This window comes from Pongo pygmaeus, chromosome 1 (genome assembly GCF_028885625.2).
Source record: "Pongo pygmaeus isolate AG05252 chromosome 1, NHGRI_mPonPyg2-v2.0_pri, whole genome shotgun sequence".
Lineage (NCBI taxonomy): Eukaryota > Metazoa > Chordata > Mammalia > Primates > Hominidae > Pongo > Pongo pygmaeus.
In genome coordinates this window covers 113,624,511-113,768,689 of record NC_072373.2, presented here as the reverse complement: position 1 = coordinate 113,768,689, position 144,179 = coordinate 113,624,511, and the positions used below count along the sequence as shown (strand labels likewise).

The window sequence follows — 144,179 nt, the reverse complement described above, 5'->3', positions numbered from 1 at the left end:
CCCTCTGCCTCCCAGGCTCAAGCATCCTCCCACTTCGGCCTCCCAACTAGCTAGGACTACAGGTGTGCACCATCATGTCTGGCTAATTTTTGTATATTTTTTGGTATAAGCAAGGTTTCACCATGTTGCCCAGGCTGGTCTCAAACTAACAGGCTCAAGCCATATACCCGCCTCAGTCTCCCAAAGTGCTGGGATTACAGGTGTGAGCCACTGAGCCTGGCCTAAGTGTGTCTTGACCAAAGTTATTCAGCTCCACTAGTGGAGCTGGACTGTGAACCTCAGCAGTATGAAATCAGAGTGTTTTCACCTGCCATGCCTTATTGCCTCCTGTCTCCTGGTAGTGATGATATTGAAGGAAAAACCTTGACTCTGCTTTAATTTATGGACAAAGTAATTTGTTTGCATATTTAAAAGCTGTATAAGTAACAAAGTACCTATGGCACTCCCCCACAATTGATTCTGCCCATGAGTGAGCCACCACACCACTCTTGAGAACCACTCACACAGAGACTAACGAGTACAAATAGAGGGAAAGAATGTGTAGGTAAGAAAAGCTATGGTATGAAGCTGGTTGTGGTGGCTCACGCCTGTAATCCCAGCACTTTGGGAGGCTGAGGTGGGCAGATCACTTGAGGCCAGGAGTTGGAGACCAGCCCGGCCAACATGGTGAAACCCCCTCTCTACTAAAAATAAAACCAGGCGTGGTGGCATGCACCTATAGTCCCAGCTATTCTGAAGGTTGAGGTACGAGAATCACTTGAGCCCAGGAAGTGGAGGTTGTAGTGAGCCAAGATCGTGCCACTGCACTCCAGCCTGGGCAACAGAGCAAAACTCTGTCTCAAAAAGAAAAAGAAAAAAAGAAAAGCTGTGGTATGGACACACACTCCCCTTTTTCTCATTTCGTGTGTGTGTGTGTGTGTGTGTGAAGACCATAACAACCTTTTTAATTAATTTGTTTATTTTTAAGCTACTTCTGAATAACATAACAACCTTTATTATTTTCTTGCCAAAGCCACAGAATTTCTGATCCTATTTCTATTAGGGTGGCAGTGATATGGGAGACCATTTTATATTTCCCTTTTAAACATAACTTTTGATGTTATATAGACATTAGTTTATAATTTATGGATTTTTTTTGGAAAAAAAAATATAGCCCTTTTAAAATCTGAATCAATCTTATAAGTGAGCTAGATGCCTATTAGATTTAATAAGAAAAAAATTATAAATCTAAGCAATTAATTATTAAGCACCTAACAGCCAAATACAGCACCTGTGAGCAGAGAGGCCCTCTCCTTTGAGGAGATGAAAACTAATTGCAAAAGCAGAGATGCTGAGAAGTCACACCGGGAGGCATGGAGTGCCCGTAGCAGTTGTCATTTTCCATTTGCTGAGCCACATTAAAAGGAAAGGTAGAGATCTAAGGAAAAAGTATTTAAAACACCTTGGGAAATTTATTTAATAACCAAGCATGAAAAAAAGATGGGTAATAATGAAAGCCAGTAAGAAAAGTGGTAAGAGGATGTTTAATCTGGGTTTCAGGAACTCTGTGAGCCTTGAGGCTTTTAATCTCTGAAAGGTCACAGGTGTAGCACACAGTAGGTGCTCAAACATCATTAAAATAACCAGCTAATGGATGAATGGATGGATGGCTTTTTCCCCTAAGTTTGAGAAAAGAGGAAGTTTGATATTTGTAAATATTATTGAAGATAGTACCTGTTATAGACTAAATGTTTATGTTACCCCAAAACTCAGATGTTGAATCCCTAGCCCTCAATGTGATGGTCTTTGAAGATGGGGCCTGTGGAAGGTATTTAGGATTAGATGAGGTTATGAGGGTGGGGCCCTGCTCCGATGGAAGTAAGGCCATTATTAGAAGAGGCACAAGAGTGTTTGTTCTGTCTCTTACTCTACACATACAAACTGAGGAAGAGCCATGTGAGGACACAGCAAGTCAGATGGAAGGCCCATGCCAGGAACTGAATGGGCCAGCACCTTGATCTTGTACTTCCCAGTCTCCAGAACTGTTAGAAATTAATTTCGCAGCCTGGCCAACATGGCAAAACCCCATCTCCACTAAAAGTACAAAAATTAGCCCAGCATGGTGGTGGGCGCCTGTAATCCCAGCTACTCAGGAGGCAGAGGCAGGAGAATTGCTTGAACCCAGGAGGTGGAGGTTGCAGTGACCTGAGATTGCACCACTGCACTCCAGCCTGGGCAACAAGAGTGAGACTCTGTCTCAAAAGAAAAAAAATTAATTTCTGTTGTTTAAACCACTCAGTCTGTGGTATTTTGTTATAGCAGCCCGCACAGGCTCAGATCACACCTATACCTAAGTCCTAATATATCTTTAAAGCTTGTGCTACTTGGGTACACATATAATTATAGACTACTACATAGATTATACATTGTAAATATATGTACATACAAATATTAGTCATTTTAATTTCTAAAAATAAGTTACTTTTGAATGTAAAATAACTTCCCAATTGAATGAAATTGTACTATTTCCTATGACTCAGAGGACTACATCCAAGAAGAAGCTGGTATTCAAATCATGGGGCCATACCTAGGGCCCCTCAGTTAATGCGGTGCTATAATATCCAACCTGTAAGCAGCATATCAAGGGAGGAATTCAGGTCTCTTGAGTATAGGCGAGGCACAAACTCATACTTCATAGTTCACTTTCATTTGTCTCTCTCTTTATTTCTCCCTTGGGACACATAATGATAGAAAACTAATCAGAGGCTAGTGGCCACAACCTGGGGTGTGCTGGATGCAATATCAGGGAGCCGTAAGGGCTTTCAGTGGAGATTCAAAGCCCTCGGGGACTGTTTCTGGGGACAGGGCCTTGCTGGCAACTTCAGAGCTGGATATCTCTCTCATAGTAAATACAAATCAACCCTAAGCATTGGGTAGACAGAGTGCTAATTAAGTCCCTAGTTATGAGAGCTCTTGCTTTATGTGTGGGAGCAGTTCTTTCCTTGGGTTTACATAGTCAAAAGCTGATAGCTTTTTAAAAATTTGTCATGAAGGTGAGTATCTCCCTGAGAGCATGGTATGATAAAAGTACCAAAATCCTGGAGACAAGGGTTAGAGCTCATCTCCATTTCTTATTAACTATGATCTTTAGAGCTTTGTTATAGTTTACTGAGACTTTTTGCTTCTCTGCAAAATGGGGCTAATAATGGGGCTAATAATTTCTGCCCTACCTGCCTCAGCAGGTTAATCTCAGAAACAAGTGAGGAACATTTGGGCATGAGAAAACCTTTCAGGAATATAATTATAATTTTTTACACCAGCAGTTGGCAAACTCTGGCCCACAGGTCAAATCTATCTCACTGAATGTTTTTGTATGGTCTACAAGCTAAGAATAGTTTTTACATTTTTAAATGGTTGAGAAGAAGGATATATTATGATGTGAAAATTATATAAAATTCAAATTTCAGTGTCCAAATGAATGAGTATAAATGTTCACTTGTTTACATATTATCTATAGCTTATCTTATATCTTTACACTACCATGTTAAAGTTGAGTATGGCCCATAAAATATTTTCAGTCTGGCCCTTTACAGAAAATATTTGTCAACCCCTGCTCTACACAAGTGTGTAAGTCAAGGTTTTCTAGAGAAATAGAACCAGCAGGAGATATACGTTAGGCTGTTCTTGCATTGCTATAAAAAATACCTGAGGCTGGATAATTTATAAAGAAAAGAGGTTTAATTGGGTCACGGTTCTGCAGGCTTTACAGGAAGCATGGTGCTGACGTCTGCTCAGCTTCTTGTGAAGCCTCAGGGAGCTTTCAATCATGGAAGAAGGCGAAGGGGGAACAGGCACACCACATGGCAAAGGCAGGAGCAAGTGAGAGGGTGGGAGGAGGTGCCACACACTTTTAAATGACCAGGTCTTGTGAGAACTCACTTTCTCGAAGGCAGCACCAAAACACGAGGGATCCACCCTGATGACCCAAACACCTTCCACCAGGCCCCACCTCCAGCACTGGGGAATCACAGTTCAACATGAGATTTGAGTGGGGACAAATGCCCAAACTATATCAAGGTATATCTCTATATATCCTAGTATAGAATATACATATATATATATACACATATATATAATATATATATACACATATATATAATATATATATTATATAATATATACATACACACACGCACACGAGGAGAGACAGAGATTATGGGAACTGGTTCATGCTATTATGGAGGCCAAGAAGTTCCATGATCTGCCATTTATAAGCTGGTAGTATAATTTAGTCCAGGGCTGAAGGCCCAAGAACCAAGAGTGCAGATGTCCAAGGGCAGAAGATAGATGTACCAGTTCAGAAAGAGAGAGAATCAATCCTTCCTCCACCTTTTTGTGCTATTTGGGCCCTCAGTGAATTGGGTGATGCCTACTCATATTGGTGAGGACAGATCTTCTTTACTCAGTCATCTGAGTAAATGTTTCTCTCTCCCAAGGCTTGTTCAATAGGCTCATGAATAACCATCACAGGCCCCAGTGATAGAGCAAGTATATTCATAGGCTTACCATCATGGACTTTGCTTCTGTCCTTGGGAAAGAGGTGCTATTGTCACTGGCTATCGCCACTTCTAAGCGACCAACTTGTTCTCATTGTTAACTAATCCTGGGGTTCAAATATGCAACAATATTCCTTAGGCACCCAGCTAGTCCTCAGTAACACTGGACTTCTATTGCAAGTGGGAAGGCAGCAGTCCATCCTCTCTGGAACAAATCTATACCCTGGGCTCAGAGTTGCTGTCCCTGCCCACCATGCTTCATGGTTCTGCCCTCATGATCTGTAGAAGCAATGGATGCCGAGGACACCTACAGGTGTCCCACCAGCCTGGTTCTGACCAAAGAACTGACTGCTCTCTGAAAGAAGTAAGGCAATAAATGGAATTTACAGGACTTGTTCCTCCTCACTTGAAGCCACTGGTCTTACAGAACAGTAATGACAACTCACATTTACATGCTAGGCACTCCTCTAAGAACCTCCCATATGAAAACTTATTTAACCCTTAAAACAGCCTTTTGAGATAATTACCATAATTATATTAATTTCTAAGAAGAGGACACTAAAGCAAGTATGGTTAATAGACTGACTCTTGTCACTCAGTAAGTGGGGTCTGAGACTTGAACCCAGACAGTCCAGCTCCAGAGCTTGTGCTTGTAACTGCTACTACTCATAACCGCTACTACCCATAACCACACTGCCTACAACAGAGGAATGGAACTGCCCTTCAAAGGCCCCATTACGGTGTCTTATTAGAAAGAAAGGCAGGTGAGGTTACAGTGTGGTTCTAGGGGGTGAAGTTTATTTTTTGAACAAGTGGGCAATCTCTGGTGCCATTTCTGCCACAGCAAGAATATACTCATATGCGAATCAAGAGGGTGGAAGCTGGAGTTATGCCCACTTCCACGTGGGAAGTTTTGCTTATGTTCTCCATAACTCAGGGCTCCATTGATATAGAGGATCTAGAATCAAAGGAGGAATCATCAAGGGGAATAAAGTAATGGCTCCACTGAATTAGCAGCTGAATTATTGGCCCATTTTAGGCTTCTCATGACAGTGGTGAAAAAGGGGAGCTCTGGAATAGATCAGGCTGCTTGAGCTCAACTATTTCAAGGGAATATATCAGTTAGGTTGCAACCGGCTTTGAGTAACAATGACAGTAATACATTTAAAAATGACCCAATCATACCAACCTAAATCGTAGAGGTCTGGAGGAAGGCAGTCCACAGGTGGATTCAGTGGCTCAAAGATATCATCCAGGCCGGGTGCGGTGGCTCATGCCTGTAGTCCCAGTACTTTGGGAGGCCGAGGCAGGTGGATCACAAGGTCAGGAGTTCAAGACCAGCCTGGCCAATATGGTGAAACCCCATCTCTACTAAAGAATACAAAAATTAGCCAGGCGTGGTGGTGTGCACCTGTAGTCCTAGCTACTCGGGAGGCTGAGGTAGGAGAATCACTTGAACCTGGGAGGCAGAGGTTGTGGTGAGCTGAGACTGCACTACTGTACTCCAGCCTCGGTGACAGAGTGAGACTCCATCTCAAAAAAAAAAAAAAAAAAAAAAATCATCCAAGAACCAGGTTCTTCCCAGCACCCTCCTTCCTTGGCTGCTTTGTGATGCCTTCCCTAACAGTGCCAAGATGGCTGCCACAGAACCTGAAATGAGTGAGTGTGTGAGTGAAGCAAAGGACTAGGGACAGTGGGGAATCTATTTCTGTGACTGGCTCCTGCAGTTTCCAGGCCAACAGTTCCCTGTGGCAGCATCAACCATCCAGTGCTGGTGGTGGTGCCGCCAGGATATCCACGACTCAGCTGTGCAGCAGTCTTCTCACCAGGTAGTCCCATTGGTGTGATTTTGGTTGTGGCTCTCACTTCCTTGCCTCCATTTGTTCCTAGTCATTTTCTGACCCTGATTCTCTAAGCCTTCCCAGTGAGTCAGTGAGCTACCTGATATCTCTTTGGTTCTCTTTTCCCTACTTATATCAGCAAGAATCAATTTCTGATGTTGTAGCTAAGAAATCTGATTGATAACATGGCTATTTAATTGATGTGTTGAAAGTGAGGTTTTCTTTCTTTTTCATGTTTTAAAAATTTAAAAAAATTATTTATTCATGTATTTTGTTTAATAGATGGGGGTCTTGCTATGTTGGCCAGGTTGGTCTTCAACTCCTGGCCTCAAGTGATCCTCCCACTTTGGCCTCCCAAAGTGCTGGGATTACAGGCATGAACCACCATACTCTGCCTCTTTTTGGTGTTTTCAGTGGGTTTCAAATATTGCCAGAGGGCAAATACATCTTTACTAGAATGTAGGCTTTACCAAGTCTCTAGTTTATTTTAACGGCTTCCTATCAGTGAAATTCAGGCCACACAAGTCCTGAAAAATATTCTGGGAAAGAGGCATAGCTGCACACAAATACCATTTATTTAGGACTTACTTAGAGCCGGGTACTACAAAAAGTAATTTAATATGGATTTAATTCTCATTGTGTTATCTACGTTTTACAGACAAGGAAGCTGGTATGTAGATCAGTCACACAGGGTACAATAGCAAATGACCCCGTGCTACCCGACTGCAAAGGCCTGGGATCTTTCCAGTGTACTAGGTCATTATTTTCATTTACTTACGTTGTCAGAAATTAAAGCAATAGATTGTGCCCTTCCAAAGTCTCCATAATACTGCTCAGCCAACTGAAGTTGAAGTTGATATCAAAGGCATCTATTTTGGAATCTATCTGCAGGATTTTATCTATCCAAAGGACCATAAAGAGACTGATCACTTTTTAATGTACAGTAAGGTCAGTGGCACAAACCCTGAGGTTACGTTTAAAGTGTGGCTCAGCGTTACCTAAGCTGGACCTGCCTTGCACTGGACTTGTTTATCATGCTGGATCACCCATATACTCCTCTAAGAGAAACTTCACACCTCCATCCAGTCCCTGTAGCTGAAGCAGGCATGTTTTATACTAATTTCCATAATTAATGAGCAAGGAACTACTTGCCTGAAGGTCATCAATTTATAGACTGGCCTGTGGCTTATGCAGCCTGTCTTAGAAAGATGGGTCATTCAGATAGGTCTTATCTAAGTTAGGAATTGGGAAACTGAGAAAGAGAGGGTGTTGGCAGTAGGGGTGAAGGTAAAAGCATGTTTTGATGTAAAATTGATTCAAAAGTCACATGAAAGCTAATGTTAGGAGGAGGTAAAGTTTATGTTCTCTGATACAGAAGATAAGGAAGCCATTTGGTGGAGAGAAGAGGGTGCAAAAAATGGGCAGAGATAAATAGTGATATTCTGAGAGAGGAAGGAAAAACAGGAAGAGCAGGGAGAGAAGGGCCTGGGGCTTCCTGGATTTTCTGAATTTTCCAGGAAACTTTCGTGGATCCCTGTTCCTTAAACTCACTATACTTTTTGAAACTCTCTTTCTCATCAACCTTTAAAAAGGAAACTTGTGAACTAATTTGTCTTTCATCTTTTTAGTTTTCCCCCATTCTTCCTCCTGTGGCCTAACTAATCCAATAGCTAGAACCAAGAGAAAAGTGAAATAGAAAGCAAGCCTGGATAATCCACAAACATAAAGATCAGACACTGAAGGGTAGAACTTGATATTTTGTGCTAAACCCTAGGCTTTTATAACCCCTCTGATCCCCTCTGTGGATAGAGGCAGAATTGAGAGGATTTTTCATTGTATAAAATCCAAAAGCAGAAGCAAAATTAAATTCTTTTCTATGACTTTTTTTTTCATGACTATGAAGTGAAAACATCAGTGTACTTCCTTATAAAAAATGTGCTTTTATTTTCCCTGATTCAACAACCTCCCCCACTTAAGTCTAAGGTGTTCTAAACACATACCTGGATCTTACCTCCAAAATGCCAGGCAGATGGTTTGAGTGGGAAAAGCCAGAGGGGGCAGTCGTTTTTGCTATAGGTTAGCTAAAAGACTAACACCGCTCGTCCACATGAATCTACTTCACGCCAAAGCAAAGAAAGGGAGGGCCTCTCTCCCTTTGTGACCCAATGATAATAATCCCCTATAGCAGCTGAAGAGTTGATGGAGGCTCTGAGAATAGTTTCATCTCAGGCCGTTTGGCTTTCAAAGCTCCTTCCACCAACCTGCAGAGAAGGGTCTCCTGGGCTCCTCTGTTTTTATCTCCTCCTATTTGCTATTGTTTTCCCTTGCTCAGCATTGCACAGAATATAGGTTAGTAACGAAGAAATTGTGGTGCAAAGCTTAAGCCTCTGGACTCTAGAGATAAACCTCTAGTGTTCAAACCTTGCCTGTGCCACTTAAAAATAGATTGATCTCTCTGAGCTTCAGTTTCCTCATCTGTAAAAACGCAGATGATATTATTACTTTCTACCTGCAGGACTAAGTGAGGTACTATTTGTAGGGGTCTAGGATAATGTCTAGTACATAGTGCACCATAATAAGTGCTTGCTAAGTCAACAGACTTGCTCCAAGGAAAGGAGACTCCTCCACAAAAGAAAGACAGGCTGGTGGAAATAGAGCTTTCTTTGAAAAGAAATGAATTGTGCTTCTTGCTATAGTGATTTGTTTTCTTTGCAGGAAATTTCCATTTCATAATTAATCTCTACTATGCCACTGAATATTCTAAAGTAAGAGGGTATTTCAAATAATAGGTATGTGCTTTTGGAAAAAAGAAAAATTACAAACAGAAATGTACTGTTTAAATATAGTTTAATTTACTGGCAATTTTGGGCATGGAAATCAGCAAAAATAAAAAAGAATGAAAGAGTTCGAGGTAGTTGTGCCAAAAGACCTGGGCTGAATTCCAGCTCTGCAGGCTTTTAACTATTTTACTTCTGGCAAGGCCCTTACCCCACCCCCCCAGCTTCAGTATCTGCAAAATGGGGACACTTGTACCTGTCTCCCAAGGAGGTCCTGAGGATGAAGTAAGATAATGTGGCACAGTGGAGGCTACAGGCTATGCACTTAATGACTCAACAAGTGTTAGAATTTACATTTGAAAACAGTTTCCACCAAGCTCATACACAGAGTCCTTCAGAGTTTGGCTGAGGACCCAACAACCTCTTTAGGCACACTTCTTCTACCAAGCTGGGTCATCTGGTTTCCCACAACTGGCTGAGATGATGGGCAGTTCAAGAACACTGCAAGGAAAAACACACTGACTAGCAAGTGATAAAGGGGACAGGACTAAAAGAGACAATAATCACGTAAAGAAAGAAAAGGTAGAACATTTTGTAAAAATAAGACAAAACAGGCTGGGCGCAGTGGCTCATGCCTGTAATCCCAGCACTTTGGGAGGCTGAGGCAGGAGGATCACCTGAGGTCAGTAGTTCGAGACCAGCCTCAACATGGAGAAACCCTGTCTCTACTGAAAATACAAAATTAGCCAGGTGTGGTGGTGCATGCCTGTAATCCCAGCTACTCGGGAGGCTGAGGCAGGAGAATTGCTTGAACCTGGGAGGTGGAGGTTGCAGTGAGCCGAGATCATGCCATTGCACTCCAGCCTGGGCAACAAGAGTGAAACTCCGTCTCAAAAACAAACAAACAAACAAACAAAAATCCAAAGTTTAATAGTTTGGGGTCTTTTAGTGTAGACCATGCTCTCCTCTGAAGGACTACTACATCACAGCCCAGTGCAATGATTGGCATTCACATGATCCCAAGCCTGTTGGGCACCAAGAGATCATTCAGACTCAAGTCTGAAAGATCCTGGTAGGGTGGAATGTGCTTGCACCCCAGGAGAAAGGGACTTGGAGGAGGAAAGCACCAGATTATCTCAGGTTATTTGGAAAAGAACTTCAGGAAGACTAGGAGAGAAAGAAAGGCTGCTTGAGGTCCCAGCTTCTCACAAGATCTTCAGAGATTTGGAGGGCCTGGAAGGATAACCTTATACTGACTATACAGAGGAAGAAACATTTGGAACCTAGTTGAGGTGTGCTTCTAGCTACTGGAGGACAGATTGAAACTGTTTCCCTTTGAAGAGGAAAAGAAGGTAAGTAATAGAAAGGGCTAGGTAGAAACATTTTTATTAATAATGTTTAGATTTTATTTGTTGAACAGATGCATTGTGGTGCACTGAAGGTACTAAACTCAGCTCAACTCCTGAACAGATCAGACCACCTTCTTGTAGGGACATGCAGTACAGAAGGTAGGCAGCCATTCAGCATGGGGGATTCAGAGCTTGCGTGTGGAAGCCAGGTGCCTGGGTTCACACTCAACTCTGACTCTTACTGTTTGCATGACCCCCAGCTTAATCTAACTTAATCTCTTCTGTCTAAAAGAAACACCTTATAGCATTGTTGTGAGCATAATTGTGTTAATACACGTGAGGCACTTAGAAGACTGCCTGGCACACTGCAATATTTCCACCAATGTTAGCTATTGTCAAATACATTCCTCACATCTGTTTTATCTTCTTGTGCTTCTAGTAATAGACGATTGGGTTGCCTCAAGTCCACTCACTGCAAACAATGCTGTGATGAATATTTTCATGCACTTGTTTAATATGCATTTTATACAGGCTAGGCACAGTAGCTTACACCTGTAATCCCAGCACTTTGGGAGGCTGAGGAGGGTGGATTACTTGAGGTCAGGAGTTTGAGATCAGCCTGGCCAACATGGTGAAACCCTGCCTCTACTAAAAAGACAAAAATCAGCTGGGTATGGTGGTGGGTGCCTGTAATCCCAGCTACTTGGGAGGCTGAGGCAGAAGAACTGCTTGAACCTGGGAGGCAGAGGTTGCAGTGAGCTGAGATGGCGCCATTGCACTCCAGCCTGAGCAACAGAGTGAGACTCTGTCTCAACAACAAAAAAAAGCATTTTATTCAGTGCTTAATATTTGCTGGGCAATGTTTCTTTCAGTCCTGTGCAAGAGTTTACCCAAGGCTTATGCCCAGGAATGGATTACTTACTCACCATAGGCCGGCTATCTGCTCACAAATTTACATGTGTGCTAGCAGCTCTTGTTTCCCCAAATGTTTAGCAACACTCAGTGTTATCAGACTTAAAATTTTTGCCAATCTAGGCTGGGCATGGTAGCTCATGCCTATAATCCTAGCACTTTGGAAGGCTGAGGAAGACTTGATTTCAGGAGTTTGAGACCAGCGTCACCAACATGGAGAAACACCATCTCTACTAAAAATACAAAAATTAGCTGGGCATGGTGGTGCAGAAGGCTGAGGCACAAGAATCGCTTGAGCCTGGGAGGCGGAGATTGCAGGGAGCCAAGATTGCACCACCGTACTCTAGCCTGGGCGACAGAGCAAGACTCTGTCTCAAAAAAAAAAAAAAAAAAATTGCAAATCTGATTCGTGAAAAGTGGTATCTTAATTCTCAAGTCTGTTGAAAGATTGAGCATGTCTTCATATCATTAGTTATTCCAATATCCTCATCTAAGAATTGTCAATATGTCTATTTTATTGCCTATATGTTATTTTTCTATGGAATTTCCTGACTTCGTGTTGTTGATTTAAAGTTGTTTTGTATATATCTTAGATATGTAGCACTTGCTAGTGTTAGATATTGGGATATTGAGAGTATCTTCTCCCAATTTGCCACCTTTTTATTTTATTTTAATTAATTAATTTATTTTCCGTTTGTGACTTTGGAGATGCCACAAGAGCCTTTTTGTTTTGTTTTGTTTTTTGGTACAGATAGAGTCTTGCCATATTGCCCAGGCTCATCTCAAACTCCTGGCCTCAAGCAATCCTCCCACCTTGGCCTCCCAAAGCACTGGGCACAGGCATGAGCCACCATGTCCAGCCCACTTTATCACTTTTTATTACCAATGTTCAGATTTTCTTTATTGAACAGAAATCCTGTGGTGCACTGAAGTTACCAAACTCAGCTAAACACCTGACCAGATTGACTGAACTGTCCTTATTGATAAAAAGAAGCATACATATTTTTGGACATATATATTATTTATCTCTGTCTCCACTGCTCTTCTACATACAATGTCTAGCATTCTTTCAAAAATCATAAGACAGAAAAATGAGGGGGAAGACATAAAACAATCAAAGATCTGATTCAGATATGACTCAGCCATTTAAACTATCAGGCAGGAACTTTAAATAACTATGAGTAGCATGCTAAAAGATCTGCTTGGAAGGAGAGCAAGAGGCATTGAGGGATTTCAGCAGAGAGATGGAAACCATAATTAAGAGTCAAAAATTGGCCGGACACAGTGGCTCACACCTGTAATCCCAGCACTGTGGGAGGCTGAGGTAGATGGATCACCTGAGGTCAGGAGTTCGAGACCAGCCTGGCCAACATGGTGAAACCCCATCTCTACTAAAAATACAAAAAATTAGCCGGGCGTGGTGGCACACACCTGTAATCCCAGCTACTCAGGAGGCTGAGGCAGGAGAGTCGCTTGAACCTGGGAGGCAGAGGTTGTAGTGAGCTGAGATTGCGTTGTTGCACTCCAGCCTGGGCAACAAGAATGAGGCTCCATCTCAAAAAAAAAAAAAAAAATTACACACTCTATTTTCATTCTTCTGGTTATTTTCCTAAATCCTTAAGACCTTTGCTTGTGTTTGTTTTTTTCTGTCTTGAGTTTTGTTGTTGTTGTCTGTTTGGTTTGATAGTTTGGGCAATTCATCACTCTCTTTCCCCTTTTGGCATCTCCGGGGCTGAGATTGAGGTGAAGAAATAAAGTTTACCACCTCATCAGATATAGGAAAACTTGCCTCCCATGTCTTACCTGTAATCTTCGGGTAAGGAATGCTTTGAAGAAAACAGCCTTCAGTGAAAACCTCAGGGAATTACCACAAGGCTTAATTAAATGGAGAATCTACATGGTTTTAGGAAAAGGATTATTTGGGTTTTTGTTCAAGTAGAATACTTCATTCTCTGTTAGTGCTACAAAGTGAAATATTGCCTAAATTTATAATAATATTATCAGGCAGCAGATTAGGAAAAAAAAAAACAAGAAAGGTTTATCTTCTAATGATTGTTATTTGTCCTACAATTAGACATATTTTTTCTTAGTAGTATCAAAGTCATATATTATTTATTATGTCAACAGCCACATATCCTAAGATATCCAGGTTCAGATCAGATATTTTTGTATTTACTGAGCTTTGGTTCCACTGCAATTTTTATACAACACATATATCCCTTTGCTCATTCACTCATGGTTTTGATATCCTAGATTAGTTATCTTTATATTCTAGCTGTAAGATAGGAATTACTTAAAGAAGAGTTGCAAAAAGTAGCTGGGAACAGTGGCTCATACCTGTAGTCCCAGCACTTTGGGAGGTAATCCCAGCACTTTGGGAGGCTGAGGCAGGAGGATCGCTTAAGCCAGGAGTTGGAGGCCAGTCTGGGCAACATAGGGATACCTCGTCTCTACAAAAAATTTAAAAATTAGCTGGGGATGGTGGCAAGTGCCGGTAGTTCCAGCTTCTAGGGAGGATTGCTTGAGCCCAGGAGTGGAGGCTGCAATGAGCCATGATGGAGCCACTGCACTGTGTTCTGGGTGATAGACTGAGACCCTGTCTCAAAAAAAAAGTGGCAAAAAGGAAACTGAGGATTTTGCACATTAGCCCATGGGTTTTTTAAGGACTTTTACAAATACTTGAGACCTGAAAAAAAAAGTCTCTAAAACAACAAAAGAAAATTATGTATTTGATATGCTGTGGGGTAGGGTAGTGGGGCTCCAAAGAAAATGTGCTTAGAACCTATGCAAGTCTCCTGCGGAAATGATCTCCTATCTACTTTGTTCTTAGTCTACAACTTGAGCTATTCGGGAGTATTGGCTGATACAGCACAATGGAGAATGGCAGATAATTAGAATGCTTAATGCTGAAAGCTACAGTGGAGACCATCTATCCACGTTTTCAAACTGTGCCTCAGATGCAAAAGGAAGACAGAGGCAGTAGATCGCTGGTCCAACCCCTATAACTTCTTGTCATTACTGGTATCAGAGCCGCTCTACTTGGATCTATTCGAAGTATTGGGATTCTCTGTAGTTTTGTTTGAAAAATGAGTTCACAGCTTAATGTTAGAAAACCACTGATCTATTCTAACTTCATCATTTTAGTAAAGAGTGCTCTGAGGTTCAAATAATTTAAATAAATTACCCAAGGTCTCCCAACTAGCTAGTAAAGCCAGATTTCCAGAATCCCATCCCAGTTCAAGACTATTTCTTCATGCAGAGACTGAGCTGTCCCGATCTCATGTTGACAGGTGTTGTTCCTATCTTGGGAGGCATTTGGGTTTTGCTAGAGCAGTTGAAGTATAGTTTCATCACCTGTTCCCATGTGATGTTTTTCGGGCCAAGGCCACATTCTGGAACTTGGAGGATATCTTTTTGAAGGGCTCAGAGGGCATCTGTGAAGCTAACTAGGGGAACAAAAATCATTTAATCTCATTTTTAGTACATGGATTACCCTCCAACTTCCACCCCTTAACAGAAAGGAGTGTTCTCTTCTCTTAAGGGGTGGAACTTCCTGTTTCAACTTCCTGTTTCCCAATGAGGAAAATAAAAACAGCTAAAAAGAAACCTAATAAGCAAAAAATACAACAAAACCAGAAAGTATATAAAGGAGTAAAAGAGTTTATTTATGATGGCAGAAGAATAACTAATGACCAAACATAGTTTTATTAATCAACCATAAAGGCTATAACTGTACTGTCTGATATGGTGGCCACTATCCACTTGGGGCTACTGCACACATGAAAGATGGCTGGTCCAAATTGAGATGTCACAGAAGTATAAAATACACACCAGAATTATGACTTAATATGAAAAAATAAAATAATATAAACTCTCTCAATAATTATTCTTTTTGTTTGTTTTTTGAGACGGAGTCTTGCTCTTGTTGCCCAGGCTCGAGTGCAATGACACCATCTCGGTGCTCTGCAACCTCTGCCTCCTGGGTTCAAGCGATTCTCCTGCCTCAGCCTCCTGAGTAGCTGGGATTACAGGCACCTGCCACCACGCCTGGCTAATTTTTTGTATTTTTAGTAGAGATGGGGTTTCACCATGTTGGCCAGGCTGGTCTCGAACTCCCGACCTCAGGTGATCCACCCACCTCAGCCTCAAAGTGCTAGCATTATAGGTGTGAGCCACTGTGCCCAGCCTCAATAGTTATTCATTTTATTGATTCATGTTGAAATGACAGTATTTTGAACATATTGAATTAAATAAGCCATATTACTAAAATTAATTTCACTTGCTTTTTTGCTTTTACTAGAAAAATTTCAATTACATGCTTAAATATAATGTTCACATTACATTTTTATTGGACAGCACTGGTCTGAGAGTAACTAATACATGTCCATAACAACTGAGCTGAGAAGGCCAGGGCTCATTACAGAAATAGTTTCCTACATGCATGGCCACAGACTAAGGTCTTCTTCAAAGAGCAGCTCCAGACTCTGCACTCAGGCTTTCAGTGAAGGCCAGACATTTATGTACCTTCAGGGAGTGGTCATTACAGTTCTTTCCTTAAGTGTAACTTGACTTTTACCTGGGGTTATGTACTTTGGCTGGTTTTCAGGGTTATTAAATAACAGCTTAATGAGCAAACACCATTCAAATAGATTTCAAGTTCCAATTCTGTGGAGTGGAAGCAGAAAAACACAACAGTCCCTGCAGTGAATTTCTACTGCCTCCAGATAAATAGGACTAGATCTGATAAGACAAGACCCCAAACAAATTAAAGGGTGTTGCTCAGAACTTTGCCAAATAGAAATCTCTGTAAGTTTTATTTTCTGACATCTCTAAAACAGATCTTTAATCAGGTAAAGACTTATTTACGTTTAGTTTCACTGGAGACCCCTTTTGAAAGAGATGCTGATATGGTTTGTTGTGTGTTACCACTCAAATCTCATGTTGAATTGTGATCTCTACATGTTGAAGGTGGGGCCTAGTAGGAGGTGACTGGATCATGGGGGTGGTTTTTAACAGTTCAATACCATCCCCCTAGTGCTCTCAGGATAGAATTCTCATGAGATATGGTGGCATTTAAAAGTGTGTGGCCCCTCCCCATTTGCTCTTTCTCTCTCTCCTGATTCACCGTGGGAAAATGTGCCTCATTCCCCTCTGCCTTCCACCACAATTGTTCGTTTCCTGAGGCCTCCTAGTTATATTTCCTGTTAAGCCTGCAGAACTATGAGTCAATTAAACCTGTTTTCTTTATAAATTACCCAGTCTCAGGTAGTTCTTTACAGGTGCCTGAGAGGAAACAAAGTTGAAATTGTTTTGTTGGCTTACAGTATACTTTCTCTCCCTTCTAAAAACCAAGTTTTGGGTCTAGGAGAAATATGAGGCATTAAACCTAGAGTTGAAGTTTGATTAGCATGGAAAATTGCTAGAGCTCTGAAGGAAAAAAAAAATAAAGAAGTTGTTAGAATTCTAAAAAACAAACAAATAAACAAAGCCAATACCCCAAACAAACAAAGCACATGTTGGTTTGAGGAGGCAGTGAGACAGAAATTCACATTTGAAATAGACCTGCAGTAGGCTCAGTAATGGGCCTCGAAGCTATACATATCCTAATCCCTGGAACCTCTGAGTACACAGCCACAAAAGGGACCTTGCAGATGTGTTAAATTAAGGATCCTGATAGCAGGAGATGAGCATGGCTTATCCAGGTGGGCCCTAAATGTAATTGTGTAATCAAAAGGCAGCAGAAAGAGATTTGACCACACAAGTGGAGAAGGCACACACAGAGAAGGTAATGGGACTGCAGAAGCAGCGAGTGGAGTGAAGTAACGTAAGCCAGGAAATGCTGGCAGCCCCAGAAGCTGGAAGAGGCAGGGAAGAATTCTCCCCTGGAGCTTCCAGGAGGAACCAGCCCTGCAGACCCCTTGATTTTTGCCCTGTAAGACTAATTTTGAACTTCTGACTTCTAGAACTGTAAGAAGAGTAAACTTCTGTTGTTTTTAGCCACAACATTTGTGGTGACTTGTTACATATAGCAGCAATAGGAAATGAATACAGGAGCCCAATGACTTACCTGGCAAAATTAATCTACAGGCTGAATATTTTTTTCCTTCACATTAATTCGTATAGGCTTAAAGCATAGAAGAAAGAAATCTCTAAGACAAAGTTCTTGGGAGAACACATCAGAGTAAATGTTCGAATCTGCATTTGCTCCCTTACTTTTCCTTATCTTTTATCCCATTCGCTAAACTTCCCATTCCTTTCTTTCCTCTTTCCTTCCCTTTCCCAACACCCTCCACCTTCAGCTAAGTAACCTTTCAGATGCAACTTTAGATTTACTTTTATGTCTGGCTTGCCAAACCTCCATAATGTTAATAAAAACATTCCAGTTTCCCTTTAAGATACGTATAGTGTGATAGTCAATAAATTTATCAGCTCTGCTTTATTGTAAATATTCATTTATTCAATAAGTAGTTAGTATTTACCAACTATGTCCTAGGCCCTGTGCTAGATTCTGGGCAAACAACAGTGAACAAAGTAGATGTTGTCCCTGCCTTTATTTACAAATAAATACATGAAATTACCAACTGTGGTTAAATGCACTGACAGGCACAAAGAGAGTGCAACAATAGGGAACAACAGAGCTGGCCTCTCTTGGGCAGTGGCATTTGTGTTGTAAAGGTGCTCACCTTGTAAAGAGCAAGATGGGGGTGGAGAGAGCATCCCACACAGAGGGACCCGTAGGGAGAGAACTTACCAGTCAAGGAACTGAAACAAATCCTATCTGGGCAGAGCACAGGAGAGGGGAGGAGCAGTGGGACAAGATGAAGTGAGAGAGGCAGGCAGGGGACAGATGACATAGGGATTTAAGGTACATCTCTGTTCCCTTCTCTCCTAGTGAACAGACTGAAATGTCAGGAACTAAGAAGCCTCTAGCAAGAAATATGCTAATAATTGAATCTTTGCCAGTAAAGATTTCCTTAAAGTTTGCAAAGTTTATCTGGATATTCTCTACCCTCTAAGAAGTACTTTAAACCACTATCATTTAACACTTTGGTGAGAATTAGTTTTCTGGACTCCTTTTATTCATTCAACATTTATTGCATGCCCAATTTGTGCCAGACAACTCTGTTTGGGGTGCTGTATGTGTTCTGGGTGTTGAGGATTGGCATGCCCCATCTCTCCTCTCATGGAGCCCAGGTATGGTAAAGTGCTATGAGGTAAAATGACAGGGAGCCAATGAGAGTGTGTCACAGGTTCTGGCCTGACCTGAGCAAAGGAAGAAGGCTTCAAGCCAGAAGTAGCACTTAAGCAGGGAAGCGAATGATGCCAGGTTGATTAACAGGTTGGTGTGGGTATAGAGGGAGAGAGAAGAGGAGTATTCCAGGAAGAAAGGGTCCTATAGATTCAGCATACCAGAGAAGCTTCAAGAAGTCCAGTGCACTACCCCTGAAGTGGGGAGAGTGAAGGAGAGAATGGAGGAAAGGGAATCAGAGAGGTAACTGCAGTTGAGCACAGGGTTTTGGAGGTGCTGGTAAATGCATTTGGACTCTAGGAACAGAGAAAGTGTTAACAGGTTATAAGCAGAGGAGTGATAGGATCAAGTTCACATTAAAAAAAAAAAAAATCATAGGCCAGGCACGGTGGCTCACGCCTGTAATCCCAGCACTTTGGGAGGCCGAGGCGGGAGGATCATGCAGTCAGGAGATCGAGACTATCATGGCTAACACGGTGAAACCCCACCTCTACTAAAAATACAGAAAATTAGCCAGGCGTGGTGGCATGTGCCTGTAGTCCCAGCTACTTGGGAGGCTGAAACAGGAGAATTGCTTGAACCCGGGAGGTGGAGGTTGCAGTGAGCCGAGACCATGCCACTGCACTCCAGACTGGGCAACAGAGTGAGTCTCCATCTCAAAAAAAAAAAAAAAAAAAAATTAATTACATGTTGGTGTGGAGAAGGGGACTGGAGGTAAAGAAGAGTGAACTCGAGAGAACATTCAGGAGATGATTACTGGCATCTAGGCAGGAGATGACGGTGGCTTAGAAGAGAATGATGGCAGTGGAGATTCCTAATTGCAGAACCTACTTGATCTTTGCATCTATGCTTATTCACAATTCAGGTTAAATATAAAGTCTTTAATAATGGTATTTGGTATTGTTCATATATTGGGTATGATTTTTATTCCTTTTCAAGAAGCAGTATTTTATTTTTTATATAAGTGAAGCTAATTTCAACTTCAAGCCCCCATTCTTCTGGAAGCTGAATATTTGATTTTAGTCAATTTGAGGTCTCTCCATTCCTTCCTCAGTATTACAGCTTAATTTGAAGGGGGAGGTCTGTTTGGTTCTTGTACAAGGTGGGTGTGGGTGGATACTCTGGTCTCCTTGCTCATGCATCTACTCTGGAATCCACTGACACACCCTTGGTCCCATGAAGCCTATGGCTTACTCAGACTTCTGCTGTACCCTTTTTGTCCCATCTTGATACTTTCTCAGGCCCACTGATCCCTACACCATGTCTAAACTATTCTCTAAATGCTTAGAAAATGTCCTACTTCTTCTAAAACAATCTGGCTGTGGACAACATCTGAGGCTGTCTCAGCCCTGCTACATCAACATGTCAAGTATACCTCTTCTTCTCTAGAACCCGGCTGGTGTGCAGGACCAATAGTTTCTTACTGGATCTCGGGAACAGATTCAAGAGATATTTAGAAGGAAAAATGATTATCTTTGATGATTCACATACATCAGAGATGAAGTTTCAGGAATGAGTCCCCCCCACCCCACCTTTTTTTTGTATGGGGAACAGGATGATGCCTTTTAATGAGACAGGAACCTTGGAAGAGGAGCAGATGTAGTGCATGGGCTGGAATCATGAGGTCACTTTTGAACACAGTATGTGTGAGATATCCAAAAAGAGAGACTGAGGAAGTAGTTGGGATTGAGGGCAGGGATATGAAGCTTAGATGAGAGGTCTGGGGTTGAGAATATCAGGGGTTTTTTTTTTTCAGTGTAAAATAGGGGGTAATGGAAGCCATGGGATAGACATTGTGGGATTCCCTGGAGAAAGAGAATATAGAACAAAATGAGAAAAGGGATTGAGGAAATAGCTCTAAGTAATGTTTAAGGATTGGCTAGGAGATGGAAAACGTGCAAAATAATCATGGAGGTAAGAGGAAAACAAGGAGAATGTCATGAAACAAAAGCTACAGAAGCGAGTGCTTCCAGAGCATAGGAGTGGTTAACAATGTTAAATGCCACTGCCAAGAGGTCAAGTAAGATGAAAACTGAAAAGTGTCCTTTGGATTTAGAAGTTATTGGTTATCTCAGAAAAAGCAGCTCCAAGGTATGAAAGAGGCAAAAGTTAAGTTGAAGAGTCTACTTTGAGCATGTGGGGCATTCACAGAAACTTCAGAAATCATGCCTTTCTAGGAGAAGTAAACTGGCCCTGTAGTAAAGGTTACTGTAAATTCACTCCAACAAAGCTTAAGAACAAGTTTCAAAAGACTCAAGCTAATGCACAAGTAAATTAGCTGCCTGCTAGAACGAAGTCTACCACTCCTTAAGAAAACAAATTCCAATGCTCAATACAAAATTTTCAGTATCCTATAAGAAACTTGCAGTATCCAATAAGAAATTACTATATATGAGAAGAAGTAGGAAATTGAGACCTATAACCAGGAGAAAAATTAGTCAATAGAAACAAACCCAGAAATGAAGAGATGATAGAACAGCAGATTAGGGGACAAGGACTTAAAGTTAGTTATTGTAAATATGTTCATGTATTTAAAGGAAAATGAATATAATGAGCAGGAGAAGATAATAAAAAAATACTACAAGCAATCATATCAAAGTTCTTTTTCCATAAGACTCCCCCCCAACCAATGCAATAACCAGCCCCATAGCTTCTTATCTGTAAAGTATTTTATTTCATGTAACTTTGTACTTTTGGTTCTCTGTATGCAAGTATTTTAAAATTTTCTTGGAGAACATATCATATGTATTCCTAAAGAAAGAATATATATTCTCCTGAAAGCTGCCAGAGAAGTAGGGAGGTGGGTATGACTGTGATAGAATTCTAGATACCCCTCTGCCCTAAACAGCCATTGTTTGTAGGAAGTTTGAGACTTCCTGGTCTCCCAAAGAGTAGCTGGCTAGGGCTCAAGGGATACACCTTGGTGTTTCAGGTCCATTTGTCTGATTGGCCCATCTGACCCTGAGGTGTAATAATCCTGAGTCTCACTTAAGTAGGTTCTCATAACTCTTTTTTTCCTCTTTTAAACCCTACCTTGGGGGCTTTGAGGGCACCTTTTAAGGTACCCTTAAAATTAAAGGAGAAATATTAATGAAAAGGAAAACATTAAAGTTCAAGAACTCATATGAAATATTTGTGAAAATCTTTATCACAGATAAGTTGGGCTTAAGTCAAATCAAGCAATTTAAGATTAAAGGAGAAGGGCTGAATCTTCTCTCCTTGCTGTGTATCCCCATCAAGGAGGTATAAGTTTTACCTAAAGATATTCATCCGATTAACATTGATCTCAAAGATGAATTTGCAAATTTGAAATCTCTCATATTATCAGCTTTTCTAAATATGTTCATATGGTAGAGAACTCATGAGGCTCACATTACTTTAGTCCATGGATCACTTTGTAAACACTACTAAGCTTAAACTTTAAAATTATAAATTATTGGACACATTTTTATTTAGAATCATTAACTGGAAATTCATTTATTTCTGCCCTGTTCCATGCCAGTAAGGGAATTAGAGATCATGTTTTTAGCTACTCCCTGGATGAAGGAAAATAGAAACGTGTGTCTCAGTTGAGTGCACCAAGCTGTCATGCTCATATTTGGTGCCAGCTGGTCACCTGTTGGCAGTGCCAGTAGAGAGCCATGGGACTAAATTCCTCCTGCCTTCTACATCCAACATCAATAGACCATCTCTGTCAGAATGTCTATTCCCCGTGCAAACCACTTCATTAAATAGAAAACCTCTCTGTTTAAGTGATGTCTAGTTATCAGCTTGCATTTTAATATCTAACAAATTAAAAACTACGTTAACTTTGAGGCAATATTTTTCCATTCTATGTTATTTTAAGAGACACCCATCTTCTTGCAACAGAGCACAATTTTGTCTCACAAACACACAGCTAAAAAGGGCAGTGACAAAAATAAGAATACAAAAATGAAACAACTCACTTCAAATATCTTTATTAGTTATTATTTCTATTAGTGCATTTTATGCCATAGATATTTTGTTCCTAAAATCTCATCTTCTTTATTTTTCCTTCACCTACCTTAGTTCTTTATTTTATCCTCAATGGGCATGTCTCCACCATGGAAGATGAAGAAATAGAAAACTGGTCACCAGGACACTATAAAAAGCAAATGACACATCATTAGGAACACAATCATTTAACAGATCAGGCTGAGAATATATCATTAACAACCCAGACAGAAGATCATCATCTTCCATCATCATTTGAAATTAAAAAGTACCTCCAAAGGAATTGTTTACTGCTTTGCCTGCAAAAAGTGCTACAAACAGTAAACCAAAGAGACAAAACAGCCTTTAGTGGATTGTTAGAGCACTTAAGGAGGTGTAAATTGTAATTAGCCATATGCTAGACTTTCACAGCCCAATAAGAAATATGCCTGATGGTACAGCATCTCCCTGGCCCAGTTTTTCAGGTCAAAAGCAGAATGGCTGTTGAGTAAGGAATAAGCCACAAAGGAGAGCTACAAAACTATTCCATTCTCTGGCTTCCAACACAACAGGTCAGAACTCTTTCTGCACATGTTTGTGATGGCAGTCATGTTGTTGAGTTACTCTGGATGCCCAACGAGAGTTTCTGCGTTGGAAGATGGGAGGAAAGGCCCTGTTCAGCTCAAGTGGCAACCCTAAAATCATTGTGGGTCAGAGGACACATTAACTCTGTTCACAAAGGAATCAGAGTGCAAATGTGTTACCAAGATAATGTTTTTCTATATTAATATTGACAAGGTGGTTCAGAGCTGGGGACCTATATATCTGAGAATGGTCTCAGGTACTGGCAGAACAAAGCAAACTTTTGAGAACTTGGTTTCATGTACTTCTCTGTTGACTGTTTGACTTTCAGTATGTCTCTTAACCATCTTTAGCATATTTTTTAACTTCCCATAGCCTTAATTTATCATTTTTATCATATAGGGGTTGGACTTGGTGATTTTTTAAAAAGCGGCATTCAAAATATGTTTGTGCATGAGTGCACATTTTCCTGTACCCTCATATTTCTGAGAAATCCTATAACTTTCATTAGCTTTGCAAAAGGTTCAAGGACTAAAAAAAGGTGAAGGAATAATCTTGGCTCTGGCAGATTAACTGTAGGAGTAGAAAAGGACACAGAATATTCAAAGTCTTGTGCTGGAACAAATAACTTTCAGGATTTGATTTGCTCTGTTTGGCTGAGAATAAGATGCTTCTTATGCAAATGAAGACTGATAAAGCATGAGTTTATATTGTTTAAAATGCAATATGATCTTTCGGCTGAAATAGTTGTATGCCAGTAATTAGGGATTAATTTGGTTCTGAAAATCATGCAAATTCTCTTTGCGAATTTGTGCATTAATGTAACTTTCTATCAAGTGATTTTCACTAGAGGGAGATAAGATTTGGCTACATTCTTAAGGCAAATAAACACAGGGACAAGAGCCATGAGAATGAAGAAGACTTAATGGATATCATCCTCCTTTATAATCTGTTTGGTTCACATTGCTATGGGTTTTTTTGTTTGTTTGTTTATTATTTTATTATTTTTGAGATAGGGTCTTGCTTTGTGGCTCAGGCTGGAGTGCAGTGGTGTGGTCAGGGCTCACTGCAATGTTGACCTCCCTGGCTCAAGAGATCCTCCCACCTCAGCCTCCCAAGTAGCTGGGATTACAGGTGCATGCCACCGTGCCCAGCTAATTTTTAAAAATATTTTGTACAGATGAGGTCTCATTATGTTGCCCAGGCTAGTCTTGAATGCCTGGACTCAAATAATCCTTCCACCTTAGCCTCCCAAAGTGTTGAGATTACAGGCATGAGTCATAAGGCCTGGACATCACATTGCTTATGTTTTTATTTCATGATCAGATAATAGAGCAAGCGTGCAATTTCCACAATCTACAACTTCATTCTCTTTCTCCTTGCCGTCACCCCACCCATCCCATGTGGAACTACTGCCAAGAAGGAAAAGTCTTCCCTGGAATGCAAGCTCCAAAAGCTAGAATTTTTGTCTGGTTTAAACACTGTGTTATCTCTAGAACAGTGGTCAGTACAAAGCAGGTCCTCAGCAACCATGTGTTGAATGCATTCTAATACTGATGATTTTCAGAATGGTTTAGGATTTGTGACCTCTCCTTTCTGAGCCTGAGTAGATTAAGTGTATCAAACTTGATTCTCTGTAATCTACTCTGGTTTCCTATTTTCTAAAAGCAATGGAGAAGGAGAGAGATCATTATGGCAGACCAGACGGGAGGCAGAACTAGCTGATTCAGATGGACAGAGCAGTGTGCAGAGGCTTGCATTGTGAATTTTAGCTCCAGATCGACTGCAAGAACAAGCCAGCAATCCTGAGAGGATCCACAGACCCTCTGAAGGAAGCTGACTGTTCCTGCAGGACCCAGGAGACACCCCAAATACTCAGCCACAGCAAGCCCCCTCAAGGAGAGTCTGAACTCAGACAGGTCTAGCCCTGACCCCACCTGATGGTCCTCCCCTACACACCCCGGTAGCTGAAAACAAAGGGCATATAATCTTGGGAGTTCTAGGGCCCCACTCACCATCAGTTCCTCTCTGTAATACCATAGCTGATGCTCTCTGGAAAGCACCACCTCCTGGCAGGAGGCCAACCAGCACAAAAATAGAGCATTAAACCAGCAAAGCTAAGAACCTTCATGGAGTCCATTGCACCCCCCTGCCACCTCCACTGGAACAGGCACTGGTATCCGTGGCTGAGAGACGCAGAGACAGTTTACATCACAGGACTCTGTGCAGACAACCCCCAGTACCAGCCCGGAGTCAGGTAGACTCTCTGAGTGGCTAGACCTGGAAGAGAGACAACTATCACTGCAGTTTGGCTCACAGGAAGCTACATCCATAGGAAAAAGGGGAGAGTACTACATCAAGGGAACACATTGTGGGACAAAAGAATCTGAACAACAGCCTTCAGCCCTAGACCTTCCCTCTGACAGAGCCTACCCAAATGAGAAGGAACCAGAAAACCAAATCTGGTTACAAAGCTCTTTAACACCCCCCAAAAATCACACTAGTTCACCAGCAATGAATCCAAACCAAGAAGAAATCCTTGATTTACCTGAAAAAGAATTCAGGAGGTCAGTTATTAAGCTAATTAGGGAGGCACCAGGGAAAGACAAAGCCTAATGCAAGGAAATCCAAAAAACGATACAAGAAGTGAAGGGAAAAATATTCAAGGAAGTAAATAGCTTAAAGAAAAAACAATTAAAAATTCAGGAAAGATTGGAGACACTTATAGAAAAGCAAAATGCTCTGGAAAGTCTCAGCAATAGAATTGAACAAGTAGAAGAAGGAAATTCAGAGCTCGAAGACAAGGTCTTCGAATTAACCCAATCCAACAAACACAAAAAAGAATAAGAAAATATGAACAAAGCTTCCAAGAAGTCTGGGATTATGTTAAATAACCAAACCTAAGAATAATTGGTGTTCCTGAGGAAGAAGAGAATTCTAGAAGCTTGGAAAACATTTTGGGGAAATAATCGAGGAAAACTTCCCCCACCTTGCTAGAGACCTAGACATCCAAATACAAGAAGCACAAAAAACACCTGGGAAATTCGTCACAAACAGCTCATTGCCTAGGCACATTGTCATCAGGTTATCTAAAGTTAAGACAAAGAAAAGAATCTTAAGAGTGGTGAAAGAGAAGCACCAGGTAACTTATAAAGGAAAATCTATCAGATTAACAGCAGATTTCTCAGCAGAAACCCTATAAGCTAGAAGAGACTGGGGCCCTATCTTCAGCCTCCTCAAACAAAACGATTAACAGCCAAGAATTTTGTATCCAGTGAAACTAAGCATCATATATGAAGGAAAGATACAGTCTTTTTCAGACAAACAATTGGTGAGAGACGTCGATACTACCAAGCCACCACTACAAGAACTGCTAAAAGAAGCTCTAAATCTTCAAACAAATCCTGGAAACACATCAAAACAGAAACTCTTTAAAGCATAAATCACACAGGACCTATAAAACAAAAAAAACAAGTTAAAAGGCAAAAACATAAAACAAAAAATCCAAGGTACACAGGCAAAAAATAGCACAATGAATGCAATAGTACCTCACATCTCAATACTAACATTGAATGTAAATGGCCTAAATGCTCCACATAAAAGATACAGAACCTCAGAATGGATAAGAACTCACCAGCCAACTACCTGCTGCTTTCAGGAGACTAACCTAACACATAAGGACTCATGTTAAAGTAAAGAGCATGGGGAAAAGCATTTCATGCAAACAGACATCAAATATGAGCAGGGTAGCTATTCTTATATCTGACAAAACAAACTTTAAAGCAACAGCAGTTAAAAGAGACAAAGAGGGACATTACATAACAGTAAAAGGCCTTGTGCAAGAGGAAAATATCACAATCCTAAACATATATGTGCCTAACACTGGAGCTCCCAAATTTATAAAACAATTACTAATAGACCTAAGAAATGAGATAGCAACACAATAATAGTGGGGGACTTCAATACTCCACTGACAGCACTTGACAGGTCATCAAGAAAGACAGTCAACAAAGAAATAATGGATTTAAACGATACCTTGAAACAAATGGACTTAATAGATATATAAAGAACATTTCATCCAACAACCACAGAATACACATTCTATTCAATAACTCATGGAACTTTCTCCAAGATAGACCATATGATAGGCCATAAGAGTCTCAATACATTTAAGAAAATTGAAATTATATCAAACACCTTGAAACAAATGGACTTAATAGATATATACAGAACATTTCATCCAACAACCACAGAATACACATTCTATTCAATAACTCATGGAACTTTCTCCAAGATAGACCATATGATAGGCCATAAGAGTCTCAATACATTTAAGAAAATTGAAATTATGTCAAACACTCTCTCAGACCACAGTGGAATAAAACTGGAAATCAACTCCAAAAGGAACCTTCAAAACCATACAAATACATGGAAATTAAATAACTTGTTTCTGAATGAGCATTGGGTCAAAAACAAAATCAAGATGGAAATTAAAAAATTGTTCAAACTGAACGACAGTAATGACACAACCTATCAAAACCTCTGGGATACAGCAAAGGTGGTGCTAAGAGGAAAGATCATAACACCAAATGCCTATATCAAAAAGACTGAAAGAGCACTAACTGACATTCTAAGGTCACACCTCAAGGAACTAAAGAAACAAGAACAAACCAAACCCAAATCCAGCAGAAGAAAACAAAAATAACCAAGATCAGAGCAGAACTAAATGAAACTGAAACACACAAAAAAATATAAAAGGTAAATGAAACAAAAAGCTGGTTCTTTGAAAAGATAAATAAAAGTAATAGACCATTAGCAAGATTAACCAAGAAAAGAAGAAAGAAAATCCAAATAACCTCATTAAGAAATGATACAGGAGATATTATAACTGACACCACTGAAACAGAAAAGATCATTCAAGGCTACTATGAACACCTTTACGAACATAAACTAAAAAACCTAGAAGAGATGGATAAATTCCTGGAAAAATACAACCCTCCTAGCTTAAATCAGGAAAAATTAGATACTCTGAACAGACCAATAACAAGCAGTGAGATTGATATGGTAATTAAAAAATTACTGTTCATGACTACCCTGACCAACATGGTGAAACCCCATCTCTACTAAAAATACAAATTTAGCTGAGTGTGGTGGTGCATGCCTGTAATCCCAGCTACTTGGGAGGCTGAGGCAGGAGAATCGCTTGAACCCAGGAAATGGAGGTTGCAGTGAGCTGAGTTCGCACCATTGCTCTCCAGCCTGGGCAAAAAGAGCGAAACTCTGTCTCAAAAAAAAAAAAAAAAAAGTTACCAACAAAAAGTGCCTGGGACCAGATGGATTCACAGCAGAATTCTACCAGACATTCAAGGAAGAATCGGTACCAATCCTTTTGACGCTATTCCACAAGATAGGGAAAGAAGGAACCCTCCCTAATTCATTCTATGAAGCTAGCATTACCCTAATACCAAAACCAGAAAGGACAAAACCAAAAAAGAAAACTACAGACCAATATCCTTGATGAACATAGATGCTAAAATCCTTAACAAAATACTAGCTAACCAAATCCAACAACATATCAAAAAGATAATCCACCACGATCGAGTGGGTTTCATACCAGGGATGCAGCGATGGTTTAACATATGCAAGTCAGTAAATGTGGTACACCACATAAACAGAATTAAAAACAAAAATCACACTATCATCTCAATAGATGCAGAAAAAGCATTTGACAAAATCCAGCATCCCTTTATGATTAAAACTCTCGGCAAAACTGGCATATGAGGTACATACCTCAATGTAACAAAAGCCATCTACGACAAGCCCACAGCCAACATAATACCAAATGGGGAAAAGTTGAAAGCATTTTCTCTGAGAACTGGAACAAGGTAACAACGCCCACTCTCACCACTCCTCTACAACATAGTACTGGAAGTCCTAGCCAGAGCAGTCAGACAAGAGAAAGAAATAAGGGGCATCCAAATCCAAAAAGTAAAGAGGAAGTCAGACTGTCACTGTTTGCTGGCCATATGATCATTTACCTTGAAAACCCTAAAGATTCCTCCAGAAAGCTCCTAGAACTAATAAAATAACTCAGCAACATTTCCGGATACAAGATTAATGTACACAAATCTGTAGCTCTTCTATACAACAGCGACCAAGCTGAGAATCAAATCAAGAACTCAGCCCCTTTTTCAAAGGCTGCCAAAAAAATAAAATATTTAGGAATATACCTAACCAAGGAGTCAAAAAACCTCTACAAGGAAAACTACAAAACACTGCTGAAAGAGATCATAGATGATACAAACAAATGAAAACATATCCCATGCTCATGGATAGGTAGAATCAATATTGTGAAAATGACCACACTGCCAAAAGCAATCTACAAATTCAATGCAATCCCCATCAAAATACCACCATCATTCTTCACAAAATTAGAAAAAACAATTCTAAAATTCATATGGAACTGAAAAAGAGCCCACATATCCAAAGCAAGTCTGAGCAAAAAGAACAAATCTGGAAGCATCACACCACCTGATTACAAACTATACTGTAGGGCCATAGTCAACAAGCCAGCATGGTACCGGTATAAAAATAGGTACATAGACCAATGGAACAGAACAGAGAACCCAGAAACAAAGCCAAATACTTACAGCAAACTGATCTTCAAGAAAGCACACAAAAACATAAAGTGGGGAAAGGACACACTTTTCAACAAATGGTGCTGGGATAATTGGCTAGCCACATGTAGGGGAATGAAACTGGATCCTCATCTCTCACCTTACACAAAAATCAACTCAAGATGGATTAAGGACTTAAATCTAATGCCTGAAACTATAAAAATTCTAGAAGACAACATTGGAAAAACCCTTCTAGACATTAGCTTAGGCAAGGATTTCATGACCAAGAATCCAAAAGCAAATGAATAAAAACAAAGATAAGTAGTTGAGACTTAATTAAACTAAAGAGCTTTTGCACAGCAAAAGGAACAGTCAGCAGAGTAGACAGACAATCTACAGAGTGGGAGAAAATCTCCACAGTCTGTACATCTGACAAAGGACTAATATCCAGAATCAAACAAATATCCAACTAATATCCAACTCAAACAAATCAGTAAGAAAAAACAATTGCATCAAAAAGTGGGCTAAGGACATGAATAGACAATTCTCAAAAGAAGAACAAACAAATGGCCAACAAACATGAAAAAATGCCCCCAGCACTTTGGGAGGCCGAGGTGGGCGGATCATGAGGTCAGGAGATCAAGACCATCCTGGCTAACATGGTGAAACCCTGTCTCTACTAAAAATACAAAAAAATTAGCTGGGCGTCGTGGTGGGTACCTACAGTCCCAGCTACTCGGGAGGCTGAGGCAGGAGAATGGCGTGAATCCGGGAGGTGGAGTTTGCAGTGAGCGGAGATCGTGCCACTGCACTCCAACCTGGGCAACAGGGCAACAGAGCAAGACTCTGTCTCAAAAAAAAAAAAAAAAATGCTCAATATCACTAATGATCAGGGAAATGCAAATCAAAACCGCAATGTGATACCACCTTACTCCTGCAAGAATGGCCATAATAAAAAAATCAAAAAACAGTAGATGTTGGCGTGGGTGCAGTGATCAAGGAACACTTCTACACTGCTAGTGGGGATGTACTAGTTTACATCCCCACCTACATATGGAAAACAGTGTGGAGATTCCTTAAAGAACTAAAAGTAGAACTACCATTTGATCCAGCAATCCCACTACTGGGTATCTATTCAGTGGAAAAGGAGTCATTATACGAAAAAGATACTTGTACACGCAGATTTATAGCAGCACAATTCACAATTGCAAAATCATGGAACCAATGCAAATGCCCATCAATCAATGAGTGAATAAAGAAATTGTGGTGTATATATTTGATGTAATACTACTCAGCCATGAAAAGAAATGAATTAACGGCATTTGCAGTGACCTGGATGAGATTGGAGACTATTATTCTAAGTGAAGAAACTCAAGAATGGAAAACCAAACATCATATGTTCTCACTGATATGTGGGAGCTAAGCTATGAGGATGCAAAGGCATAAGAATGGTACAATGGACTTTGGGGACTTGGGGTGAAAGAGTGGGAGTGGGTTGAGGGATAGAAGACTACAAATGGGGTGCAGTGTATACTGCCTGGGTGATGGGTGCACCAAAATCTCACAAATCACTGCTGAAGAACTTACTCATGTAACCAAATATCACCTGTACCCCAATATCTTATGGAAAAATAAAAAACAGAAATAAAAATAAATAAAAATGGAAAAAAATAAAAGTAATGCAAATTGCTGTTTTTAATTTAGAAAGCCCAGTTGGCTTTGAGACTCTTGATATACATCATTGTCATTCTTGTGCAATACTCAACAATAGAAGTGGTTCTGGAAGTTCTAATAAGCATCTATATTTTAATCCTGGGAAACTGTGAGGCATTTGTGCCTGCATAGGCCAGGTTTTTCATCCATTCTGCTAAATCACTCTATTTATTGACTCCATGAATATAGCAAATTCATCATGTCACTCAGTATTCCCTAGTTATATAACTCTCCCATGTAAGAAATAGCATCAGCAACAGCAACAAAAACAGTAACAACACTGACATTTTCATTAAATATGGGCACTCAGGAATGAATCTGTTGAACTAAATGAATGCACTATTATCTAAGCTTAGTGCCTCTTGGACAACATGTAAAATTGGACTCTTAGCAAGCAATATACTCTACTATCTAAATTCAAATATAATTAACGGTTAATTTTCCTCATATTTCATATCTCTCTACCTTAACTTCCTGAATTTTATACCTAACTCTATTTATACTCTTTTGTTTTATTGCTAAGGTTTGAGACATGGAAATGGCCGATTTCTCCAAATTAAATGTAGATCTTTTTTAATATGTTTTTCACCCACTTAACAATCTTTTTGAATGACTGTTGTTGGTTTGGAAGACCTGATAATGTCCACCTCACTGCTAACTCCATTTTCTTTTTACTTCTCTTCCCTTCGTCTTTTGCTCCTTCTTCCCAGGCATCTACCAACAAAATCTCCTGACTCCCTTGTTATTTGCTTCTTCCCATCATATTTGCTATGTTTATATCAACTTAATGTTGACAGAGGTATATGTACTTTAGCTATCTTTATTAAGGTATGGTGCTGTGACATTCTAACTATAAAGTGTTATCTCAGCATGAATGAAGGCTTATGATGAGGGAGAAATGTTCTTCAGATTTTTCTTTAAAAGGCAGTGCATTTAGGCTGGGATAGAACACTGATTTCCAAGGATTTCTAACAATATGTGACATCCAGAAAGTCTATTATCTTACACACCAAATTTCAGTAGCCATCTGGGACACCAAATTACCAATGAAACAAAAGACACGACACAGTAGTAAGGTGCACAGGTTTTGTAATTAAAAAAAAAGAACACGATCATGATTGATTATATTTGCTCCCAAGATTTATGTAACTGACCAAATAAAGTTAATTTTTTTCTCTCATGGATCAAACAGTATCTTTGATAGATGCTATATTGAAAACATTATTTTAATTTTTTATAATTAAAAGAAAAAAACCCAGATGTTAATTATTCTTGAGTGATAAAAAAGATAGAGATAATATAAAGTTATGGAAGAAAAAGATTTAAAAAGAAAAATGAGAAAAAATGGTCAGCTGGAGAAAATATGTTCTTAAAAATGGAACTCTTTGCTAAGAGCCACAGATGCCATACCTTGAACCTCAGGAGAGCTTTAATTAGTCCAGCTCTTCCTTGAGCGCATGCTCAGAAGCTTTGGTGCTGACTGTAAATTAGGGCAAGGAAATCCAGCAGGGGCCTGGGTGGGTTAAGGGGGAAGGGCAGAATCTTAAAGGGGCAATGACCATTTAAAGGAGCAATGCCGGTAAGCCCCACCATTCTTATTGTAGGCTCCTCAACCTGCCACCGCAAACCTAATCCAACTTCTGTGTTCCCTGTCTCAGTTAATAGCACCTCCACTCCCCAAGTCTGGCTACAATGACTAAACATGGGAGTTGTTCATGATTTCTCCCTTTTTTGCACCTGCAAAATGTCAATTTTGTTGATTTTTACCTTAAATTTGACTTCATTTTTCCATTCCTGTTATCATTGTTCTGTTTTAAGCCCTCATTGGGTCCTGTTTGGGCCATTACAATAACGTCTTAACTGGTGTTATATGCATTTTCCGCTGCTGCCAAATCATCTTTTAAAACTCACATCACTCCGACTTAAAACACTTTAGTGGTTCCCATCACCTGTAGGAAAAAGTTCCAGCCCTTTCCTGGTCTCTGTCAATTCATCAGACGTCATTTCAGATTGCACTTTCTGTTCTCACAATCATCAATTACATCTGGCATATAGATCCCAATACAAGGTAAATAAATACTGAATATGTAGAAAAGTTTTTGACCCACTTAAAAACATATATTTTTAGGGAGTAAGATGAACTAATCTAATATCTAATTAACACTTAATTTGTTAATTGTATGTCATATAAAATATTAATTTATATAGTTTTTCACTCAAACACATAATGATGTCAAAGAAAAATCCTCAAAAGTTAAAAACATGACTCTCTTACCAATATAGAATGAATCTATGTCAAAGCTTTTATTCCATTCAGTAATTATGAGGGAACCAGCAGGATGATAAACTGGTTCTAAGAGCATTTGAAGAAAGTATTATTTACACACAAAAAAGAATGCTAGAATAGGATTGCTAGATTAGATACAAAACCCGTTAATATCCTACAGGGTAATGAAATCATAGATTATCCTTCTTACTGAACATAATCACTTACATCTCTACCACACACTAAAAAAATCTGTAAGTTGACAACTCACTGCACAGTGCCTGAGCTCTTATTAATATAGTAAATAGTAAAGTCAAATGCAGGAACATTCTCCTACAGAATTAAATAATCCTGGGGGCAGACCTGTTAAACAATGCTCCATTACTGCATTAAAAAACACACCCATGGCTGGGCACAGCGGCTCACACCTGTAATCCCAGCACTTTGGGAGGCCGAGGCAGGCACATCACCTAAGGTCAGGAGTTCGAGACCAGCCTGGTCAACATGGTCTTTACTAAAAATAAAAAATTAGCCAGGCGTGGTGGCATGTGCCTGTAATCCCAGCTACTTGGGAGGTTGAGGCATGAGAATCACTTGAACCTGGGAGGCGGAGGTTGCAGTGAGCCAGGATGGCACCACTGCACTCCAGCCTGGGTGACAGACCGAGACTGCATCTCAAGAAAACAAACAAACAAACAAACAAACAAACAAAAAACCACACCCACCTCTTCTTGCTGTCTTATTATTTCCAAGTTTAGGATAATTTTGCTTAACAATGAAAGTAAAACTTCACATGAATCTTCTACATCAGTGTTTTTGGCATCATGATCCTCTCTTCTTGGGTCAACTAACAAAGATTTCCAGAACACAACATCTTTAGGTCCTTCTAAGTTTTCTCAGATACAGTACCCTTGTAATCTTGTGTAGGTTTTTATCCAGTTTGAAAAGGAGAGAGATATATTATATAATTATAAACACTGTGGAAAAGTGCATAGTTCTGTGGATGTTAAAAATGTGGGAATAGCTATCAAAATAATAATAATAATCTGTAGCTCTTCAAAAAAGCAAAGGAGAGAAAGGCAGTATAAAAATAACTTTAACAATCTAACAGATGGCCAGAAAGGAAAAAGAAGATGATAAACAGAAAACAAAATAAGTTGGTAGAAATAATTTCTGATATACCGCTCCCAATAAATATAAATGGATTTAACTCATCTATTACAAGACAGAGATGGCCGGGCGCGGTGGCTCACACCTCTAATCCCAGCACTTTGGGAGGCCAAGGCAAGTGGATCATGAGGTCAGGAGATCGAGACCATCCTGGCCAACATGGTGAAATCCCGTCTCTATTAAAAATACAAAAATTAGCTGAGCGTGGTGGCGTGTGCTAGTAATTCCAGCTACTCAGGAGGCTGAGGCAGGAGAATCACTTGAACCAGGCAGTCGGAGGTTGCAGTAGGCCGAGATCGGGCCGCTGCACTCCAGCCTGGTGACAGAGTGAGACTCCATCTCAAAAAATAAATAAATAAATAAATAAAATACAAATAAATAAATTAATTAATTAAATAAAAGACAGACATTATCAACCTGGATGGAAAAAAGAAGTCCTCCTTTCATAAACATGCTGCTATGGTCTGAATATTAGTGTCTGTCTTAGTCTGTCTGTGCTACTCTGACCAAATATCACTGACTTGGTCATTTATAAAGAAAATAAATTTGTTTATTACAGTTCTAGAGGCTGGGAAGCCTAAGATTAAGGTGCTAGCAGGTTTGTTGTCTGGTGAGGGCTGCATTGTCCAAAGAGGAGGAACATTATATCCTCACATGGCAGAAGGTGGAAGGGCAAATGGGACAAATTCCCTTGTCATGCCATTTTATAAGGGCACCTAATCCCATTTATGAGGGCAGAGCCCTCATGAGTAATTTACTTCTCAAAGGCCACAGTTCCTAATACTGTTGCATTGGAAACGTCTGAATTCCGGAGGGAAACATATTCAAACCATAGCATTCTGCCCCTGCCCCCTCACCAAAATTCATGTCCTTCTCACACAAAAATACATTTATTTCCTGTCAATAGCCCCTAAAATCTTAGCTCATTCCAGCATCAACTTTATAAAGTCTAAAGTCCAAAGATATGGGAACCAATGCATGGTTTATCCTGAGGCAAATTCCTTCCCACCTGTAAACTTGTGAAATCAAACAAGTTATGTGCTTTCAAAACACAATAGTGTACAGGCATAGCATAGACACTGCTATTCCAAAAGTGAGAAATAGGAAAGAAGAAAGGGGTAACAGGTCCTAAGTAAGTCTAAAACGCAACAGGGCAACCCTGACTGGTTGCGTTGCTAGCAGCAGTCCTCACTTCACTTCTCACTGACTAGGGTCACTACACACCTCCCAACACTCTTGCATTGAGAACATCTGAATTTTGGAGGGGAAACGTTCAAATGACAGCAGTGTCTCCCTAAATTAGTGTTGGAACCTAATACCAAATGTGATAGTATTAAGAAGTAGGGCCCTTGAGAAGTGATTAAATGATGAGGGCTCCATCCTCATGAATGGGATTAATGCTCCCATAAAAGACTCCGGAGAGCTCTCTTCTCCTCCTACTATAAGGATGCGACAAGAAGGTGACATCTCTGAAGCAGAGAGCAGTCCTTCATCAGACACCAAATCTACCGGTGCCTTGATTTTAGACTGCCCAGCCTCCAGAACTGTGAGCAATAAATTTCTGTTTTACGAATTACCCAATCTAAGGTATTTTGTTATAGGAGCCAAAATAGATTAAGACATATGCCTTAAGCAGAAAGAAACTTAAAGGATGAACATAAAGACAATATAAGAATAAAAAGATTACAAGGAAAATACAAACAACAGAAAAGGTGATGCAACAATATCGATATGAGACAAAATAAAAAAGACCAAAAGCACTAAAAAGAGCTATTTCATCATAAAAAAGATTCAATTAGTACCTTTATGAGCACACAGAGACAAAAAGAGAACTTGATAAACTCAAAAATGATATTAATTTTGGAAAATTTTGATATATTTATTAAAAACTGATACAGTCAGCACAGAAAAATTAAGTAATAATATAGACTACTTGAATAAAATTAGATCAAGTTTGATTAATAGAGAATCTTGCACACAACAAGTGGAGAATATATGTTATTTTCAATACATGTGGAACATTAGAAAAAAAAAAAGGCTATGGGCTGGGCACGGTGACTTACACCTGTAATCCCAGCACTCTGAGAGGCTGAGGTGGGTAGATCACTTGAGGTCAGGAGTTTGAGATCAACTTGGGCAACATGGCAAAACCCCATTTCTACAAAAAATAAAAATTAGCCATGGTGGTGTGTGCCTATTGTTCTACCTACCTGGGAGGCTGAGGTGGAAGGATCACCTGAGCTGGGGAGGTTAAGGCTGCAGTGAGATGTGATCAAGCCACTGCACTCCAGCCTGGGTGACAGAGAAAGACACTGTCAAAAAAAAAAGAAAAATCACATATTAGGTCACAAAAAATTAAAACAATTTCCAAGATTTAATATAATCTCTGTCTACAAAGCATATAAATTATAAACAACACTAAAAAGATGGTAAAAAAAATTGGCAACCTTTAATTGGAAACAAAAAATGCACTAAAAATAGCTCATTGGTTAAAGAAGAAATTACAATGTCATGAAATATTTAAAAGTAAAGACAACAAAAGTACCACATGACAAAACTTGTCGGATGGAGTAAAGTCCTACAGAAAGGTAAGTACAACCTTAAATATAATTATTTAATTAATTAATTAATTTACTTTTGAGACGGAGTCTTGCTGTGTTGCCCAGGCTGGAGTGTAATGGCACAATCTCAGCTCACTGCAGCCTCTGCCTCCCAGGTTCAAATGATTCTCCTGCCTCAGCCTCCTGAGTAGCTGGGACTATAGGCCTGTGCCACCACGTCCGGCTAATTTTTGTATTTTTAGCAGAGACAGAGTTTCACCATGTTTGCCAGGCTGGACTTGAACTCCTAACCTCAGGTGATCCACCTGCTTTGGCCTCCCAAAGTGCTGGGATTACAGGCATGAGCCACTGAGCCCAGCCACATATAATTATTCTTCAAAAAGAAATATTAGAAGCAAAGAAGCTAAACTTTCAAGTCATGTGGCTAGTAAAAGAATTAGAGTAACAAAAGTAAAAAAAAACAAAGGAAAGAATTCATATAATCCATGAAATAAAAAAGAAAAAAATTCACAAAACTAATTTAAAAAATAATAAAGTAGACAAACCTCTGGCAAGACTGGTAAGATTGGAACAATAAAGATGAACACTATTCAGAATGAAAAATGGGACATAAACACAGTTAGACCCTTATTTTTAAAAACCCCAAGAGAACAATGTGAACAAGTTTATTCCAAAAACAATTTCTAAACTAGATAAAATAGAAACATTTCTAGAAAAAAAGTGGTTCAAGAAGAAATGCAAAGACATACAAATATATCTAGTTATACACATCTATCTATCTTTACCCATATCTATAAATCTGTAATAAAGAGGCTCCCCCTGCAAAACAAGCTAAGTCTAGACGGTTGCAGGAGAGTTTTACCAAACACTCACACTCATGTTATGAAAGCACTATAAAATCTTACTGCCAAATCTAGACATGAGCATCAGGAAGAAAAGAAAATTATAGGCCTAGTTCGCTAGTCACAGATGTAAAGTCCCTAGACAAAACACTAGCAAATTAAATTTGGCAATAAATAGCAATATTATGAGCAAGTATTAATAGGATTTATTCCAGTAAAGTTCAATATCAAAAAAACTATTACCATAATGTACCCGATTATCAGATCCAAGAAGAAAAACAATAGGATCGTGTCAATAAATGCAAAAATGCACTTGTTAAACTTCAGCATTTATTAACAATGAGGATTCGTAGGAAACAGCCAAAGAAGGAAACTTTTTAAACTATTAATAGTACTTATACAGAAACGTTTCCTTGAGAGGGAGAAAAAAATCTTAGAGTTTATAGAGTTTACAGTTTCCAACCCACTGATAAATTCAATTACAGTGAGCATTCATTTAATTGCTAAAAAAAGAAAGCAGCTGACCAGTAAAGCCTAGCTACCAATACGCAGCAACAGACATCACAATTAACGGAAAATTTTGGAAGCATAAGAAGGATGCTGGCAGGTCAAGGACACTAGCCGGTCGCCATTTCTATTCAATGTTAAACTAGGAGTCATGGTCTAGACAATGGAATACTATGCAGCTGTTAAAAAAGACAACACATAATAAACAAAAAAGAAAATGAGGTTAGGAGGTGGAGGCATGAGGGGACTAACGCAGGTGTCCAGCGTCCCTTGGCCCTGCCACGCTTTTTTTTTTTTTTTTTTAATTTCCACCTGACAAACTGCCGTTTATCCTTTAAATACCTTGGCAGCCTTCACCTCCTGCCCCACAGATTAATCCTTCGTCTTTTGCACTTCCTTTGTACCTCGTGCATACTTCTATAAGCAAATGTATCCGATGGTTTTACAAGAATTTGCTTGCCTACCAGTGTACTTAACCCATGGCTAGCACAGAGTAAGACTGGAAAGAAATGCTGCACAGACAGCACTTTTCTCTGAAGGCTCTAGGGCTCCCCAAGCCCCCGCATTAAACTGGTTTGGGCATAACGACAGGCATTGCTGAGAGCCGCCAGGCCGCCCGCCAGCTGCGGGGTCCCCTGTAGGCAGAGCCCTGGGTCACACGCGGACGCGGTCCCGATGTTTCTTCTTAGGCCCTCAGCCCGGCCCACTTCCTCTTTCCTCACTTTAAGGCGCACACAGCGGTCCCTCTCAAAACAAAACATACACCAAAACACCATTTTTTTTTTTTTAACAGGAAGTCCAGAGGCCCGGGTCCAGGGCATCTAGCCCCGGATCTCGAACGCCCTCCTCGCCCCTCGCCCCGCGTAGCCCGACTCCGCTCCCCGCTCCCCGCCCCGCGTCCACCTCTCGAGCCTGACAGCCCCGCCGCCCGCGCAGGCGCCCCGCCCCGGCCCGCCCCGGCCCCGCCGCCCGCGCTTCCATCCCCGCCCCGGCGGGTCCAAGCCGGTGCCGGGCGCCCAGGGGTGGCCGCGCTGGGCGGGAGGGCCGCGCCTAAGCCGGCGGCGGGGTGGCGGGGTTCCTGCGCGCGGCCCGCCATGGAGGTGGAGGAGGCGTTCCAGGCGGTGGGGGAGATGGGCATCTACCAGATGTACTTGTGCTTCCTGCTGGCCGTGCTGCTGCAGGTAAGTCCCCGCGGCCCCGCAGCCGCACTTCCCTCTTCAGGGCCGCCCGGCCCAGGGCTAGGCGTCCGCTCCCAGACCGCCGGGGCAGAGGCCGAGGCTCCGCAAACACCGAGGTGTGGCGAGCGTCGGGGTGGGGCAGGGGCGAGGCGCCGCGCGGTGGCCTGGGCCCGGCCGGCAGCGTCAAGGTCGCCAGCCGGCCTCAGAGCCTCTTGGGTTCTGCCGGGCCCTCCACCCCGCCACCTTGAGTGGTGGAAGGAGCGTGTTGGGGGAGGTTCCTCAGCCGCTATGCTGGTTAAGGAAGGATTCAAAATTGTGTTACCTGCCCTACGCTGTTGCCTGTAACACGCTGCAAATATGAAGGGAATTGTTACCCTACCTGTGGCACTGTCACCTTGGAATCTAGGACACAGTCTTGATAATCTGCAGAAAAAAAGGTTGTGTCTAGGATCGCCTCCCTCTGCGCCGGGTATCCTCTGCCCCTTTTCCTGGGCTTGAGGGGGCTTACTCTTCTAGGGGCTTTCAAAGCATAGGATTTATTTCCCTCTGGTTTAAGTTCTGCTGGCTCATTCCGCCGTGCGCCAGCCTTGGGCTGAGACTCCCGTAAGCCGAATAGTGCCATCTACCATGTGTGGTTATCAAATGAAATCACTTCTTCATTATAAGGAATTCTCAGAACCTACTTGTACACCCCAGCCTCAAAATATCGATTCCATATGCGAAAGGTCACTACAGATTAACTGCGCCAGGCAAGGATTAGTGCTTCACCAACTTAAATGGCTCATTTGACATTAGTCGCTTCTCTCAATATGCCAGAGGCATTTCATTCACAAATCTTTTCTTAGTATTTGCTGTGAGCCAGCCATTTTACTCTTTCCTTCAGTCAACACGTTTAATACGGGCTAGGATGTGCTGAACATAGGGATGCCATGATGGACAAATCATTCACTGCCCTCAGGAGCTTGCATTCCAGTGGCTGCGGGTGGGGCAGGCAGACAGTTAAGTAATTTAGTTAGCATGTGATGATAGTTATTCTGCAGGAAGTACAGAGTGGTCATGGATATAGCCACCAGTCCACAAGTTGCTTAAAGCTTGCATAAGGCAATGGCTCAACAGGAAGATGGGGGAAGGTAAGGGTTGACTTATTGATTAAAATGTTTGGAAATTCAGTTGATTTCATCATCAGCCAGAAACGGTTCAAATGATGGAGTCAGTTCTTTCTCTAGCCGAACAGTTCTCAGCTCACGAATATGTGGTATTCTGAAGTTCTTTTAAGCTTGTTGTTTTAGCTTTAAACAAGCTTTCCCCAGGGAGAAAAAACGTTCAAGCTAAATGATAAGAGTAATACAGAGAAAGAAGAATTGCAACCATGATGCCTAATCTTTATTTATAACAGTTTCTTTGAGAAAACCCTTTTTCTGTTCCAGCCATGAATTCCAAGAACATACTTCCTTTCTTGAACAATCCCAGCTCCCCATCTCTCTATCCCTACGCTTCACTTCCTGTTATCATTTTCTTATTTGCCTAGGCAAGTATCCACTAACTTGGAGTGAGTTTGTCTTCAGTGGAGTGAGGTTCTAAAAAGTCCAGTGTTCTGGGTTTAGGACTTGTTAAGTTTCTCTAACTTACTTTTATTTATGGTTGACCCAGTTAGTTAGAGTTTGCTATCAAAAAGTTCCAAGCCCATGCCTATGACCGTTCACTAAACCTTGGCTGATTTATGGTCAGTATTTGCGGTACAAGGACCAGGTCTTAGAGTGTTGGGGATGAGTGACTGATTGTTTATCTTGTAGATGTGGGTGGGAAGATGCCCTGTAGCTGTGCCTATACCAGTGGAGGAGATGCCAGCCTGGGCAAAAGTGAATCCTTCACATGCTACATGTTTTTAAGGACTCAGTTACCCCCCATTGAGATACATGATCCAGGTGGTTGTAGAGCCACCCACAGCTACCCTGGGTATGAGAGTGGATATCCCCAAAGACCTCTCTACCAAGTCTGTTGTTGGAGATGTTTTGGGTTAGGGCAGCTGGTCTGTGGAGTGGGAGTACTGTGGAGTCCCATTGCTCAGTTGTATCACAGGTGATTTCATTATTCTTGGGGGTGAGGTTTTGCTTCCCCCAGCAGAGTAAGAAGCCTTAAATGAAAGGGGGTTTGTCTGCTTTTAAAATCAAAGGAGTTTTCGTACCATTGCCCAAGGAAAGGGCAGTCCAACAACACGGCAACAAGGCCAGAGAGAGGGAGCCTCTGCTTCAGTGGGAGCCTTGTCCCCATCTGCGACTTGATAATGATTAACCCCAGCTGAGAGGCACAAAACCAGAAGGACAGAGGTGGAAACTTTACAGGCCTTTTAACATTTTCCTTCTTCTGGGACCATTATTATTATTTTAAAAAATGATTTTCCCTTTACTCCAAACACATCCATGTTCAAACTAAGAGGACAAAACCACATAGCAAAGCCAATTCTAAAGGGTTTTTGGTTAACTGTTTTCTTGAGTTATTGGTACCATCATGTAGATCATCAAAAGTTACCTCACCATCCAGTTTCCTTTGGCTAGGAGACTTGCCCTCATACTCCTTGCAAACACAATTTTTGGATCTCAATAGCGTTCAGCTTTGAGATAACTAAAGAACAGATGCAGATTTTGCAGATTTTTCCTCAGCATAAGATGCAAATGCCCTGAAAATGGTGATATGTGGTATTAATGTACATAAACAAAAAGTGAAGGGAAAAAGATTGCCTATGTAAAAATGGTTGACTTATGAATAAGCAATAAGCTTTACAGTTAGAAACATTCTTACCATCAAAATGTACTTGCTCTCCCTAGGATCAGAGCTATCTGTGATATTTAAATAGGAATAATTCTATTTAGCGTATTACTGTTTCTCTTCCGATGGTGATTCTGAGTTGCTGCCATCGTCACTATTTTGTGTTTGTGTATGTGTTTGCTTGTTGTCTAGGCTCTCTGGAGGAGGAGGGTTGGAATACAATTCATTGTTTCTTGATTTCTTTAGACATGAAATGAAAAATGGACGTTACTTCTTTGTTCTAGGCCAGAGGCTCCTGCTTTGTCATTTTCCTCAAAATCATGAATCATACATTATATTATAATTTGCACAGAATTTAAAACCCCCATTTACTATCAGGAACATGTAATCTATAACAAGCATTCACCAGCAAAATTGTGATGCTGTGCTATGAATCTCATCTTAGATTCTGGTGTTCAGGAATGCATTATTTTTATATAAACTCTTAATAACCTTATTTTTTAGATCCTGGAATGACCAGTGCATTAATATTATCCATGCAATAAATAGCTTTTCTCGGCATTTTAGAAAGTGGAATGATTGCAGAAGAGGAAACTGTAATAGGCAACACACAAAAAGATGTTTTAACTTCAGTGGTCATCTGGGACAGGCATATTAAAATGGCTATGAAATACCATTTCACACTTGCTATATTAGCAAACATTAAACAATCTAACAGTACAAGTGTGATGAAATGAGAAATAGAAACTACACCCCATTTAGAGAACAATTTGGCACCATCTAGAAGAATTAAAACCTAGCATTGAACTCCTAGGTACACATCCTACATTGTCCCTTGAGCATGTGCATAGGGAGGTATGTGTAAGATGTTTACTGCAACACTGTCTATTATAACAAAAGTTAGAACCATCTGACTTTCAAAACAGGACTGGATAAGATGTGGTATAAATTTAATAGAATACAACATCTGAAATAAATGAACTAGATCTATATACGACTATATGGAGGAATTTCTAAAACACAATGTTAAGTGAAAAAAAAGCAAAACAGTGTATACTATGTGACACATATTCTTAATACAAATTTTAAAAGCACACAAACCAATACTATATTTGTTTCATAAATATATATAAACAGTATAGAAATATAAGAACATGGAGTAGAAAGATCCACACCGAATTCATGAGATTGGTTGCCTCTTGGGAAGGAAGGGAAGGGGTGGGCTTAGGGGAGGGTACAAAGGAGATTGCATCTGTTATCATTTGTTAATTGTGATAGTAGTTTCATGAATCTTATTTTTTGCTTTTTCATATTAAATATTTTTAAGTGAAAAGACGGTAAAGGGAAGAAGATATGCATATCTAGGAGAGAATACTATAGTTTGCTGTATGAGAATAATGGTTCATTCTTTTTTAAGAATCAATATTCCTTTGATCAATTATGGCTGTGAATTGTGATCCTTTAAACACAGGAGGGTGGGGTAGAGTGAGTTTTATTCAGCCTGTTTTGTTAAACTTCATGTAGAATGCTATCACAGCTTACCTCCCCTATCTGCTTATACATGGCACCATGTCCCTCCACAGGAAATTCTTAGGTTTGATGAGATATGGCTGAGATCATAGCTGGTTCTTCTAACCTCCCTGGCATAAGTAAGTGATGAAGTTCACACCATAAGCATTAGTGAAGCCCTTGTTCAGTTATAAAAGACCAGCTGTCATCCCCAGGGTGTTCTCACCATCACCGAGGCTTCAGCCATGATGAGAACCTATGGTCTTAATAAGACCCTCTCATGACTCCAAAACATGTGGCCATTTACCAGGGCTCTCTGCCAGTTTGAGCAAGTTTTATGCAGCTCCTACTGTCAAATTTTATTTCTATTAGCTCTCACACAGTGGCCTGGAGGTTGGGTCTCCTGAGGGTTTATGGTGATCTGGGAACTTTTGCCTTTCACCAGTTTAGGTGGGTGGGGCAAAGAGACAAACACAGTGGTTTGGTCAAAGAAACCAAAACCACACTGACCCCCACACCCTCAGGAAAACTGTTGTTGTCCATAGACAGACACTGCCCCCTAGTGTAAAGCAGATAAAGTTGCTGATCTATTTGGTTTTCCTCCAGGGAGGTTGTAGAGATACAGGGTTAATCCAGAAGTGTTAAGGAGCTCCTTTGAGCCTGGATGTCTCAAGAATTAGGACATGCCATGGGAAGCAACTAGCCTGATGCCTCTGCAGCACCCAAACCCCCAGCCGAATGCCTTCCGAGGCCATCCAATGGCTGTTTGACTTGTGCCTTGACAGTGGAGATATTATCTTCCAAGATAGCACAAGAAAAGTCATTAAAGTCACGAAGACAGGCAATGTGAATATGGCAGAAAGAACACTAGGCTTGAATGCTGTGCTACTCTGCTGCAAGTTGGCATTATTAGGGAATTGTTATTAGGCAAATGACCTGTCAGTCTCTACTGTGCGCTTGGAAATGGCTGGATCACAAAAGTTTAATTTGTTTTGCAAGTTTAGGATTTCTCAGAGTTTCCCAATGCCCAGCAATTAATTGGCCTCGTGGCAGTGTTGACCCTAGGTTTCAGAATACCAGCTTGGTTCATCACCACAATTAGAGATTGCCTTAGAAGAAAAAGACTCTCAAATCCAAAGATGCACACAGCTCAGGACTCTCCTCTCTGACTTCTTTGACCAAACACTCATATGAACTGATATCTGCCTTCATGGGACATCATATAGTACTCAACAAATGACATATGGTGATTGTAGAAAAAAGAGAAAATATAGAAATTAATACAAATCACTAGTGATTCTACCACCCTAAAGTAAAAGCATGCTCACATTTTGGTGTATAGCCTTCCAGACTCTTTATTATATAAATATTGTATATCCATCTTTTTTGAAGAAATGTGTGTCATAACTGCATTTTGTCTCTCAGCAATGTTGTGAATGCCTTGCTATGCATGTAAAGGAACAACTACATCTTTTTTAGTGGCTGTAGCATGGTATTTCAATATATGGCCATACTGTAATTTGCTATTCAGTTCTCTTGTGTTGCATATGTTATGCTTCCTCTTTTTCGAGTTCACAAACCCACACAGCCCATGGTATTGGTTCTTTCTTCTGTTCTGACCTTTACTTCTTGCCAGTTGATTGTTTATCACTCTTCTCAAGCCCAGACTTCTCCTGATTCCATTCGTATAGTTCTACCTAGATGCTTTTTGTCCCAACTTCATGGGTAAAATAGAGGTTACTTGGTGTAAATTTTCTAAACATCGTTTCCTTTTACTTCAAAAGTTTTTTTCATCCTCACCTATCTTAAATACCTTCTCTGTTAGGCAACATTGTCCAAGAGGAAGACATGTTTCTGCCCTCTTTCTAGGGATATCTTTTCACTTTTGTTTTTGATTCTGTGTAATCCATCAGTTATTTCTAATCTTATCTCTTTCTGCATTCTCTGCAGAATAGCCTGCATGGTAGATATATGGAAATTGTATTAAATAACATTAACTCTTAATAAAGTGATAGAGTTATGCCCTTCTGGAGCCTTCTTTAGTCGTGTTTGTCCAAGGAGAAAGTCTCATTTGGTGTTAGCACTTCTAAAAACATTTCCAAATATTTCTGTTTTAACAAAGGGAATGAGCTAGAATGAAAGAATTAGAGGAGCTTCAGTAGAAAACATTATCTAGTTAGAACTTAATATTATTCTGTTTTATTGTATTTATTCATTTTCTTTTAAAACTTCTTTTAAAATTATGAGACATTTCTGATGGAAAAATACAGAGAGTAATATCACAAACACACATGTACTTACTTCCAGATTTAATAAATGCAGATATTTTGCCTTATTTGTTTAATGTTCTGTCAGTCATAGTTCTACTGGAGAAGCAGGACCCCTAGGATGGAGATGTGTGTGTGTGTGTGCGTGGGCGCGCGAGCATGTGTGTGTATGTGTGTTTATGTAAGATTATATATGTATAATTGATGCATCATTCATTATGGAGATTTGACTATATACTGTTGTGGGAGGTGGTTCAGCAGGCCCTGTAAGGCTGTTATCTTTGTGTGTGATGTTAGAGCTTGAAGTCTGCAGCACAGGCAGTCGAGAAGGGAAGATATGATCTGGAGCCCATCAGAAGTGACTGGAATCTGTGTCATTCTCCCTGCCTCCAACCTTGATGAAGTGGCTGCCTTTCATCATAGAATTAAACATGTATCTGGGCAAGGAGTCAGAGCAGCTGAAGGAGGATCCATGGGAAGGTGGAGTGGTTGCAGCCTCGTGACTGTGCCACGCCAATGAGGTGGACCAGCACATAAGTGGTTAGCTATGTGAGGCACTAAGGCACTTGCCCCGACCTGGGCATAAAATGCAAAAACAGCTGCTCTTTCACTTTCACCCCTCTCCCAAATCTAGCCTGAAAATGTCTCCTGTGGCCCACCTTAAATAAAAACGTACTAGCTAACACTTGGCATTCTAACATTGTGCATATTTTTGTAGTTCCACCTGCCAAGTGATGTCTGTATTGATATAAAATTCTATTTTATGTTAATTTACTAAAATTAAAACATTTGAATTGATTTTAAAGAAGACTATTGAGTAAATACTAGCAGACAGAAAATGGGCATGTGAAAACTGGCAAGGGGTACTCAGATGACTGAAGTTAGGGAAAAGCTGAGCTAGCCATATAATTCTTCCCAGTTATGTAAAGATATATTCTTTACTTTCCTGACTCTGATTGGGCTATTGCTTTTACCAATAATTTCTTTTCCTGAGTTTTGTTTTCATTAATTCCTTAGCAGCTTTTACTACCTGCTCAAGTATCACATTAACAACCTTTTCCTGATTCTCCTAGGTGGAATTCACATCTCCATTCTTTGTGCTCTCATGAACTTCATTCCCAGTATAGCATTCATCACAATCCACCTTGTATTTATAGCTTTGGATATACAGTCATGCCCCACATAACGATGTTTCTGTCAATAATCACATATGCAACACTGGGCCCATAAGATCATAATGGAGCTGAAAAATTCCTATTGCCTAGTATTTCCTATGCTATATTTTTAATTGTTATTTTAGAGTGTACTCCTTCTACTTACAAAAAAAAGTTAACTGTAAACCAGCCTCAGGCAGATTCTTCGGGAGACAGTCCAGAAGAAGGCATGGTGTGATAGGAGATGAGGGTTCCATGTCTTCAGGATGCTGTTTTCCTGAAGACCTTCCATTGGGACAAGATGTGGAGGCAGAGACAGTGGTATTGATCCTGACTCTGTGTAGGTCTAGGCTAATGTGTGTGTGTCTTAGGTTTTAACAAATAAGTTCAAAAAATTTTAAAAAATAGAAAAAGGCTTATAGAATAAGGATATAAAGAAAGAAAATATTTTTGTACAGCTATATAATGTGTTTGTGTTTTTAGCTGTGTTACTACAAAAGAGTCAAAAAGTTAAAACATTTTAAATTTAAAATGTAGAAAAGCTACAGTAAGTTTAATTATTATTGAAGAAATAATTTAAAAAATAAATGTAGCCTAACTGTACATTGTTTATAAAGTCTACTGTAGCGTCCTAGGCCTTCACATCCATTCACTCCTCATTCACTGACTCACGCAGGGCAACTTCCGATCCCGCAGGCTCCATTCATGGTAAGTGTCCTTTACAGGCGTACCATTTAAAAAATCTTTTATTGTATATTTTCTATGTTAGGTATGTTTAGAAATACAGATATTCACCATTGTGTTGTAGTTACCAACAATATTCAGTATACTAACATGCCTTACAGATTTGTAGCCTAGGAGGAATAGGCTAGAATAGGCTATGCCGTATAGCCTAGGTGTATGGGAGGTTATAGGTCTAGGTTTGTGTAAGTACACTCTGACGTTTGCACAATGATGGACTCGCCTAATGACACATTTCTCAGAACGTATCCCAGTTGTTGAGTGATGTATGACATATGACTGTTTGTGGTCCTCATTTGAATGTATGTGCCTTGAAGGAAAAGACTACTTTTTATCCATTTTATCGTCTGAGGTGCATAATATAATGTGTTGCAAAGTTTTGGTGCTTGTTAGAATTTTGGTTTTTTAAAAATTAAACCATTGAAGAAGAAGGGATGGTCAGCTGGTGCTGTTACCATTTTACTTGAAAAAGAGAGAGAAGGCCGGGCAGGCGCGGTGGCTCATGCCCGTAATCCCAGCACTTGGGCAGGCCGAGACAGGTGGATCACAAGGTCAGGAGTTCAAGACCAGCCTGGCCAAGATGGTGAAACCTTGTCTCTACTAAAAATACAAAAATTAGCTGGGTGTGGTGGCAGCTGCCTGTAATCCCAGCTACTCGGGAGGCTGAGGCAGAGAATTGCTTGAACCCAGGAGGCAGAGGTTACAGTGAGCCGAGATCACGCCACTTTACTCCAGCCTGGGTGACAGAGCGAGACTCCATCTCAAAAAAAAAAAATAGAGAAACAGATGCGACTAAATACTTTGTCCAGAATTTTTTTTAAATTTATTTTTAAATCGAGGTGGAGTCTCACTATGTTGCCCAGGCTGGTCTTGAACTCCTGGACTCAAGTGATCCTCCTGCCTTGGCTCCCTAAAATGCTGGGATTATAGGCATGAGCCACCGCACCTGGCCTAGTCTTAATTAGTGATTGGAACAAAAATTAGTTAACAGAGTTACTATTTTTTTTTTCATCTTTTTTTTGGTTATACCATTATGCAAGGAGTTAGTTAAAAAATGTATTTGATAGACTATATATATTTGATACATATATGAGATAGACTTTTATGTATATAGCAGCGTGTTGGGTTCTTTAGAGGGAAATAGCAGTATAAATTAGGGTTTCTTTCCTTCAGGAGGTGACAAATCATTGAAAATTAGAGTTGAACTATTATCTACACATTAGATAATGATACAAAGCAATATTTCCCCAGTAAATAATACAGCCAACTAATGCTTTGGAAATTAAGAAAGGAGATGGTGTGGTCTAGAGTGATTCGTTGAGGCCGTCAGAGAGATATCTGAGCTTGAGCTGAACTTTGAAGCTTGGATTTAGGGAGAAATGGGAAGGTCATTTCAGGTAGAAAAACATAAAATTGGAATAAGTGTGGAAGAGGGAATAACTGATGCCCTTGCTACACAGAGTATGGTTGTTGGTTGTTGCAGCTTATTGGAAATGCAGACTCTTACCCCCACCCCAGACTTAGGGAGTCACATTAAATTTGGGAAGCACTAATATTTACTATTTGTACAGTGCTGTGCAATTCACTGTTGACTATGGAGGAACCCCACTTGACACTGAAGATGGGTTAATATGATATTAATGACTTGGATAAAGATGTACCATTAGTGTCTGGTCTTAACTGGAAGAAAACGAAACTTAGAGAGGTTTGGATTTGCTCAAGGTTTAATTAGAGCTGAGGTTCAGACTCGGATAACAGATTCCACTGCTTTCACACCACACAATGAATAAGTCATGTTAGGGGAATTGAATAGGCTGGTAGAGGAAGCTTGAATGCAGATTAGTTAGCACCTGGACCATGTGGTGGAGGATCTGGAATGCTAGAAAACTTATCATTTATCCATTAATACGTTTTGACTGGAAGAGTTTCATGAGGAGTTTCAGGGAGATTGATCTGGTGTCATAATGTAGATAGATTTTTTTTTTTTTGAGACGGAGTCTTGCTCTGTCGCCCAGGCTGGAGTGCAGTGGTGCAATCTCGGCTCACTGCAAGCTCCGCCTCCTGGGTTCATGCCATTCTCCTGCCTCAGCCTCCCCAGCAGCTGGGACTACAGGTGCCTGCCACCACGCCAGGCTAATTTTTGTATTTTTATTAGAGATGGGGTTTCTCTGTGTTAGCCAGGATGGTCTCGATCTCCTGACCTTGTGATCCGCCTGCCTCGGCCTCCCAAAGTGCTGGGATTACCGGCATGAGCCACCGCGCCCAGCCAATGTAGGTAGATTAAAATGAGGAAGAAACAGTATTTAGAGGCACCAGTTACTCCGGGTGTGTTAGTGTGTCTCAAATTTTACACACAAAAAAATAGCTAGTATTAGTAAGTCAACCAACAAATATTTATTGAATACCCACTTTGTGCTGGACACTGGGCATATAATCCTGTCTTCATGATTATGGTCTTGCTTATGTAATGCTTTTGATTGAGTCAGTTAGGTAACTGAGTACTAAATGCATAAAAAAACTAAAGGTAATGGCAACAATAAAATAATCTTTGATATCCTCCCTCCTTTATTTTCACCGAAAAAAGCTCTGGCCCCAAAGTTAAGTGGTTCTCGTTCTCATCCTGGTTTTGCGATTAGTGTTTTATATAACATTGAACAATTTACTTAATCATTCTCTATCTCATTTTTCCTATTAAAAAATAAACATTATACTGAACCATGACTTCACAGCACAAAGTATTGTGATGAGATAATTTATAGGAGACTTTTTTGGTTTCCTGAGAAGTATTATAAGAGCTCTTAATGGTGTTAATATAAAATTACTTTAAAAACCTTCACTTCTTGAAACTTTAAAAATTTCAATCCCCTAGTGCATTTTAGTCATTTTTCTAATTATAATTACATTGAAAGGGGGAAAAAAATCCAGCCATCTATGGCACTTGTTCTCCTTCCCTAGAGGTAGAGCTAGAGAAGATAATGATTTATTTGAGATGTTGTTATTCCCACTCTGGTAGACAATGGATAGTGGTTGCTTTTTGTGGCTTTAAGGCTCATCTGCTGATGGGTGCAATTTTATTAGGCAAAAATATGTGGGTGAATGTGTGCATGGTAGTTGTAGATAATAGTGGAGAGAACAATGTGAGAATATTTTTGTTTTTTTGGGGGAAAGGAATACGATGTGAGCTGTGTGAATTTGTCACAGCCAAAGATAGCAAACCAAAGAGAACCACCCCCATATTCTACGTGTAGGTGATTCTTCCCCATGGCTAGTTAATGCTAAGCCATCTTTGACTTTCTATGACCATATGACCCTTGTGTAAGTGACTGTGGAATAGAGGACCTATTTTTTTTGGGGGGGGCTCTCTCTGTCACCCAGGCTGGAGTGCAGTGGTGCAATCTCAGCTCATTGCAACCTCTGCCTCCCGGGTTCAAGCAGTTCTTCTGCCTCAGCCTCCCAAGTAGCTGGGACTACAGGCATGTACCACCATGCCCAGCTAATTTTTTTTTTTTTTTGTATTTTTAGTAGAGACAGGGTTTCAACATGTTGGTCAGGCTGGTCTCGAACTCCTGACCTCAAATGATCCACCCACCTTGGCCTCCCAAAGTCCTGGGATTACAGGTGTGAGCCACTGCACCGGGCCGAGGACCTAGTATTAATCTGAATGCAGTGTTGAAGCATTACCTCTCTGACCTAATTTCTCACAGTACCCCTTTCATAGCATTTATGAAACAGTATCATTACTGCCTGCCTCTTCTGTCTCCCTTATGGTTAGCAAAAGTAAGCGTGACTATGGGTATTGGAGGAGACAAAAAGGCTAACACCGTTTTATTGAGGCTGGCACTGCATAGAAGAGTTGCAAGTTTCTGACTCTTCTGGTGGCATAAAGCTGTGGACCTGTGTGTTCTGTGAGGGCCTTGGATGTGTGTGTGTGTGTGTGTTTGTGTGGGTGTGTGTGCATGCGCAGGAGGTGGGTAAGGAAGACATTGTGAAGAGTGGGAGGAGAACAGAGAAGATGAGAAAAGTGGAAAGTGCTTATTCTGCCGGCAGGTTGCTAGAAAGAAAACTGGTTAATACTGATTAATACAGATAATACTGATTAGGTAGATTTCACTATTCCCTACATTATGAATAAAGGTATATAGCAACATCACTTTGTTTTTGAGTTGTTTTCTCCAAACTGGCTTTATTGAGAATGGTATCCTTCATAATGGACCATGCCTCAGATTAGAGGACCCTTTAGAGCATTTCTTCTTTCATCTATAAGGTTGCTTATCCTAGAAAAATCCAGATAAAAATATGATATGTTGGCCAGGCACGGTGGCTCATGCCTGTAATCCCAGCATTTTGGGAGGCCGAGGCACGTGGATCACTGGAGATCAGGAGTTCAAGACCAGCCTGGCCAACATGGTGAAACCTCGTCTCTACTAAAAATACAAAAATTAGCTGGACGCCTTGGCAGGTACCTGTAATCCCAGCTACTCGGGAGGCTGAGGCATGAGAATCGCTGAATCCGGGAGGCAGAGGTTGCAGTGAGCCAAGATCGCACCCTTGCACTCCAGCCTGGGTGACAAGAGCGAAACTTAGTCTCAAAAAAAAAAAAAATTGATATGTTAACATATATTCAAAAGAAACTTTGAATCGTGCCTGGCACATGGTTAGCATTATAAAGGCATGTGCTGTTATTTGTATTCCATCCTGGTCATTTATTCGTTCACATGTTGAGTATGTAGGCCCTGGGTTATTTGCTTTGGAAGCTCAAAGGTGAATCAGACATAGATCCTGCCTTTAAGGAGAGTATATTTCAATAGAACAAAATAAGATAAGCAAATACATAAATATAATACAGTGAAGGAAATGGTTCATGCTCTCAAAAGTCTAGATGGAGCTTTAGGAGTGAGCAGCAAGAAACAGGAGAGGACTTCTGGAGGGGCTGGAGACACAAGCAAGATAGTAAGGAAGGCTTCGTGGAGGAGGTGATATCTGTGTTGCATCTTGGAGGATGGGGAAAGCTCAAACATTTGCAGCAGGAGAAAGTGCCTTCCAGGTGAAGCGAATGGTATGAACAAAGGTAGGAAAGGTTACATTTAGAAAACATGACTAGTTTGCTTTGCCTAATTGAAGGCTGTGCATTCACTAGAACGTGTGTTTCGAGTCCTCTCCTCCCGAGTTCCCTTGCCCCATGTTTTTCATTGCTTTATACCCATCAATTAAATTTCAGCAGAGTATAATAATCAGGGGCAGTTACTAAATGGGTGTAAGTGGCTTTGTAATTATAGCTGCTGCTAAATGTGTAATCTATCTGTTCTTATAATTAGTAAGGTTTTTATTTTTATAAGCTGATTACCTCCTATTCGAAAACTTCTGTAACAGTATGCAAATAGGAGCCAGGAAACATATGAGTCTAGGAACTTACTTTCCCTTGCAGTGTATAATAAATCACACAGCATCCTGACCCATGGCAGCTTTGTACCTCTCCAGAGAGGCCCACCGTCGATGGACTCAAAGTAGATTGAGAATGCCTTAGATCTTCTCAGCCTTACCCAGAATGGAAACATCACATCTGTTTTTTTGTTTTTTGTTTTTTGATATGGAGTCTCGCTCTGTCACCCAGGCTGGAGTGCAGTGGTGTGATCTCAGCTCACTGCAACTTCCACCTGCTGGGTTCAAGCGATTCTCCTGTCTGAGCCTCCCGAGTAGCTGGAATTACAGGTGCCCACCACCACACCCGAAAATTTGTGTATTTTTGGTAGAGGTGGGGTTTCACCATGTTGGCCAGGCTGGTCTCAAACTCCTGACCTCAAGTGATCCACCTGCCTCGGCCTCCCAAAGTGCTGGGACTGCAGGAGTGATGATTAAAGGTATTTTAAGACATCAAGTTCTAAGTTAATAGGGATAGTTTGTTTAGATTGTCTTACTCTGGAGCAGACTAATTATGTGTTTTCTTAATAAATGTTAAACTTGAAATAATTGTCCAACAATGGGAGTTAATACTAAAAATCCATAGCACAAAAAGATTGCAATAGGGCTTGACTTGTAAACCCAATTTTAAGTAGCTGTAAAGCCCAGAACAGTGACAAATGGCATATATGTTTAATAAATATTTCTTGAATGAATGTGTGAAGTATGTTTCTTGAATGAATGCGTGAAATATATTTTCTTTGCAGGGGGACAACTATGGTTAGATCAAACCAAGACTAAGTACAACTCAATGTTACAAAATGAATATCTATAGCTGGGACTTTGAATTTCTTAAAATCTTATTATGAACTGTATATCATATTTTAAAATAGAGCCTACTCTAGTACATATTATGCTTACTTGCTTTAGTAAAACAATACAATATATATTGTTTTCTGAGACAATTATACTACAGAAAGTCTCTCGTTTAGATCATGAATCCAAGGCCAAGATACTTCTAGCCCCCTAGTGAATGCTTATTTGACCTGAAGATACAGCTTTGAAGAGATAATAGCTGGAATGTTACTCTTTTAAATCAGAGCAAATAATGTTTTCCCTGCCCTTCTGCTTTTGAACCATATAAGCATATAAGCATATAAGCAGTGTCTTTAGCAACAGAAATATCTCAAAGAAAGAAAACCCTCTGAAAAAGTATAAAGTGTTTTACAAGTGGGATTGCCAATGATTCTGTTCGTGGTAGATCACAAAGGTTCTTTTTCATGTTTTTCTCCTTTGTTTCTGGTGTGGCTTATATCTGTAGCTCATAAAAATACAAAAGCAAGACACTGATTTTTCAAGGTTTGCAAGCCTACTAAGTGTCTTCAACATTGATGGCAAATGTCTGCAGTGTTTGGTTCTGTGTGTTTGCTCTTTCAGCTCTACGTGGCCACGGAGGCCATCCTTATTGCACTGGTTGGGGCCACGCCATCCTACCACTGGGACCTGGCAGAGCTCCTGCCAAATCAGAGCCACGGTAACCAGTCAGCTGGTGAAGACCAGGCCTTTGGGGACTGGCTCCTGACAGCCAACGGCAGTGAGATCCATAAGCACGTGCATTTCAGCAGCAGCTTCACCTCCATCGCCTCGGAGGTAACAACAGGCTGTTCCAATCACTAAATAAATGTCTCTCTTTGTCCAGATGGAGCTACTCTTTTTGTCTTGCTGATTGAAATATCAGCCACATTTTCAAATAACTTTCTAGTAAATTTAAAAGTTAAAGGTTTTAATGTATCAAAGGAGAACATTCCATGAGAACACATTCCTTTTCCTCTTACTACACATAGGAGAAGCTTGAATCTTTCCAAACTAGTTAGATGAAAAGATACAAACTCCAAAAGAACAGTATGTTGATTATGATGTCCTTTTAAAAAGTGAATTAAAACTTTAATCTCTCTTTATTAAATATGCAAAAATTAACACAGGGAAATGTAACGATTCATATATAACACCCATAGTTCTTTTTTTTTTTTTTTTTTTGAGACGGAGTCTTGCTTTGTTGCCCAAGCTGGAGTGAAGTGGCGCAATCTCGGCTCACTGCAACCTCTGCCTCCCGGGTTCAAGCAATTTTCCTGCCTCAGCCTCCCGAGTAGCTGAGATTACAGGCACCCACCACCATGCCTGGCTAATTTTTTTTTGTAGTTTTAGTAGAGATGGGATTTCACCGTGTGGACCAGGCTGCTCTTGAACTCCTGACTCAGGTGATCCACCCACCTCAGCCTCCCAAAGTGCTGGGGTTACAGGCATGAGCCACCGCGCCTGGCCCATAGTTCATTTTTAAGTCCAGTCCTGTGTGTAGACCATATGGGGCACCTTGACTATACAATGTAAAACACAGACAGTACCACCTAGTATGGTCAGGAAGCCTTACTTTCAAGGGGGCTTTGCTGGCCAGAGAGAAGTTTCTGGTCCTTCTGAGCCAGCCAGAGATAAAGAATCTGAGGGTAGATGGTCTGGTGAAGAGAAACCCTGGATGGGGGCAGATCTCGTGGTCAGCTGGAAGGCACTGGTGTTGGTCGTTAAAATGTAGAAATACTCTCCTTTCCTTTGCCTGCTCCTCTTAAGCTACCCATGTGTCTGTTGACACCCTGGCCCCATCCTTGGACCCTATGATCCAGTTAATGGGGTAAATGGCTGGTACAACAGGGGGCCTCTGGGACCCTTGCCAGCTCTCAGTTCTAGCCATGCTAGTTAGCTCTCCCAAAATTCCTTGACCACTCCTTTCTGGAAGCCACTCTCCTGTGTGTGTGAGTGTGTGAGAGTATATGTGTGTGTGTGTGTGTGTGTCTGTCTGTCTGTCTGTCTGTATGTCTGCACCATGGCCTAGCCAGCCTTACCTGTTGTTGACTATTTTGATAATCCTGCTTTGGATGAGGCATACTAAAAAAAGGGGAGACATGCCAATGATGATGTTTTCTTGGCCTTTTCTTACGAGTCCCCCATGGAGTGCCCCATTCCTAAAACTTGCTAGACTAACTTTTTGAGTGACCACCAAAGCAGCATTTCTGATTGCAATTCCTGACGTTACTCTTCACTTAGAAACCTCCAGTGATTCTCCCACAGCACACAGAACACAGTAGAGACCCTATGAGTTACATTCAGGACCTCTCACACTTCGTAGCTTGGTCCAGGTGTACTTTTCCAGCCCCACTCTGCACTTTCCCCTGCTCTCACCCCTATGGAAATATTTACTATTTCCCACACGTGACCCAAGCTCTCAGCATAACTTATTACTGTCAGGAAAGCTCTCACCGCTTGCCCTGGCTTCCACCTGGTGAAATCCTTACCTACCCTCTAAGGCTCACTTTCGGTGTCACCTTCCCTGTGAGTCTTCCCAGCCAACTCCCCAGGAGTAAATATGCTTTTGTTTCTGTTCTAGTACTAATTTATTTGCACTTATGTTACAGACTGTTGTTTGTGGTTCAGCTCTACAAGTTCTTTGAGGTCAGAAACCATGTTTTGGTCATCTTTGTATTTCCGTGGCCTATAGCAACCACCAGCACCACCACCACCACCACCACCACTACCACCATTACCACCACTCCTAACCTATTAAAATAACAAACAGCTTTGTTTAATGATTATGATATGCCAGATATTGTGATATATGTAAAATTTAATTATCAAAGTAATTCTATGAGGTAGGAATCATTTCCCCCATTTTACAGATTTAAAAAATGGAGACCCGTTGAGGTCAGTGTTAGCTAATGATGGCAGAGCTGAGATTTGAAGCTAAATTTGTCTTAACTCAGAAGCCTGTGCTCTTAATTATTGTGCTTTTTAGGAATATATCCAATCCAAATTGGCATATATATCTTTTAGGTTCTTTTTGGTGAGTAATTATAGCCAAATACTTTTTAAAACCTTTTTTATTTGGAAATAATTTCAAATGAAAGAAATTACGAGAATAGTACAAAGAATCCCCTTATCTCTTTTAGTTTCATCTATTGTTACTAGTTTACCTCATTAGCATTATTATTGTCTCTCTGTTTTTTCCTAAGCCATTTGAAAGTTGCATATATTAGTGTTCTTTTATGCCCAGATACTTCAGCGTGTATTTCTTAAAAATAAGGATGTTCTCTTCATAACCACATCACAGTTATCAATGTCAAGAAATTCAACATTGATACTATAGTTTTATTTAAACTATACCTAGTTGTATGCCATCCATACCTAATTTTGTCACTTAACCCAATAACATCCTTGATAGCATTGTATTTTCCTCTCATGTATTGAATCCAATTCAGGATCACACATGACATTTAGTTGTGATAGTTCTTTAGTATCTTTTGACCTTCAGCCTTTTTTTTTTTCTTTTATAACATTGATATTTTTAAAGCATCTATACCTCTTCTCTTTTTCAAAATAAGAATGTTCTTCGTTTTGGATCTGTCTGATGATTCCTCATTCGGGTTGGTTTTGCATCCCAAGTCAGAATAGTACATAAATAATGTATCCCTCTCAGGGTATCACATCAAAAGACACACTATATCCATCAGCCCTTAGTGGTGACGTTAATTTTGATTAGCCATTCCAGGTATTGTCTGATAGTCTCCCCTGTCCCTGTCAGTTACTATCTTTCTTTCAAGGAATAGAGAACTATGGGGAATCACTTTCAGGTTATATAAATTTGCTGTTTCTTATCACTGCAACCTTTGCCTCCTATGTTCAAGCAATTCTCCTGCCTCACCCTCCCAAGTAGCTGGGATTACAGGCACCTGCAACCTTGCCCCACTAATTTTTGTATTTTAATAGAGACAGGGTTTCACCATGTTGGCCAGGCTGGTCTCGAACTCCTGACCTCAGGTGATCTCCCCTCCTTAGCCTCCCAAAGTGCTGGGATTATAGGTGTGAGCTACTGTCCCAGCCCAAAATGGTTATTTCTTAACTCCAGCACTTCCATCGCATTTACTAGCTTGCATACTTTCTACTGTAAGCAACAGCCCTTTCTTCTCCCTTGTCTGTCTGTCTCTGTCCGCCTATTTGCCTATATATTTATCAACCATATGTATATAATCTTGGATTCCTATTCTTTTCAATGAATTGTAATTTATTACAGCTCTGAATTATTTTGGAACTCAAATTTTTCCTAATTTACCAGTGGGAACCTCTTCAAGCTGCCTCTTGGGTCCTTTTATTTTTAATTAAAATTTTTATTTTGAAATAATTGTGGATTTGCATGCAGTTGCAAGAAATAATACAGAGAAATTTTGTGTACTCTTTACCTAGTTTCCCCCAATGGGGAAAACCATAGTATAATATCATAACTGAGATATTAACACTGACACTGCTAAGACACAAAACATTTCCATCACCACAAGGATCCTTCATGTTGGCCTTTTAGAGCCACACCCACTTTCCTCCCATCCCTTACCCTTTTCTTAATCGCTAGTAACCACTAATCTGCCCTCTTATACTATGAGTTTTTCATTTTAAGGATGTTGTAAAAATGGAATCATATTGTAGAAGCCTTTTGAGATTGGCTTTGTTTATTCAGCATAATTATCTGCGGATTCATCTAGGCTTAGTTTTATTACTGTAGTTATATAAGCAGATTTGGAATGGGATAGATTGCCGCTTTATTCTTTTTCAAAAGTATTTTAGCTATTTCAATTCGTTTGCCTTTCCATATAAATTTTAGAATAATTTTGTATATATCTACCAAAAAATATTTATGAGATTTTGATAGAAGTTGTGTTAAACCTGCATATCAATTTGGGGAGAATCAACGTCTTTACTATGCTGAGTCTTCCAATACGTCAACACTATGTGTTATTTTGAGTGTCTTTGATTTCTTTCATCAACGTTTCATATCTTTACTATGCAAACCCTGAACATGTTTTTAGATTCATTAGGTTTTAGATTCATTCATTAGATACACATCTAAATATTTTTTTCTTTTTTTTTTTGAGGGATTGTAAATGGTACTGTATTTTAAATTTCTGTTTCTACATGTTTATTGTTAGTATAGATAAATATACAATTCATTTTTATATGTTAATCTTGTATCCTTTGATCTTAATCTTGTATTATTTCTTTTGGGAAATTTTAAAATTATGAATTTAATTTCTTTAATAGTTATAGGGTGATTCAAATGATATATTTTGTATTGTATGAGTTGTGTAGCTTGTGCTTTTCAAGGACTTAGTCCATTTCATCTAAGTTGTTGCTTATTAATTCTAGGTGCTTTTTGAAGATTCTTTGGGATTTTCTTGACAGTCATATAAAAAGTAAGGACAGTTTTTTTTTTTTCCATTTCCAATCTGTATGCCTTTTGTTTTATCTTATTGCTCTGGCTAGAATGTCTAGCACTGTGTTAAATAAAATGGTAAGAGTGGACATCCTTGTCTTGATTCTGATCTTAGAAGGGATACACTCAGTCTTTCACCATTAAGTGCAGTTTTAGCTATAGGTTTTTATAGATACTCTTTATCAAATCGAGGAAGCCTCCTATAATTCCAACATTTTTTATGCCAATACCATGCTGCTTTGGTTACTATAGCTCTGTAGCGTAATTTGAAGTCAAATAATGTGATTGCTCCAGTTTTGTTGTTGTTGTTGTTGTTGCTCAGGATGGCTTTGGCTATTCTGGGTCTTTGGTGGTTCCATATAAATTTTAGAATGATTTTTTCTGTTTCTGTGAAGTTGTCATCAGTATTTTGATACAGATAGCATTGAATCTGTAGATTGCTTTGGGTAGTATGGACATTTTAACAATATTGATTCTTTCAATCCATTAACATGAAATATCTTGCCATTGTTTTTGTGTCCTTTTCAATTTCTTGCATCAATATTTTATAGTTTTCACTGTAGAGATCTTTTGCTTCTTTGGCGAGGTTTATTTTTTAGTATTTTATTTTATTTGTAGCTTTTGTAAATGGGATCACTTTCTTGATTTCTCTTTCAGATTGTTCACTGTTAGCATATAGAAATGCCCCTGATTTTATATGTCCATTTTGTATCCTGCAAGTTTACTGAATTTGTTTCTATTCTAATAATTTTTTGGTGGAGTCTTTAGTTTTTTTTCAGGTCATATCATCTGCAAACAAGGGTAATTTGACTTCTTCCCTTCCAATTTGGATGCCCTTTATTTCTTTCTCTTGTCTGATAGCTGTAGCTAGGACTAACAGTACTAAGTTGAATAATGGGGTGAAAATAGACATCCTTGTCTTGTTCTAGATCTTAGAGGAAAGACTTTGTTTTTCTCTGTCCAGTATGATACTAGCTGTGAGTCTGTCATATATGGCTTTTATTATGTTGAGGCATGTTCCTTCAATATCCAGTTTTTTGCAGATTTTTATGAAGGATTTTGAATTTTATCGAATGCTTTTTCAGCATCAATTGAAATGATTGTATGGTTTTTGTTCTTCATTCTGTTGATATGATGTATTACATCAATTTGCATATGTTGAACCATCCTTGCATTCCTGGGATGAATCCCACTTGGTCATGATGGATGACCTTTTAATGTATTGTTGAATTTGATTTGCTAGTATTTTGTTGAGAACGTTTGCATCAATATTCATCAGATATATTGGCCTCTAGGTTTTCTTTTTTTTGATATGTCTTTGTCTGGTTTTGGTATCAGGGTAATACTGGCCTCGAAGGATCATTTTGGAAGTAGAATCAGCTCTCTTCCTCTATTTTTTGGAGTCCTTTGAGTAGGATTGGTATTAGTTCTTCTTTAAATGTTTGGTAGAATTCAGCAGTAAAGCCAATGGGTCTCTGGCATTTCTTTTCTGGGAGACTTTTTATTATGTCTTTGATCTTGTTACTTGTTATTGATCTATTTAGGCTTTGGAGTTCTTCATGGCTAAATCTTGGAAAGTTGTATGTGTCTAGGAATTTATCCATTTCTTCTAGGTTTTCCAACTTATTAGTATATAGTTGCTCATAGTAGCCTGTAATGATCCTTTGAATTTCTGTTGTGTCAGTTGTAATGTCCCCTTTTTCATCTCTGATTTTATTTATTTGGGTCTTCTCTCTTTTTTTCTTAGTTTAGCTAAGGGTTTATTGGTTTTATCTTTTCAAAAAACAACTTTTCATTTAGTTGATCTTGTGTACTTTTAAAAAATTTCAACTTCATTTATTTCTTCTCTCATCTTTATTATTTCTTTTATTCTACTAATTTTGGGTTTGGTTTGCTCTTGCTTTCTAATTCTTTAATCTGCATCATTAGGTTATTTATTTGAAGTTTTTCTACTGTTCTGATGTAGATGCTTATTGCAATAAACTTTCCTCTTATTACTGCTGTATTCCATGGGTTTTGGTATATTGTATTTCCATTTTCATTTGTTTCAAGGAATTTTTAAATTTTCTTCTTAATTTCTTCTTTGACCCACTGGTCATTCAGAAGCATATTGTTTCATTTCCTTGTGTTTATATCGTTTTCAAAGTTCCACTAGTTATTGATTTCTAGTTTTGTTCCATTGTGATTGGAGAAGATATTTGAAATGATTTTAATATTTTTGAAATTTTTAAGACTTGTTTTGTGGCTAATATGTGGTCTGTCTTTCAGCATGATCCATTTGCTGAGAAGAATGGAAGAATGTGTATTCTGCGGCTATTGGATAAAATGTTTTGTAAATATTTATTTGATCTATAATGCAGGTCCATTTGGTCTATAGTGCAGATTAAGTCTAATGTTTGTTGATTTTTCTCCCTGGATGACCTGTCTAGTGCTGAAAGTGATGTGCTGAAGTCTCCAGCAACTATTGTATTGGGGTTTATCTCTTTTTATCCCTAATAATATTTACTTCATATATTTGGGTGCTCCAGTGTTGGGTGCAGATATATTTTTGTTCTTTTTTTTTTTTTTTTTTCTGGAGACAGAGTCTTGCTCTGTCACCCAGGCTGGAGTTCAGTGACATGATCTCAGCTTACTGCAACCTCCACCTCCTGGCTTCAATTCATTCTCATGCCTCAGCCTCCTGAGTAGCTGGGACTAAAGGTGTGTGCTACCATGCCCAGCTAATTTTCTGTATTTTGGTAGTGATGGTGTTTCATGGGGTTGCCCAGGCTGGTCTTGAACTCTTGAGCTCAGGCAATCTGCCTGCCTCCACCCCCCAAAGTGCTAGGATTACAGGCATGTACCATCGCATCTGGCCTATATTCTTAATTCTTATATCCACTTGCTGAATTGACCCCTTTATTATTATATAATTATCTTCTTTGTCTCTTTTAAAAATTTTTGTCTTGAAATCTATTTTGTCTGATACACATATAGCTATTCCTGCCCTTTTTTGGTTTCCATTGGCATGGAATATCTTTTTCCATCCCTTTATTTTCAGTCTATGTGTATCTTTATAGGTGAAGTGTGTTTCTTATAGGCAACAGATCATTGGGTCTTGGTTTTTTTAATCCATTCAGCCATTCTGTATCTTTTGATTGGAGTTTAGTCCATTTACATTCAATGTTATTGTTGATAATTAAGGACTTACTGCTGCCCTTTTGTTATTTGTTTTCTGGTTGTTTTGTGGTTTTCTCTTCCTTCCTTTTTTCTTTTTTGTGAAAATGATTTTCTCTGGTGGTATATTTTAATTTCTTTCTGAAATTTTTCGTGTGTCTGTTGTAGGTTTTTTTATTTTATGTTACCATGAAGCTTACAAATGACATCTTATAACCCATTATTCTAAACTGATGACAACTTACCTATGCAAAAACAAGCAAACAAAGAGAAAACTAACAAAAAGTCTACACTTTAGCTTCATCCCTTGCTTTTTAACTTTTTGTTGTTTCTATTTATAACTTCTTATACTGTCTGTTTCTTACAAAGTTGTAGTTATTATTTTTGATTGGTTCATCTCTTAGTCTTCCTACTCAAGATATGCATAGTTTATACACCACAATTACAATGTTATAATATTCTGTATTTGTCTGTGTACTTAACTATTACCAGTGAGTTTTGTATCTTCATGTAATTTCTTTTTTTTTTTTTTTGAGATGGAGTCTTGCTCTGTCGCCCAGGCTGGAGTGCAGTGGCTCAATCTCGGCTCACTGCAAGCTCTGCCTCCCAGGTTCACGTGATTCTCCTGCCTCAGGCTCCTGAGTAGCTGGGACTACAGGCACCCGCCACCATGCCCAGCTAATTTTTTGGATTTTTTTAGTAGAGACAGGGTTTCACCGTGTTAGCCAGGATGGCCTCGATCTCCTGACCTTGTGATCTGCCTGCCTTGGCCTCCCAAAGTGCTGGGATTACAGGCGTGAGCCACCGCGCCCAGCCGACCTTCATGTAATTTCTTATTGCTCATTAATGTCCTTTTTTTTCAGATTGAAGAACTCCCTTTAGCATTTCTTGTAGGACAGGTCTGGTGTTGACAAAATCCCTCAGCTTTTGTCTGGGAATGTCTTTATTTCTCTTTTATGTTTCAAGGATACTTTTACTGGATATACTAGTCTAGGATAAAAGTCTTTTTCCTTCAGTAGTTTAAATATATCATATCTTTCTCTCCTGATCTGTTAGGTTTCCACTGAGAAATCTGCTGCCAGACATATTGGAGCTCCTTTATAGGTAATTTTTTTTCTTTTCTCTTGCTGCTTTTAGAATCATTTCTTTATCCTTGACCTTTGAGAGTTTGATTATTAAATGTCTTGAAGTAGTCTTATTTGAGTTAAATTTGCTTGGTGTTCTATAACCTTCTGGTACTTGACTATTGATATCTTTCTTTCTAGGTTTGGAAAGTTCTGTTATTATCTCTTTGAATAAACTTTCTGTCCCGATGTCTTTCTCTTCTTCCTCTTTAAGGTAAATAACTCTGTATTTGCTCTTTTGAAGCTGTTTTCTAGATCCTGTAGGCATGCTTTCTTATTTTTTATTCTTTTTTCTTTTGATTCCTCTGACTGTGTATTTTCAATAGCCTGTCTTTAAGCGCTCATTAATTCTTTCTTCTGCTTGATCAGTTCTGCTCTTGAGAGATTCTGGTGCGTTCTTCATTTTGTCAGTCAAATTTTTCAGCTCCAGAATTTCTGCTTGATTCCTTTTATTTCAACCTCTTTGTTAAATTTATCTGATAGGATTCTGAATTCCTTCTCTGAGTAATCTTGGATTTCACTGAGCTTTCTCAAAACAGCTATTTTGAATTCTCTCTGAAAGGTCACATATCTCTGTCACTCCAGAATTGGTCACTGGTGCCTTATTTAGTTTGTTTGATGAGGTCATGTCTTCCTGAATGGTCTCGATGCCTATGAATGTTCGTCAATGCCTGAACATTGAAGAGTTAGGTACTTATTCTAATCTTCGCAGTCTGGGCTTGTTTGTACTTGTCTTTCTTGAGAAGGCTTTCAAAATATTCAAAAGTGATTGAATGTTGTGATCTAAGTTTTTGGTCACTGCAGCCATAAGTGCATTAGATAGCACCTCAAGCCTAGTAGCACTGTGACTCTTACAAACTTGTAGAGATACGATGGTGGTCTTGGTTAAGATCTGGGAGAATTTCCTGGATTACCAGGCAGAGCCTCTTGTTCTCTTCCCTTACTGTTTTACAAACAAACAGCATCTCTCTCCATGCTGAGCTCCCTGGAGTTAGGGGAAGGATGACATAAGCACTCTTTTGGCCACTACCACTGGGACTGTACTGGGTCACACATGAAGTCAGCATAGTACTAGGTCCTGCCCAAGGCCTGTGACAACTATTTCCTGGCTATTGCTGATGTTTATTCAAGGCCCAAAGGCTCTTTAGTCAGTGGGTGATTACTCCTACTAGGACTTGATCTTTTCCCTTAAGAGCAGCAGGTTCCCTTCTGGACCAGGGTGGGTCTGGAAATGCCATCCAGGCAGTAGGGCCTGAGATCAGGGGCTTTAAAAATCTGCTTCATGCTTTATTTTACTGGGGCTGAGCTGGTACCGAGATTGCAAGACAAAGTCCCCTTTACTTTTCCCTCTCTTTTCCTCAAGCAGAAGGAGCCTTTGCCCATGGCCAACACTGCCCCAGGCCTGTGGCAACTATTGTCTGGCTACCACTGATGTTTATTCAAGGCCCAGGAGCTCTTTACTTAGCAAGTGGTGAGCTGACAGGCATGGGTCTTTTCTTTCAGGGGAGCGGGTTCCCTTCTGTCCCAGGATGAGTTTAGAAATTCCATGTAGGAGCCAAGGCCTGTAATCAGGGACTTTAAGAGTTGGCTTGGTTCTTTATTTTACTGTGGCTGAGCTGGTATCCAAGTTATAAAGTCCTTTTTACTCTTCCCTCTCCTTTCTTCTAGCGAAGGAGTCTCTCCCCATGACAACCACAGCTGGGAATGTGCTGGATCACACCTGAAGCCAACATAAAACTGGGTCTTGTCCAAGGCTCATGGTGACTGCTGCCTGGCTACCACTGATATTTATTCTATTCAAGGTCTAAGGGCTGTTTAACCAGCAGGTGGTAAATTCTGCCAGGATTGGGTCCTTTCTTTCAGGGCATCAGGTTCCCTTCTGGCCCAGGGTTGGTCTAGAAATGTCATCCAGGAGTTATGGCCTGGAATGGGTGCATCAGGACTCTGCTTGGTGCTTTATTTTACTGTGGCTGAGCTGGTATGCAAATTGCAAGACAAAGCCCTCTTTACTCACTCTTCCCTCTCTTCCTGGAGCTGTGAGCTGTGCTGCCTGGGATTGCAGAAGGGGCAGTACAAGCACTCCCTTGGTTACCCAAGCTGGTGTCTCACTGGATCATATGCATCCCAAGTCCACTGACTCTGAGCCCAGCCCAGCACCAGGACTTGCCCAGGAATTGCAGTCTAGGCCACAAGGACTAGTTTATTGAAGACCCCAGAGCTCTTTAGCTTGCAGTGGTGGGGCTAGCCAGAACGCAGGTTCTGACCACTGGGATGGGCGATTCCTCTCTGGCTAGGGCTCATCTAAATGCTCCTTCTGTGGGCACCAGCTGAATTCTGCCCTGTGTTGCTTTGTGGTGTGAAGGGACTCACTGAGTTCCAATGCAAAGTTCCATTATCACTGTGCTGTCTGCTTCCCAAGCACACAGATTCTCTCTTCCTATGCCATGTGGTATTTCTGTGGGATGGGGGAAGGGTAGTGTCAGCAATTCAAGACTGTCTTTCCTACCCTCTTAGGTGCCTCTTTCCTTGATGTGATGTTAAAACTAGGTACTGTGACCAGTCCTGATTTGTGGTTCTTAAGAAGGTCCTTTTGAAACTCACCCAATTGTCCCAAAGAGCTGATGTTTATGGTTTCTTTTGAATAAACAAAGAAATTGACCCTTCTATTTTTAAAACTAGAGAAAGTTATATTTGTCTTATTGGAGTTCCTTCCTCAGGAAACTGAACCTTAGGCCTCTCAGATATTATCAAGCAACTGAAACTCGGCAGATCACTGCATCCAGACAGTGAAAGGCCAGACCCCTCATTCATCATGACTGCTTCCTTACCTCTCCTTAATTCCTGTTTTCCTGCATGTAGCTATATTACTTCCTTGTTATATAAGTCCCCAGTTTTAGTTGGTCAGGGAGACAGATTTGAGACTGATCTCCCATCTCTTTGGCTGCAGCACCCAATAAAGCCTTCTTCCCTGGCAATACTTGTTGTCTCAGTGACTGGCTTTCTGTGTGGCAAGCAGCAGGACCTAGAGCAAGCCCCTGGTGTTTTGGTAATACTTTCTTTTGTGGATAGTTGTTCAATTTAGTGTTCCTGTGGGGAGGATGATTGCTGGAGTGTTCTAGTTGGCCATCTTGCTCTTTCTCCTCCCCATTCCAATATTTTTGAGAATTTTTATTATGAATGTATATTGAATTTTGTCAAATACTTTTTCTACATCAATTGCAATGACTGTGTAATTTTTCTTCTTTATCTTGTAATATGATGGATTACAGAGATTGTTTTTCAAATATTGAACCAGCCTTGCATTTTTGGGTAGTACATGCTTCTTTTTATATATTACTGATTTCTATTTGCTAACATTTTGATAAGGATTATTGCTTCTATATTTGTGAGGAGTATTGCTCTGTAGTTTTCTTTTTTGATACTATCTTTGGTTTTGGTATCAGAGTAATACTAGCTTTATAAAATGAATTGGAAAGTGTTCCCTTCTTTTAGATTTTATGGAAGAGATTGTGTAGAGTTGATATTAATTCCTTAAGCCTTTGGTAGAATTCTCCAGTGAAATTATCTGTACCTGTAGATTTCCTTTTGGGGAGTTTTAAAATTATGAATTCAATTTTCTTAATAGTTATGGGGCTATTTTGTCAAATGATCTATTTTGTATTGGATGAGTTGTGGTAGTTTGTACTTTTCCAGGAATTGGTCCATTTTATCTAAGTTGTCAAATCTATGCGTATAGAATTGTTCATAGTATTACCTTATCATTGTTTTGATATTTTCAGGGTCTGAAATGATATCCCTTTTATTACCTGGTATTGGACATTTGTGTCTTTTTTTCTTATTTAATTACTTCTCAGTCATTGTGGAGATTTGTCAATATTATTGATCTTTTTAAAGAACGAGCATTTTGTTTGATTGATTTTTTTCTATCGTTTTTCTGTTTTGAATTTTATTGGTTTCTGTTCTTATCTTTAGTGGAAGGAATAAGGAAAAGCATGCCTACTTAGTCTTCTTGGAAGCGGGATCCCTCTTGTGTCCTTTTGACATGCCTATCATTTCTGATATGCCTATCAGAAATTTTTGGCATAACAAGATATTCCAAGTTCATCTTGTACCTCCCACCCCTGAAACATGAAATTAATCATTTCTCCAAAAAGCCCTGGTTTTACTTAGGATCGATCTCCATAGGATTTTGAAATGAGTGAGAACTATAGGTCTGCTCTCCAGTAAATCTATTACTACATTATAATTAAAGCAAATCCCAGACCAAATTCTGCCACATATACAATATATACATTTATTAACTAAATTCTTGTAATCAAAGTAGCACATAAAAAACTGTCTTGCAGGCTTGAGAAGTCCAAGCTCTTTAGTCTCCTAGATGTTTTGAACACTGCTTCTATGGTAGGTCACTGTAGGTAAACTCCAATTTTCCATAGGCAGGGTACTGATACCACCACTCCTACTCCCAACCTCCACTCCTCAGCCAGCATCAGGGAGAAAGAAGCTTCCAGAGTTCATGTTGGCTCAGGACCAAGGAGGAGTTTTAGCTGAGAGCATAACCCTGTAGGTGGAGTACCTACACATTGGATTATCTCTCAAATTCCTGCAAGGGTGGGGAGTACCCCTAATATATTGACAAAATCCATGTATCTTGAATGCCTTCAACTTCAGTGTTAGCCCACTTTTGGTATTCATTATTACTAGTCAATAGGCTGCTATTTTAATCAAGAATAAGCAAAGCACCCATTTTTGACAACCCCTTATAGTAGCTCCTGCTGGAGAATGGGCTCTCTGAAGAGAAGGACAGCTGACCACCACTGGACAATGCAATCTTGATTAGAATGCTTGTGGTACCAGGGTGACAGCTTGACCTAAGCAACATTTATGCAAAATATCCCACTATATGTATCCTAAGCTATAATTAGGAGCCCTTTTACGTATTTCCAGAGGTATACCATTATTAACAAGTGTTCACTGAGCAACTATTACCTGCCTTATGTTAGAGAAGTCTTGCTATAAAGAGAGAGAGCTCTTAGATCCTGCACTCCAGGACAACAGGGATGAGGCACTCTGGTCCACACTGTATCTCCTGTGCTGACTTCTAGGATCTCACAATAAATAGTGCCTGACTGAAGGTGGAAGACAGAAGGAAGGGTGAATTAGTTAAAGGGAACCCAGGGAACTACTACTCTCAAGATAAAGAGTGTTAGAAACAGGAGAAATTGAGTGAAACGGCTTCCTTGGCAAGTGCTGAAGATCTTTAAAGCAGCTCTGAGAGGAAAAGAATTAAGGGCTGAGACAGCCTTCACCTTGCCACCTGTGATAGTAGCTACATCTTTTTCTTCCTGTTACCTGTATCTTAGCCCACTGGGGTGCATCTATGAATCGCTGTCTCCCTTGCCATCTGTCTTTGTCAATCTGTGTCTCTGTGTCCCCTCCCTCCCTCCTTTCCTTCTCTTCTCCCCACCTTCTGTCCTTATTGCTCTTTCTTGTCTCTGTCATTTTGTCTGTATGTCTGTTTCTGCCTGTTCCCATGTCTCTTCATCTCAGTCTGTCTGTATTTACCTCTCTGTTTCTGTTTCTCTTTCTATTTCTGTATCCATTGCATTCGCTCTCTGTCTTGCCTTTCCCTCTGTCTGTCTTTATCATTTCTGCCTCTGTGTGCCTTTCTGTTTCTGTTTCTCACCCTTGCTTCCTCACCCTGTCTCCCTCCCTCTTCCTGTGTTATTCATCTGTCCTCTTTCTCATTCCCATCATGTGTAGCCACTGAGATGCTTAGACTGGGATGTATATGTTATTATCCACCTTGATTATAGTTATTCATAATTATACGTTTCTAAATACTTGGTACTTTCTTCCCGTGATATAGAGGTACACATTATATTCCTCATCCCACCAGGGTGTCAAACAATTATCCACCCTCAGAGGTTTATTTCAAGGTACAAATTACCTGTGCGAATAGTGACCCTCAGTCTCCAGCAGGTGCTTCAAGATGTATCCAGAACAACATGGGGAGCAGGGCATGGGCTGTCCCTGCTGCACAGTTAGATGAGATCCCCATACTGCCGCCCTGTGGCACCTCCACCCTCCCTCAGGGCTCTTTGGGAACTCTGGGGTCATGATTTGGGATCAATTATCTTTTAAGCATTCCAGATGCTGAACTGGCTGCTTCAGCCTGAGTGTGTTCATGATGCTTTGCAAGGGTGGCTGTGGCCTGCCTACTTTTTGTTGGAGGAGTACAGGTGGCATCGCTGACCCACACAACAGGACAGAACTCCACAACCTCCGTGGGATCCTCAGCTGTGATGAGATCATTCCATACTTTGCACTGAGTTTGTGGGTAAGAAGATGAGTTTATACAAGGTCTGGTAGGTATAGGAGAGAGGGAAGAGGCAGCTAACCACTTTTTAAAAATGCACTCTGGGATGGGAGTCTCTCTGCCAGAGGCCTTCCATAGATGCTGTGTATTTAGTCCTACCAACGACCCCACTCTATTAGTGAAATAACAGATGAAGATAATTTAAAGAATTTTCCCTAAATCATACACCTAATAAGCTGCTAGTCTGGGATTCGATGAGCTCATATTCTTTCCACTTCACCAGTGATTTGCAAGCTTTTTTAAAAAATGAAAAAGAATAGAAGCCTTTAGTTTTAAATGGTATCTTAGATGGCATTTCAGTATTTAGAAGAGCTAGATACTTTGCTGTTGTCATTGCAGAGGAGTAGGGTCCAGGGCCTCAGAACCTCTGCCACTGCCAGCCATTTGTGGCAGCCCCAGAAATATGTCCATGAGAACAGGGTGAAGATCAACTCTGCCTGGGCCCCTTGGCTCACTGGCAGTGAAGGGACAGGAAGAGCCAATGGGAGTATGCCTTGGCAGATTTGAGAACAGTTAGCACAGTGACCATGGGGAGATAGTGTATGGGGCATGAAATATCAACCTAAAGGAAGAAACTGAGGCACAAAATATAATTTTAAAGAGTTTCTTTGAGCCAGGGTGGGGACAGCTGCCCAGGAAACACTTCCCGGTTACTGTAGGAAGCGCTGTTTTCAATCTTTGTGGCAAGTAATCTTTTAAAGGCAAAAAGAGGAACAAGGAGTGGGTGGATACAAGATTGTTTGTTAGGAGTTTTCATTAGTTTACATAAATAACATTGATCAGTAATTGGCTGTATATTGTTGAACTATAGAGTAGGGGTTATGGTGTCCAGTGTGCAGCATTGTTAGGTTAATGTATAGCTACCAGTGGCATCAATCTAGAGTCCACATAGCAAGCAGCTTCAAGAGATGATACTTGGCTCAAGGGGAGATGGGGACATGACTGCTGCTTCATTCCAGTGCCTCTCTGGGCCCAATAATTTAGGGAGAGCTTGCATTCCTCATATAAAAAGTTTCATTTCTTCCCCAACACATTAGGCTGAAAGCTAAATAAGATGCTCGCAGTCACCTGCTTGAGAGTGCTTTGGACAGAGTGAATTCTAGGGGAGAAGAGAAAGCAATAATACTAGTCTGCTAATTAAAAAGGGAAGAAGACATGGGCTCAGAGTAGCTGGGTGACCTCCTCAGTGCCCCACAGTTAGTAAACAAGCCTGGCCACTGTGGCATGGGCCAGCAGAAGGAAGGAGGCCAGGCAGGCAGCCCATCTGTGAGTGGTGTCAGCATCTGCCTTCTACAAGGTGATGTGACCTGGGGCATGTGTGTCAGACTCATGAGGAGCCGGGCCAGTGTTCCACCCCCACAAAACCCACTCAAGTACGGTGGAAGTAGTAATGATTACATTAAGCTTTATTGCTGGTCAAGCTCAAATAAATGTACATTTTTCCTAATAGAACAAAAAATAACAAAGGAGAATTAAATAGAATGGACAATAGTTAAGTCTCTTGCTCTCAGCAGTTCACTGTATTCTCAGAGCCCCGCAACCACCTGCCCCAGTGACAACATTCACCATGTCTCTCCCCTCTGAATAGATTCAGGGAGACCTAACAAAGGCCTCCTCTGTTTCACATGTTTAACACAGAATCTCTTGTTTTTCCTGAAGTCCTTTATATTGAGGTACCAATGAAGTGTCTGTGCTGTGTGCCCCCGTCCCACCGTTCAGAGTGTGAATTATATGTTAGTTCACGCACTGTACTTCTGCTTTGTGCTTTAGAGCCCTGTCTGGGTGCTGTTCCGAGTGCTGGTATGGTATAGGTAGCTTGAAAGTTTCCTGCTGCTGCTAACAAAATGATAAGAATCAAGGAGAGACAGCAGCAGAATGGAGAATAATGTGAATGGTGATCAAGGGGCAGCCAAGGCCAGCAGCACCAGGCAGCATGTTGACATCAGTTACTCTTTAGCCGGTGTCCTTGAGGAGCTACTAGTCTCTGCACTGTGTTGAGTTCATCCTTATTACGGTGAAGTGCAGTGCCAAACTAAACCCTCCACTTAATTTCTTAGCATTAAGTCAATTTCAGTGACCTCACTAGACTCTCACTTGCTCCTGGAAATCTCTAAAGGAGTATTGAAACTGGTACCTAAACTTGTCACTAAGTTGGTGAATATCCTTAATATATAATCTGTGGTATATAGGTAATGTTTGGTTCATATTGAAATAATCTTGTTTGAAATCAAAGTTAAAAAACAAATATGAAGTCCTGTTGACCCATCACATAAAATTTTGGAAGATAAATATTAAGAGAGATTCTACAAAACTCTATAGTATAAAGATACTGTGTTAAAAACACACATTTTTAATGTCTACCCTGCACCTTATTACACTTGGGTCAGGCCTTGCAGAAGTTTCTTTAGAAGGGTTTTTGGGAAGGGCAAATAAAAGGTTAGGTAGTTGTGATTAACTTGGTATTTAATGCAAAACTCTAATCTAGGAGTCTTGACTATTCTAAAATGAGCTAATAGCTATTGGAGCGAATTTATGTAGCAAATTGCTGTCTGCTGTATTCAGATTATTCCCTGAGCTCTGACTCATTCAGAAAGCACCAAATATCATGGAGACACACAATTATCATGCTTAATTAATGTTTGCAACCAAAAAGTGTAAGGTTGGAATTCTTAATATCACTGTGGATATTGAAGAGCTGAAATTGACTGACTATTATCTTGAGATTAATATATTTTCCCCAAGCCATACCCTGGGGTCAAAAGACAGAGTATTAAAACTATTTGAAAAATTCACTGCAATTAATTGCTTTAGGGGCTAATTTTTTTTAATGTCTTGCTTCCTTACGCCTGTACTACTGATTGTTATAGCCTGCACACTTCACCCATTAAGTGGTAATTCAGAGTGACAACTACATTGAAATGAAGCAAGTTAGTTAATCACCATGAAACTGTTCCTGAAATACCCTGTCCAAGTACTCCCTAGTCACAGGAGGCCTCTGATTACCTGATTTTCTCCTGAAGTTAGATTTTCATGTACAAAGTTGTAATTATTTTTATTTTAAATACAGGCCAGGGGAGGGCCGAAGTTTGGTTAGAATGGTTATCAGAGCCATTCAGAATTTTTCACAGGAGACCATAGCGGCTCTCTGATTGTGTAGAGCCCTTATGGATGTGCTGCAGGGATCCTAGGAAGCTGCTGTTGGCTTCATCCCTGCAGCCTTGAAATACTGACAAGCTGGGAGTCTGGGTAGGGCCGTGGCAGTTATAATATGACTTGGTTTTCATCAAAGCATGACCTCCAGCAACAAGAGGCTTGATCAATAGGCACGGGCCCAGTCTTGTTTGCCCATTTTGGTTGACCTGCTTGGACAACCAGGGTAACCTGCCCTTTGTCTTCCTTTTCTTTATGATTAGTTGGGCTATGCCCTGAATAGTCATGTGGTGTGTCCTCCTTTCAGAGAAGGCTGTGTTGGGACTAGTGAACTATGTGGGTCCCTGAACAAGTCTGCCTTTTAGAAGGGATACAGCAGTCAGCTGAGGGGCTAGGTACTACTGTCTAAACTGCCACAGCCCCTGCCTGTCTTGCAGGTTCCTTGATATACTGTGAATCATCCATGGCACATTTCTTATCCCTGCATGATTGTATATCCTTCTCTCAGTGGGGATATTTGTGGACCAACTAAAATGCTTTCAGGGGCTAAAGATAAAACCAAGTATTCTAGCTGTCAGATTGGCTATAGGAAGAAGGAAACCCCCTCAAATTCTAAATCTGTCTACACTCCTTTTCAAGAGAATGGCATTCGGTGGCTCCAAGGAAATGGTAACCAATTAGGTAGTTCCCTGTATGCCCATAAACCCACAACCTGATGCTTGAAGTCATGACCTGAAGATATTGTGTGTGAAGATGCCTATAAGATGATGGCACTTGCTCTTCTTACATAAATAATTCAGCAAATAATTAATTAGTGCTGACAGACACTTTAAGGTTAGCATGGGGGATACAAATATGCCCTTAAGAAGCTCACAGCATCATAGGGGAGAGACAAATGGACACACTTCACCATGCATCATTGTAAAGCAAAAATAGGGTGATGTGGCAGAAAGGAAAGAGTGGTAAGCTCCGCTGGGGTAAGTCAGATGAGACTTAAGATGTGTCGTGGAGAATGAATAGTTCACGGGGGAGGAGGTGGGGATGCAAGCGGGGAGTGGGGAGAGGAGGGCACAGTGCGTACTGAGAGTGGTTTTTTTGGCAGGTGTCATGCTTCATGGCAAAAGTGGAATGAAAAATCTGTTTGCTTTTCTTTAGGTAACCATACCCTTACCTAGACTTCTGCAGGACAGTCGTCCTACATTATTCATCTGTGGGTGATGCAGAGTCAGTCACCTGCCCTGAGCCAAAACAGGGAGGGCAAGAAAGGGCAAAGCCCACTTGTGGGAGGGAAATGACCCACTGCTTGTAAAAGCTTGGTGTAAATGATTTTTTTCTTTACCATTCACTTCTCCCTTCATTAGAGTGGTTTGTGGTTATAGCATGTTTTTCAACTATTATTCCATGAAATGTCACTATAAAATAGAAGAAGAAATAAAAAACCTACAATGGGTTGTTTAGGTCACAGGAAAAAACAGAAGCAGACAAATTTATCACATTTGCAGAGCCAAGGAGAAGTTGCTCAGAGTAGAGGCTGGATATGTCTCTCAGTTCTTGGAGTCAGTATGACAGAGGTCCTTCTTGCTCTTCTTCCTAATATTCATGATCAACTTAAGAAACATCTCCTAGTTCATGGATTAGCCTGGGCAACAAAATAAGACCCTGTCTCTTAAAAAGAAAAAAAAGAAACATCCCCTGATCTCTGTGCTGTAATACAGTAGGGAAGGATAATAATAACAGCACAGGGCTATTTGGTGGAGTAAGGAAAGGAAAGAAACCTGGAGATGGCTTGTTTGTGTCATATGGGTACACCAGGATGTCAGATAGACAGTAAGTGTAAATGATACAAGTCAATTGAAAAATGGAAATTTATTAGGTATTTGTATTTAAAATACACACTGTGGAGTAAGATACACCCTGAAACAAAAGATCAGCTAAGTGTGAAAATAACCACTTTGGAAGTTGATTTTAAAACACATTATAGGTGATCCTCAACTTAGGATGGCTCAACATGTGATTTGTTGACTTTATGATGATGCAAAAGTGAAAAGTATTCAGTGGAAACTGTACTTCCAATTTTGAATTTTGATCATTTCCTGGGCTAGTAGTAAGTGTGGAAGGATCCTCTTTCATGATGCTGGGCAGCTCCCCATCAGCAGCAGCTCCCAGTCAGCCATGTGACCTTGAGGGCAAACAAGTGATATTATTCTCTACAGTGCTCTCTTGTATTCAATAAATTACATGAGGTAGTCAACACTTTATTATAAAGTCAGCTTTGTGTTAGATGACTTGGTCCAACTGTAGGATAATGTGTTTGGAGCACATTTAATGTAGGCTATGAGGTATGATGTTCGGTAGGTTAGGTGCATTAAATGCATTTTCAACTTACCATATTTTCAGCTTACCATGGGTGGGGGGGCAGCCCAGTCGTAAGTTGAGGGGCATCTATATTCTCTTCTCCCTCATCCCCAGCCTTCTCCCTGTTGTTCCCCAAGCACACAGGCCATAACCCTCACTTCATGCTTGACATGCAACCTTCCTTTTCTTCCTTCCCCATCCTTTCTAGTGACATCTGATTCTGTTACCCTGTCTAAGTCAAAAGGACCCCTTGTTTCTAGTAGTCCTTCTAGTACTCAGTTGACTTTTTCCATAGCTTCCTGAAGGGAACACATGCTGAGGGTGAAAAAATAGAAAGTCTTAGCCAATATATTGTAATTTACATACCAAAGGCTGGCTGTTGGGGATGAGGGGAGAGTATTATGTGAAAGTTGGTTGGTTATTATCTGGTTATAAGGTATGGCAGCCTTCCTCTTTGACATATCTTTGATATACATTGTTTCATTACTCAGATGTTAATTTTGTTTTGGGGATTACATAAGCATGTGGTCCATTTTAAAGCAATATTTTGTTTTTTCAGATTATATTTGTATTTCAGGAAAATGATTTATTTGATTTGTGACATGTCTATAAAGCTTAAGGTTTTATGATTTTAAGAGAGGTGCTAAAGATACATTTGGTTGCTTCCTTTAAAATTTATCTTCAAGCTTCATTCAGTCTGTGGTTGGCCTAATCCATTCTGGTGGCTTCAAATAATATCTGTTCATGGATGACTCACCCCAGATCTCACCTCTGAACTCCAGGCACCTATATCCAGCATGAATCCTTTCTCTTCTGGAAGTCTCCAGTTCTGGCCTGCATGGTTGTAATGGCCTTTGATGGATTGTCCCACTCCTATGCTTCCTACCTCCATTCTGTTCTCTGTATTGCAGCTAAAGCATCTTTTCTTGATGTACGCCAGTACTTTATCCCTTATCAGGGCATGCCATTTATTCTCAGCATCTAAGCAGTAAGAATATAAATATCAAAAAAAGAAACCTCCAAATGTTTCATTAGTACCCAACCAAGAGTGTCTCTGTCTCAACCGCCTTCACTTCTGTTCACCTAGCTTTTTTCCTCTTTAGGAACTGGAAGGCACTGCATAGCCCTGGCTCTGTGCTCACGCCTGTATTTGCCATATTTATGTTCCTTTCATCTTTTATGTTGGAGGCACCTGCTATTGGTTCTGCCCCCAGTTGTGCCTGATTTTCTCTCAGGTCCATTTTCTTTAGATCAGTGAATGATTATACGAGTGCTTTTAGTGCTGTGCCCCTCAAATCCTTTTTGAAAATAGAGTATATTGAATGCTCAACTCAATTTAGTGCATAAGAACAAAAATACAGATGCTGATTATAAAACAGAAATAGATGTAAGTCAGCCTGAGAGACTGAAAATATTTTGTCTTTATAGTCTTCCTTTTCTGTTAATATATGGGAAAAGAAAAGTAGATTTCCTGCTTTTTCAATTTGCAAATGATTTTTCAATTTGAAGTACCTTAACATAAAAAGAACATTCATTCTGTGGCTTTAGGATTTGGCCTATTATTAACAAAAAATAATACAAAATTCATCACCTTAATAATCTCTACTCAACAGGGTTTGAATGACTTATAAATTAGTGATTTTTAAAATCTAAAGACTCATAAAAAACACATTTCTTGAGAGCCACACTTATCATATTTAGGTTTATTATAGTTTAACTTAAAATGACCTGGAAATATCCTGGTTCAGGTTTTACCCTAGTACTAAGTATTGACCAAAGGGGGAAGAAAATGAGCTAGCAATTGAGTCTAGTCTGCTGAGTGAGCTCCTTCCAAAACTTTAAGTGTAGATTACGCCAATACATTTTCTCAAATACTATAGGGTTCAATATCCTAGTGTATCTTGTCTGGGCGTTGACAAAATAAAACTCCTTAGATCACATAGTAGGTATGTGATACATATATCAACAATACTTGAAAAGTTTTTAAAACTGGGCGAAACAAAACATTAAAACCAAGATCTCACATGTTGGGAGATGAAGGATGTGGAGGGCTGGTTGTCAACCCATTGTTCTGAATCTGTGAGTTGGCATCCTTGTGTCAACCATCCCCAGTTCACTAGGATCTGTCAGGGAGATGTGGGTTCCAGCTTCACATTCTCTAATTTGCTTTTGAAAAATCTGTCTTTCCATTTTTCTGTCAGTTCCTGCATGTATTCCAAGAGTAATAGAGAGATACATGAGCCCAACTAGCATTGACATGAAGAAAAATTACTAGCAGTTACTTTGACACTTGGAAATGGCAACCTGAGAATCAGAATTTGGAATTTGCTGCTCAAACATCCCTTGGGCTACTTCTTCCTAAAATTGCCACAAAAGTTGACAGCTATCCACTTAAAAGGATAGTATTATAGCCTTTTCCATGGATTTGAGAAGTTCAGCAAATGAGGCAACAGAATAGTTGATTATGGAGTTTTCAAATTAGCCATTTTTTAGTGATTAAACACAAAACAGATCAGTTTTGTGTTTAATCAATAAAACAGGCCAAGATCAATATCTTGACCAGGTAGACAGACTAGCGAAACTTGAGGTGCAGGTTAATGAAGACTAAAGTTGCAGGCCAGATTTTAAAAGCATGAAAAGACCAAAACAGACACTAAGAACATAAATTTAAAAAAAAGCAAGTGTTTGAATTTCAGGGTATTAAGAACAAGTACAATCAAGCTGTGTATATTGGCCATTGTAAAAGAAGGGATCTCCCTGTGACAGATACAGTCTTGTCTTTTCTAAGACAACCTGATATCTCATATTGATTTACTTTTAGATCTGGTAAAATGTTACCATAAGCATTCCTCATGAGTCAAAAATTCTACCACAGAACTATCCATGTTACAAAATAAATTAATTTTTTACAAAACAAAATTTTTTTCTTCAAATGCTACAGCTCTTTTATTATCTCTTTTATATGAAACTTTCTCTTTCTTTTTCTTTCTTTTCTTTCTTTCTCTTTCTCTCTTTTCATCTCTCTTTGCTTCTCTCCTTTTCTTCTCTCCTCTTCTCTTCTATCCCTCTCTTCTCTCCTTTCCCTTCTCCTCGTTTCCCCTCCCCCCCCCTCTCTCCTCACTTTTGACAGGGTCTCACTCTGTTGTCCAGGCTGGAGTGCAACGGCACTCTGTAGCCCCAACCTCCCAGGCTCACTGTAATGGCTCACTGTAGCCCCAACCCCCCAGGCTCAATCAGTTCTCCCACCTCAGCCTCCAGAGTAGCTGGGACTACAGGTGTGTACCACCACACCCAGCTAATTTTTGTGTGTTTGTATAGACATGTTTTTGCCATGTTGCCCAGGCTGCTCTTGAACTCCTGGGCTCAAGCAATCCACCGGCCTCAGCTTCCCAGAGTGCTGGGATACAGGCATAGCCACTGCACCCAGCCTGTATCTGTAGTTTCATAAACCTTCATAACCTCTCCCATGAGCTTGACTCCCAGCCAAATGCCTGCTTGACATCTCTACTTAGATGTTTTATATGCGTACTCTGTCTGAGCTTCTTCACACAGAATTCTTGAATTCCCACCATGTACCTAACACCCCTTGCGGCCTTCTCTGTCTCGATAAATGTCACAACTACCCAGAGTGTGGCTAAAATGAACAATTTAGGTGACTCTTCCATTCCTTTCTACTCCTACTACATCTCCATCACAACATCTGACAGTCCTGCCTTCAAAATACATCCCAAGTCCATTCAGTTCTCTCCATCACCACTGTTTCCACCTTCATCCAAGCCATCATTATCTTCTAAATGATTACTGTAACTCCCCTGCTTCCACTCTTTCCTATCATATTGCATTCTTATAAAGTGGCCAGAGTGATCTTTAGAAACATAAACCCAGTAATTCAATATTCGTTCTTTGCACTAGAATAAAATCTCTCAGCTCCTTACTGTGGCCTAACCGTGCATGATCTGATGCCCACCTGCTTCGCTGGCCTAATTTCATACCACCTCCACTAGAGATACACTGGTGTGTTTTCACCTGGGGCCATTGCAATTATTTTCCCCGAAGAGTTTTTTTGTGGTTGGTTACTTGTCATCATCCAGGTCACAAATGTCACCTCCCCCCAGAATCCTCCCCTGAACCACCTATTTAAAGTGGTTTCCTCCAGTCCCAGCTACTTGGGAGGCTGAGGCAAGAAGATTGCTTGAGGCTGGGGGGTCAAGGCTGCAATGAGCTGTGAAGGCACCACAGCACTCCAGCCTGAGCAACAGAGCGAAACCCTGCCAAAAAAAAAAAAAAAAAAAAAAAAAGAAAAGAAAAAAAGAAAGAAAGAAATAGTAAATCCAAGAAGGGCTAGGAAAACCAGCTAATTTAACTTGTTAAGAATTGCATGTGAAGAATGGAATTCAGAAGTAAAGCATACATTAGTGAGGGGACATTATTCTCATCTGTTTTTCCCAATTCCTGAGTCTTTTTGGTGGGTGGTTTTGCATAGAGATGTCCAGAAGCTGTCTTGTCAAGACCTTTATCAATCCAGTCTTACAAGACTACGAGGGAAGGAGAGAAGTTAGATGTACTTTGAGCCTTGATGACTGGTTGTGAAGCATCAGAAGGGAGTGATCTGAAAGGTGGAGAGAGCAACTGAAGATTCTTTATTGCAAGTTGTCCAGGAGGAGGAGCCCTTCACATACCTGTCAGCACTGACTCTAGCGAAGGGGACCAGGAAGAGGAAGGATGAGTGGTCTCTTGGTTCTCTGAGGTTATTCTGTGACATGGGTTCACTTTTATTCTTATAACCAAATATCATCTTTAACACATCACTAGAAAAGACTTGAGATAGTAGTGTTTTAAGCAGAGAATGGTTGCTTTCTCTTTAATTTCCTAAGTTTCCCAAAAGTAGAAGATACTAAAGGAGTTTCTTTTGTCATAAATATATGTGATATAAAATTTACCATTTTATTCACATTTAAGTGTGTAGTTTCAGATGCATTACATACATTCAAATTGTTGTGTAACCATTGCCACTATTCATCTCCAGGACGTTTTCAACATTCCAAACTGAAACTCTGTTCCATTAGGTAATAATTCCCTGTTCCCCACTCCTTCTGGCTGCTGGTAACCACCCATTCTATTTTCTGCCTCTATGAAGTTGACTATTCCAGGTACCTCATGTAAATAGAATCATGCTATGTTTGTGTTCTGTGTCTGGCTTATTTCATACGGTATAATGTCTTCAGAGTTTAGGTTGTAGCATGAATCAGAATTTTTTTCCTTTTTATTTTATTTTATTTTATTTTTTATTTTTGAGACAGAGTCTCACTCTGTCACCCAGGCTGGAGTGCAGTGGTGTGATCTCAGCTCACTGCAAGCTCCGCCTCCCGGGTTCACGCCATTCTCCTGCCTCAGCCTCCCGAGTAGCTGGGACTACAGGCGTCTGCCACCACGCCCAGCTAATTTTTTGTATTTTTTAGTAGAGACGGGGTTTCACCGTGTTAGCCAGGATGGTCTCAATCTCCTAACCTTGTGATCCGCCCGACTTGGCCTCTTCCTTTTTATTTTTTAAATTTTATTGACATAATTATATTTATGGGCTACATGGTGATGTTTTAATACATACAATGTATAGTGATCAAATCAGGGTAATTAGCATTTCTATCATCTCAAATGCTTATCATTTGTTTGTATTGGGAACATTTGATATCCTCCTTCTAGCTATTTGAAGCTATATATTATTGTTAGCTATAGTCATCCTACAGTGATATGGATACTAGAACTTATTCCTTTTATCTAGCTGTAATTTTGTATCCTTTAACAAATCTCTGCCTATTCTCTCATTCCTTCTTAAAGCTGAGTAATATTCCACTGTATGTGTATACCACATTTTGTTTATTCATTCATCCATCGATAGACACAGGTTGTTTCCACCTTTACCTATTGCAAATACAGCTGCTATGAACATGGGTGTACAAATATCTCTTCATGTCTCTGCTTTTAGTTCTTTTGGGTATATGCCTGGAAATGGAAATGCCAGATCATATGGTAATTCTGTGTTTAATCTTTTTGAGGAAAATACTCAAGAGATTTTAAACCCACAAGCCTATTGGACAAAAAGTTCATGTATTTATTGCTTCATATATGTCATATAGTATATTAGGCATCAGAGAATGGAAATAAATGGGACAAGGCTCCTCTCAAGAAACACAGAGCCTTAGGATGTGGGACATAGTCAATAGATGCATAAGCAATTAGCTATTATACACTGTGTTCAATTCTGTAATAAGATATGTATAGATAACTGTGGGAGTGCATCATAATAATAGTGATTTCTAGTGTTTCTGAAGATAAAATCTGATTGGATGTTGTCTGAGACAAATTCTACTGAATTCTGATTAATAGTGGATCATGCAGTATAGAAGTTCTGGTGTTCAAGTTTTTGTTGCACGTTTGGTTTTTTAATAGCTAACTGAATCCTACATGTCTCTCTTTTGTTTTATCTTCCTCTAGTGGTTTTTAATTGCCAACAGATCCTACAAAGTCAGCGCAGCAAGCTCTTTTTTCTTCAGTGGTGTATTTGTTGGAGTTATCTCTTTTGGTCAGCTTTCAGATCGCTTCGGAAGGAAAAAAGTCTATCTCACAGGTAATCTATTAGAGTATTCATAAACTGGATGAGAGGGCTTATTTCTCTAAGATTCTTAGGGAAATAATAAGGGGACTATTTCCTTAAGGTTCTCCGGGAATTGGCATATGGACACAGAGCTGATCTTTATTACCCTGGCAAGAGGCCAAACTGCAGCTCGAGTGCTTCTGGCCAGGCACTTTTAAGTTACTAGCCCACCTAGTTAAAGTCAGATATTTGTGTTCTAAACCTTTCATAGGTGATGGTGCTTTCTCCAACCCCCAAATTTTAGTTTATGCCATGTTGCTAAGGAGAGAAGTAAAAGACTGTGACAGTGTACTAGGCCCATTTCCTTATATCTCTCTGTGTTGATTCATTTCAAATGAGCTTTGTAGGACTTGGCATAGTGCTCTTGACAAGCTGAGTGTGAGCAAGGATTTTTCATTTTCCAGCATTATTGTGAATAATTGAAAATTGTCTGTGATTGACAGAAATCATGTAATAAAGTAAACCTTATGGTTTTTTAAAAAAATAGTTTCCAAGAGAAGCTGTTAAAAAAAAAACAACAAAAAAAACACAGCTGGCTGGGCACGGTGGCGCATACCTGTAATCCCAGCACTTTGGGAGGCCGAGGTGGGTGGATCACAAGGTCAGGAGATTGAGACCATCCTGGCTAACACAGTGAAACCTCGTCTCTACTAAAAAATACAAAAAAAAATTAACCAGGCGTGGTGGCGGGCACCTGTAGTCCCAGCTACGCAGGAGGCTGAGGCAGGAGATTGGTGTGAACCCAGGAGGCGGAGCTTGCAGTGAGCAGAGATTGTGCCACTGCACTCCAGCCTGGGTGACAGAGTGAGACTTCGTCTCAAAAAAAAAAAACAAAAACCAAAAGAAAAAACACAAAAACAGCTCAGAAAATTTAAGTTTATAAACATTTATTTTATAAGCTAATGAATATAATTTATTACTTTCATCAAATGCTAGTTTGCCTCTGGATTATTGAATATTGTTCTCTCTTTCTAGGTTTTGCTCTTGACATCTTATTTGCAATTGCAAATGGATTTTCCCCCTCATATGAGTTCTTTGCAATAACTCGCTTCCTGGTGGGCATGATGAATGGAGGGATGTCGCTGGTGGCCTTTGTCTTGCTTAATGAATGTGTGGGCACCGCTTACTGGGCACTTGCAGGTACTACTTAAATCATGCAGCTCTGGACTGGGTGAGCAGCTCCAGAAAATCTTATAGGGACCCAGTTTAATCCTAGAGTCTGGAAATGCATTTGGACTTGAGGTACTTTATCCAACTATTAGATTTGCTTTTCTGATTTTGTTCTGTATGACCCTGAACAAGTCATTTTATTAATATTCCTCTGTAGACAGTCTTCCTGGTGTCCTGCCTCACATGTGAGCTTGCCATCCGCCTCATGGACTGCCTACAGATTACTGTGGAGAGTATTGATTTCCTCAGAAGGACACTAGCAAATTTTTACAACTTAAACTGAAAAATAGTGCAGATGTAGGAAATACTAGAAACTCCTTTCTTACAGCCTTTTTATTTTAGTTTGTTAAATTTTTGTTTCACAGCCCTTTTTTGTTTTTACTGCTCTCAAGTCAACATAGTACTATTGTAGCATTTCTTTATTGATATTTAATTTCCAAAATTGAGACTGAATTATTTTTGACTATCCCATTATTTTCTCAAGAACTACATAGATAGCAAAATAAATGATTTTAAAAGGTTATTTAATTTCAAATATTGTCATAAGAGAAGTAACTGTGTCTAAGACTTTATAGACTTAGGTTTGCAATGATAACTTTTTGTTTCTTTTACTTTCATTCACTTGACAATGATTGAATGTTTCCCATGGATGTTCTTATATGGATATGGGAAACAGGTTGACCGTGTGACTGATGGAAATGTGTCTTTGGGAGGATCTATATGAGAAGGCCATTTCTTAGAACCTGATACACAGTGCCAGCCATCTCTTATGTACCAGCTACCATGCTAGGCATTTGACATCCATCTGTAATATTCCTGGAGCTTACAAGTTAAGGATTTCTACCTTCATTTTGTGGATGATGAAATTGAGCCTTTGAGAGGTGAGGTGACATGCCTGTTTTCAGCAGCTGATAGCTGACAGGGCCAGAACTGTAACCTGGGTCTTGATGATACTCAGGTCATCCTTCCACTGTTCCCCAAAGACTCTCCTCTTGGAACTTCAGCATGTCACCTCATGTGAGTGCTGGCCTGGTCAACCTGTTATTTCTAACTGGTGTTGTTTTTGAAGTTGTATGGGCTATTGTATCAAACTGGAAGACACAAGGCTAAATAAAGTAGACTTGTGGTCTGTTTGCATCTCCACTAAACAGCTGTCGAGCAGAAGGATCCATAGGGTTGGATCAGTTAGAACTAGGCTGGAGAGGAAGAGACACCAGCTCCATCCTCTCCAGACAGGCTTCCTGCTGGTCTCACACAGTGTTGCCTTAGGATTCACCTTGTCTGTAGCAACTTCTAAAGTCTTTTTGGAACCGGTCCTAAGCTGGGATGAGTGAAAAAGCTTCCTCTGAGTCTTCAATTTGCATTGAGACTTTAGGGTCATTTTTCTGAATAGTATGGCCAATTTCCTGGGACTTTCTAAGAAGTTGGTAATGATGGTGATCATGCCTGCTCCCTGTATCCAGGGAAGGGATAAAGGCACTCTCTCCTTTGATTTCAGTTTTCCTGAGGTCCAAAATTGTGCTCATGTAGAACACCATGAATACATATTTTTCTTGTACCTCTTAACATTTCTCCATTAAAGTATTTATATTTGATTTTAGTTTTTGCATGAAGATGCTCTTTTATAAAAGACGTATGCCACTCCCACCCTGCCAGATTATCTAAGTATTTTTCCTGTCATGTTGCATGTGTTAGGGGAAAGGACCAACCCTGGTCTCTTGCTCTCTTGCTAGTTGCCTAAAGCCAGTGAAAAGAGTCCCCCTTGGAGTGTTTTGACCTCTCATTCTTATCCTTGATGCTGGGTTAAGATGAGACTATCAAAATTTCTGTAGCAAAGTGAAAAGGGAGAGAGGAAGAAAAACTGTAACAGTGAAACCACATGGTTGCCAAATTCAATGTGAAATTCAGAGCAAGTGTGAGAGTTCCCTGAAGACCAGTACACAGCCCTGCACCCAGGACAAAGTAAGGCTCTGATAGCACCTGGAACTTTTTTTGAGTAGCTTCCTTCCCTCTCTGATGAACCGAGGTCTTCCCCAGGGTTTTGTCCTTGGTCTTTCTTTTCAAGCTGGTTTCTTTCCAGAATGATGTTATCTAAACCTGTGGCTTCAAATATGCTTATGAATTGCAAGAAGTCAGAGAAAACCCTAAATGTTCAGCAATAGGGGATTTGCTGGAAATAGCCTGATTATTTGGCAATGAAAATTAGTTTGAAAAATTATGCTTATTACAAAATAATATTTGCAATATGTAAAAAACAATATGTAAACATATACCAAAAAGCACAAGTACAAACTGCAAGCATCCATTTTTGACCAGTTTGCAGTGTAGTACTTAACAAAAAGGATTTCCGGCTAATTCACTGAAAATTATTAAGAACTGAAAAACAAAAAATACTGAAGCTGTGAAAAATTCCATATTAATATATTTATTATTTGTTTTCTTATATTAATGTCTCATATAACAATTCATGTTCATTGTAGAAATAATTAAGAAATATATGCACACGTCATCAAACTAAAGAATACATGTAGTCCCATTCCCCTAGAGACGACCATGGTTAACATATTGCTATGTATGCTTCCAGAGCTTTTCCTTTGCATGTCTGTTACACAGCATTCATTTATTAAACGGATTCTGCCATGTACCAGACACTGCTTTTTTTAGATAAAAAGGTGGAAAAGACAGGGATGATTTGGGGAAGGTTCTTGCTCTCATGGAACTTATGCTTTACTTAGGAAAGGTGGAACAAATTGATAATTTCTGAAAATTAGAAGTACAATGAAGAAAATGAAGCAGGGTAATGGGCTAGATAGTAATTGTGGGGAGTAACTATATTAAATAGGATAGTTAGAGAAAACCTCGATGTGGATGTTTGATCTAAGACATGAATGATTAGGAGGACCTAGGCCTGTGAAATTCTGGGAGAAGAATATTCTAGCTAGATGGAATGGCAAAGACCCAGGCCTTGAAGCAGGAAGGAACTTCTTTGAAAAGTTTTGAAAACGTTCTCATGACTACAGGGTAGAGAGTTAAGGAAAGAGTGAAGTAACTGGGAGGGACCAGATGATACAGGGCCTGTGATGGGCCAAATGAAGAATTTGTTTTTTACTTGAAGTACAGTGGGAAGCCAGTGGGGCATATTAAATACAGGAGTGATAGGGTCTCATATACAGAAAGATTACTCTGGTAGGTACAGAAATTGAGGGATCATTTAGTAGGCTGCTATAGTTGGCCACATGAAACCAGTAGTAGGTTAGACAAGATGGAAGCAGTGGAGAAGAAAGAGGATGTGTCTGAGCTGGATTTTGGTGGGAAAGTGACTTGCTAAAGGACCAGTAGAGATGGGGAGAGCAAAATAACTCAAGGAGACTTCATGGTCTGTATTTGAAAACTAGATGGATTACTGGTACCATTTACAAAAATGAAGTCATAAGTATATACTATTTTCTAACCTGCTGAAATTTAGCTTTTACTAGTGCAAACTGAGCAGGAATAGCAAAGTTGAAATTAATTAAAAATAAGCAGAGAATAAATTTTAAAATAGGCATGGTACTTAAAGGCATATACATGGTTATAAAGCCACCTATGATACTCCAGAAAAGGTGACTTGAAATGTTTATTTTTATTAATTTTTCTTAATTATTAATTATTAATTTTAATTAATTAATTTTTATTAATTAAACCAAATAACATAGAGCCTTATTATATTCATCTCTACGCTTTCTCCCTGTTGTCATTTACAGGCATATATGTTCAGCTTCTTGCTGGACATTAGATATGAATATTTATTGACTCCTTAAATAAAAATTATTACTTTCTTTCCACCTAAAAGCTACATTATTTTCTGGGACCTCTGCCTATGTCGTCACAGTATTTAAGGTCACCAAACTAGATAACTTTGAATCATTTCTTCTTGTCCATCATGTCCAGTTGATGCCAGATCTTACTGATTGTGACAGAGACTCAACTCTAATGAGCTCATATATAAGGGAAAATCATTTGGTTAGGATAACTAGACCATGAAGAGCCAGGCGTTGAAGATGCCCAGAACCAGAATTCAGATGCTTCTCATTTCAGCTCCCCATCCTCTCTGAGAAGCTTCCTCTGCGTAGTCACAGACAGGGCCCAGCAGCTCCAAGTCTAGTATTTAAAATCTTGGGTAAGGCCTCTGATCGGCTCAGCTGATTGGGGTCACCCTGCAGTTAGAGGAACTATACTTGGCAGGCCCCATTTGAACCACAGAGATTAAGTCAGGGAAGTCAGTTCTCCAACAGCCGGTGGGGCATTCTTGGAATTAGGAAGGAGAACCAGGTAGCAAATATTCTGTGATAGATTCAACAGGAGGCTTTCAGATGGCTTTTTTTTTTTTTTTTTTTGAGGTTAATAAATAGAAGGGCTAAATCCAGATTACATTAGGACAATATCCAACATTTGTATAACATGCATTATTTCATCTGAAAGTAATAAAAACTACCCTTTGAGGTAGGCACTATTATTTCTGTTTCACCAATAAGAAAACTGAGGCTCAGGGACATTTAGTGATTTGCCCAAGGTCAGAGTAGTATGTAGCAGAACTAGGATCTGAACTTGGTCCCTCTGAAACCATCCCATCCTCTGGGCTTTCTTGTTTTTGCCTACATTGTTGTCAAGGGATACTGAGTGCTCAGGACTATTCTGAGCAATGACAGACAAGAAGTCTTATTCTTGGAAGCCAGGTGCTGTTTGACCTACAGCAGTGAACGTGTAGTAGCTATTGACTGTCTTAAATTTCCAGGAAACTCGCACTGTCCTCATCCCACTACTCATTGGACCACATATTCTGAACATGCTGTCACATCAGCTTCCCTTTCTAGCTCTCCCTTTCCTCACTAGGTCAAACAGTATACAAGCCATTACTTATTTGTTATAAAGTAATAAGCAATGGATAGGAATCAAAGAAAACCCATGTATCACAAGATTATTATTTTTGTAACAAGATCAACAAAGTTTTGTCACTGCGGAATGCCCACAGAAATTGCCTTTCCATAGAGGGGAGATAGAAGAGAGGAATGGTGCAGAACCTGGGCACAAGTCCTGGCCCTGCTACTTACAGCTCTGTGTCCTTAGGCAGCTTCATTTAACCACTCTGAGCTATTTTACACTTCAGTATATGGTTGATAATGGTACTTACTTTATAGGACAATGTATGTGAAACCATTATGCTTAATAAATAATAGCTATTACTACCACTAATAGCAATAGTGGCAGTTATAGAAAGTGTATAGAATTTGCAAGAATATTGGGTATAGAATTTGCAAGAATATTGGGCAAGCCTGTGGGTTTAATACCCATCTCAATATTTATTTCAAAAAGCGTAAGGTTCTTTACAATTCCATGGTTGATATTTTTCCATCATCGTGCTGACAAAAATCCATGCTTAAGGGAGCTTATTTTCTACTTGGGAAAGACAGGAAAGAAATAAATACAAAATGTCATGTATTCTATAGTAATACATTAAGTAGAGAAGGCAGTAGGGAGAATTGGGAGAGTGAGTTGTGCTTTAAGAAACTTCGGCTGGGCAAGGTGGCTCACGCCTGTAATCTCAGCACTTTGGGAGGCTGAGGTGGGTGGATCACAAGGTCAGGAGTTAAAGGCTAGCCTGGCCAAGATGGTGAAACCCCATCTTTAATAAAAATACAAAAAAAAAAAAAATTAGCCGAGCATGGTTGTGGGCGCCTGTAATCCCAGCTACTTGGGAGGCTGAGGCAGAGAATTGCTTGAACCTGGGAGCCTGGGAGATGGAGGTTGCAGTGAGCCGAGATCTTGCCACTGCACTCCAGCCTGGGCGACACAGCGAGATTCTGTCTCAAAAAAAAAAAGGAAAGGAAGGAAAGAAAAGAAAAGAAAGAAACTTCAAGGGCAGCATGTGTGATAAAGATTAAGTTTCTGGTATTGCAATAACCTCATGACCTAAAAACCATATTACCCATATGGCAAAAATATTTCCAAGCCTCAGCCAGAGGTTCAGGCAAATGTCAGTACAACAGGCAATACAGAAAGCATTTAGACAAATTCTTAAAATTTATATGTTCCCATATAGTTTGTATTTTTCGTCTGTCTTCCCTTTATTTCCACTAATTTTCTGGCCTCTATGATACTTTCATTCTCTGATGTTCAACTTAGTATAGATTTTTTTTTTCTTTTCTGTTGTGCCTCTTATACTTGCCAGCATAGGGCTGACATCTCACCAGAAAGAAATTGTCTCTGTAACTTGGGGTTGGAAATGGTGCTGCAGATGGTGCTTTCTCCAGTGACAGTTCTGTTTTCCCTGAATTAGGATCGATTGGAGGCCTCTTCTTTGCAGTTGGCATTGCCCAATATGCCCTGTTAGGATACTTCATCCGCTCCTGGAGGACCCTAGCCATTCTGGTTAACCTGCAGGGAACGGTGGTCTTTCTCTTATCTTTGTAAGTAGTTTTTCCTCTTAGAGTTTTAATTTAAAAAGCCAAAGCAATGTCTTAAGAGGATGTGGGTCAATGAGCAGCATTATTCCCTTTCAGGAGCTTGCCTGCACTGACTTTGGTGAAGAACTAAATTCTGCAAGTGCTCCAATTCTTGGCAGCTCCTGGGAAGAGAGATGCTTAATTAATTCAGAATGCAGGTATCCCTTGTTTAAAGTAACCTCTCAATACACTGCATTGTAACCTTCACATTGTTGGCATAGGCAACCAATTGCTTTTTTAACCTAATACCTCAACCTTAAAGGTCTTCAGGCTGGGTCACATTATGTGCTAGGTGTGTGACTGAGGTATGATTTTGTAGAACAGCGTATTCATATTGGATATGTAGTGACAACTGTTCATCCTACAGATTAGTGTCATTTCAGGGCCCCTAAACGTTGACTCTGGAAGAGTCTTAGATGTAGGAGAAATCCTTAGAGTGCAGGGCCTCATAGCAGTGTCAGGATGATTTCCTGGTCAGGGAAGGACTGTATAAATGACTGCCCAAGGGTGTCATACCATGGCCCTCTTAAGACACCCAGATGTTACAAGGCAAGGCAAGCCACCAACTTAGTAAGCCCATTTCCCCAGAAGTTTTTTTTTTTTTTTTTTTTTTTTTTGAGACGGAGTTTCACCCTTGTTGCCCAGGCTGGAGTGCAATGGTGTGATCTCGGCTCACCGCAACCTCTGCCTCCCGGGTTCAAGTGATTCTTCTGCCTCAGCCTCCCGAGTAGCTGGGATTACAGGCATGCGCCACCATGCCCGGCTGATTTTGTATTTTTAGTAGTGATGGGGTTTCTCCATCTTGGTCAGGCTGGTCTCAAACTTCTGACCTCAGGTGATCCACCCGCCTCAGCCTCCCAAAGTGCTGGGATTACAGGCGTGAGCCACTGCGCTTGGCAGAAGTTTTTAAGTGGTATGTGAAAGGCTTTTCTTCCCTGAGATATCAGATCTCTGATGGTAATTATCAAAATCTTTGACATAAACAAAATTTTCAGCCAGTATTTCCTGCCTTCATCTATGCCATAAAGTGAAGGAGACCGGTAATAGTGTTTTAATTCTGACAGCTCTTTAATTTATTTACTCTTTATCCGGGGTCTAAATTGAGATTTGGTGGGGACTAAACTGAAATTTTTCATACATTTTTGAAAGCAAGAGAATGTTAAGTGCAAAAATGAATAGAGTAGAAGTAGCCTATATTTTAAAAATAAAATTTATTAAATGTATTTTTAGTTATATGAATTTGAGTGAGATAATTTTATTAGAAGAGGAAACTAATATGATTTTATTAACTTGTATATTGTCAATTTTTGAAAGTAATAAATGGGTGCCTACTATAGTACTTAGAATTAATAAACATTTATGTAAATATTGATGAATAAATAAATTTTCTTTTAAAATGTTTAGTAAATTTCCTACTTCACCATCTTATCTGGCTCTCATCTCCCCTTTAATAGTAGCACCACTTCACTGGATGATCTGAGCTGTTCTGTTCTGTTTTTTTTTTTTTTTTTTTTGAATATATGGTCTGAATTATTTACTGTTTAGTGCTAGGTGGAAACATCTCCTTACCGGGAAGTGAGTTCAGGTCGTGAAAAATAGAAAGCAGAGAGAAAAGAACTCATGAGATTTAAATATTTACTTACTCCACTAAGCCTGGAATGTAAGGCTTCCCACAGTCAGCCTCCAATTTATCTTTCCTAATTTATTCCCATCCCATGTTCAGGCACACTGCACTACTTGTTCCTTATGCTTTTCTACTCCATGCTGCTACTCAGTGCTGTGTCTGCTTTTTCAACAATCTTCTGCCCAGATCTTCTTATTTGATAAGTACGCCACTGTCCTGATTTGCTCAAATGCCGTCCACCCCATCTTTTCCTGATCATAGCCTCAGCTACAAGTCATTCTCTTTCTTTTTTGAATTCCATGGCATTCACCCATACCCTTTGAGTGGTCCTTGTGTTTCTGCCTCATAATGGAGCCATGTTCTCTCTTTCTAAACTGAGAGTTCTCCAACAGTAGCAGGCTCTTTGCTCCATGATAACATTTTCCCCAGTACCAAAGCGAGGGGTTTCCACACAGTAGATCCTTGGACATTGCACAGATGTTGGCACAAAAACATTTGGAATCACCTTCAGAATTTTTAATCGGCAACATAAGAAGCCACATTATATACCTTATTTGTTTACCAGAAACATTTTTACCTAGCTTAAAAATTCCTTATTTTCACAGTACTTCAATTTCAGTAGATTTACTTTTTTCCTGAAAACCAGGGTCCCCTTAATTTACAAAGATTTGCCACCTTTAATGATATTCATGGAGCGTTTTTGAGTGGGGCAACATTGTTAAATTAGCATTTTAGCTTTCAAAAGAGCCCACGGCACAGATGACCCTGCTGCTATGTAGAGGACGGCATGTTCAAAGGCCTGCTCTTTCATTTAAAAACATGCCTTACTGTTTTGTATGTATAATCTGCGTGTGTTGGAACTCTGTTTCCAAATCTGTCCACTGGCAACTAGGTGACCCTCTTTAGAAGCAAGCTTATTGGCCTCTAAAAATGCAGAGAAATATAAGACCCTAAGTTTTCATGGTCAAGATAAACCCTTTGCCAGGTAGAAATAGTTTTATTAACTCAGAGCCAAATTTCTAAAGCCTTCGTGTCTCTCAAATACCAGCTTTAAAATGATTTATAAAGTTTTAAAAGTAATTTTTATTGCTTATAAACAATTTTGAAAACACAGGCTAAGGGTAGGAGAAAATGACATATAACCCAAAGATAATAACTGTGAATATTTTGGCATATCTTCTGTTGTTTCTTTTTTATTCCTCCCAATCCTCCCCAAAATAATTAATTTTTATTATCATATATTTTCTCTCAATATTTATCACAGTAGTCCTCTTTCATTTATACATAAACAAGTGGTTTTACATAATAGCTCCTATATGCCCCTATGGATAGGGCCAATAAATCCCACTCATAACCTGCAGACCTAACTTCAACAGAACAATGTTTTACTTGATTATTTATTTGTTTGTCAGTAATAATAATCAAATGGCAATGAAGAAGTAAATGGAAGGATTTTTCAGGTTGTTATAGATGGCCTTTGTTCCTGCTTTTGCTGTCTAATATCGTGCATGAATATTCCTTTCCCCAGCAGCAAAACTCCTGGGAAAACTCCTGCCTTTTGGTTTCCAGCGTCTTTCCTTTCAGCACCATTACATTGCTCTGTACAAAATTGAAATGCTCAATAAATGGTTGTTGACAGACTGGCTGTCCATTAAGTTTCCAAATCCTGTAGTGTTTGTTGCTAATTCACTATCCTTGTTCGAAGGCACAGTGAATTCTATAAAGCACCGTAAATAGCCAGTTTTATTCATCTAAGTTTCATTTTAGGCAGATAATGTCAAATTAGATTTTTTTAAAAAAAAAAAAAACAACCTTGATTTGTGTCTTGTAAACAAGGCTTCCATATTCCTGCCTTGGTTTTGTCTTTGGAAAGTCCTCTGAAAGTGTAGGCAAAATGGGGAAGAGGCAAAAAGATATATAATATTTAAATTTTGAAACTCTTTGAATATATCAATGGCAGTATAATTGTCCAACACTTTGTAGTTACATTAGAAAATAACTGTTGTTTTGTAACTAGAAATTGGTCAGGAAATAACTTCTATTCTTTAAGGTCTTGGGGGATCAGGAAATATCCTCAGGACATATTAAAGCCAGTGTGTCAGGTGATTTGAGTATTTTGAAGCAGTAAACACTCAAAAGTAGCTTTGGTAAACTTGGTTTCATCTTTATGTGTAGTCTTAAAATAATCTCTACCTCCTACATGTCACTATGTTAAAAATATTTCAGTTTAAATTTTTTTTTCCTGATGAGATAATAAAGATTTCTGTCTTCTTTGTGAGGCTTTTTTAGAACTTAAAAAAACCCATTGTCTCTACAGTATTTTCAAACAACACTTGGCTAGGATTTAGAGCTATATCTTTGACCTGTGCTTTATGAAGAATTTTCATTATTCAGTCCTATAGACTGAATAATATGTTAATATTTAACATATTAAAATTCACATATTAAAATTTATTTAAAAATAAATGCATAATGTTTGCTTTTTAAACTGCAATTGTAAAAGCATGTTCTTGGTTTTCAGTGATAAAGTAGACTACCATTTAATGTTAGCATGCTGTTGAAAGTAGCCCTTTCATATGTTATTGGGAGAGTCAAACTTTAAGTGTAACATGGAATCCCATTTGTGGTGCAGGAATCCACGAACTGAGTAGGTGATTTGTCTCCTTCCTGTGCACGTGTACCTATATGAATATACAGCCTTTAATGACATCTCTTTCAGATTCATTCCTGAATCACCTCGTTGGTTATACTCCCAGGGTCGACTGAGTGAGGCTGAAGAGGCGCTGTACCTCATTGCCAAGAGGAACCGCAAACTCAAGTGCACATTCTCACTAACACACCCAGCCAACAGGAGCTGCAGGGAGACTGGAAGTTTCCTGGACCTGTTTCGTTACCGGGTCCTCTTAGGACACACTTTGATCCTGATGTTCATCTGGTAATTATACTAAGGCGTGTTCTGTTGCTCTTTAAGGTTGCTCGAGGTTCTCTTGATATCCTGCTCTTTCTTCAGGGTACAGGGATTTTACCTCTTTTGTTAGCTTGAGGTTGTTTTCACAACAGCAAGGCTCCTGATCTTTAGCGCCTGGTTTTCTGCTTGCGCAGCCCCATCTTTCTCAAGCAGCAGATGATAGTGCCTGATGGGCAGGTCCACTGAGCTTGAGTAAGTAGACATCAGAAGCACATCTTTGCTTTAGAGGTATTTATCATAAATACTTAAGCCTTCCTGCCCCTTCCGCGGCAAAAAAGGAAAGAAAGCAAATAAGCATGGTAGAAATAGAAGAGTTTTTAAATAGGACTTTAAAAATACTTACCTTTGGCGCTGGCATCAAGCAGTTTGCTAGCATATTCTGATTGTGGTGCTCCATGCTGCATTTTCTGTGGCACTCCCACTCGCTAACTCACTGAGGTGGGCTAAATATGATCCCTTGTACAGATGGGACCCCAGGAGTTTGAAGTGATGAACCCTAAGCTACATATGTAAATCAGTGATTGAACTGACGAGCACTTTCTGAACCTGATTTTTCCGGTTGTTTAGCTTATTCCCACCTGCCTTTTAAAATGCTCTAGGCGTGAGTGTAAGTTGCATTCAGCAGTTCAAGATGGTTTCATTTAAAGAAAGAAGTTGTAGAAAGAGGAGAAATGGATGGGTGCATACAATTTGTGGATTGCACATGTGTTTTGATATTGTACATACTGCTAATGTGCCCTAAGTGTTATCTGGGCAAAATCATACCTACTAGCCTAAAGGACTGTTGTGCTGTGGCTTATATGTATTTGCCATGAAGCCTGCATGGAACCCCACATTTCATGCAGGGATAAAGGAAAGTGATTTTATATGAAAGTGATCTTATGTATAAAGCTACAAAGAATAGTAGCTTTAGAATAAGAAGGTGCAAAGATGTTTTTCTGTATCGTATACTCTTTTTCTACCCAAGCAGTGGCTGCCACCTGTATGGTTGGGGGCCATGTTAACCAACTGCTGCTTTCCCCCACAGAACCATCACAGCACTAGGAATATCACAGATGCATAATAAATGTTGAGGCTTGGAGGCATGGAGATTAAGAAAACCGTTGAAAGCCAAACCTGACAACACAACATAGGAGCTGCTAATTTGAGGTTCTACCCATTCAAAAGCAAATACTTACAAAGTATGTTCAGGTACTTAGGGCTCCATAAAACTTTACATTTGCATATCACATAGACAGTGAGTCAACCTCTGCCTTGGAGGAACCACCTACTTGTTGCAGATTATTCACTATTTTTATTTTTTTCCCCATGTATATTAACTTCTGGGTTCTGGCCTTCAATGGATAAACAAACAAACCCTAGACTTAGGGACAGGGAGACTGTCCCTGTTCATTTTATTTCTTACACAGCCAAATAAACTTCTTCCCTGAGGCTGAGAATGTTAAAACATGTGATAATAGAGACAGTCACTCCACATATTGCCGTTCTTTTTGAAGATGCTATAAAATTCTAAAATCTTCTCTGTGGATCTGTCATTTAAGAAAGCCTTAACTGGGGATTCAAATTATACCTCTGTGTTAAAGATCTGTTTCTTTGGTTATTTTCCACAATAGTGCCTTTTAAAATAGTTCTTTGATGCTCTAAATATACAGTTAAATATTACGCAAGCATTTTACATTTTGTTTGGGGGACATAAAGAGGATTGAAATGATTTTAATAGCTATAATTATGGATCCCAATGACCAACTCTGTGATGAAGGCAACTTGCAGAGCAGAAGCCCAGCCCTGGGGACAATGGGGCTTCCATGCTTTATGCTCTCCCCGTTCTCTCTCACCACCAGCTGGGAACTAAATTCCACTATTGTCCTGAACTGGCTTGTCTGTTCTTGCCCTGACTTGATACTGTCACAGCTTGATTTAAATAGGGGTGTCTCTGTGTGTGTGTGTGTGTGTGTGTGTGTGTGTGTGTGTGTGTCTGGAATTTCTATTGTAAATGCAGAACAGACACAGAAAACTGACTGGGAAACAGCATTATGTAAATGCTGTTTCTGCAGGTGTAAAGGATTTTAAAAACATTTTAGAAAACTGCATGGATTTAAATTTATTTTGCCTTCTGCTTTCATGCAAGATACCTGGGAGACAGTGAGAACAGACAATGCAGTGTCACCTTGCATCCTTACATGTGATGTCCTGGCTACAATCCTGCCCGTTGTCCTTGGTGTATGAATAACACTTCATCTCAGTAAGAAGTCATGCATAATACTTCTGGCTCATTTGCTAGGGAGGGATGAACTTCTGCTTCTGGCTTATTTGCTAGGGAGGGCTGGACTACTAACCACTCCAGCTTGAGGGTCCCTCCTCTTTACATCTCTCTCTCCTTACATTACCACAGCCTGGGGTACTTGGCCCACTTCTGAGATTAAGCAGAGATGGAAATAAAACTTTCCCTTTCCTGATTGATCTCATTATAGCCACAGCTCATTAGACTTTCTCTAAGGAAAACTAAAGGGAAGCAAATGAGAACGTCCCCTTAATAAACACTGATCAAACTGCGTTGCAAAAGCATAAAACCTGATGAACTTAACAAAGCTTCGGTGTTTTACTGCTTGTATAGAAATTTGTGGTTTACCAAACATATTCATATTTTTGTAAAGCCCAGTTTCAGGGTTTTATTTTTGTTCATTCTATTCTATTTTGTTTTGTTTGATTTTAATGATGCAGTTTCCTAGGCATAGACGTTCCTACTACCACCATTACTGTGTTTGAGGAAGCCCTGATTTGGATCTTTAGGTTGGCACTTGGCTTCCTCAGCTCTTTAGTTCCTGGATTGTAGGAGAGAGGCTTGGTGCCTAGCACAATGCCTGCCACCCAAGAGGAGCTCCCTGTTTGTTTCAGGAACAGTGTCCATAAATAAATTAATGGCTTTTTAAGTGACCCTTCCTCGGTTGTTCCTCCTAGAAGATCCTGCCTTTGCTGTGACCTTTAACTTTTCTTTCCTGTTCTGGGAGTCTGTAGCATGTGCACCTGCTGAATGCAGGATGGGGTTAAAATCTGCAATGGAAAGTGTCTGGATCATTGGGGATTGGAGTGCCAGTCATTTTGGGCCTGCAGGTGACCCACTGAAGATCCAGTCACTTCTCAGCTCATGTTCTGAAGGCCATCTTCTGTTGGCTTTCTCCATGGGAGTTCTTTTCTAGAATCATTTCAATAATATTACAACTGTCTGTAACAAGTGTTCCATAAATTGTTGCCTTAAATAAAGAATAGGGTCATTGTGTTCTATTAATTGCAGAAATGCTTGCTGAAAGCGCATGCAATGTCTTTCCTCTTTAAGGGGCTGGCCATCCATTTGATTTATATAACATATAGACATAGCTCAAATTATTTCCAAGCCCCCATAATTTTTTTATTTTTTCCTAGTGTTGAAATTTAGATTAAAATAGAAAAATTAGTAGGAGAGACAAGCTTATTGCTTGCAGCAGATCAGGCAATTATATTGAACCAATATTTGAATCTTCTCTGGCAAATTCTTATGTACTTTTCTGTTGTCCTTCTTGTCTTTTACCTCCTGGTCCTTTGACTCCCAATTGCAGGTTTGTGTGCAGCTTGGTGTATTATGGCCTAACTCTGAGTGCGGGTGATCTAGGTGGAAGTATTTATGCCAACCTGGCCCTGTCTGGCCTCATAGAGATTCCATCTTACCCTCTCTGTATCTACTTGATTAACCAAAAATGGTGAGTAAGTGTGGATGAATATGAAGTGCACCATAGAGAATGCACACACACACGTATGCCCTCTGATACACATGCATATCTATATGGTGTTGTCTTTGTATGCAGTATCAGCTGATTGCTCTGTGGTGATTAGAGTTTCTTTCCATCTAAAAACAGTTAGAATTCATTTCTTAGTGCAGGATTTCTTGAATTTCATGTTTACGAGTTTTTATATAGATTTCAATTCAATATTGAATATCGAAATCCAAGATAGTATTGAATATTACCATCAGAGGGTTTGTGAGTAGTCTGTATGTAATTTATTAGTCGCCAGAGATGAGATTATTAGTTCTGTGTAGATGAAACTCTATAAACCCAATTAACAATAAATATTTAGAAGTTCTTACAAGAAGACAAATAATTGAAGGAACTAGAAAGACTTTTCTTATCTTCTGTGGCCCATCTTACTTTGTTGAGGAGGCAGAAAATAAAACCTGCTTTTGCTACTCATTGTCAGTGGGAACAGTTTTGAGATAGATTTTAAACATTATTTTATAGAGCACCCTTTCCTCAATTTTTGAGATTGCTTCTGTTACTTAGTGCCTGACCAGGCCACCTAAAAATCCCATTCTGTATGAGCTGGGAATCAGTTGGATTATGCCATTTCTTTTTCTCCAGAAATCATCATTCCAGCCAAACTCAGAATTCCTTTGGCATTGTGCTTAATGCCCTTGTCATGAGGTTTTAGTCTAGAGTGTTTTGAAGGGCAGGTTTGGATTCTGTTAAATTGAAGGCTTGTCTCCCAGGGAGTGTTCCCAGTTGCCTCTGCTGATCCCTGTGGTAGAGGCTACAGCTTACTCTTACCATGATCCAAGAGCTGGATCAGGTATTGTATTCAGAAATCTTTCCCAGCACCCCCAGTTGTGCCAGATGCCTCTCCTCTGTGCTGCTCTAGCACCCTGTGCATACCTCTGGGGCCACTTAAAAGTGTTATAAGGAAGCCGTCCATGGGGGTGTCTTATGTGTCTTTGTATCCCTGGTGCTTGCCTAGCATGGTGTGTGTTACTTGAAAGGCCTTCCATATTGACTGTTAAATTAAGCAAAATGACCTGGAAAAGAAGACTCAAGACCTTCTTAGCACCACCCCGAGTTAGGATTGAAATCTGAAGCAGAGGGAAGGAATGCTACCTTTGTGACCAGGCAGACCTGAATTCAGATCTAGTGTTTGCCATGTGTTGGTTGTATGACTTTGACAAGTTTCTTCACTAAGCCTACCTTCGTACTTATCCTCAAACCAGGGATTGTAAAATTCACTGGCAAAATTATCAAAATTATTGAGGTTCCTAGTAAAAGTACCTAGCATGTTGTAAGCCCCTAGAAAAGGGAGACTTATTAATGTTAATATCTTTCTTCCAAGTCTAGGGCTTTTATTTGAAAATCGCTTCTCTCAACAAAGTATGAAATAACATTTCACCTATTTCTAACCCACTAACAAATTTTTTTCTGTGTGTATTTTTAAGAGAGAGACTTAAAAAAAATGCCAAAACTTTAAACTGCATAAAACCAGAAAAAGTAACCAGAAAATAAAGGGAGCTGTCAGAATATTCTCCTTGTTTCAGTTTCATCTCTAAAAGATGGAGAATATAATAGTACATGCCTACAGGACTTTTATTAGGATTAAATAAGATAATGGATGGTAAACATTTAAAACAGTGTCTGAAACTTAGGACTTATGGAAATAGATAGAATGATACTATACCCTTTTCTCACACAAATCACTTAATCCTGCCATCTGGCAACTTTCCCTTTGTTTTATAGTGGTTATTTATTTTGAGTCCTAGTCAGTTTCCTATCAGTCACATTTGCCACTTATGCCTTAAGAGGAGATGAACATATATAATGAAACTGAAGATGTTTAAATAAGAAGGTTGGGAAGAAACAGATGAGTTTATAAGGTTCTTAAGAGAACTGTGTAATTTCTTTCTATTGTTTAGGTTTGGTCGGAAGCGAACATTATCAGCATTTCTGTGCCTAGGAGGACTGGCTTGTCTTATTGTAATGTTTCTTCCAGAAAAGAAAGGTATGCCTTTCAAATTTCTACAAGGGTTTTGAACAGTACTTTTATTACAATGAATCATAATATAGTGGAGAGATGACCATATGGCATGCTTCATTTCTGTGATTGCATATTGTTTAGCAATTGTGTGGGATACAATGGGCCAGATTCTTTCCTTTGCTTCAGCTATTCTCTGGGTGAGTAATGTGTGTAGAGGTGCACTATTAATTCTTTCAGGCTATTAAGCTACCATCTGGGGTGACTGAGATGTAGTTTTGGTGATGTTAGAGTTGTTTATTTGATGATGAGGAGGACCAATTAGTTCTTCACAGAAAGAAACTTCATCCAAGGTTGCAAATTGCACTTGTCATTACAGCCAACCATAAGAGTGCAGAGCAGAGCCACTGGTTCTCAAAGGTGGCTTTGGTACCCCTCAACATCTCCACCATGACTCTCAAGGAACTCCAACAACAAGAACAATGGGGATGGTATTCGCTGTTGGTGACACTGATGGTGTCACTGTTGGTGACAATGGATAGTCTCTTAGTCTTATATAAATGTCAAAACACCTAGTTAGGAAACTGATATTTTTATATGTGTGTAGCTTTGCTATGCAAACACAGCTTCAAGAAGGATCCCTTTAGCATTCTAATATAACCTGATTGCTGCCCCTGTGTAGACATTCTGTAGCTATTGCTGGTTTTCAATCTCTTTTTTCACTAGCACACCTGAGGTATGCCAGTGATTACCTTGGGAACTGTGTTTTTGGCTGTGATTTTCTAGAAGGAGGAGTGAGTCACAACAACTCTCTGATGCTGGAACATGTGATATAACAAGAGCCCTGTCTTAGGGGCTTTTGGATTTTGATAGGGTTCTGTTATGGAGCTTGCACTCCAGGTGGCAATCATTATGAGACGATTTGACGTAGAGTTTTGATAACTACTGGAAATGCATGAAGAATTCATTTTTTGTCAGAGTATATCAGATATTAAATAATCTTTTGGTAAATTGCTTCTTGTGGTTCATTTCTGCGTGTCTCATTAAAGACCCCAAGGCCGTGTGTTCTCCCTGTTTTATAACCCTCCAGTATATCTACTCTGCTGTTGATTGCCACCTGAGGTTCTATACCTTGAGCCTCGAGTGTAATTTGCTAACTACTTAGAGTTTACCCAATACTTAGAACAGCTTTAAAGTGATTTTCATAGAATCATGGGAACTAGAGAACTGAGTAAATTTGCCCATTTTTTATTCTCTAAGCAAATGGGTGCCCCTGGTAATGCTAAGTAGAGGAGGAACTCCCCAGCTTGCCCTGCCATAGACTTGTAGAACTAGGTGCTCAGTTTTGTTTGTCTTCTGGTAAGACAGTGATGGACTTCAAATCATTGTAGTTTTATATCCAGCAGATTTTGTTTTGCATAGGCACCTTGAGAATTCAGTTTTGTTTTTTTTTTACCCTGCAATAGTCCAGCTTTCTGTTTATCGCCTCATAGAGAAAAACTTGTCACTAGTCCTATAAACACACCTGTAACCTATCACACCTTCATAAACCAGGCCAATTAATGTCTTTCCTCCCCTCCTACTTATTTGCACATTCCAGGTAACCTATCCCCTAGGACTCTACATGTGGCCCTTTCTTGAAATGATCTCTTCTTATAAATAACAAGACAAAAATCCATGGTGAAGGCGGATGTATGGTCTCCCCTCCAGACCAGCAAGTACCACTCTATTTAATTACAATCTGTTTTAAGAGAGCAGCTTGGACCCTTTGCTGATTGTGCCCCTTGGTGGACACTGAATAAGAAACAGCGTAGCAGAGTATCTTTGGCACTCCACGAATGTGCCTCAGGAGTATGTTACCTCTGTTATACTTAGAAAACATGGATGTATTGTCTATTTTTAACGATTTCTTAGCTGGGCATGGTGGCTCACGCCTGTAATCCCAGCACTTTAGAGGCTGAGGCGGGTGGATCACCTAAGGTCAGGAGTTCGAGACCAGCCTGGCCAACATGGTGAAACCCCATCTCTACTAAAAATACAAAAATTAGTCGGGCATGGTGGCAGGTGCCTGTAATCCTAGCTACTAGGGAGGCTGAGGCAGGAGAATCACTTGAACCCAGGAGGTGGAGGTTGCAGTGAGCCTAGATGGTGCCATTGCATTCCAGCCTGGGCGACAAGAGCAAAATTCTGTCTCAATTAAAAAAAAAAAGATTTCCAGGGAAATTATTTCTATTTTTAATATTTCTATTTAATTTTAATAAATAATTTCTATAATTAATAACCATTACTATTAAAATTATCCTCTTCCACTACCATTGAGCCCATTGTCTTTCATGTAATTCATCACTAGAGAGAGAATATATGGTCACCTTTTTTGTATAATCCTTTCTGTGCTTGCAAAGTCTTCCAGCTATGCCTGAATTTTCTCTTCTTTCAGATAAATATTAATTGTTATTTAAACTTTCTTTAAACCTTTTGTATTTACTCTTTAAAATATTTTGTTGACTTTTTTTAATCTCAAGTTTTTCAAAGGTTTAGGCTACTTTTATAAAAGTTCTAATAAGTACATATAAAGAAAATGACTTAGCAGTTTGAAAAATTCTGTAGCATCTTGTGTTGGTTTGGAGATTACTCATTTTCTGTTTACATTTTGTGTTCCTTTGCCCTCACTTTTCCTTACCAAACATGCCTTCAGTCTTGCCTTTCTGCCAACTCAGGTAACCCTCTACCCACCATTATTTTTTAGCACCTGTATTTGATTGTGGTTCTCTGTGTCAGAAGCATTTGTGGAGACTGTGACAATGTATCTCTAGAAGAGATAGCCAGTAAGCCAGAAAATAGATTGTTTGGCATTCCTCAGCCTTTGGTTTATAATTATTAGACAGAAGTGTCCTGCCCAGTATATATTTGCATGCTGGTTGGCATTGAAGTAAATGTTCTCCTCTGGGAGTAATATTAGCAGGTGGCCACTAATGTTTTTCCCAGATTAGTAATCAGACATTTTACCTGAACTCTGCTTGCGTGGAGGATTCTAATTAACCTTAGAACACTTGCTACCATTTATTAAGTGTTAATCAAGTGCTGGATTCTCTTTATATACAGAAGGTATTATATATTATCCCCATTTTATAAGGAAACAAAAGCTCAGATTGGTCAAGCAACACGTCCAAGGTTGCATAGCAAGTAAGTAGCACATCCGGGATTCAGATTTGTTCCGACTCTAAAGTCAGTCCTCTTTTGGGAATGTTGTTTTCTCAAACTCTTAGAGAGGTTTTTTTGTATGGTTTGTTTTGAGACAGGGTCTCACTCTGTTTCCCAGGCTGGACTGCAATGGTGTGGTCATAGCTCACTGCAGCCTTGACCTCTTGGGCTCAAGCAGTCTTACCACCTCAGTCTCCTGAGTAACTAGGACTACAGGCATATGCCAGCCATGCCAGGCTAATTTTTAAATTAAAAAAAAATTATTTTTGTAGGCTGGTCTGGAACTCCTGGTCTCAAGTGATTCTCCTGCCTTGGCCTCCCAAAGTGCTGGGATTATAGGCATGACCATTGTGCCTGGCCAGATAAGAGTTTTAGAACCAAAGTATTCATTGTAAATAATGAAGCTGAAGTCAGAGGATTAATGCTGCCTGACTAAAGCCAGTTCTTAACTCTTTAGTGTGCAGGCCTGATGGGAATTGGCCAGTGTTGAACCTGGGTTGTCAGAGTGGCATTGGGCTGTCATTGATGAGGATTATGGCAGTTGTGGTCCTGCCAGAGAATCTGACCAGTAGGAGATCATGGCATGATAAACATGGTTCTTAGTGAGGGAGTGTCCTTAGACTCAGCCCTAGTGGAACCTTCATATCTCATTTCTTTTCCTGACGTTGGTCTGCACATTTCTTTATTTGACTTCTCTAGTGTCTATGATACAAAAGATACTATTCATAAACAAAATCTATTTCCTGGTCTCAAAGAGTTTACAATCTAATGAGAGTAATTAAGGATTCAAAAATAATAATAAAACACAGTACTATATGAGAATTGACAACAAAATGCTATGGGAACTTTAAGCTCAGTCCATGATAGTGATGAAGACCAGCTGACTTGCTTTAAACAACAATAGAACCAGACAAAATATGTATATATATAAGAAATGTTGATTTTCAGACATTGGACAACAGACTGCATAGGACAGGCAGTGATCCCTGAGAGGAGAAAATAAACAAAGTAGGCTCTGAAAATGCCCTAGCACATGGTTGCCAAACCACAGTGCAGGGAAGGGAAGCCAAACAAATCATAGCATTCTTACTAAATTGAAGAAACAGAAATTGAGGCTTGGGGAAGCCAAGATGTCTGGAATTTGTTGAGCAAAATACTGGAGAGTAGTAAGATACACAGAGGGAGAACTCCAGAGGTCTGCAGAAGAAACCTCCTAGTCTTTGATTTGAGCATGCATTTGAAGAAACTACTGAGGCCAGGGGGAGACCACCAGAAAGTGGCAGGCAGAACAATCCTTCGATTGTTGAATCCATGAATGTTTTGTGTTCTCTTCAGCCAGTTGCAGAGCATTGGATAGAGACATCCTAGGTCAAAGTCATTTTAGGAAAACTCTAGTTTTTTGTTTGTTTGTTTTGCCATAAAAGTGCTTAAAAACAAAACTCAGAAAGATCAGCTGATTCCAAGTAACTTAACTGCATCACGTAACAAAGACCAACAAGACTTAAAGGAACAATAAAGTCTAGCACCCCAAAAGATAACATTAACAAAAAAAAACATTGAGGTTGTAGCCTCCGCTCAAAATCACCAGGCATGCAAATAAGCAGGAAAATACCTCCCACAAGTAGAAGAAAAATCAATAGAAACAAAACCAAAAATACACAGATGATAGAATTAAGAGACAAGAATGTTAAAACAGCTATTATAAATGTACTCCATGTACTTAAGAATACAAGCAGAATACAAGCAGAGAGGCCAAAGGAAAGAAGAAGACACTTTCATCTAGAGATGAAACATATAATACATGAAAAAATGCAGTAGATGAGATTAGCAACAGGTTAAACACTAAACAGAAGAAAAGATCAGTTAAAGACATAAAAAAACTATACAACATGAAACAAAAAAAATTGAATAAAAAACCAACAAAACATCAGTGAGTTGTGGGACAATATTAAGTGACCTACATATGTGTAATATTAGTCTTAGAAGGAGGGGATAAAGAAAAAGTATTTGCAGAAATGCTCAAATGCTTTGCAAATTTGATAAAAACTATAAACACATAATAAGAAAGTATCAGTTCATCAAGAGGATAGAGCAGTCCTAACGGTCTATGTGTATACTTGCAATAAATTTATAGTACACAAAGCAAAAACATATAGAATTGAAAGGCAAAATAGACAAATCCAAGAAACACAAATACTTCAGTATCACTTTCTCAGTGATTGATAAAAAGGTAAACAGCAAATATAGACTTGAACAACCAATAGGACCTGAATTATAGGTCACTCTACCCTAAACCAATAGAATATGTATTCCATTTGAAGTGCACAGAGAACATTTGCCAAGAGAGACCATATTCTAGGCCATAAAATAAGTTTCAATCAGTTTAGAAGAATTGAAAATTTACAAAAACAAGTTAGTTGACCAGAGTAGAATTAAACTAAAAGTCACCAACAGAAAGATATCTGGAAGATCCTCAAATATATGGATATGGAACAACATCCTTCTAAAAACATGTGCATTGAAGAAAAAAATCACAAGGAAAACTGGAAAATATTTTCAATTGAACAGTAAAATATACTGTATCAGCCCGGCACAGTGGCTTATGCCTGTAATCCCAGCCCTTTGGGAGGCTGAGGTGGGCGGATCACTTGAAGTCAGGAGTTGGAGATCAGCCTGGCCAACATGGTGAAACCCTGTCTCTAATAAAAGTACAAAAATATTAGCCAGTCATGGTGGTGCACACCTGTAATCCCAGCTATTCGGGACGCTGAGGCAGGAGACTCCCTTGAACCCGGGAGGTGGAGGTTGCAGTGAGCCGAGATTGCACCACTGCACTCTAACCTGGGTGACAGAGTGAGACTATGTCTCAAAAAAATATGGAGTATACTATATCATAGTTTATGGGAGGCAAATAAAGTAATGCTTAGAGGGAAATGTATATAATTCTTTTAAGTATCAGAAAAAAATAAAGTTTTCGAATTAATGATCTAAGCTTCCAACTTAAGAAAGTAGATAACAAATTTTAAAAAAGAAGAGCTAATTAAGCACAATGCAAGCACAAGAAGAAAATAATAAATATAAAAGCAAAAATATCAATAGAATGAAAACAAAAACAATGGAGAAAAATCCTTAAGACCAATACAATTATTAAACCTCTAACCAAGATAATAAAGAGAAAAGAAAGAAGACACACATTACCAATATGTGGAATGAAAGAGGGGGCATCACTATAGAACCTATAGGCATTAGTAAGGGAATATTATGAACATTTTTATGTCAATAAATTTCAACTTAGGTAAAATGGGCAAATTTCTTGAAAGATTACAAACTACCAAAGCTTACTTAAAAACATATGTACTAAATAGCACCATATGTACTAAAAAAAATTGAATTTGTGGTTAAAAACATTCCTACAAAGAGAATTCTAGGCCCAGATGGCTTTACTGGTGAATTCTATGAAACGCAAAAGAAATAGCATCAATTGTACACACTTTTCCAGAAAATAAAGAGGAGAGAATAACTCTCCCAACTTAGCCTCTAAGGGCCAGCAATTACTTTGGTACCTAAACCAAACAAAATAAAGGCATTGTAAGAAGAGAAAACTACAGATCAATCTCTCTCATTAATATAGATGTAAAAATCTTAAACAAAATATTAGCAAATTGAGTCCAGCACTGCATAAAAAAGACAATACATAATGACTAAGCGAGTTTTATCCCACAAATGCAAGGTTGGTTTAACATTTAAAAGCCAATTAGTGGCCAGGCGCTTTGGCTTATGCCTGTAATCCTAGCACTTTGGGAGGCTGAGGCAGGCGGATCATGAGGTCAGGAATTTTCTTAACTTGATAAAGAGTATTAAGGGAAAACCTACAGTAAACATCACATTTACTGGTGAAAGATTGAATACTTATATTTTAAGGTCAGGAAAAAGGCCAGGATGTCCATTCTTACCATTTCTATGGAACATTATACAAAAAGTACTAGTGAATATAATAAAGCAATAAAAAGAAATTAAAGGGATTTAAAGTGGAACAGAAGTAAAACTGTCTTTATTCACTAGACTACATCATGATCACCTTCATAGAAAGTCCTAAGGAATATACAAAAAAGAAATCTGTAAGAATTAATAGATGAGCTTAGCAGAGTCATGTGATAAACAATTTTCTTTCTACATATTAGCAACAAACAGTTAAAACTGAAATAAACCAATGCCATTTATAATAAAATGAAAAATATGAAAAATTTAGGGATAAATTTTATGAAATATGTATATGACTACAAAAAACTTTAAAATGCTGATGAGAAAAATTAAAGAAGATGAACTAAATGAATTGGTAATAGTAATAATAATAAATAAATAGATTACCATGCTTATGGACCAGAAGATATTAAGATATCAGCACTCCCCAAACTGATTTATCTTCATTCAGTGTGATATCAGTAAAATTTCCAGCAGTCTTCTTTTAGTGATAGAAATTGACAAGTTAATACTGAAACTCTTTTTTTTTTTGAGACGGAGTCTTGCTCTGTCATGCCCAAGCTGGAGTCCAGTGGCGCAATCTCGGCTCACTGCAACCTCTGCCTCCAGGGTTCGAGGGATTCTCCTGCCTCAGCCTCCCAAGTAGCTGGGATTACAGGCGCCCGCTGTCACGCCCAGCTAATTTTTTGTATTTTTTTAGTAGAGACGGGGTTTCACCATGTTGGTCAGGCTGGTCTTGAACTCCTGATCTCGGGTGATCTGCCCGCCTCGGCCTCCCAAAGTGCTGGGATTACAGGTGTGAGCCACCGCGCCTGGCCAATACTAAAATTTTTATGGAAATTCAAAGGATCTGGACTATCCAAAATAATTTTATCAAGGAAAAACAAAGTTGAAGAAATTAACCTACCTGATTATAAGACTTATAATAGGCTGGGCATGGTGGCTCATGCATGTAATCCCAGCACTTTGGGAGGCTGAGGTGGGTGGGTCTCCTAAGGTGAGGAGTTCACGACCAGCTTGGCCAACATGGTGAAACCCTGTCTCTACTAAAAATACAAAAATTAGCTGGGCGTGATGGTGCACCTCTGTAATCCCAGCTACTCTGGAGGCTGAGGCAGGAGAATTGCTTGAACCCAGGAGGTGGAGGTTGCAGTGAGCCGAGATCATGCCACTGCACTCCAGCCTGGGCTACAGAGTGAGACTCCATCTCAAAATAAATAGGCTCAAAATAAAAGGATGGAGGAAGATCTACCAAGCAAATGGAAAACAAAAAAAGGCAGGGGTTGCAATCCTAGTCTCTGATAAAACAGACTTTAAACCAACAAAGATCAAAAGAGACAAAGAAGGCCATTACATAATGGTAAAGGGATCAATTCAACAAGAAGAGCTAACTATCCTAAATATATATGCACCCAATACAGGAGCACCCAGATTCATAAAGCAAGTCCTGAGTGACCTACAAAGAGACTTAGACTCCCACACATTAATAATGGGAGACTTTAACACCCCACTGTCAACATTAGACAGATCAACGACACAGAAAGTCAACAAGGATACCCAGGAATTGAACTCAGCTCTGCACCAAGCGGACCTAATAGACATCTACAGAACTCTCCATCCCAAATCAACAGAATATACATTTTTTTCAGCACCACACCACACCTATTCCAAAATTGACCACATACTTGGAAGTAAAGCTCTCCTCAATAAATGTAAAAGAACAGAAATTATAACAAACTATCTCTCAGATCACAGTGCAATCAAGCTAGAACTCAGGATTAAGAATCTCACCCAAAACCGCTCAACTACGTGGAAACTGAACAACCTGCTCCTGAATGACTACTAGGTACATAACGAAATGAAGGCAGAAATAAAGATGTTCTTTGGAACCAACGAGAACCAAGACACAACATACCAGAATCTCTGGGATGCATTCAAAGCAGTGTGTAGAGGGAAATTTATAGCACTAAATGCCCACAAGAGAAAGCAGGAAAGATCCAAAATTGACACCCTAACATCACAATTAAAAGAACTAGAAAAGCAAGAGCAAACACATTCAAAAGCTAGCAGAAGGCAAGAAATAACTAAAATCAGAGCAGAACTGAAGGAAATAGAGACACAAAAAACCCTTCAAAAAATAAATGAATCCAGGAGCTGGTTTTTTGAAAGGATCAACAAAATTGATAGACCGCTAGCAAGATTAATAAAGAAAAAAAGAGAGAAGAATCAAATAAAAAATGATAAAGGGGATATCACCACCGATCCCACAGAAATACAAACTACCATCAGAGAATATTACAAACACCTCTACGCAAATAAACTAGAAAATCAAGAAGAAATGGATAAATTCCTCAACACATACACCCTCCCAAGACTAAACCAGGAAGAAGTTGAATCTCTGAATAGACCAATAACAGGAGCTGAAATTGTGGCAATAATCAATAGCTTACCAACCAAAAAAAGTCCAGGACCAGATGGGTTCACAGCCGAATTCTACCAGAGGTACAAGGAGGAGCTGGTACCATTCCTTCTGAAACTATTCCAATCAATAGAAAAAGAGGGAATCCTCCCTAACTCATTTTATGAGGCCAGCATCATCCTGATACCAAAGCCTGGCAGAGACACAACAAAAAAAGAGAATTTTAGACCAGTATCCTTGATGAACATTGATGCAAAAATCCTCAATAAAATACTGGCAAACAGAATCCAGCAGCACATCAAAAAGCTTATCCACCATGATCAAGTGGGCTTCATCCCTGGGATGCAAGGCTGGTTCAATATACGCAAATCAGTAAATGTAATCCAGCATATAAACAGAACCAAAGACAAAAACCACATGATTATCTCAATAGATGCAGAAAAGGCCTTTGACAAAATTCAACAACCCTTCATGCTAAAAACTCTCAATAAATTAGGTATTGATGGGACATATCTCAAAATAATAAGAGCTATCTATGACAAACCCACAGCCAATATCATACTGAATGGGCAAAAACTGGAAGCATTCCCTTTGAAAACTGGCACAAGACAGGGATGCCCTCTCTCACCACTTCTATTCAACATAATGTTGGAAGTTCTGGCCAGGGCAATTAGGCAGGAGAAGGAAATCAAGGGTATTCAATTAGGAAAAGAGGAAGTCAAATTGTCCCTGTTTGCAGATGACATGATAGTATATCTAGAAAACCCCAGTGTCTCAGCCCAAAATCTCCTTAAGCTGATAAGCAACTTCAGCAAAGTCTCAGGATACAAAATCAATGTACAAAAATCACAAGCATTCTTATACACCAATAACAGACAAACAGAGAGCCAAATCATGAGTGAACTCCCATTCACAATTGCTTCAAAGAGTATAAAATACCTAGGAATCCAACTTACAAGGGATGTGAAGGACCTCTTCAAGGAGAACTACAAACCACTGCTCAAGGAAATAAAAGAGGATACAAACAAATGGAAGAACATTCCATGCTCATGGGTAGGAAGAATCAATATCGTGAAAATGGCCATCCTTCCCAAGGTAATTTACAGATTCAATGCCATCCCCGTCAAGCTACCAATGACTTTCTTCACAGAATTGGAAAAAACTACTTTAAAGTTCATATGGAACCAAAAAAGAGCCCGCATCGCCAAGTCAATCCTAAGCCAAAAGAACAAAGCTGGAGGCATCACACTACCTGACTTCAAACTATACTACAAGGCTACAGTAACCAAAACAGCATGGTACTGGTACCAAAACAGAGATATAGATCAATGGAACAGAACAGAGCCGTCAGAACTAATGCCACATATCTACAACTATCTGATCTTTGACAAACCTGACAAAAACAAGAAATGGGGAAAGGATTCCCTATTTAATAAATGGTGCTGGGAAAATTGGCTAGCCATATGTAGAAAGCTGAAACTGGATCCCTTCCTTACACCTTATACAAAAATCAATTCAAGATGGATTAAAGACTTAAATGTTAGACCTAAAACCATAAAAACCCTAGAAGAAAACCTAGGCATTACCATTCAGGACATAGGCGTGGGCAAAGACTTCATGTCTAAAACACCAAAAGCAATGGCAACAAAAGCCAAAATTGACAAATGGGATCTAATTAAACTCAAGAGCTTCTGCACAGCAAAGGAAACTACCAGCAGAGTGAACAGGCAACCTACAAAATGGGAGAAAATTTTCGCAACCTACTCATCTGACAAAGGGCTAATATCCAGAATCTACAATGAACTCCAACAAATTTACAAGAAAAAAACAAACAACCCCATCAAAAAGTGGGCGAAGGACATGAACAGACACTTCTCAAAAGAAGACATTTATGCAGCCAAAAAACACATGAAAAAATGCTCACCATCACTGGCCATCAGAGAAATGCAAATCAAAACCACAATGAGATACCATCTCACACCAGTTAGAATGGCAATCATTAAAAAGTCAGGAAACAACAGGTGCTGGAGAGGATGTGGAGAAATAGGAACACTTTTACACTGTTGGTGGGACTGTAAACTAGTTCAACCCTTGTGGAAGTCAGTGTGGCGATTCCTCAGGGATCTAGAACTAGAAATTCCATTCGACCCAGCCATCCCATTACTGGGTATATACCCAAAGGACTATAAATCATGCTGCTATAAAGACACATGCACACGTATGTTTATTGCCACATTATTCACAATAGCAAAGACTTGGAACCAACCCAAATGTCCAACAACGATAGACTGGATTAAGAAAATGTGGCACATATACACCATGGAATACTATGCAGCCATAAAAAATGATGAGTTCATGTCTTTTGTAGGGACATGGATGAAACTGGAAATCATCATTCTCAGTAAGCTATCGCAAGAACAAAAAACCAAACACCGCATATTCTCACTCGTAGGTGGGAATTGAACAATGAGAACACATGGACACAGGAAGGGGAACATCACACTTCGGGGACTGTTGTGGGGTGGGGGGAGGGGGGAGGGATAGCATTGGGAGATATACCTAATGCTAGATGACGAGTTAGTGGGTGCAGCGCACCAGCATGGCACATGTATACATATGTAACTTACCTGCATCTTGCGCACATGTACCATAAAACCTAAAGTATAATAATAATAATAAATAAAAATATAAAATTTAAAAAATAAATAAATAAATAAAAATTTAAAAAAAAAAAGACTTATAATGAAGTTACATTAATCAAGACAGTACAATATTGGCATAGGAATGTCTCTATAGATACTGGAACAGAGTTGAATATGAAATGGAACCACATATATGGTCAATTGATTTTTTTTTTGACAGAGCTGAGGTTTCATTCACCTTTTAAAAATATTTTACTCAGTCATAATATACATACAGAAAAGTGCTCATGGTCAGTTAATTTTTGATGAAAATGACATGTTAATTCAATGAGGAAAACATAACCTTTTTAAAAAACGGTGCTGAAATAATTGGATCTCCATATACAAAAAATATAACTTCAACCTGTAAGTCACATTATATGCAGTAATAAACTTGAAATGGTTGTTTAACTGAAATGTAAATGCTAAAACTGTATTGTGCAACTCCTAGAAGAGAACATAGGAGAAAAATCTTAGTGACTTTGAGTTAGGCAAATATTTCTTAACTAGGACACCAAAAACACAAAAAGAAAAGAAATTTAAGACCTAGACTTCATAAAATTAAAAACTTTTGCTTTTTAAAAGACACTATTACAGAAATGAAAAGTAAGACACAAACTGGGAGAAAATATCTGTAAAACATATATCTGATAAAAGACTTGTATCCAGAATATAGAAGGGACTCTAATAATGAGGAAAAAATAGGCAAAAGATTTGAATGGATGTTTCTCCAAAAAGATATAAAAATGGCAAATAAATATGGGGAAAGTTGTTCAACATCATCAGACATTAGGGAAATGGAAATTGAAACCACAGTATCAGGATCATCGTGGCGGACAGAAAGCAGGACTAGATTGCAGCTCTGACTCAGATGGACAGAGCACTGTGTGGAGGCTCACATCATGAACTTTAGCTCCAGACTGACAACAAGAACAAACCAGCAGTCCCGAGAGGACCCACAGTCCCTTTGAAGGAAGCTGACTGCTCCTACAGGACCAGGAGACATTCCAAATACTGAGTGCCCCAATTGCGGAAGTGGGAAAGGGAGATCCTCCTCTCCTGAACACACACCCTCACTGGAGAAACTGCAGGAGAAGTTTCCCACCTTACCTGGTCTGAGTCAATTAAGACAGCCAGCAAAATACAGGCGTGAAGGAAGCAGCAGGAAAGGCCCTGGGAGCTCGCTGGTTCCCTAAGGAGGCCATTCCTGCCAGGCACCACAGGGATCCCTTGGGAGGGTGGCCTAGCCCTGCCCCCACCTAACAGCCTTCCCTCCCCACCCTGGTAGGTAAAGGCAAAAGGCATAAAATCTTGGGAGTTCTAGGGCCCCACCCACTGCTGATTCCTCTCCATACTACCATAGCTGATGCTCTCTGGATAAGTGCCACCTCCCAGCAGGAAGCCAACTAGCACAAAAATAGAGCATTAAATCACAAAAACTGGCCGGGCATGGTGGCTTACACCTGTAATCCCAGCACTATGGGAGGCCGAGGTGGGCGGATCACAAGGTCAGGAGTTCGAGACCAGCCTGGCCAAGATGGTGAAACACCGCCTCTACTAAAAATAGAAAAAATTAGCCAGGCATGGTGGCATGCAGCTGTAGTCCCAGCTACTCGGGGCGCTGAGGCAGAAGAATCGCTTGAACCCGGGAGACAGTGATTGCCGTGAGCCAAGATCGTGCCACTGCACTCCAGCCTGGGCGACAGAGCGAGACTCCATCTCAAAAAACAAACAAAAGTCCCCACAAAAGCTAAGAACCCTCACAGAGTCCATTGCACCCTCCTGGCACCTCCACCAGAACAGGCACTGTTATCCACAGCTGAGAAACCCATAGACAGTTCACATCACAGGACTCTATACAGACAACCCCCAGTACCAGCCCGGAGCCAGGTAGACTCGCTGGGTGGCTAGACCCAGAAGAGAGACAACAATCACTGCAGTTTGGTTCACAGGAAGCCACATCCATAGGAAAAGGGGGAGAGTACTACATCAAGGGAATACCCCGTGAGACAAAAGAATCTGAACAGCAGCCTTTAACCTAGACCTTCCCTCTGACAGATAAAAGGTTAGTTATTAAATTGAGGCACCAGAAAAAAGCAAAGCCCAATGCAAGGAACTCCAAAAAATGATACAAGAAGTGAAGGGAGAAATATTCAAGGAAATAGATAGCTTAAATAAAAAACAATGAAAACTTCAGAAAACATTGGACACACTTATAGAAATGCAAAATGCTTGGGAAAGTCTCAGCTATAGAATTGAACAAGCAGAAGAAAGAAATTCAAAGCTCTAAGACAAGGTTTTTGAATTAACCCAATCCAACAAAGACAAAGAAAAAAGAATAAGAAAATATGAACAAAGCCTCCAAGAAGTCTGGGGTTATGTTAAATGACCAAACCAAAGAATAATTGGTGTTTCTGAGGAAGAAGAGAAATCTGAAAGTTTGGAAAACATATTTGGGGGATTAATCAAGGAAAACTTCCCTGGCCTTGCTAGAGACCTAGACATCCAAATACAAGAAGCACAAAGAACACCTGGGAAGTTCATCACAAAAAGATCATCACCTAGGCCCATTGTCATCAGGTTATCTAAAGTTAAGGCAAAGCAAACAGTCTTAAGAAACTGTGAGACAGAAGCAGCAGGTAACCCATAAAGGAAAACTTCTCAGATTAACGGCAGATTTCTCATCAGAAACCCTACAAGCTAGAAGGGATTGGGGCCCTGTTTTCAGCCTCCTCAAACAGAACAATTATCAGCCAAGAATTTTGTATCCAGTGAAATTAAGCATCATATATGAAGGAAAGATAGTCTTTTTCAGACAAACAAATGCTGAGAGAATTCGCCACTACCAAACCACCACTACAAGAACTGCTAAAAGGAGCTCTAAATCTTGAAACAAATCCTGGAAACACATCAAAACAGAAACTCTTTAAAGCATAAATCACACAGGACCTATAAAACAAAACACAAGTTAAAAAGCAAAAACAACAAAAAACCCAAGGTAGACAGGCAAAAAATAGCACAATGAATGCAAGGGTACCTCACGTCTCAATACTAACATTGAATGTAAATGGCCTAACTGCTCCACTTAAAAGATACAGAACTGCAAAATGGATAAGAACTCACCAAGCAACTATCTGCTGCCTTAGGAGACTCACCTAACACATTAAGGGCTCACATAAACTTAAGGTAAAGGGGTGGAAAAAGGCATTTCATGCAAATGGACACAAAAAGTGAGCAGGGTAGCTATTCTTATATCAGACAAAACAAACTAAAGCAACAGCAGTTAAAAGAGACAAAGAGGGACATTATATAACGGCAAAAGGCCTTGTCCAGCAGGAAAATATCACGATCCTAAACATATATGTACCTAACACTAGAGCTCTCAAATTTATAAAACAATTACTAATAGATCTAGGAAATGAGAGAGACAGCAACATAATAATAATGGGGGACTTTCAGTACTCCACTGACAGCACTAGACAGGTCATCAAGACAAAATCAACAAAGAAATAATGGATTTAAACTATACCTTGGAACAAATGAACTTAACAGATATATACAGAACATTTCATGCAACAACCACAGAATACACATTCTGATCAACAGCACATGAAACTTTCTCCAAGACAGACCATATGAAAAGCCCTAAAACGAGCCTCAATAAATTTAAGAAATTTGAAATTATATCAAGCACTCTCTCAGACCACAGTGGAATAAAACTGGAAATCAACTCCAAAAGGAATCTTCAAAACCACGCAAGTATATGGAAATTAAATAACCTGCTCCTGAATGAGCATCGGGTCAAAAACAAAATCAAGATAGAAATTAAAAAATTCTTCAAACTGAATGACAGTAATGACACAACCTATCAAAACCTCTGTGATACAGCAAAGGCAGTGCTAAGAGGAAAGTTCATACCCCTAAACACCTACATCAAAAAGACTAGAAGAGTGCAAAGTGACATTCTAAGGTCACACCTCAAGGAACTAGGAAACAAGAACAAACCAAACCCAAACCCAGCAGAAGAAAGGAAATAACCAAGATCAGAGCAGAACTAAATGAAATGAAACAAACAAATACAAAAGATAAATGAAACAAAAAGCCGGTTCTTTGAAAAGATAAATATAATTGGTAGATCATTAGCAAGATTAACCAAGAAAAGAGAGAAAATCAAAATAACCTCATTAAGAAATGATACAGGAGACATTACAACTGACACCACTGAAATACAAAAGATCATTCAAGGCTACTATGAACACCTTCACACACATAAACTAGAAAACCTAGAAAGAGGTGGATAAATTCGTGGAAAAATACAACCCTCCTAGCTTAAATCAGGAATAATTAGATACCCCGAACAGACCAATAACAAGCAGCGAGATTGAAATGGTAATTTAAAAATTACCAACAAAAAAAAGTCCAGGACCAGACAGATTTACAGCAGAATTCTACCAGCCATTTAACGAACTGGTACTAATCCTTTTGACACTATTCCACAAGACAGAGAAAGAAGGAACCTTCCCTAACTCATTCTATGAAGCCAGCATCACCCTAATACCAAAACCAGGAAAGCACATAACGAAAAAAGAAAACTACAGACTGATATCCTTGATAAACATAGTTGCTAAAATCCTTTACAAAATACTAGCTAACCAAATCCAACAACATATCAAAAAGATAATCCACCATGATCAAGTGGGTTTCATACCAGGGAAGCAGGGATGGTTTAACATACACAAGTCAATGTGATACACCATATAAACAGAATTAAAAACAAAAATTACATGATCATCTCAATAGATGCAGAAAAAGCATTAGACAAAACCCAGCATCCCTTTATGATTATAACTCGGCATACAAGGGACATACCTCAATGTAACAAAAGCCATCTATAACAAACCCACAGCCAACATAATACTGAAAAGTTGAAAGCATTCCCTCTGAGAACTGGAACAAGACAAGGATGCCCACTCTCACCACTCCTCTTCAACATAGTACTGGAAGTCCTAACCAGAGCAATCAGACAAGAGAAAGAAATAAAGGGCATTCAAATCAGTAAAGAGGAAGTCATACTGTCACTGTTTGCTGATGATATAATTGTTTACCTCAGAAATCCTAAAGACTCCTCCAGAAAGCTCCTAGAACTGATAAAAGAATTCAGCAAAGTTTCTGGATACAAGATTAATGTACAGAAATTAGTAGCTCTTCTATACACCAATGGCAGCCAAGCAGAGAATTAAATCAAGAACTCAACCCCTTTATGGTAGCTGCCAAAAAATAAAATACTTAGAAATATACCTAACCAAGGAGTCGAAAAACCTCTACAAGGAAAACTACAAAACACTGCTGAAAGAAATCATAGATTACACAAATAAATAGAAAAACATTCCATGCTCATGGATGGGTAGAATCAATATTGTGAAAATTGCCAAAAGCAATCTACAAATTCAATGCAATCCTCATTAAAATACCACCATCATTCCTCACAGAATTAGAAAAAACAATTCTAAAATTCATATGGAACCAAAAAAGAGCCCACATAGCCAAAGCAAGACTAAGCAAAAAGAACAGATCTGGAGGCATAACACAAACTGTACTATAGGGCCATAGTCACCAAAACAGCATGGTAGTGGTATAAAAACAGGCATACAGACCAATGGAACAGAATACAGAACTCAGAAATAAATCCAAATACTTAACAGCCAACTGATCTTCAAGAAACCAAACAAAAACATAAAGTGGGGAAAGGACACCCTTTTCAACAAATGGTGCTGGGATAATTGGCTAGCCACAAGTAGGAGAATGAAATTGGATACTCATTTCTCACCTTATACAAAAATCAACTCAAGATGGATAAGGACTTAAATCTAAGACCTGAAACTATAAAAATACTAGAAGATAACCTTGGAAGAACCCTTCTAGATATTGGCTTAGGCAAGGATTTCATGACCAAAAACTCAAAAACAAATGCAATAAAAACAAAGATAAATAGTTGGGACTTAATTAAACTGAAGAGCTTCTACATAATAAAAGGAACAGTCAGCAGAGTAAACAGACAACCCACAGAGTGGGAGAAAATCTTCACAATCTGTACATCTGACAAAGGACTAATATTCAGAATCTACAACAAACTCAAACAAATCAGTAAGGAAAAACAAACAATCCCATCAAAAAGTGGGCAAAGAACATGAATAGACAATTCTCAAAAGAAGATATACAGATGTCCAAAAAACATATGAAAAAATGCTCAACATCACTAATGATCAGGGAAATGCAAATCAAAGCCACAATGCGATACCATCTTACTCCTGCAAGACTGGTCATAATAAAAAAATCAAAAAACAGTAGATGTTGGCATGGATGCGAGTGATCAGGGAGCACTTCCACACTGCTGGTGGGAATGTAAACTAGTACAGCCACTATGGAAAACCGTGTGAAGATTCCTTAAAGAATTAAAAGTAAAACTACCATTTGATCCAGCAATCCCACTACTGGGTATCTCTACCCAGAGGAAAAGAAGTCATTATTCAAAAAAGATACTTGCACATGCATGTTTATAGCAGCACAAATCCCAATTGTAAAATCGTGGAACCAACCCAAATGCTTATCAGTCAACAAGTGGATAAAGACACCGTGGTATATATACGATGGAATACTACTCAGCCATAAAACGGAATGAATTAATGGCATTTGCAGCGACCTGGATGAGATTGGAGACTATTATTCTAAGTGAAGTAACTCGGAATGGAAAACCAAACATCGTATGTTCTCACTGATATGTGGGAGCTAAGCTATGAGGACGCAAAGGCATAAGAATGATACAGTGGACTTTGGGGACTTGGAGGCAAGCGGGGCAAGGGATAAAAGACTACAAACAGGGTGCACTGTATACTGCTCGGGTAATGGGTGCAACAAAATCTCATAAATCACCACTAAAGAACTTACTCATGTAACCAAATACCGCCTGTACCTCAATAACTTATGGAAACTTAAATAAAAATAAAAATGAAACCACAATGGGATGCCACAGCGCACTGATTAAAATGACAAAAATTGCAGAGACCGCAAGTGTTGGTGATAAAGAGGAGCTGTAACTCATATACACTGCTAGTAAAAATACAAAATGGTATAGACACTCTGGAAAATGTTTAGCAACTTATTTTAAAGTGAAACATACACTTACTATATGACCCAGCTTTGCTCATGAGAAGTGGAAACCTAGATCCACACAAAGACTTTGATGCAAATGTTCATAGTGGATTTATTAATAATAGCCCCAAACTGGATGGAACTCAGATGCCCTTCAGCTGATGAATGGATAAACAAATTGTGGTATCTCAATATAATGGAATATTAATCAATAACAAAAAAGGAATGAACTATGTCCTACCATGCTAAGTGAAAGAAACTACACACAAAAGTCTACAAACAGTATTATTATATTATTGTGAAATCCTAGAAAAGGTGAAACTATCGTGACAGAAGTTTGTGTGTATACGCTTTTTATAAAAAGCCAGAGGGAAGCAAAATGCATTGTGATTTTTACCCCATTTATGTATCATAGTAGAGGACCTGTACCTGTCTTAAAGATTTTTAACGTGAACAATCAAAATGAACAATTTTCTTGTAATCACACAGTGAATGAAGTGGATGAGAAAGTTGATTTTTTTGCCATTTTGGGTCAGTGAAATGTGACTATATCATACTAAGACATTTTTTGCTGGTGATCCCAAATGGTCTCTGGAAAACCTTCCAGAAAAATAGTTCTGAAAATGATGTCCTTAGTAGTTGCATCATTGGAATAAATTTATAGCCTCCTTGAATTAGTATTTGAAGTATACAAATGTTTTGAGATTTCCTTTTTTAAAAAGATAGTTTAGTTTTGCTCATGTCTTTTAAATCGCTCTTTTTTCTAGACCATCACTTTGGACATTCATTGGTAACAGCCAATAATATCTGATTTTCAGATAAAGAATCCAGGGAACCAGTCTAATGGCTTCAAAGCCTTCCTGAGTATTTGCCAGGACCAACAGCCCAGCAGCCCCACAGGCAGAGTCCCAAAAAGAAAAAGAAATAATTTTCTCATAATCAATACTGTCTGAAATGGACATGGGCTATCTTGAGGAAAAAGTGAATTACCCTGGTTTAAGTGGCAACTGCAGACCCCATTGGCAGGCACATACGAGAGAAGTTTTAAGCATCAGATGGGGTATTGGACTAATGCACGCATTCTGTGGACATGTAGCTGGAGCCAGGCTTCCCAAATGGGCTATAGCTGGAGCTATCCTGACCCTATCATGGAAAACTTCATCTAGTTTTGGATCTTGTGGGTATTAAGAAGATATACTTTCTGTGACACACCCTTGGAATCCAGATTTCAAGGATGGCAGTTCCTTAGCCTGTTGTTAAAGATGTATAGTGCCTCCATACAGTTCTGAAAGATACCATTCTGTATGGGTTGAAAACAGTCCCAGAGATCATTTGCAATCAAGCAAATGTGCATATTTCTGTTTGGTTCAATGCCTCCCAGTCCATTTTCCCAACTCATTCTGTTTTCTGGAAAATAATTGATGAATTTAATTTGCCCTCATTATTGGTTTAAGTGAAAATGTTGTTAGATCTCAAAAGTTGAGAAACATATCTCAGGGTAAATGCTAAAAGACATGATTGTTTATCAGAAGCACCTTGTGGCTTAAAAATATATATCCAGGACTTAGAAGAGCTAACATCGTCTTCCAAATAGCCTGGCAGAAGAGTTTCAGAAAGCAGCCCCAGAAGGTGGAGTCTGGCAGAGTCTGGACTACTCTGTTCAAGACACACTCTTTAAAGAAGATGATATATTTTATAGTTAAGCAGGGAAGGTGAAACATTTTTTGGACTGGGGCATGTCTGTGCCTCCCTCCTTTCAAGTTGAGAGAGCATGAACACAGGTTCTATTCACTAAATTAATCCCTCTTGTAGTCCTTCCACTTATTAGTTCAGCAGATATTTAGTGAGCACCAGTGTACATAGTGCTATGGGAGGTGCAGTGAGGAGCACGAATACAAGGAAGATACCAACCTGGGTCTGAGAGAACTCAAAATCCCAATTTGGACAGGCAAGATGGAAAAGTAAGCAGCCACAAGGCAGTGTCTGAGGCATGCCAGTTGAATGGATTGGAAAGTTGGGGCAGTGGAGGTTGAAGGAAAGAGAGCATATTTCATTTGAGCTATTTAGAGGAAGAGTGGTTTCTGTGAGCCATACATTCCAAAGGAAGGAACGAGAGTGTTCTCTTTGGCAGAAATGTCAAGGAGAATGAGAGGCAATTACATTTGGTGATGAGGACATTGCTGCTGACCTTGAAGAGTAGGAATTTCAGGCGAGGATGGTATTGGAAGCCAGATTGTAGTAAGTTGCCAGGACAGGTGCATTGGAGGAAATGGAGTGGTGGTCATTCACTGGGACGTTTGATAGGGAATGGCAGGAAGTACAACAGAGTCAATGAGAACTTTTTTGCCTCATAAGAAGTAAATTGTTATTTTGAAGGTAGAGGCAAATGATTATTGAAGGGGAGCGGTTAAACTTTTCTAAAAAAAAATTCATTAAATTGTAGAATCCCAGAAAGTATGTTAATAAAGGAAAAAAATAAAAGATAATTGTTAGCATTTTTGGTAAAGAAATGAACTGACATGAAATATATTTTTTGCATTTAAAATAAAAGCATTACATTAAGAAACTAAAATACTACTATTGATTAGTAATTCAAGTGAGAAGTTGAGGAGTAAAAGTAATTTCATGTTTAGATTCTTGTTATTTAAAGAACATGGCTGGGCGTGGTGGCTCACACCTGTAAATCTCGGCACTTTGGAAGGCTGAGGCAGGTGGATCACCTGAGGTCAGGAGGTCAAGACCAGCCTGGCCAACATGGGGAAACACTGTCTCTACTAAAAATACAAAAATTAGCTGGGCGTAATGGCAGGTGCCTGTAATTGCAGCTACTCGGGAGACTGAGGCAGGAGAATCGCTTGAGCCCAGGAGGCGGAGGTTGCAGTGAGCTGAGAGTGCACCACGGCACTCCAGCCTGGGAGACAAGAGCAAGACTCTGTCTCAAAAAAAAAGAAAGAAAGAACATTAATGTCTTTGATCTTCTGACAGTAATTGAATGGCATTGTTCCTTACCTTCTCAGTGAAACACCAGAGAATGCAAACTGCATATAAGAGCTTTTCTGGAGTTTACCTCTGTCTCATGTATTTATCAGGGCTTGTTGTGCAGACCACTGTTTTACGTCATTGATTATGTGAGTAAGACGGAAGAAAGGAGAGTCAAGTTACACCCTTGGAAGATGAAACTTATAATTTCCATGAAGCTTACTTTATGACAGTACAGAAATTTTCAGGGTACCCTGTCATTCAGGAGTGAGTGAAAGTTTATCACACTTAATGACACCATTATGTAAGTTTTCAAGGGTAGAGCCAAAACACTGAGAAAATAGTTGCATGTGTTGTGTGATTACTAAACCTTCTGAATGTGTATTTGGTTACACTACCTCTTTGCTCTTTGAGATCAACATGAATGCCGCCTGCTCCATCAAAATGAAATGTGCCATTTAGAGGAATTGTTTCAACTGTGGGTCTCACAGGCATTGCCCTTGTCCTCCTCAGACACAGGTGTGTTTGCAGTGGTGAACAGCCATTCCTTGTCCTTGCTGGGGAAGCTGACCATCAGTGCTGCCTTTAACATTGTTTATATCTACACCTCTGAGCTTTACCCTACAGTCATCAGGTATGTGTCTCACACAGCCTCATTCTTCACACATTCTACACTGTCATCCATTCTTGCACCAACAGAGGTGTGGTACTCATTTCATCTGCTTCTGGAGTTAGTGTGTGACAGCAGTAATTCAGCAAGCAGTTTAGGCTGAGCGCTTGCCTTTGCAGACTGCTCTCTGCCTGCTCTGCTGGAAAATGTCACTTTATGGTGGACTCAATTCCTTAGTGTAAGTTGTAAGAGAAGTACTCTATGCTAGGCATATTCTGTCACCCAAACAGTGCACAGATGCTATTATTATTTTGGTGAATTTTATTTATTCAGTCACCCATCCTGTATCACACATCACAGACAAGGGGTCAAGCTCCCTATTCTCACAGAGCCTACATTTTAACACAAAATACACATATTTTTAAAAGATAATTTCATATAGTAATAAGTGAATATCAGAGTTAAACAGCAATTGTTAAAGCTGGGTTCTTAATGAATAGGATGTGTTTATTGAAAAGAATAAATATCCAGCCTAAATTTCCCTTCATAAAATAAGTCTGAAAGCAGGAAACATACCCAAATTTGAAGGATGGGGATACAGCTGAGGCTTTGCAGAACTACTTCTGTGGCCTGGGCAGGTATTCCCTCAGCCAGCTCTTTCTCAGTCTTTTAGAGGATCATTCCAAACAATCCTTCTCCTTCCCTTATCCATGCAAGAAGCCTCATGGTTCTTTCTGCCTGTTAATTTAAAGTTATTTTTCCTAGTAAGAGAGCAGAGCGTCTGCAGTTGGCTAGTAATTTACTAGTTGGTCCTATAACCTACTTTACCTGGCTACTGGCTATAAAACTAGGATGATGATTTTGTCCACTCTGAGACAATTTTGAGAGCAAATGTGGGTATGAACTTTTCAACTGGGATTACAGAATGCTGTATCCCTCTACCCAAAACCATTAATTATCATTCTCCCTCCCTCCCTCCCTCTCTCCTTCCTACGTTTTTTATGCCTGCACTCCCCACAAAGGTGTTCTTGCTTTCCTGACAGTACACGCTTAGTCAATTTCTATTTATATGCTTGACCTGTTAACTGTTAATTAGTTGAGTTTAAATAAATGAGCAGCCTTTTCAGATCATAAAACCCTGGCTCTCTGTAGGAGATCTAAGGCATAAAAATCCATGAGAACTTTTAACTTAAAAATATTCAAATGCTCATTTCTGTATCATCCTTTGTGGATCCACTGTCCAATATGGTAGTTATTAGCTTCATGTAGCTATTTAAGTGTAAATTAATTAAAATTAAATAAATGAAACACTCAGTTCTTCATCCTTCCTGGCCGCATTTCAAGCACTCAGTAGTGCGTGTGTCTAGTGGCTTTCACATTGGACTGGGTAATTACAGAACATTCCTAGCATCTCAGGAATGTCTAGTAGGCAGCTCTAGAACCCACTGTTCTCTAGGATCCTGTGCTTCCACTTCAGGACATGTTATTCAAGGCCCACTGCTGCCCCCCAAGGGTCTCTTAATTCCTCCGCTAGAACTTACTGATGTATTTTTACTTATGCTTTTCAGGAATGTTGGGCTTGGAACTTGTTCCATGTTCTCCCGAGTTGGTGGGATTATTGCTCCCTTCATCCCCTCACTGGTTGGTTTGTACCTTCTAGTTTTGTTTCTCTTGATTCTCTGCTTTGGAAATGCTTATGCTTTTGAGTAGAAAGAGGTGATGAACAGATGTCATTTAAGATCAGCTGACACAAATGTGAACCTTGTCCCTTTTAGATAGTACTCCGTGAGGGGAGATGGACTCTTATCGAGGATTCATTTGCCTCCAATGGGTCTGATTTTTTGTTCATCTGGATTTGTTGGAGGGTCTGCTAATGCCAGTGTGCCCCATTCCTGTCCCCATGAAAAAGTCAACTAATAAGTATGTATGACACTTCTGCTGTGTGCTGGGCTCTATGCCAAGCACTTTCTACATATCATCACATGCAGTCCTCATAGTAACCATAAAAGGAAGGCATTGTTGTTACCCCTGTATTAAATATGAGACATGCTACAGAAAGAGGTTAAATACCTTCCCCCAAGAACACACCTCTTGGAAAATAACAGAGGAGAAATATGTCTCTCACTGTGTCTGTTAATATTTTTTTTTTAATTTCCAACTTTTATAGTCAAAGAAAGGGAACCAGATTAAATGACAGCCCTAAAATCCTTCATCTTAAAATGCTCAGATTCTGTGAAAGAACCCAGGGGACCCCTATGCAAGTCTCTCCTTGGTTTGATTTGTGACTTTCCCCTGCCAAGACTTTTTGAAAGCAACTAGATTTGATGTGGGACTTGTGGACCTGTTCTGTAGACAACTGTTCATTACTTAGGCAGGTCTCTGAAATGCCACTGTAACCTTTTCATTTTCTGAGATGCAGTACATTTCCCTTCTCAGAGTATCTCTCTCCATGTCTCATGATTAATTTTAGGTCACAAGACCCTTTTCATGAAGGAGTCATGTAGGTCTGTGTTTTGTTCTGCAAAATATAGGTACTGTTAAAGATATCTGACTTTGGATAGCTATCCTGGAACATTATAATACCCAGCACTGTGTCTCTGTTGCTTCCTACAAGGTTAGAAGAAGGGAAAGTGTGTGTTCCCCTTGTTTCAACAACAGACCTACAGTGCTGGACGTATGTTTGCATGTAGATGGCTAGAGATGAGAGATTCTCCTCCTCCCTCTTCCTCCTCATCCCTGTCTTCTGCTCGGTTCTCTCCATCTCTCCATTCTCCTCTCTCTTCTCCCTTTTCCACCTCCTTCTCCATCATCTCTTCACTTTGAAAAATCAGGAAAAAATTGCCTGAGGGGAAATCCTAATTAGTAGTGGACCTACCCACGAAATTTGGAAGCCTAAACCAGAAGATCATAAAGCTTAGCAGGAATTCTAGAATGTTGATCAGCTCAGAAAAGCCCCAGAGAAGCACCCTGGAATCAACTGTTTTTCATGTTTTCTTTGAACCTCTTTGTGATGAAATGTTTCCATTTTCCTGAGAATATGTTTTGGATCTCTGAAACAATTGCTTGTGTCACCAGCCCTTAACCATGTTCAATTTAGAAGTTTATAAGCCATACGTATGTCGTAGGGTTGGTTTTTTAAAAGAGTTTTTACACCTTTAATCCCTGGAACTCTCAGTTACGGTATTAAGGTATATGGGATAGTTTGGCCAATTCCAGGATTAAGAACTTTAAAGTTCATCATCAGCAAGTATTTTGGGATGCCTCTGTGCAAAGTGTGCTCACCTGAAATGGAAGCTGAATTACCAGATGTCCTGTCAACTCTGGCCATATAGGCCTGCCTGCTCAGAGGCCGCCTGGCCTCTTCTCCTACAGTACCCACCCCGGACATGAAATTGCTGCTTCTGATCTACAGACTAGTGCTGTCCTTTTATTTACTCACTCCCATCTCTACATGCCTGAGGAATCATTCTCTGATTTCCCAGGATAATTCTTTATGTGGAAAGAAGTGGCTTATAGTGTAGTCTAGTGCGAGGTCATGAACTGGGTGGTAAACATGACAGTTTTTCAGTCATGAGACTGCTTGTGTTACATGCTAAGGAAACTAATCCTCTGGTTTATTTTCATTCCACTCCCCGCCTCTGCAGAAATATGTGCAATGGTCTTTACCATTCATTGTCTTCGGAGCCACCGGCCTGACCTCCGGCCTCCTGAGTTTGTTATTGCCAGAGACCCTTAACAGTCCGCTTCTAGAAACATTCTCCGACCTTCAGGTGTATTCGTATCGCAGGCTGGGAGAAGAAGCATTATCTTTACAGGCCTTGGACCCTCCACAGGTGTGATATTTTTCTTAACTATTATACCACTTGGATAGTGGCAGTTACTGAAACAAAGAAGGTTTGCGTTAAATTAAACAGAACTGAGTAAAACTGCTGGAAAACAAAAGTGGGATCTAACAGCAGCTGATTTTCAGAGAAATAAGGATGATCGATGATTCATTAGCTTTCCTAGAATATTTTAGGGGCTATTTCTTGGGGGAATGGATGTCATATAAATACATTTGTCAGTTGAATAGCTAGATGGCAGTTTCCATTTCAGAAATGTCATGACATCATTTCACTGCCCTTTTCTTCTTTCCTGTGTCAGTGTGTGGACAAGGAGAGCTCTTTAGGGAGCGAGAGTGAGGAAGAGGAAGAATTTTACGATGCAGATGAAGAGACTCAGATGATCAAGTGAAGAGCCCCAGATTCCCCCTAAGAAGCAAAGGATCGTCTTTTATACCTCTGGCTAAGGCAGGTTCTTCCATGACTCTTAAGAGAGTTATAAAAATAGAGGCTTGGCTTGAACGTACATAGATGGTACCCGGCATGGACTGATGTTTTTAGGCACAGAAGTTGGAGAAGAGATTTCATGAGAGACAACATCACTGCATTGAGAGAATAGTTGTTAATTTGTTTAGGATTTAAGTTCTGCTCAGAATCATAACATCTGGCAGAACAGCCCAAACCCACATTCCAAAGTGGTGGGCTCATTTGTTTCTAGAGATTTCATCATGTCGCTTTTCCTTCATCATGATCTAAATAAAGGCAGATATGTAAAATTTCTCACTATTTTGGTGGGGTAAGATAAGCTATTATTAAGATTTAATCTTTATACCATGTTGGACATTTGCCCATATCAGTTGCTCCTCAGGAATCTTCTGGTACAGGTTAACATCAGCATTTTAATTTTGTGTCCAGGGAAAAGCACCCAGAGGTCATCTGTGTGTCCCGAGACCCTCCAGCTTTTTCTCAGCTGATGAAATATGAGTTCTTATCTTGGTTCCCAGCCTGCTGGTTGACTTGGGCTCCTGGTGCCTTGAGTCCCACAGATGATTCATTAGGAAAAGCCAGATGTACCAAAGCGGTTTACTCAGAGTCAGTGGTGTAGCTCTGGCTGCCTGTCAGCTCCCTTGGATACTATATTGTGTGATTTCTTCCTTTCCCACTAATATGCACGTCCAGAAAAATTTCCATCTGAGATTCTAGTACTTCAAAATCATGCATAGTAAATGAGAAAGCTTTAAGTAGAGGGCAGTTAAACAGTGACATGTTGAGCACCTGGAGGAAAAAAAGGTGCAGTTTTTAATAAGAGAGAAAATGAAATTATCTTTGATAAATGTTTATTTGTTTTGCTTTCAGCATTGTTCCATGAGGGATTTGGACAATATTTAAGAACTTCTTGTCCTAGATCAGCCCCAACCTGTTTAATCAGAATGGAAAGTTAAGTAATTTCATGGGAAACGTTGGTTTTTCATTAAGTGCTACCAACTTTCAAGTGAATCTTATATTTGATTTCCTAAAATCATGACTTGAAAACATGTTTTCTCATGAAACTTGAATACTATCTCAAATAGGAATATAAACCTGGAGTCAACAAGCTTAGGCAGCATTGATTTAGGTCACTTTCCCAGTGAGGAAAATTTCTGTGTTTTCAGAATTTCCATTTCTACTAACCTCTTGGAGAAAAAGAAATCGAATTAGAGGTAAATAGAAGACGTTACTGTGGCTGCTTCTGGAAGTGCTGGAAGCATCACCCCAATTGGCTCCAAATACTGTCATGTTTTCTTGCACACTGACTTCTGGTTTCCACTGTATCAGTATGTACCTTTGTAATTGTTATTTTTATGTCTTTTATGCCCTTGATTATTAATTGGGCTCTTCATAAACAGAGGCCATCTCTACTACTGTTTATTTTTCCCTGCTGTGCCCAGAACATTGGCCTAGGCACAGTAAGGACCTAGTAAATATTACTGTTTCTAGCCATCAGGGAGATTGTGGAACTCCTCGCAGTATAATTTTTACAAACTCCAAGCAAATCTGACCCAAACTCCCAAATTGTCAAATCCTGCTTAACTTCTCTGGAAAATAGACCCCTTCTCAACATCAGAATAGGAAGAGAGGAAGAACTTACAAAGACACTTAAAAGTTATTCTTAAATGGTTGGGCATTTAAAATAGTGAACTAACATGTATATAATTTTTGATTAGTTGGAGCTTTCTTTGTATTATAAGAATAATATATCTCATTACAGAAAATTTGGAAACTATAAATTTAGAAACGTATCACCCATATGTCCAACATCGAGAGAAAACCAGTGTTATGACTTTGTTCCATTTGAAGACCAATTGGGAGTCCATCTCTCTATTGGCACTGGGTTCGATTGCCTCTGGCTAATAGAGTTCAATTAGTTCTATCCCTGGGTTTCCTTTCTTAGCTATGGGGTGGAAGATAGGAGGGAGAGATCTACAATTTGAATACATTTACTTAATAAGGCTAGGCTGGCCATCAGTTGCTTATTTCAGATGTGTCACTAAATTTTCTTTCTAGATGGTCCTTGAGCAAAACTTAATAATTACTGTTTTTTATTTCCACTGCCTTTATAAAATCAAAATTTCCTCCTTTTGATAAAAACTGTTGAATACTATTGATGTAGAGAATGTGTATATGTGTATATTTGCATTGATTAAATTATTGGAAAACTTTTCATTGACAGGTAATGTATTTTGGTTGTGCAGATGGTTTGTAAAAAGTGTCCTGTTTTTTTAATTCTATTCAAAATTAAAAATTTTTTCTCCTAAAATAAAGCAAGAAAAATAAATGTAAGATGTATAAGAAACCCCAGAGTTTCCAGGGTGAAAGTTCTCATTAGCAGCTTGTCCAAAATATTTACACCACACAAATATTTTGAAAGAAACCATGTTGACATTTTCTGATTTTGTGAGTTACAACCACAGCCCAGTAAAACCAATACTTGTTATTTGGCTACTTTCAAGCAATGCAGATATTCTTTAATATTTAAAAATGAGCAAATAAACAAAATGAGGCAAATAAATGAAGAAAATGAGTTTCTGAGACACTGCTTAGGTGACCATAAATCGGACAGATATTTTTATGGTGGGCAAATTGATGAAGATACTTTTAGTAGGTGATTTATATTCATAACAAATACATATCGAAGTAATGGTCATTACTGTATCAGAATTAAAAACCAGCCTCACATTAGGACTTCTCCATACAAATTCTTTATCATTGGTTCTTAAATTGGAAAAATATCTATAAATGATTACATTTTTAAACTAAATAAAGTGCAGATATTTTGGCTTCTTGTGAATTTAATAAAGAATCATAAAACATAGGCCTTTTTTTTGTTCTCCCAGAATGTCTCAAAATCTACAGTAGTAACTTTGACAAGTTGGGCATATGCAGAACCTGCTAGTAAAGTTAAGTAATATGTGGGACAGGGGTTGTAGCAAAGTTGTAGACTGATGGACACAAAAGTTAACTATCAAAATACTTTTAGAATGAGGAATATGCAAAGACAATGCATTGTGGAAAATCCATCAATGTAGTACCTCAAAGGAGAAAGAGCTTATGATTACCTCAATAGAAAAATCAACATTATTTGACAAAATTCAACATCCATTCAAAATAAAAGCTATTAATAGAGTAGGAATAAAAGGATGCTTCCATAATAAAATAAGAGATATTATAGTAGATATGGTAAATTGGCACACAGCATCTCTTCACCTTCCTGGTACCTTGGCCTTCAGCCTTTTTTTTTTTTTTTTTTTATCATAACCCACAGTAAGAAATGCATTTTACATATTCATCGTGTTATACTTCCCCACTTACAAATATATATGTACATATAAAAATCTATGAATCATAAAAATGTATATATTTTATGCAATAATACTTAATCTTGCTAGGCATACTGATAACTTATGTTCTATTTCACTTTTTAAAATGCCATTTATGGCTCAATAAATGGATATCATGACCCGCTAATAGGTTGCAACCCATAGTTTGAAATCCACTGCTCTACTCTATCTTCTTATACTACAGAAGCTTTAAAGCTAAAATGTACATTTTCTGAATTTCTTGCAGATAAGTTTACCCCTTGCAGCCAGGTGCAGTTTGGTTTCCTTCAATCAGATACAAATAGAGCTTGGAAGGTAGAAGCAAGGTGGAGGCCATACTTTTGATGAGTCTGCTTTTTTCTGCTCAGATTCACAGTGGTGGAGCCATTTGGTTTCTCTGAGGCAGTATCAGCCAGAGATGTTGTCAGTTGGGCAATATTGATTAAAATCTGAACAAGATTTTTTAATAAACCTGGAATAATACTTCTGGTATTCAAATGGAAAAGCAAAGATCCAAAAATATTCAAGACAATTCTGATAAAGAAGAACAAACAGAAGGGACTTACTTGACTTTCTAGATATAAAAACTTACGAAGCTGTATTATTGGTCAGCAGTAGACAAATAGATCAATAGAACATAACAGATTTATTAAAGATAGCATGACACATTAGAGGAAAAAGTGAACAATTGAATTATTGATACTAAATCTTCTCCCCATAATAAAAATAAATTCCAAATAGATTGAAGGCCTCAATGAAAAACAGCAAAACTTTAAAACTATTTGAAAGTTATAGAATATTCTTATGACCTTGGAGGATGGATAGATTTATCAGACAAGAACTGAAAATCATAAATTATTTTGTAATCGACATATTTGACTTGATCTAAATTTAAAACTTGTTTCTGTATGACTGAACATGCTACAAAGTTAAAAGGAGAGCAGCCTGGGGCAGTGGCTCATGCCTGTAATCCCAGCACTTTGGGAGACCAAGGTGGGCAAATCACCTGAGGTCAGGAGTTTGAGACCAGCCTGGCCAACATGGTGAAACCCCATCTCTACTAAAAATACAAAAAAAAAGTTAGCCAGGTGTGGTGACACGTGCTTGTAATCCCAGCTACTCAAGAGGCTGTGGCCAGAGAATTGCTTCAACTCGGGAGGCGGAGGTTGCAGTGAGCCAAGATCACACCACTGCACTATAGCCTGGGCAACAAAGCAAGACTCCATCTTTAAAAAAAAAAAAAAAAAAAAAAAAAAAGCAATAGATTAGGGCAACATTTATAAGCAATAAGGATTAATATCCAGACTATATAAAGAGTTACTGCAAATCAGAGATAAAAGTAATAAAGTTTACAAAAACTATGATTAGGCAATTCACAATTCACAGATGAAAAGATGCTCACCCTCACTACAGGATCAGGGAAATGCAAACTGAAACCACATGAAGATATCTTTAAAAATCTATTAGATTGAGAAAATAAGAGAATATCAAATGTTAAATCTATGAAGAAAATGGAATTTAGTGACATCCTGATAGAAGCATAAATTTATTCATCAACTAGGTTGTCATTAGCGAGTGAGGCTGAAAATGTTCATAGTCTAGGATTCAGAAATTCTGCTTCTATGTATATATCATGGAAGAGTGTTTTCAGAAAATTTTACTATAACCCACTGTAAAGAAAATGTTTTATACTGTGACACACAGTACACACACCTACATACATACCCATATATGTGTGTGTTTGTGTAAATATATATATACACACACACATATAACTGAAATAGTGTTATAAAACAATACCTTTTCTTAATATCTGCACTGCATTATATTTTCTGTTTTATTTCATTTCATAAAGAATACTAGTACACAAAAATGATTTCACAGTTTTGAATGGATCAAAACATGCAGTTGGAAAAAGTGAAACATACTACCCTTAATATTTGCCTTGGTACTTGCCTGATATACATGTGTACAAGAGATTTTTACAGAATGTTCATTGCAGCATTATTAGTTGTAATAAAACAATGGAGGTAAATACCTTCAGTAGGGAAATGTATGTATATAGTTTCATATGCATAGGATGAAGTAAAAACATAGTTCTATGATTTAGGTGGTTGGATCTCAATAATGTTGAACAAAATGTTGGCAAATTTATATTGGATCAAAGTCCTTTCATGTTTAAATTTTCCAGTGAATGATTGGAGTACTTGCTAATTAAAGGGATTTAAATGCTTTTCATGTCATACTTTAAAGTCAAGACTATTGATAGTCTGTTACAAAAATATAGAAATCTCACTCTTATTCCTCCCAGATGAAGAATTATCCCTCTTCCCTATGGAGAAAGTCTATAAACTTGCCCACCTCCAAGTCTTAATTTCTCTTGAAAAAGAGTTTTGCATTTGTGGAAACATTTAGACAACTTTTCAGCCAAGACTCTAGAGCTGCCTTATAAAGCTTAGAAAAGATTACATATTTATTGAAAAATGTGAAGGGCAGATGTAGCTAAATTAGTCTTAAAAGAACTTCAGTCTAGACCCTGCAGAACGATTGATTTTGAATAGAATTGATTCATAGAGTTGCTTTGCTTCAAAATATAACTTTAAGAAATGGAATAAAATGATTGTGCATGAATGTAAAAGCACACAGTCAACTTAGAGGACTTTAATTAATGAGTGATTTACCAGTATGTGTGCAGAGCTTCTAGAAACCATGGAAGATAAAGCATTATGCAAAAGGAAGCCATTAATAGAGTCTGTAAAGGTCAGCCTTGTGGAGCATGGCACCGCAGGAGGAGTGGATCCAGAGAGGCAGAAGCAAACAGAAGATATTCACTCACCACTGGGAAACCCTTAAAAATTGGTGAATATCTGTCACATCAGATGATTACAGCTTTAGAAGTGTTCAAGCTAAGCAGTTCTTGGTGATGATAATCAACAGATTAATTTGCTTCCTGGATTCACTTTTATAGATGCATGTCAACATATCAATATAAAAGAAGAAGGACTACAACATGCCTTACACTGTCTGCAATTAGGGTGTGATTTGCCAAACAACTCCCTTTGCCCTCTAATGCTTTCAGTGGGTACTGAATGACCTGAGGACTACATCAAATACTACATCTCACCACACTGGTGATTCTTTTTGAGGAAAACAAAGATCAACTATGATCGGCAAATGCCTTAAGGCCTCACACTTAGACACACACTCCCCCCACCCCCGTTTCCTTGATAATATAAAATAGCGAAACAGTGACCTGAAATAAATTGTAATAGTTATAATATGCCTGCCTCTGATGCAACATAGTTAGATTGGAAAACTTAATTCTGAAGTTGACAGGGAAGAAAATTGGCAAAGAGCAGCAATTTACTTTCAAATAATATTCTTTCCAAATTATTTGTTGTAATTAATTTTTCCATGATGGTTTCCTCTGAGTGGGTACTATAACAAAGGAAGAGCAAGAAGATGAAGAGAATTTTGCTTTTAGAGGAAGAATGGCAGCCAAAAAGACCAGTGGTTAGGAAATGCCAATCAAACCAACTTTTCTTTAAAGAATACTCCCAAAGGCCTTCTTAGTTTTCGTAAGTAATGGGGTCTTGCATTGGTTTTCTATTGATGCTATAACAAATTACCACAAACTTAGTGGCTTTGGACAAGATGAATTTATTTTATGACAGCTCAGAAAGACTACGAAATGAGTCCTAAGGGGCTTCAATGAAGATGTCAGCAGGGCTGGTTTCTGGATTCTTCTTTTGCAATAAAAGATAACATCCACAGGTTCTGGGGATTTAAATATGGATAGCTTTGTGGGGGAACATTATTCAGCCTGTCACAGGTGTCTTAAAGTGTGTGTCAAAAGATCCTAGGTAGACAAGACCTGGTGGAGTCATCAGTGTATATTATTAATTTAATGAATAATACAGTCATCACCTGGAGAAGCTAGACAGAAATCATGGGTAACAGCCCCAAATCTGCATTTATCGTTGGTCTTTTCTAACTATTTAACTAAGCCTGAGGTCTCCCACTGAGACATTTTGTCACTTGTTGTTTGAAAGAATACACTGCTTACAAAATAATTTAAAACTCATAAGTGTTTTTGAGTTTCATTTGTTGCTGTATCTTAACAGTTTTTTAGCAATTATCAAAATCAGTTAATCAGTTCTGTTATTACTTATACTTTTGTTATGTTCTCTGTAATCAACCTGTACTTTTCCATTAAACTCTTTGTTTTGTTTGTTTTGAGACAGGGTCTTGCTCTGTTGCCCAGGCTGGAGTACAGTGGCACAATCCTGGCTCACTGCAACCTCCGCCTCCGAGGCTCAAGTGATCCTCCTGCCTCAACCTCCCAAGCAGCTGAGACTAAAGGCATGTGCCACCATGCAGGGCTAGTTTTTTTGTAGAGACGAGGTTTTGCCATGTTGCCCAGGCTGGTCTTGAACTCCTGAGCTCAAGTGATCTGCCAGCCTCAGCCTCCCAAAGTACTGAGATTACAGGTATGAGCCATTGCCCTCAGCCTTCCATTAAAGTCTTATTGTGTCATTTAATAAATGATGATGTCTTCCCTACTAGGCCATAAGCTCTACAAGAACAGGGTACATGTCTTTCTTTTTTCCAACCCATAGCACTGGGCCCAGTGTGTCATGGGCATTCAGATATTCACCACTCTTTCAAATGAGCTCTATTGTTAACATTGAACTCAAAGGCAAGCAAGGACCTTATCTTATTCATCTTAGTAACCCTAAAAACTAGCATGTTATCTGGGACACAGTAGTCACTTACTACATTTCCGAATAAATGGATGCCCAGATACAAGGCAATCACGATTAATTTAACTAGTCTATTCAGTAATGTACTCAAAAGGGATACTCTTCCCCAAAATCAATTTGAGAAAAGGACTTTTGATTATTTATGTCTGAGAAACCTGCTTATAGATACTAGAAAAACCTTCATTTCACCTTAACCTTCTCATTATCTAATCTCACCATTTTGTTTAAAATTGTAGTTAGGATGAGAATACATTCAAGAGAGCACTGATCCCTTTTTTATAGGGTGAATGATATCTACCTTGAGAAAGGAGGTAGGCAAAGAAAGATTAATTATTAAATAATAATCTTGTCCATGTACCTATAGGCTTATTACCATAGTACCATTCAGCCTACTGATTTGTAGAGTGAATGAATTTGGTGATTTGTAAAAATTGAGATATCTCCCTGTCTCAAAAGAGGGGCAGTCTATCCTATGACGGTATTCTTTGGATGAATTTTTGACATAGTCATCAATATTGTAATAGTCAGGTCTTTTAAAATAATTCATCTAATGGAAACACCATATAAAAAGTTGAGAAGTGATATCTATTTGGTTCTGGGCATTTGAGGATCATCAAACACATTAAGAAAAAAATCATTAGGTGTTTGATCAATGTTTAGGTTTTTCGGTTTGCTAGATAACTCAGAAGGTGGCTCTCATATGTTGACTAAATATAGGTCACCTTTGTCAGAGGAATGCTTTGCTAGAGGAATGAATAAATAGCTGAAAACAACAGAGAGTAAAGCCTAAGGGGAAAGTTTGACAGGCTGCTTGTATTTATGTATTCATCCTGCCACATCCTCGAAAAAGGTATTTATTGTTAAGTCGGTTCAAAAACATCTTCAAGACCAGAAAATGCCTTCGGATGCCACTGGGCTGTTGAATTCCTTAGTTATTGATTCACTAATGTCATCATGAAAGAATTTATGATCTTCCCAATCCAGTCCACCAGGAGAGGGAAGGCCTTGATAAGGATTTAGATGATAAGGAGAAGAATTGCAAGATTGAAGACCCAGAGCAGCAGCAAAGAATTTTGGAAAAGAAATTTCACCAAAGAGTAAAGTTAGTGTTATTTTGGTTATGTGGAATATTAGAGTGAATTAAGTAGAGGAATAAAATCACTAATAAAATTGGTTAGCAAAGGCGTCATAAAATCACACCATTGAGAAACAGTGCTAACCTAGACTTTGTACATCTTCAATTTCCTTTCAAGCATTTCAAACCTCCCCAAATAGCTTCAAGTTCATCCTTAGGTAGATGTGTACAAAAGATTTCTTCAACTACTTTCTAGTATTCAAGATATTATTTCAGGGAAAAATCACATTTATTTTTTCATTAGATATTTTGGTAAGTATTCTAGGTGCTAGATTAAAAGAGATAAATGGCTCACGCCTGTAATCCTAGCACTTTGGGAGGCCGAGATAGGCGGATCACTTAAGATCAGAAGTTAGAGACCAGCCTGGCCAATGTGGTGAAAACCTGTCTCTACTAAAAATACAAAAATTAGCCGGAAATCACCTGAACCCGGAAGGTGGAGGTTGCAGTGAGCCGAGATAGTGTCACTGCACTCCAGCCTGGGCGACAGAGTGAGACTCTTTCTTAAAAAAAAAGTTAAAAATAAAAAAATAAAATAGATAACATGTCTTATTTTTCCTCAGGCTCTGTTTAATGGTGGTGATGATGACATGATGGTCATCACTACCATCCATTGAGTACATGCACCAAGTCACCATGTTAAATGCGTTCCATGGTTATTGCGTCATTTAATTCTCACAACTCTATTAGGTGGTTTCATAATCCCTACTTTATTGATGAAAACAATGAAGCTAAGAGACATTACATAACTTTCTCAAGGTCACAGTAAGTGGCAGTGCTAGGTCTAGACCCTATCTTTCATGTGTCAAAGCCTAGCACTTAACTGCCCCTTGTGCCCTGCTTCCTGTGAAAGAGTTAATTCAAGAGAAAAAGTGTCACTTATTTTTCAAAGATAATTAGAAATTATTCCAACCCCTCCCTGGTTTTCAGGACAAGAAGGCAAGTTGAGAACAGACACTGGTGGAATCCTTATGAAGCCAAGGCTTAGACATTTTGATTAGGCTTCTTCTGGACAAAGGCCTTTTAAAGAAGGATTCTAATTAGTTTAAGGATTCTCCCTGTATTTTATAAACATTTGAGATTTTTTTCTCCAGAATTAGTGGAGGAATATATTTGCCAGTCAATAATATGAGTTGGGAAGTTTGTCAAGATTCATTAATGGGCTGAATCCAGTTAAGATCTCATAGAGAAGATGGCAAAATTCTTCTCCATATCTCTAGGGTGCCATTTGAGATCACTTTATTTGCTTTGGGGAAAGTATTACCCTGACATTCTGCCAAGTACATTCAAGAAATATTCACTGAGGGCCTCCAGTGTCTCAGGCACCGTAGTAGGCTTGGTGCTGTCGAAGATCAGTGAGCTGGGTTCCTCAAGCCTGAGCCTTTCCAGAGTCTGACCTGAATGGGATATAGGGAATAGGAAGTAGGAGGGATTGGGGGAGGGGTTTGAAGTATCTCAAAGGTAAAAACCTTAGTGAAATTAGAGAGAACCTCAGATATCCAAGTTTTGGAAACTAGCTAGTAACAGAAAATGCTTTCTTTTAAGGAAGAATTTCTTAAGAAATGATATCTCAGGCTGGGATTTCTGCTAGAGTTTCATGGAAATCCAAGTCACAACTTCTAAATTATTCTTCACCCCATGCTTTAATTATGTCACTAGCTAAAACCTGTTATCTGAGAGTAGGCTTGCTGCTGTCAGGAAAGGGATGCATATACATATCCTCTTGCCTGGCACACAGTAGGCCCATTATCAGATCAGCCACATTTCAAAGCCCAGAGTAAACAAACAGGGCTTCCCAATCACCACCAATTTTTCTTTTGCATTTTCCTCATTAAATTTATTTGATGCTTAATAACTTTTAGCTTTGAAATAGTTCAAAATATTCCCCAAATATATTGTAAGTACTCTCTGAAGTTTTCATAATCAATATCATGTAAATTGTAGTTTTAGAATCAGAAACATTCTCATTTTCCTCATATGTAACATGAAATGTTAATAATACCATTTTTATTATAACTGCTGTGATGATTACTAAGTGACATGTATATAAAATGCCAACTGCTATGTAATAGGGCTTCAATAAATTATACCACTTAGGAACTGTCAAAGATTTTAAAATAAGAATTTAATGCATATTTATGTATTTGGAAAAAGCATAGCATCTGTGTATTTGTAAATAGCAATGTGAGAGGTCCCTTTTATTTTAAAAAACATTTTTTAAAGTGTTTGTTTTTTAAGGGACATCTCATATTGCTATACTTTTTCCAAAAAATGAAATCAACATGAAATGTTTCAAGAAAACATTTTCACTTGATCCACTTCATTTGCCAACTAATAATATAACTGAAGAAATGTGACTTTTGTAAGATTATTTCCCTCCTTATTGTCCTTGAAGATCTTTCGATCTTTCATTTCCTATAGAGGAATGCCTGTAATCTGCCTTCTCCTCCCATTTTTCTGAAGAATACCTGGAGCAAAATTGGGGAGGAGGCCATAGCCTCCTTGTGGGAGGAACTGGAGGGACTACATGAAAAAACAACTTTCTGACCCTAGACAAAAGACCTTCTCTCTTCTGTTTTTGCAATCGTTTTGGAGAGGTGAGTATGGGAGAAAGGTAACTGGGGACTCGTGTGTGTGTGTGTGTGTGTGTGTGTGTCTGTCTGTCTATCTGTCTGTGTATTCCATCTAGAGCTCTGCAAGGGAACCTAGGAGAGAAACCAGGAGCGCTGGCTGCACCATTCTCTAGGGAGAGAAGGATCCTGAGGAATCTGGCTAAGGGTGCCTTCAGGGAAAGAGTGCGATCTGTCCAGAGTGACATTTGTGTTTAAATTATGGAAACCTAAGGAAGCCTTAGGTGAATGAACAGAAAGCAAATTGAATTGCGCATTATATACACCGCTCTTAAGGTGGATGGAAAAGTCTCATTGTTTTAAGGACAAATAAATATTACCAGACTCAGTTCTACCTAGTTGTTCACATAAAGATTCTATCCTTTGCCCTCTTTCCTTTCTACTTTATATATTCTCCCTGAGCAACTTTAATGCTATCTGCTCTGAATATTGAGCTTTATTGTTTGTATATTATTTATTTTTTATTATAAAAATAATACTGCATCAGTTGTAAAAAAAAAAAAAAAAGACAATACAAGAAAGACTAACATGGAAAAGAAAACTTAAATGCAATTCTGCCACCCCATGATAACCACGCCTAACCTTTTCACCATCTGTGGGTAATGTTTTGTGACCTGCTTTTTTCCCATTTGTTGATATGTCACAAACATTTTCCTGATATTATTATTTTTCCTTATTATTTTAAAGGCTGCAAAGCCTTGTATTATATGGCTGTATTATAATGTATTTACCCAATGTTTACTTATTGGACATTTAGTTTATGTCCAGTTATCCCCCTTGTAAATCAGGCATACAGGGAGTTAGCGTACTTCCCATGTTTCCTTCAGTTAAATTTTAAGATACAGATTCATGGGGTCAATGAGCATGATTTTGACAATTTTAATGAAAATCTTCATATCAGTTTAGACTGTCATTGCTAATATATAGGACCAGATTCCCCACAGTGTCCTTTTCCTTGTCTTTGCCAAATCATCAAAATATGGAGGATGAGAGGGTTGAACGAAAGGGTATCTCATTATTAGGACTTCATTTGCATGTTTTTGGTAACTAGAGATGTAATAGTTTTATGCTTGTTAGCCATTTGTATTTTTTTTTTGTGAATTGCCTTTCAGATTCTCTGCCTCATCCTGTTATAAAATTATATTTTCTAATCTTGAAGTTTAAAGCTTTTACTTAGCTAACATTTTCAGTACCTTCAACATAAGTTCCTCATGTACACAAGTGGAGATAAACGTTCACTTCCTTTTACTTCTGGTTTATTTTATGATTTGTTTTTATGTTTAACTTCTTAATTTACATGGAATTTATTTTGGTGTGTGGAATGATATAGGGGCCTGGCTTTACTTTTTTCCCACCAGCAGAGCGTTTTCCTTTCCACCATTTGCTTCACCATTTATCTTGTCCCCACCAATTAAAAATGCCATCTTTATCTCAGAACCTTACGGATCCAGGGATGGCCATGATTGTTTAGGCAGGAGAAGGTGAGTGTTTGGAAGGAAATGAGGCAATAAGGAGACTTCAACTTTATGAGTAGCATTTTATATGTTTTACTTAAAAAAAAGATCAACAGCAAAAATGACAAAGGTTTTTGTTGTGAAATCTGGCCATATGAGCCCAGGAGTATTTTCTTTTCCTGCCTTCCTTCCTTCCTTCCTTCCTTCCCTTTTACTTTTTCTTTTCTTTTCTTTCTTTCCTTCCTTCCTTTCTTTTTCTTTCTCTCTTTCTTTTTTCTTTCTCTTTCTCTCTTCTTTCTTTCTTTCTTTCCTTCCTTTCTTTTACTTTCTTTCTCTCTCTTTCTTTTTTCTTTCTCTTTCTCTCTGTCTCTCTTTCTTTCTTTCCTTCCTTCCTTCCTTTTTCTTTCATTCTTTCTTTCTTTCTCTTTCTTTTTTCTTTCTCTTTCTTTCTCCCTTCCTTCCTTCCTTCCTTCCTTCCTTCTCTCTCTTTCTCTCTTTCTTTCTCAGGGTTTCCCTCTGATAGCCTACTGCAACCTCGAACTCTCTGGGCTCAGGTGATCCTTCTACCTCAGCCTGCCAAGCAGCTAGGTACACAGGCACACACCACCACACCCAGCTAATTTTTATATATCTTGTAGAGATGAGGTTTCGTCATGTTGCCCAGGCTGGTCTTGAACTCCTGGGCTCAAGCAACCCACCTGCCTCAGCCTCCCAAAGTGCTGGGATTCCAGGTGTGAGCCACCCAGGAGTATTTTCTGTGTTTCTCTGGTGCTCTATAAAAATATATATACATACATGGTAACTATATTCCCTGGGAGCTTAAAAGAATCACCAGTCAAATGAGCCCAGAATCTTCTAAAGAGGCAATGCTTTACCAATTTTATAATTTCTTCTATAGTGGTTTCCCTTAAAATATTCTTATTTCTTTTCAGTCAATTTTCCTAATTAACTTTCTTCTGGGATATCATTCACTTTATTCTGATTTTAAATAGATTGACGTAAGGTTTAGCAGAGTAATAGCTCTCTGTGACTATATCTTTTTGATTCCTATTTTGTATATTGTTATTTTCTTTTTACCTGATTAGATCAGCCAAAATGTCTTTGAGTGTCTTTGTTGTTGTTTTTCAATTAACTTTAAAATTTTTCAAGTAGTTGGAATTATTTTATATATAATCATCATTTTTAAAAATTGTTTTGCTCTCTGGCCAAAGGATGTGGCAAGTACAGTTTTTTTTAAAAGAATAAGGTTTTCTTTGCTGTGGTTTTTCCACATTACTTATTAGCACTTGATACCATTGTCCATGTCTCTAGTTTAATAATTTTTTGCCTACTTGATCTGTCAAGGACTGAAAGGGGTGTATTAAAACCTCCTCTGACCATTGTATTCTTGCCAACTTCTTTTAGTACTTCTAGTAATTTATGCTTAATATGATTATTCTTAATGTTAGTAATGGTATATAAAAATTTTGGCTTGACTAGTACATCTCATAATCTTTATTATAGATAGCAGAAAATTTTAATAATCTTGTTCCATCTTAAAGTCTATAGCGGGGTTTAACCCTTTGGCCTTTATTGTTATGATTGATATTTTGGACTTCTATCCTCTTATATTTTCTGGCTTGTATGTTCCTTGCCATATTATGTGCTTTCTTTTTCTGTATGGATTGTGGGATTTTTTTTATTGTGATGAAATACACATAACAAAATTGATCATTTTAACCGTTTTCAAGTATACAATTCTGTGGCATTAAATACATTCACACTGTCGTGCAACCATCACCACCATCCATCTGCAGAACATTTTTCATTCTCCAAAACTGAAATTCTGTGCCTATTTATTTATTTTTATTGATTTTTTTTTAGATGGAGTCTCGCTGTGTCGCCAGGCTGGAGTGCAGTGGCACAATCTCAGCTCACTGCAACCTCCACCTCCTGGGTTCAAGCGATTCTCCTGCTTCAGCCTCCCGAGTAGCTGGAACTACAGGCGTGCGCCACCAGGCCCAGCTAATTCTTTGTATTTTTAGTAGAGACAGGGTTTTTCCATGTTGGCCAGGATGGTCTCGATCTCTTGACCTCGTGATCCACCCACCTCGGCCTCCTAAAGTGCTGGGATGACAGGCGTGAGCCACCACGCCCGGCCTCTATGCCTATTTAACACTAAATCCTCACTCTCCCTCCCCACAGCTCTTGGGAACCACCATTCTATGTTCTGAGTCTGAATTTGACTACTCTAAATACCTAATATAAGTGAAATCATACAATATTTGTCCTTTTGTGACTGGCTGATTTCACTTGTATAATGTCTTTCAAATTTCACTCATATTATAGCATGTGTTAGAATTTCCTTCCTTTTTAAGGCTACATAATGTTTCATTATATGTATATATCACATTTTATTTCTTCACTCATCTTCAACAGACATGGTCACTCCCACCTTTTGGATATCGTGAATAATGCTGCTATAAACATGGGTGTACAG

The 144,179-nt window shown here is 39.2% G+C and overlaps 1 protein-coding gene and 1 long non-coding RNA gene across 8 annotated transcripts; one reads left to right on the top strand and one right to left on the bottom strand.

Annotated features, from left to right (window-relative positions):
• Positions 1 to 22,679: 22,679 nt before the first annotated feature.
• Positions 22,680 to 40,203, bottom strand: LOC129007330 (uncharacterized). Its single transcript, XR_008492298.2, has 3 exons — positions 40,018 to 40,203; positions 37,176 to 37,277; positions 22,680 to 22,786 (listed from the first exon to the last, which is right to left on the bottom strand). It is a non-coding gene; the product is annotated as an uncharacterized LOC129007330 (long non-coding RNA).
• SLC22A15 (solute carrier family 22 member 15) lies at positions 39,726 to 130,930 on the top strand. 7 transcript variants are annotated; one of them, XR_008492284.2, is made up of 13 exons: positions 39,729 to 40,056; positions 55,325 to 55,537; positions 82,851 to 82,983; positions 83,986 to 84,150; positions 90,497 to 90,626; positions 95,006 to 95,221; positions 98,848 to 98,988; positions 100,962 to 101,047; positions 123,944 to 124,064; positions 125,609 to 125,681; positions 127,685 to 127,873; positions 128,184 to 128,329; positions 129,514 to 130,930. XR_008492284.2 is itself a non-coding variant. In XM_054438040.2 (12 exons), the coding sequence occupies exons 1-12, from the start codon at positions 39,970 to 39,972 to the stop codon at positions 128,271 to 128,273; spliced, it is 1,644 nt and encodes a 547-aa protein (XP_054294015.1). In that variant the 5' UTR covers positions 39,729 to 39,969; the 3' UTR covers positions 128,274 to 130,930. The 7 variants fall into 7 exon arrangements, 4 of the variants coding, with proteins under 4 accessions (XP_063507658.1, XP_063507654.1, XP_054294015.1 ...); XR_008492296.2 differs by lacking the exon at positions 129,514 to 130,930 and having other exon boundaries at positions 39,727 to 40,056; positions 125,609 to 125,685; positions 128,184 to 128,308; XM_054438040.2 differs by having other exon boundaries at positions 128,184 to 130,930.
• Positions 130,931 to 144,179: the final 13,249 nt, after the last annotated feature.

What these genes read in the sequence shown, in the direction of transcription:
- SLC22A15 (XM_054438040.2), top strand. Translation starts at nt 39,970, where the DNA reads ATGGAGGTGGAGGAGGCGTTCCAGGCGGTGGGGGAGATGGGCATCTAC. An exon ending in TTGATCCTGATGTTCATCTG is followed by an intron (nt 95,222 to 98,847) that starts GTAATTATACTA and finishes TCCCAATTGCAG; the next exon opens with GTTTGTGTGCAGCTTGGTGT. An exon ending in AGGCCTTGGACCCTCCACAG is followed by an intron (nt 127,874 to 128,183) that starts GTGTGATATTTT and finishes TTCCTGTGTCAG; the next exon opens with TGTGTGGACAAGGAGAGCTC.